Genomic DNA, 144,179 nt, shown 5'->3' with positions numbered 1-144,179 from the left:
CTAATGTACCAGGGCGAGTCAAATGAAAGTGAGCCTACCCACCCTGCGCAATTATGGTTCTGTTCAATATCTGCAAGCCCTACGCGTAGCACACAGGCATCTCTCATTTACAAAAGTGACACGCAGGTGTGAGTATAAATGTTCTTTAATGCGCTCATACACTGGGTTGAACATGGTTGCATGACGTAATCGACGCTCCAGAAGTTGAGCAGCATGGTGCCGTGAGGTTTTTGACAGCTGAAGGAGTTTCTCAAAAAGAAATTAGTCACCGTATGGCTGCCCTGTACATTGAACATTCCATTTCATTGGCCACCGTGAAGCGTTAGAACAAACGGTTCAAAGAAGGACGTGAAAGTTGCAAAGACGATCCCAGACCGGACCAAAGCCGTCGAGTAATCACCCCTAACAAAAGTGCAAAGGTTGATGAGCTGATGACACAAGAACGGAGGATAAGAATCGATGAACTGGCAGAGCGTGTGAACATCAGTCACGGTTCGGTTCACCGTCACCATTCACGCCATAATTCATGAACGCCTCGGTTATTGGCTCTTGTGTGCGCAATAGATGCCGAAGATTTTGAACCACCGCCAGAATACGGAGAAGTTCGGCGCTGCCTTTACTCATCTGATCCGGTATCGCATTAAGGGTGACGATTTCTTGTCTGCAATTGTGATCGGAGACGAACCATCATACCACTACTACGAGCCTGAAACACGACAGCAAAGCTTACTAATCGAATTCACCACCCCCAACGAAAGCAAAGGCGGTCATTTCCACCGGAAAGGTGTTGTTGACTTTTACTTTTTGATCGTCAGGGGCCATTACTGATAGAATTTGCTAACTCTTGAGAGACTATCAATTGTTTCCGATATTGTGAAACGCCGGATCGGCTGCGTGTCGCACTCAAGAACAAACTACGTGAAAAATTGACGAATGGGGTCCTCTTGTTCCACGACAATGCCCGTCCCAACGTCACTGATGTGGTTAATACAAAACTGACAAAGTTCAAGCGGGAAACGCTGCAACATCCGCCATACTGTTCGGACCTGTCGCCTTGCGACTTCCATATTTTGGGGCCACCGAGAAAACACCTCAAGGGAACCAGATTTGTCTCGGACGATGACGTGAAAGTCAGTTGCAGACGTTTTGAAGTAACAACCCCAGGAGCTTTATGAGACGGGAATTACGCGACTCGTTAGTCAATGGGACAAACGCCTAAATGCTCATGGAGGCTACTTTTAAGTAAAGTACCCCGTTTGTCATATATTCGCATTGGCTCACTTTCATTTGGCTCGCCCTCGTATATTCTGCTGAACTCCTGCTTCTTATACGTGCTCTCTGTTGCGACTATAATTTCGGTGCAATTACTCACGATACACGACCGGTGACAGCTGCTCCTGCCTAATACATGGGAACAAATGAGAGCGTTACTGAGATTTTTCACTGGCCGTTGCATATGTACAAGAATGTAAACAAGGATCTTGAATGACAAAGTTTCATTAACATATTTGTCCTCAACTTCTTCATTTCATGGCCTTTGCATTTTTCATATCAGTAGCATGCACTGCTTTGCTGGTTTCGAACTGATGTAGTTCTAAAGTTCGTGTGATATTTTGTTTACTTACTAAATAGACCAAAAACATGGAAGCATTGACATCAATTATGTTGGGCACAATTTTTGGCACATATTAGTATAATATTTTATAAAAAGAATACATATTTTACTTGTATTGACAGTGCCTAGTGTTCAAGAATTCGTTTGCAGAAATGGCAATGCAGTTATTATTCATGAATTTGATCCCTAGGCAAATTGTTTAAGTGGAAGCTTTAGCTCGGGCCCAACTCCGACGCGGCCTATTCACATACATGTAGAACGCAGAAACGCTTTTCTGAGATAACTCCTGAATCGCTTTTAATGAAATTTCTTGCATTTGAGAGAGTAACTTAAATTCTAGTGTCTGTTGGAAGCGGAATTTCGATTTAGGGCCCGAACGTTGTTTAAAATATTTTGAAATATTGGAAACTTCGAAAAATATAGAAGCACGAAATTTACAAATTAATAGGTCTGCATCAAGAACAGATATCGCGGTTCTGTAAACGGCATCCATTATACCACTCAAAGCCGACGAATTCGATATGTCTATTTGTATCTTATGTGAATTGGTTATGTTATGTGCAATGGTTCTGCAAAAGCCGTATTTCCATAATACTTAATTTTTTGAGACTCACGTGTAACACCAATTTTGTCCGCTATACATGTACTACTATGTCCAATTCACAGAATTGTGACATCAATTTTCATTGCTGATTTACAGCGTTGTAAACTTCATTGTTTCGTTTTCTGAAAATTTTCGATTTTGGCAGCTTTTCAATAAAATATTGACGACCTAAATCGGAAATTTGAAGCAAGAAATCACTAGAATTTAAGTTTTTCTTTTAAATGCAACGAACATCATGAAATTTGGTGAAGTGGTTGCCGAGGAAAATGACTTCTCCTTCTACATGTATTTAGATAAGAGCATCCGACCTAATGTTTCCTCTTAGGAGGAGGCCGAGCTGCATTGTGAGCCCCTCCCCCCCCCCCCCCCCCGAACGAAATTTCTGGCTAAGTCACTACATAGGGTACAACTTCTAGGCGACGAGCGAACGCGACAGCCATCTCCATCGCGTCGCTTGTCGCTGTCGCGTGCAAAATCGCTTGCATGGTGTTTATACTTCAAGCGCCAGGGGAGATCACTTTAGAAAGCTCGGAGCGGCATGTCGCATGCATACATTTGTTGGCTGCGGTAAATGTATTGTGAGATCGCAACCGTTAAGTTATTTTTTGTCGTTTTCCTTTAGATCTATCAACTGTATATGAATCTATCAGCAAAGACATGCCCTTCGCTAAAGGCCATATCTCTTGAGGCCGGGAGATATTATAAACGAGGTGCTGGCCTACTAAATGTAGTCTGTACGGCGGGATATGTCTAAGGGATATGATAACGTACACCTTCTGTCGAAGCGTTACTGCTCATAGCAAAAAAAAAAAAAAAAAAACTCGCAAACCGGCGTTTTGCCGTTCATATGTCACGTTGCGCCCATTATACGCCTTCCGGCGGAAAGATATGCTACATAAGACTTGCGGTATTGTTAACCGCTCTTTCCTCGCACAATGGTTCGTTAAATAGGTTTAAATCATCTTAGTTGATTTTATATAGCTAAGCGTTTCTATTCGGCCTGTACGTAACCTCTGTGATGCAGGCGAACTTACTGTGTATTCTGCGGTAACTGCCGAAGACGTAGACGAAAACGCAGATCGTGTTGACTACCTGGAGAGAGAAAGTCACGTGTTAGGTTTTCATTTCAGTAAGCATGCATCTGTCTCATGCTTCGGGATGAATCTGTTAGTGGTACGATGTCCAGCCAGCAGATGGCACCACGCATCTTCGCGTTGGTTTCATTCGTTTTCTCCTTTTCGCTTGTATGCACAAAAGATTGTAATAATGGCGACTGACGGCTGTGTCGTTTTTCGCATAGCTGCGCGACAACCAGGTTGTGGCCTGTAACTGTGACCGGCTTTTGCTATCTGCACACACGCACACCAACAGAACCGATGAGTCTTTATACAAAAGCATCACAGCCATAGGCGTAATGCGGACAGCCGACCTCCATGAATGTGCTGGTCGGAGAAGAGCAATGACTTTGGCTGCTTAGTCAGCATCATCATCACTCTCAACCCATTATCACCACTGCAGAAGAGCTGGTTTGTTTCGACATTGTGCAATACTGGGGCTGATTTGAGCCAACTGATCACCTCTACCGGGAGCCGGTGTAGCGCTACGATGGAAATAGCAGAGTGAGCTTTACACAGAGTTTCGCGGACGGTTATTGATACTTAAATCTCCGTATCGTTCGTTTATTGTCCGCCTACCGAATGATAAAAGGAGGTGCAAACGAAGTGCATGCTGCAGTCGCTTAAGTGTAACGAGCATCTGAGGAGCTTTTTGAAAGACGTTTTCCTTGGCGAGTTACGAGCACTTTTGCCATACGGGCCATATCTGTTCCTAGCCGTGTTAGTAGTCCGGTCCCGGAGATATTGCAGTCTACAAATGTGGGTCTATGCCGAATATAGTGCAGTTTAAGGTCCGACGCTGTTCCTCCTCCTGTGACGTGAGGGTTGACGCAACAGACAGCCGTGCGCAGTGACTGGCCCCTTCAGCACGGGGAAGAACCCTACATCACTCTCGTCTTGAGGGAAACGTCAGTACATCGACAGAGTTGCAGAGAGAGAGATCGGCACCTACTCGCCACACGGCTTCGCTCTGCCATGCCGTGCCCTAACAAATTGCCGAGGGAAGCCGACATTGAAGAGCGGAAGGAGAAACCTAAAACGAGAAGGAGGGTTTCAGACGTCGCTGTGCATGGATCAAAAAAAGTTGGAAGGCTGTCGAGACACTAGCCTACGGCTATCAAAGGCTGTCGTTCTAGCGCGGCTCTAGCTTTAATAAAATACGCGGTTCACACAGCCTATTGTCACCGTCAATTTGGCCAGGAAGGCGTTGTCTTTCACCAAAATCGTACAGAGATCTAATCGCCTCGCAACTGTATTTTTCTTTCTCTTTCGTTAGCAACGCACGAAATATTCATGCACGCGTACAGACTTACGCAGCACAAGAACAAGATAGTGACGACCCCTTCCTTGGACCACGCCATCTGCAGTCGTGCTGGACGGGACGCAGAGGGCTCACTTGCGAGTTGGCCGGCAGCGGCAGCTTCTTCTTTCTTCCTAATGCATCGCGTGGATAAAGACGACGGCGGTGATGATCATAGTCGCGAAAGTAAGTAAGGCTACACACGACTCTTCAGGCCCTATGCTGACTTGATTGTGCTCAAAATTCGCAATAAGTGGCGTTTCGGGGTGTGCTTGCGACATGAGACGTATGAGTCCATGGCTTCTCTGTTTCGGACAGAATAATCCGGAAGTATACGTGCCGTGCGTTGCGACGTCAGCAATGCTAAAGAGCACAGTGAAAAAAAGAAATATTCATTTCCTACTCAAAGACGAACGCATTTCTTTTTACCGTGACAGCTGTTAAGTGATTGAAAATGGTTTTGTTTTTTTTCCCGTCCCTCCATCCGTCATCACCATTGATGTTATTGTGTCGTTGTCCTCCCGTCTCTCCTGATGAGCTGACGACGACGACGACGACGACGACGACGACGACGACGATGATGATGATGATGATGATGATGATGATGATGATGATGATGATGATGATGATGGGGCATACCCACTGGAGAGAACTAAATGGCCAAGAGTAGGGCGGATTTCCGAGATACGGTAATGGAATGAATATAAAAGTAAATCATTTTGAAGAATAAACTCAAGCGAGTAAAATATCAGACGATTCATTAAACAGTCATTATAACGAATAGAAAAAAGAACAAGACAGTATTGTGACGTAATAGTGACGTTGGAAAAACACAGCAGCAAAGCAGTCAAGCTACAGGACAGCTTTCGGCTTTAACTCAGGAAGAGGACCTTAGTGTTGAAGCAGTGAACGACAATCTAGTGGGCATCACTAAGGAGTGTGCAATAGAAGTCGGTGATAACTCCGTTAGACAGGATACCAGTAAGCTATCGCAGGAGACGAAAGATCTAATCAAGAAACGCCTATGTATGAAATCCTCAAACCCTACAGCTAGAATAGAACTGGCAGAACTTTCGAAGTTAATCAACAAGCGTAAGACAGCAGACATAAGGAAGTATAATATGGATAGAATTGAACATGCTCTCAGGAACGGAGGAAGCCTAAAAGCCGTGAAGAAGAAACTAGCAATTGGCAAGAATCAGATGTATGCGTTAAGAGACAAAGCCGGCAATATCATTACTAATATGGACGAGATAGTTCAAGTGGCTGAGGAGTTCTATAGAGATTTATACAGTACCAGTGGAACCCGCGACGATAATAGAAGAGAGAATAGTCTAGAGGTATTTGAAATCCCACAAGTAACGCCGGAAGAAGTAAAGAAAGCCTTGGGAGCTATGCAAAGAGGGAAGGCAGCTGGGGAGGATCAGGTAACACCAGATTTGTTGAAGGATGGTGGGCAGATTGTTCTAGAGAAACTGGCCACCCTGTATACGCAATACCTCATGACTTCGAGCGTACCGGAATCTTGGAAAAACGCTAACATAATCCTAATCCATAAGAAAGGTGACGCCAAAGACTTGAACAATTATAGACCGATCAGCTTACTGTCCGTTGCCTACAAAGTATTTACTAAGGTAATTGCAAATAGAATCAGGAACACCTTACACTTCCGTCAACCAAAGGACCAGGCAAGATTCCGTAAAGGCTACTCAACAATAGACCATATTCACACTATCAATCAGGTGATAGAAAAATGTGCGGAATATAATCAACCTTTATATATAGCTTTCATTGATTACGAGAAAGCGTTTGATTCAGTCGAAACCTCAGCAGTCATGGAGGCATTGCGGAATCAGGGTGTAGACGAGCCGTATGTAAAAATACTGAAAGATATCTATAGCGGCTCCACAGCCACCGTAGTCCTCGATAAAGAAAGCAACGAAATCCCAATAAAGAAATGCGTCAGACAGGGAGATACGATTTCACCAATGCTATTCACCGCGTGTTTACAGGAGGTATCCCGAGATATGGATTGGGAAGAATTGGGGATAAGAGTTAATGGAGAATACCTTAGCAACTTGCGATTCGCTGATGATATTGCCTTGCTTAGTAACTCAGGGGACCAACTGCAATGCATGCTCACTGACCTGGAGAGGCAAAGCCGGAGGGTGGGTCTAAAAATTAATCTGCAGAAAACTAAAGTAATGTTTAACAGTCTCGGAAGAGAACAGCAGTTTACGATAGGTAGTGAGGCACTGGAAGTGGTAAGGGAATACATCTACTTAGGACAGGTAGTGACTGCGGATCCGGATCATGAGAATGAAATAATCAGAAGAATAAGAATTGGCTGGGGTGCGTTTGGCAGGCATTCTCAGATCATGAACAGCAAGTTGCCATTATCCCTCAAGAGAAAAGTTTATAACAGCTGTATCTTACCAGTACTCACGTACGGGGCAGAAACTTGGAGGCTTACGAAAAGGTTCTACTTAAATTGAGGACGACGCAACGAGCTATGGAAAGAAGAGTGATAGGTGTAACGTTAAGGGATAAGAAAAGAGCAGATTGGGTGAGGGAACAAACGCGAGTTAATGATATCTTTGTTGCAATCAAGCAAAAGAAATGGGCCTGGGCAGGACACGTAATGAGGAGGGAAGATAACCGATGGTCATTAAGAGTTACAGAATGGATTCCAAGGGAAGGGAAGCGTAGCAGAGGGCGGCAGAAAGTTAGGTGGGCGGATGAGACTAAGAAGTTTGCAGGAACAACTTGGCCACAATCAGTACATGACCGGGGTAGCTGGAGATGTATGGGAGAGGCCTTTGCCCTGCAGGGGGCGTAACCAGGCTGATGATGATGATGATGATGATGATGATGATGATGATGAAAGCAGTCAAGAGCCTAACTAACTTTTTATTCGGCGAATCTGTGCCGAGTGGACATAGAGTGGGCACGGGTAGAGTGCCTGTTGCATCATGGTTAATTTTTGCTTCGTGCGCCTTTTCTACTTCGTGCAGGCTGTGCCCTGTCTCGCTACATACCAATGCTCTGACGTATCAACCATCTATATGCCACACACGCAAAAACTTTCGAATTGCCCCTTGCCGGAAGATAGCGACTGTGGGAACGAGTCACGCCAACCTGTGAATTTCAAAGGTTGCCTTCGAGACACATCGCTCCACTGGACCAGGACAGTCCCATCGACAAAGCAAGCAGTCCCTGCGCAAGCTTTAACCAGCATCGGAACCTCGCTTCAGCGGGCCCGAGAAGAGCGCCTGTGGCATCATGGCTCATTTTCGCTTCGTGCGGCTTTTCTACTTCGTGCAGGTTAGTAACACATGTTCCCTATTCGCTAAGCGTTCTAGCAACAGATATACTTTGTTATTCCCGTGCCTCCATGCACTGTGTAGCGCATGTGATGAATATGTTCATTTATTTTGCAAACCGTTGTGTTGTGGGGATGTCGAAAGCAACCCGGGTCCTGTTGAGTGGCAAAATGAAGTGCCAACGATGTTAAAGGAACTAAAGGCTGAGACGAGTAGGTTGACCCATGGTCAAGCTGAAATTGCGGCCAATGTCGCAACAGCACAGAAATCGTTTCAATAAAAATTTGTTTCAATTAACCTGCGAATATTAAAAGTTCAGGCCCAATGTGAAGGAATTGGTGATATGAACAAAAGGCTTAATCTTGCACAAGAGGCAGTGAAAGGCATAGAACACAAAGGCGATGCTATCAGCTCACGCCTTGACCACATCGAAGACAGAGCTCGTCGTGATGACCTCCTTTTTCATGGTGTTGTCGTAACCTCATTTTTCATGGTGTTCCGGACAGCAAGGAATCATGGGCACAAACTGAGAAAAGGAATTGTAAGCCTAAAGATGCATTATATCGACCCGAATCTAACCGACGATATTATTGAACATGCGCACCGATTCGCCACCTACCAAGAAAATAGGTGCCGACCCGTTATACTCAAGTTTAGTCGTTTTAAGTCCCTGCAGCAAGTCCTTTCACAGCGGTCAAAGTTTAAATGTAGGAATGTTACCGTTACCGAATATTTTTCACTATCCACAAGACATGCCCGGAAAAAACTATTCGAGTTTGCAAATTCATTGCCCGAGTCGCCACCCTTCGCGGTTCGGCATGATAAGTTGTATGTAGGTAACACCTGTTACATGTATGGCAGCTCAATTCATGGCACGCAGATGAAGCAAACGCATAAGAATAAACCTCCCGCTTCAAATGATAGTATCGATCAAGATAAGCAGTCTGATAGTAGCAATCGGCCCGCTACTAGCACTCGCAGCCGCAAAAATAGTCCGCCTTCTGCTCATTCCAAACATTCTCACAAGTAACAATCAGCAGGGGGTAGGGGTAATCAAGTTTCTGTAGTTTTCAAATTTCCTGTTCTTTTTTCCAACGTAAGAAGCGTTATTAAACGCCGGAATCAGCTAAACTCTGTTGTTTTCTCGATGAATGCAAATGTATTCATGCTGACCGAGACATGGCTCAACTGAAGTGTGGAAAGTACAGAAATCTTTCAGACTGATAGCACTCATGGCGCGTATCGCTGCGATAGATAAGGTAGGCATGGTGGGGGCGTGTTGATAGCGGTATCTCTAACAATTCCTTCCTCTCAAGTAAAAGCTGCATACGCTCTGCAAACGGTATGGGTAGGAATAGCAAGTAAGCACACAATGATTATTCTAGGCGTATGCTATCGCCCTCCAAACTATGCGTCGTCATTCGTCGATGAATTGCATGACCTTCTCGGTTTTGTCGTAACTCGGTACCCTTCATCACCTATAATATTTTTGGCGATTTGAACTTTCCTAGCATTAGCTGGTAGACTGGCGTTCCTTTGCTCCACCCCTTTTCAACGCAATCTCAACATTTCTTGGATTTCTGTGATTGGTTTAAGTTCACGCAGGTTGTAACCAAACCTACCCGAATAACTAATGAATACCTTAAACTTGGTTTCGACAACCCACCATGACCTCATATCGCCAATTACCTATCTTCCGTGTCTGAGTGACCATTTGTTGCTACATTTCGATATTACTATGTCATTTTCGCGTGGAACTAAGGAAGACAAATATATCCGGCACTATAGCAAAGCACATTTTGTCGCTATTAACCAATAAATATCTCAGTACTTAGATACTTTTTGTTCGAATGTTGATAAGCATAGCGTAAAAGAAAACTGGCATTTTTTCAGAAACCTAGTCTCTGATCTCACTAAAGCGCATGTGCCCCTTCAGCGTGGACGAAGCAAAAAAAAAAAAAACAAAAAAACTCCATGGTATAATGCGAATCTGAAAAGTTTGTGTAATAAGAAAAAAAGGGCTTTTCCGCATGGCCAAGTTGCAAAACACTTCAGATTGCTGGGAAGCGTATTACAATACAGAAGCAGAGTACACGGAAGCTGTATATCCTGCTAAGAATAATTTTCATAACCATGCATTGCCTGAGCTATCATCAAGGAACCCAAAGCAATTTTGGAACGTAATCAATCCTAATGAAAGTATCCAACTTTCAATCAACGATGAGTCTGGTGAACTCCTAACAGCATCTGAATGTGCACTTTCATTTAGCAATATTTTTCCCGCCAATTTTCCGGAGAAACTACGGTGCTTGTTGACACAGTCGGGTGTCGTGAATGTTATCCGATGTTCTCTGCAATTTTTGAATCTGCTGGAATTGTGAATTTAATAAATTCCTTAAAAACGTCCTCGCCATGTGGTAACGCGAAGTTTCTCAAACCGACAGGCCCATATTCTTCTCTCTTTCTGCACAATATCTTTCAGCAGTCTCTTGATCGAAGAATCTTGTCGTTCGATTGGAAAATCGGTAAGGTGGTTCCAATACGTGAGTCTGACAATAAACACTGCGCTCTCAGCTACTGGCCCATTTCATTAACAAGCATTCCGTGTAAAATTATGGAACAAATATTGTACTCGCATGAAGCTAAATTTTTAGGATCTAATTCATTCTTTGCATCGGGCCAACATGGTTTTAGGCGTACATTTTCCTGTGAAACCCAGTTAGTTCTGTTCACTCAACATTTGCTTGCTATACTAGGCAAACTTCAAGACAGACGGCATTTTTTTTACTTTGCGAAGGCCTTTGAAAAAGTTAATCACGCCTTACTGATGTTTAAAGTCTCCTCACTCAATCTCTACTCTAACATACTGTTTTAGCTCGAATGCTTCATAACAAACCGCCTCCAGTACGTCACACTTAATGGTCATTACTCACCTGAAATGAATGTAACATCGGGAGTACCACAGGTTTCAGTTTTATACCCACTTTTGTTTATAATATATATTACCGATTTGCCTAACGGCGTTTCTTCTTCTGTGCATTTGTATGCCGGTGACTGTGCACTTTACAAGGAAATGGCTAACAATGACGATAAAAATAGGTTGCATACAGACTTAAATAACATGGCAAGTTTTTGCGATAACTGGCTCGTGAATTCAAATCCTAGCAAATGCTAACTAATGACTGTCTCTCGGCAGTACGATAGCTTCTCAACGTACAACCTAGGCGGCATCGAACTCGACCATGTATCATCATACTGGTACTTCGGGGTTACTGTTGCATACTATGTAACCTGAAATACTCATACTAATTTAAGCAGTAACAGTACTAACGGCACATTAGGATACTTACGACATAACTTCAATAAAGCCCCACCTCCCCTCAAAATGATTCTCTACAAAACTCTTGTGCGCTCAAAGTTAGAATACGCCGCTGTGATCTGAAACCCTCATCACGGAAATGTAATTAAGTCTCTAGAAATAATTCAGAATAACGCCGCATTATTCATTCTTTCTAATTACCATCGTACAACAAGTATAACAGCAATGAAACAAACTCTATCACTGCCATTTCTGACACTGCGTCATAAGTATTCCCGCCTTTGCCTCTTTCATGAGGTCTTCCATCATTCATCACTACGTACCGATCTTATCCTGCCACCCACTTATTGCTCATCACAGATTGACCATAAACACAAAGTTAAATGTATTTTTTGCAACACAAACACATTTTATTTTTCCTCCATACCACACACATTAAACTTTTGGGACCACCTACCTGACAACAATGTTTCCATTTCTGATTATTCTCTTTTTTCATTCTTAATTTGCGCACCTACATTGTGATAGCCCGGCTTAATCATATCGTGTATCGCTCCTCCCCACTCCTGTATTTTTCTTCATATATGCGTCGCGATGCCTGCAATTTCTTTCGCTTTTTCACGGTTTCTTTTTTCTTTCTCCTGTTCTTTTCTCCCTTTCCCAAATTTATCTTACGCTATTTTGGCACTAGTATTGTATAACATGCTCAGTTTATTTCTCTTCAATTCAGTTATATTTGTTTTAGTGTCATTCTGTTATATTTAATTTCACTTTTACAATTTGTCGCTAATACTGTATAACGCTGCACGTTTCATTCTGTTCTTTTCTTTGGTTATATGTTGTCACCCACTGCCCTCTGCAATGCCTCGGGTATTGAGGGTATCGAAAATAAATAAATAAATGAAAGCAAGCTACACTCCAAGCACAATGATCAGCGGCGGACCCAGCCGCCGATTGTCGCAATCTGATCAGCAGGTCAAGCGCGACGGCTTTTATACGTCACTCGTCAAAGGTTCCAAGATAGAGAAAGGATTCAACAAGAGCGGACACTCCGATAGAGCCCAGCGGTCGAACTGACTGCGGCGCACCAAGCGACTGACGTTAATACCTGAAGAACACCTCCAAGTTTCGGATTTGGGCGCGCGCATTTTGAACGGTAACTGGAACGTGTTACGCCAGCAACGCTGGTCGCCGCGGCATTTTTTTTTTTTTCCTTCTAATGCTCACCCGCGCCCCGTCTTGGTGCGAAATTGTTTTATTATAGATGAGTGCGAACGGTCTTCACAAACCCCCATAGGTTATGTGCAACGTGCGATTTCATAAAGAAGACGCAAGACACCTTGTGAAATGAGGAAATGTTTATATTTTACTCTAGATACAAATGCTCGTTCCGGACTTTTTATGCATTGATCCAACATTGCATCCATCGTTGAAGCACCAGGTGAGCAGCTGTAGTTCCCGTACGAAGCTCCACCGGACGACGTCAGCTGAAAAAGGTAAATTACAAGCATGTGTCATTTTGGTATTAGCACCTTATAGGAATAATGTGTATAGAGGCGAAACGTGCGAAAGTGATGAATCGGCGGCATTACGAACAAGAACAATTCGCTTTTACATATATGGCGTAGAGCATAAGCGACTCATCCCGAACAATGGCGTACTTATCGCGAAAACATCCGATTTCCAAGCATTCCCCCATTCCAGGGCCTTATTTGATTCTGCACTTTAAGAGCACAAATAAACGGGCTACTGAGCGTTTCCAGAAGAACTTGGCTTCAACCGACGCGATAGTACGCTACGTATACACAGAGGCGGCCACAACACAGGCTCTCAAACAGACCATGCTGGATGCCCGCAGAATTCCCTCTACTCGCACTCACGACAAGTGGCTGGGTGCAAAGCCCGACTTCAGTCGCTCAGAAAGCAGAATTATCGAACTAGGTTCCCGGTGTTTCAGCTCATTGGCGTTATCTTTTGCGCGTTCTGCCGGCGCAATCAACATACACCCGTGTTATCACTCTTAATTCGCAATCGCTCTCGCGTTTTCGACAAGCTCGTGTACCGAAAGAATGTATGTTGTCACGGGGCCATAAGAAGCGTCATAAACTTGTCCCACTACGATTCAGTACACGTCAAACCACGGCCGAGCTGCCTTTCTCTGCGTCACGACAGGCTCGGCGAGTGTGCCTCAAAGTTATACCAAAATGAAACAAAATTAATTACAATCATGCTGGGGGGTCAGAGAAAGCGTCACGAACTCGTCCCAGTACACGCGAAAAAAAAAAAAAATTCGTCACACGGCCGAGCTGCTTTTCCCTAACTGCGTCGCCACACCAGGCGCGGCGTGTGCGCCCAAAAACTACGGAAATTAGGTATAATCATGTGGGACCCATAGAAAGCGTGGCAGACATCTCCCAGTACGAGTCACTAACTCAAATTAGCTGCGGCAGGACCGCTGAGCTGTTTTTCGCTAACTGCGTCACAAGTCTGGGTTCCGTGCCATAAGCGTAATTGCTCGAAATGCATTGCAGACTGTCAGTTTCTCACCTTGCCATAGTTGAGTAGTACAGTGGTGCCGTGTCGGAGTGCAGATGGAACGCAAAAATATGCCGGGAGCCTCCCCCCCCCCCCCCCCCCAAAAAAAAAGCCAGACTAAATCCAAAAAATAAAAACAGGCCAACGCTTAAATGCCCAGCCGGCCTCGCTCGCTTAGGCCGCGTGTCTGACGGATGAAGCATGCACTGGCGCGTCATTGGCCTGTCCCTAGGTAACGCAAGAAAAGTAAGTCGCAAAGTATAACCTAATTTATACGCACATATCTTTAGTTTTTCCCGGAAAGATTAAAAAAATTAAACAGTGTCTGTAAACTTCATTTCAAAGTATTTTTTTTTTTTTTGATGCTCGCGGCAGCAAACGGTCAACATTAATACTAGCGTAACGTAGTTCCCAAGGTCGATCCAAATAGGTCGCGAGGCTTCGTGCGAAAAGGGGTTCATTACAGATTGTCACCGACATCAGCAAGGGGGGTTATGGGAGCAGCGATTGAAGTGCGACTATGTTTGTAGGGAACAAACATTGGGAAAGAAAAAAGCGTTTCTTTAATTCAAGCTAGACACAGTTAGATTCACTCAACGAAAATAAAATTCCTGGTCAAGTTTATATAATCGTGGCGAGTTAAGAAAATAGAAGTTTATTTAATTTTATTGATATTAATAAATGCATTTCTTTTCAGCGCCCAACGTTACAGGGGGCGTTGACGCCACTATCACTCGCAATGCAATGCACTTCTTGAAATGAGCAGAAAGGCGCGCTCGTAAAGTTCACCGGTTGAAATACGCCCCCCTTACACGTTGTGCTTTCTTGCTTGTCGAAGTTTGTCTGAACACTTTGCTGTGTTCAGTAAGCTAGTCCGCTGCCGAAACTTCCACAGAAAATTAGGCTGTTCGTTTTTGTGCCACTGCTGTCCTTCACCGTTCACGGCCGGCTGGTCCCGTTGATAACGCAGACGGCGTGACGCTGCCGGGCGAAATGCGTGAAAAGAGAATTTTAGCGGAAAAAGGCTCCGCTACAAGACTGCGGCCCAGTTACGCCACATGCCTGTACTCCTGTGGGCGATCGCCGTTTTGCCGATTTCAGTGTGTTACTCCGTCTTCAGCTATAGAAAACCCGCCTGGTATTCACAAGGGGGAGGATCTCTCGCGGACCTTTCCATGGGCATACAAGCCTAGTCAGCCGATCTAGGTTATGTACAGCGGTGCCACGCAACAGCTTAAATACATAGCCGGATGCCTTCCATAGCGTACTACCGCCTCCCAAAAAGCCGACGCACCGTACGAGGAACACCATATGTTGATCCTTAACGAACACGGCTAGCCATGTTCTATATACATCGACCGCGGCAAGCGCAGCAGGGTACATTTATTCACCCCCGCCTACAGCAAGACTGTGCCTCTTTTACAAATTTTATCACTCACTACTTCATCAGACCGACATCACGCCTGCGCATCGCACTTCATCCCGTCATAGCCATTCAAAGGCTGTTTATCCTCCTCCAGCTCGCACCTCCGCTCATCTTAACTCTTTCTTCGTTCAAACAGCGAAAGACTGGAATCATCTACCTGCTAAAGCGGTGCACCACTCCAGTCATTCATCGTTCAAGGCATTCATTGAAAATATTGTTACGTCCAAGCGCGTAAAAGGGACGCGGGGATCAAGAAGAGAGGGGAAGAGAAAAACGAAGACTGTGCAGCGGTCATTCCTGTTGTTCGTAGCCTACCGTTCCTGCTTTCGCACGCCTAAACAAACCCCTTTTCCCCGTGCTTGTAACAAATTGGTGGAGGTGCGGGGTACACCTCGTAACCACGGAGCCTACGCTGCTACAACTTCGCCGAAGCCGTCGACTTGCCGGACTTCCGCCACGCTCACCTGACGCCTGCCAGATTGCCGAAGGATCTGACGCGGCTTCAAGGCCAGCACCTGGCGTTCCGTGGCAATACTACCGGGTGCCACTCTCTTTCGGAGGAAAAGCCGGAGAAGATGTCGACGAGTGGCTGACGAACTACCGAAGGGTGAGCCGCTCTAACGGTTGGAACTGGACCGCACAGTTGTCCAATGTTGTGTTTTCCCTTACCGACACAGCGCTCGTCTGGTATGAGAATCACGAAGACACGCTCACTTCATGGGAGCTTTTCTTCCAGGAGCTCAGAGCGTGTTTTGGAGACTCTAGCGCAAAAAAAAGAAACGCGTTGAACAGACGCTTTCGCAAAGAGCTCATATTTCCGGCGAGACCTGTACGACTTATATCGAAGAAGTGCTGAAACTGTGTAAAATAGTCAACTCTCCAATGTCCGAAGATGACAAAGTTGGACATTTGTTGAAAGGAATAGCCGAAGACGTCTACAATTTTTTGATCGGCAAGGAAAGCTTGGATTCCGTGTCTGACATCATTCGCCACTGCAGGACCTTTGAGACGCTGAAGATGCGACGGATAATACCGAAGTTTGGTCGCCTGGCTAATGTCACAACGGTGGCAAGTGTACACCCGAGCTCGTGTGTTGACCTTCCATCAACAATACGGCAGATTGTTCGCGAAGAGTTGCTCCATCGGGAAGAGATGTACCGTTGCACACCCGGCATCACTGGTGCGTACTTACCACACGAGATGAGAGACACGGCCGTTTCGACCGTATGGGAACCCACGGTTCATTCAGCGACCGTGGAGTATAGGTCTACCCCACAAACGAGAGGGACCATCAGCTATCAAGATCATGACTACGACCAACGTCCTCGCCGCACGCACGCTTCCCGGCGGCCGATGCCTAGCCACGATGAATGTGACCCACCTGCTGCCTATGCAGTCGACAGCAACATGCGTGACTACATGGAAGAACATCGAAATTTGCGGCATCTGCCGGTGTGTTTCCAATGCGGTGTCGCGGGCCACATAGCAAGATTTTGCAATCGTCACCCAACAACGTGGAATGGTCGATCGGGGTCTTCAACAAGGACCACACCTCCTACGAGGACAATTCAACAGCCGTACACCACCTCTTGGTCAGCTGGCGTCCCTCCCGGCAACGATTACTGGCAGAGAAGCTTTCGGAGCCGCTCGCCGGCATCTGACACGAGTTTGACGCCACCGCCAACATCTCGTGCACCGCGTTTACGTCAATCTCCATCGTCAGTGCGCCGCTCCGCCTCGCCTTCACAACCGGAAAACTAGCTAGCGCGGCCGATGGGGGTGAGGTCGCTCGACACGTGCTATCGACAGAAATGCCCCCTGCAGTTGCTATGATTAAGAACAAAGTGCATGTACTTGTTGATGGTGTTTCTACAATGGCTTTAGTGGATACCGGAGCAACTGTGTCCGTAATGAGTCTCGGTTTTAAATGTCGGTTGGGGCGCAAAGTTGTATTTCCGTGGGACCAGGCTGCAACGTTTTGTGGAGTGAGCGGAGAGTCGTGTGGTATCCATCGGCAACGGGCGTGCTGGCTTGTGGACGGCCAACTGCTCGGCAGAACCCGTCCTGCTTCCAGACGGCTTGAAACTCGCCTCCTTTACAGAATACACGTCTTCATCCGTAGCCGTACTAACAGACCCGCCGTGTGAACCTGCTGACGTTCGCCACGTCTCAGATAAAAAGCTTCTGTCTATGATAAGCAAGTCCCTCAGCACAAGGGAGAATCTAAGAATCTGTCAGTGTTTGACTTTGCGCAGCCGGACAAAGCGTTCTCGATTCCCGAGTCTCGAACACGCCATATTATCGATACAGGATCTGCGCGCCCGATCAGGCAAAAGCCTTATCGCGTGTCGCCTAACGAGCACAAGATAATCGGGGAACAAGTGAGTGACATGAAAAATCGAATAATAAGAGTCCTCGAGCCCTTGGGCAGCTCCGGTCATACTCGTCAGAAAGAAAGACGGTAACTGGAGATTTTGCGTCGACTATCGAAGATTAAACTCCGTGACTAAGAACGCTGTCTACCCGCAGCCCTGGATTGATGATGCAATTGATTGCCTTCATTCGGCCTCTTATTTTTCTTCAGTGGACCTGCGCTCAGGATATTGGCCAATCCCGATACACCCGGCAGACAAGGAGAAACAGCCTTCATAACCCCGGATGGATTATTCGAATTCAATGTGATGCCATTTGGGTTGTGCAACGCTCCAGCAACCTTTGAAAGGTTCATGGACACTATTCTGCGTGGGTTAAAATGGAACATCTGCATGTGCTATCTTGACGACGTTGTTATATTCGGGCGCACATTTAATGAGCACAATACGCGCGTGGATATTGTCCTCGACTGCATCAAAAACGCCGGCCTGGTTCTGAACTCCAGGAAATGTAACTTTGGTGACCGTCAAACCCTTGTGCTGGGTCATCTTGTTGACAAAGACGGTATCCGGCCTGATCCCCTCTAGACGGCAGCCGTTGAGGCATTCAGTGCACCGCAGTCAGTGAAGCAACTTCGCAGTTTTCTGGGTCTTTTCTCTTACTTTCGTCGATTTATTCCTGGTTTTGCTGACATCGCTTATCCTCTGACAAGTCTGCTACATAAAGACGCACGGTTTGAGTGGACACCCGAGTGCGAGTCTGCATTTCGTCAGTTGAAGTTCCTGCTGACCTCCCGACCTATCCTTCGCCACTTCAATCCTACTGCGCCGACAGAAATCCACACAGATGCTAGTAGCGTCGGTCTGGGTGCCGTCTTGGTCCAACGGTAGGACGACCGTCAGCACGTGATTGCTTATGCAAGCCGCTCATTAAGCAAACCTGAACGAAACTACACGGTGACAGAGCAAGAATGCCTCGCTGTAATCTTTGCAGTTCAGCGATTTCGCTCGTACTTGTACGGACGCCCATTCCTAGTCGTCACAGACCACCATTTCCTGTGCTGGCTCGTGAACCTTCGCAACCCTCGTGGTCGCCTTGCGCGCTGGGCTTTGAGGTTGCAGGAATATAACTTCACTGTTGCCTACAAGAGTGGTCGAAAACATGCTGACGCAGACTGCCTTTCCCGTATGCCACTTACCACGACGGACTGCGACGCAGACGATTTTGATCATCTCGTCGCTTCTGTGACATCTGCTTTTCCAGATATCGATGTGTTCAAAGCAGAACAACGGACAGACACCAAATTGGAGCCACTCTTCACTTCTGCCCATTCAAGTGCAACAAGCAGCTGCTGTGTACGTGACGGGCTCCTGTACAAAAGGAACTACTCAAGCACGGGTGCACGCTTCCTTCTAGCGTTGCCGGAGTGTCTCCGGCCAGCAATCGTTCAGGTTATGCACGATGACCCTACCTCCGGTCACTTAGGCACTGTGCGCACCCTTTATCGTGTTCAAGAACGCTTTTATTGGCCCCGGATGCGACATTCGGTTGAGTTGTATGTCGCCAACTGCATACAGTGCCAACGTCGGAAACGCCCAACCACTGCCCCATCTGGTCTCCTTCAACCTGTGCCGCCACCCAGCTCACCATTTCGGCAAGTTGTAATGGATCTGTTGGGCCCTTTTCCAAAGTCATAGTCATCTAAGGGGAACCACTGGATAATTGTCTTCGCCGACTATTTCACGCGCTATTGCGAGACGGCGGCTGTACCATGCCACCGCCACCGAAGTGTCGCTCTTCTTACTTCACGCTATTGTTCTGCGAGATGGACCGCCTGGTGTTATCATAAGCGACCGGGGACGTCAATTCACGGCGAATATCGTGGAAGAGCTTGTGCGTTTATGTAACTCGCACCTCAGGCACTCGACGCCGTATCATCCGCAAACGAACGGCCTCACTAAGCGCACTAATCGAACAATCACCAATATGCTTTCCATGTATGTTGCTTCCGATCACAAGAATTGGGATGAAGTTCCACCGTTTATTACTTACGCATACAACACCGCCAAGCACGAGACAACCGGCTATAGCCCCTTCTTCCTCCTATATGCTCGGCCGCCCCGGTATACGCTCGACACTGTCCTCCCTTTTTACCACCACGACAATCCTACGGTCGCCGATACGCTATGGCTTGCTGAAGAGGCTCGGAGACTTGCGCGTCTGCGGACTTTGGCATCACAAGAAAACTCCAAAGTCCGCTACGACGCACGACATCGGCCGGTTGCATATCACCCTGGTGATGTCGTTTGGCTTTGGACTCCCACAAGGAAGCGCGGTTTGTGCCAAAAGCTGCTGGCAAACTACGATGGACCGTATATTGTCATCGACAAAGTCAGCGAAGTGAACTATACTCTCGCGCGCCTCACGAACACTGGTAGACGTTCTGCTAGGACACAAGTCGCGCATGTCGCACGGTTGAAATCATGCACGCCACGACACGCTAGTTGACTCGCCCAGTGGGCTTTGTCTGCGAGGAGCGGTAATGTTACGTCCATGCGCGTAAAAGGGACGCGGTGATCAAGCAGTGAGGGGAAGAGAAGAACGAAGACTGTGCAGCGGCCATTCCTGTTGTTCGTAGCCTGCCGTTCCTGCTCTCGCACGCCTAAATAAAGCCCTTTTCTCCGTGCTTGTAACAATATGATCTAAATATGCCCACCCCTCATCTAAAACCCCAAGTGGGGTATTTGAGGTACCAATAAATAAATAAAATAAAATACCACATGAGTGCAGGCAACACGTAAACAGCAGCAGTTACTTCAGACGCTGTACCTCTTTGGGCCTAGTTGACGTTTGCCTATTTTGAAGAACCTTCAGCTAAGAAAGAAATAATGTTCAGGGCAGGATATCATGTTTCTCCAGTGGCTGAGTAGTCTGCTAGTTCCTATGCCCATGCCACTTAACTCTATCATATCTCTCCAAATCTTTGCCAGGTTTGATGAGCGAACGCGTCCTGCGACTCAGCCTCGTAGATTTCTGGATGCACATCCAGCATCATAGCTTCGCGCGCCCATGCTTATATCTTCATTGTGATCCAAAGACCTGTACGGGTCCCGAAACGTCATGTTTATTTTTCTTTTGTTCTCGGCGAGTGCTTGTTTATTTTTATTTTTTGTCACCATAGTGCACCAAGAGTCACCCAAGTGAATGAACAGAAACCTGTAAACGCCTCTTTGCTACTTTGTTCCGTTATGTCGAAGCTACATGCGAAGACGCCACTCACGGTGTTGTCAGCTCGCTGAGGCGGTCCTCCTTGGTGGCCGACATCTCGCGATGTCAACAGCTACGTGTACCATGTATCCTGTGTGCGGATTCAGGACAAGTCGAAGAAAGCGTGGCGCCCAGAACACAATGCGATAGCCATTTATTTTGTCCTCCTAGGCGACCAACTAAATTTTACGCAACTGATTGCCAGCCTCATTAGTAATGAGAGTGACCACGAAACACAGCTCAGTGTTCAGTGCTCGCCTTATGATACGTATACATCCGGGTGCATGCAGAATAGTTCCGCAAGTGCCTGTACGTCTCCAGACAGCGGTGACTCCCACACCGTCCTGCCTGAGGCGTCGAGATTGCCTCGAAGTATTTTAAACCGAATGGCATTTTAAATCCCATTTAAAGTCCAGCTGCACTAAAATTTCACTTAGGCCAAGTCCTTTATATATGAGTGGCGCTTATGCCTTTGTCTGATTTTGTTTTTTTTAATCACACCGTAGTTAGCAGATATGACGCAAGCCCCAGAGGTATTAATGTTTTGAGCTAGCTGATTTTTAGTTTCTTTAATTCAGCGTCATTTCAGCGAGCTAGTGGCCTTCTTGCCAGTTTCAGCGTCCATAACGTGTTTTTTCTAACTTATCCTAAAGCACCCCCTGTGTTTTAAGCACAATATTTTGCAAGTAGATTGTTCTCGTCTCCGCAGTCTGTAACTAGGCCACTTTTGCAGCCCGTAATTTTGATGCCGCTGCTCTTTAAAGAAATGGAAGATATTTTAGGCGGTAAGGCACAATGACGCTTCTTTTTATAGTCTATAAGACAGCGATCTCTCTTTTAACTCCATTGAGTCCTGTAGAGAAAGGAATGCGTAGCGCTAATTTGTCATTTCTGCACGTTGCTTGCCTTCGCCCTATTATCCCTCTCCTACTAAAGGACCTCGGTTTGTTATTTCATTTCTCAGCCACAATTACAGATGCCTCTATCAGCGGGATTAGATCGCTTTACATTGCTTGCTTTCAGAGACCTGCTAGAACTGTGGGCTTTAGGTGTATTCCATGCTAGAAGGCACGAAACATTTCTTTTACGTAACACAGACTTGCGCATGCTTGTAGATATTTCATCGAAAGAATAAAGTGTTGTTATAAAAGCGAAGACTTAACAAATGAGCAAGCACATCACTCCTTTTAGGAAGCAAAAATAGAAAATCTGGTATGTAGGCACACCACTGAAAAACTAACTGAAACCAAATTTTGAGTTTTTTGTTTCTGCCTTCTGGTGGGAGACTGTGGTACTAAGTATTATGAGGCTTAAAAAACTATCACGTAGCACGGTATTAAACCGATGCTAGCATGACGCGGGACTATATGTGCGCGAGATTAAACAACCCGCCCACGGCTTCGACAATTCATAAATGATACGCCTGGGTTTATCAAGATGCCACATGAGTCTGCGCGACGGTGTTTTAAAAACCTTTTTTTTTTTTTTTTCGGAACAGCACTACTCCATGCGTGGAATGTCGAGGTAGGCATCAATCGAAAGCCGAGTCTCCGGACTTCGCACAGTGTAGCGGCTATTTTGTCAGCAATTCTAGTTTCGTCACAGTGACCAGTTCTGTCTCGAAAATTGAGTACAAGTTATCGTTGTTTCTGTAGGCTTCCATTGATGAATCTGTAACCGCTCAGGAAACACAATTCTAGCCTTCCACAGCATATGCACTGTATTTGACTCGTATGGCTTGTCTTGTAGAACACATGTCACCTGCCTTCTTGAATTTGTGACCTGTACTTTTAATCATTCGCGAAAAAAACCAGCTGGTTTCATTGAAAACGCGCTACCTTTGTGCCACTGCCGCTTGGGGCGCTAGTTGGTACGTGTGCAAGAAAACAAGATGTGAGAAAAAAAAAATAATAATCGCTCGACTCAACATTATACATTGAATCACATTGGCGTGGCGATTGTGCAGTCATTTCGAGCTCCTGTAATGCGCGGTCACAGCGCGACCGCAGACGACCCTAGCGAGCGCCGCCACGCCATAACTTGCTGGGACCCGGAACTAGCCCTCCTTGCGGGCGGATTGCGGGGAACACCACTTCCGGAAGTTCCAACGAGGGCTGCGACTGACGATGGGAGGCTCCGAATGCGCTTCCTTCGGACGACCAATTCCGCGGTTTTTCTTCGGCTGGCTCGCGCTTCCCTTCGGCCGGATGGTCTGGCGCCTCCGTCTTCGACGCCGTCGAAGTCCCGGGGAAAGTCATGGGCGCGTTCGCGACCGGGGAAGCGACCGCGGTCAACGACCTCCCGGCGGTAACGGGGTCCGCCGACGCTGCCGACAACTGCCTGATTACGACAATGACGGGCTCCTGGCCTTCAGATGTTCCTCCACCGTCTCTGTTCAGGAACGTGGCCCGATCTACGACTGTGGGCATGGCGCGGGCTTGCTTGCACTCCACGTAGAAGGTGTAGATGCCGTACAGCACGCACGCCTGTGTAGACAGCACAAGAGGCAAGGGCAACAAGATGCCGTCAGCGTGTTGTATGGGCGCGCGCTGTCATGTATGAAGTGAGAATGAGTTTTGAAGCATCAAAAAAGAAATAAGAGGAAAGGATATAGTAAGTTATAACAGTAAGTTATATAACATATAGCACATGAGCCCGTCGCTGTTTAACACGTATAAGCACGCGACTAAAACGCTGTACTAGTACAATACCTACAGAAAACAACCACACGACTTTGATAACTTCAACAGCGGCAGCTGTGGCCCTTTATCCGACTCTAATTTACGCGTCGCTATTATGTTCTGTGCTTAACTTAAGAAAATAAGTAAATGGCAATGTCAATGGCAACGAGTGTCGCAACTGAGGACAATTATTATCTACTCGAGATAACAGGATGACCACAATTCACATCTGTGACAAGTGCTACATGCATTGCGTAAACCTAAATTGAAGATAAACATAAACAAACGAGAATTCTTCAAGAACGTGGTTGTGTTCCTTGGGAGAGGGTTCGAAGAGCAGACAGAGTGCATAAAGGCAGAGTCGGTCAAATACATTTACCACTTAACATATGGTGCACACCGTTCTTGTTTTCCTAAGGCTTCCTGGACATTTTAGAGTATTTTTGAAAGACTACGCATTGAAGAGCAAATGCCTAACGTGACTATCTCAATAGAATGTGCATTTCACGTGGACCGCGGAGTGTGAGCAAGGCTGCCAAGTCTTAGTCAAAATAATACCGCTCGATCAAGTTTTGACTATCCTAACTATCATGAAACCCTTTGAAAACAATACTGATGCTTAGTACTACGGAGGGGCCACGGTTTTGTACCACAGGGAGGATGATGAGCATCTGAAACAATTGACTCGTTGGGTATTGTTCATATACATTGATGAAAGCACAAACAAATTAGTGGTTGTCATGGCCCTCGGTAACTTCCATACATAGTTGACAGGTAGGCATTTCAAGTTATTCACACACGACCAAGCGTTGACCCACATCATCAACCTTATTCAATCAGAAGGGCGACTAGCTGGATGGCCGAGTGAAATACATCAGCTCACCTTCGAAGTCCCACACAAGCCTGGTGCAGAACTACCAGATGCTAATTCAATGTCTAGTTTACACCTACACGGTGGAGGCTGATCAACATATCACGCAGCTATTATCGATGGGATGGAAAACATACCACCTAAAGATTGAAGATTGCAAGTACCGAAGACAAGTGTTTTTCGTATTCTCGACGCGATAATTTTCCTGGCTGTAGAGGACACGACAGTTTCTGGAGAACGTATATTTGAAAATTAAACAGACGTTCTACTGGGACAACATGAAGAGCGACATCTCGGCGTACCTTTGCATGCACCACATTTCTCAACTCTGCAAGCAAAGTTTTAACCACGTGGTAACCCGTTAAATTTATAATGATGCAATACCCGAAAGAACTTCTTCTGCAGTTCATCTCGATATTGCAGATCACCCCCCAAGAAAAGGGGGGAGGGAATGCGGTTGAATGAAGCCTTCCTCAAAGCTATTTACTGATGCTTAGGGCGGGTTAGGGAAGACGCGGAGAGCGTTATTATAGTCTTGAGCCGAAGTCATAGTTGCATATAACGGTACCGCATTCTCTTAGCGAGCATTTGAGACGGTAGGCCGTCTAAGTGAAGACTGAACAACAATTGGCCGCACCGTACCATCCAGGAACAAACGGAGTCACTGAGAGGGTTATACGTGAGATGACGAAGTTCATCGCCCTCTACCGAAAGTTTCCGTGTGGCTGGAAGTTTGCGTTGGAGGGTGCCTGATTTGACTGGTTTATTTTTGCGCTAAATCAAGGTGGTCCTACAACAGTACACCTTATCAAGAATACTGGCAACCGTCAGAGTACCCTAAATAGTTTAATATTATATCTTCTATACAACCAGTTTTTTGGTTTCGTTTTCCAGGGGGGACAGTGTCGTGATTTCACGACACAGAAGTTGGTCATGCGGGCGCATGACATCGCGACGTTAAGACACTCGCTGCTGCTCGCTAGGCTGTCTCCTGTGCTTGCTACATCGAGCGTCTCCCCGAGTAGCAGCAAAGCAGACGACCTAGTCAGCTGGAGCTAGTGCGAAAACGATCCTGCTCCCACGTGACCACATTCTGCCTTATGAAGTCGCAACAGCGACTTCTTCGTTAGCAAAAATGAAAGTGGTGGTAGAGACATATAACAAATTATTTAGGGTGCTCTGAGGCTTGTGAGCATTTTTTTTTCGAAAGTTTTGGCCACTCCGACCTTCATCCTACACAAGAAATGTAGTCAAAAATGTCATGTCTGAAAAAAAAAAAGTTTTGTTTCGTTTTCATTTCTTTACCGTTTAGCTGTTCACTCAGTATTTACGCTAGAAGCCTGAATTCCTTTGTAGCGCTGCAAAGAGTTAATTACGTTACCGTGGAAGGACAAGAGTTGTCAACGCGCGCCAAGAGCCGGCACGGCTTTGGAGGTCAAAAGGGAGGCTATTGTCACGCTGCATTAGCGACGGTGAACAAGCACAGCGGTACAACGCAAGTCGCGAATCTACTTTATTAGGCGAACCCGTGCCAAACAAAACAAGTTACATAAATCCCAATGATATAAATGAGCGCACCCGTCCGATCGCGGAAAATATTATGTACAGATCAGATGCGTGGGCTATTTATACATCGTTCATTGAACCTTCCAGCGTAATCGCAGGTGCTCGCTTAAGTTCTAGAATGTACATACAACGCTATTCTAGTCGTGCACGCATTCCAATTGCACAAGGCTCAACGACAACAACAGGTAGACCCTGCGATAACATTCGAGAGGCTTCCGACACAGAAAGGTGCGTCTTGCGCTGGGCGACAAGTTTGAAGGTTTCTTAGCCGGTGAAAGACGGTCACCAGAAGAGGTAAATAAGTACACGTAACTATGCCCCTTCTTATAAAGCATCGTACCGATGCTTCACACAGACCACGAACGCAAAAAAACAAAAGCACACGTAATAAAGAAGAAAAACTAGCAATGTAACATAGAAATAGCGGGTCCCACAGTTCGTTAGCGTGCGTATACAGTCGCTTCAGGCGCACTACGTGGACGATGTCAGGTCATGCGTGGGCGTGGAGGGATAACTCGACGGCGGCCTTTCGCCTAACACTGCGGCGGTGCAGACACTCGCATTCACAGCTTGATCTCTTCGCGGATAATGTCAGAAATCGAGGTCAGCTACGGGTGGGTCAATGGGAACAACTTTTGCAGCTATCTCCAGCCGACCGCTCCGATGCACAGGTCGTCGGTGCCTAGAGCTTGAGCGTGGGCGTAGCTCATCATCCGCGTATGGCGATTGTATTTCACATTCTGCATTTCCTGTGTCTTTTCCATGTTGGTGGCCTCAGAAAGAAACTCTTCAATGGTCCTTGGCGGGTTTCTCATCATTCCGGTGAAAATGTCTTGCTTCACACCAAGCATCAGGAAGCGAATTTTCTTCTCGTCAGACACGTCGGGGTGAACGTGACGGAACGAGCGAGTCATCTCTTCTGTGAAGAGCGCTATGTTCTTGTTCGGTAGCTGTATCCGGATTTCCAGTAGAACGTCCCCCCGTACTCTTCGAACGACGCTAGTGAACTTCCTCAAGAAGATGCTGCGAAAGCGGTCCCACATTGTTAGAGAGGACTCCCCATTCTCGAATCATGTATTTGCGGAGTCTTCGAATGAAAAATACATATGTCGAAGCTCGTCTTCAGAGTGCCTGTTGTTGTTGGACGACACTATGCTGAACATCTCCAGCAAGGTTTAGCGGTCAGCCAACGGCGCTCCACGGAAGGTAGGTGGCTCCCTGGCTTTTAGAAGTACGATCGCTGCTGACGATGCTGGGTCCATTATCGTGGATCGCGACTTGATCATGAACTTCCTCGTCGTCTCTGATAGAAGTTACTGCTGCGGGGGCAGGTTTTGTAGCCTGCGGCTAACTCAATGATTCGGGGTGACGTTGGCGCTGTCTTTAGGGTTTCGGCTTGACCGGGGCGTTCCTTACATGAACGCAAAACCATTTCCGCCAGGTGACCCGTTGTAGCGATAGTGAACAACCTCATGGGCACAACTTAAGTCAAAAAACTGCTTATTGGCCGAACCTATGCCGAGCAAAACAGGTAACCGTCAGCGCAATGGTAGCCGAAAACACACTCGTCGATTGTGGAAAATCTGATGTATTACGTATCAAACGCGTCGGCTATGTATACGTGACTCACTGAACCTTCCAGCGCAAGCGCTGGCGCTCGCGCAAGTTCTAGAATGCACACCACTATTCGCGACGTGCCCATAATCGGATTACACAAGTCCCGGCGACTACATAGGCAACAGATATAAACAAGGCGATAACACTCGAGAAACTTCCGATACAGAAAGACACGTTTTGCGCTGGACGCTAACTTTGAACATTTGTTAGCCTGAGAACGTCGGTTGCCGGGAAAGACAGGTGAGTACACGTGGCACTAATCACACCGCAGTAACCGGATGTGGCTGTCTCCTGGTGCCCCATCCGATTGCTGTGCCATGGGGCACTATGGCAATACTAGCACACTGTTGCCGTGAGCCCATTCAGCAATCAACAGGGCAACAGCGGAAAGCGCGAGCCCCTACGCTTCCAACAGGAGCGAACAATCGGAAGGGCCACTTTGGAGCATTCCTGCAATATGCGGGGGTATTCTGTCCATTGTGAAGTTCCGACACAGTATGGTGTACTGGTATGAAGCAGTGTTTCGTCCGGAGTCGAAAATGTGTCTTTTTGCGATGCCGCCCTGGGGTACTGGAGCACTCCGATCTACTGCAACGTCATCTTCCTCTGCAGCCTGAAGTCAATGCTCTCCAGCGGAGCTCTAATGGTGCAACACAGGGCCTCCTGGATTGGAGGTCGTGCATGTCCGTGTGGTGCTCGCCGAAAGTTTGCTGCGGTTTTTCCTGGTGCATTTACACTTTTTTTTCTTGTGTAGGCAAGCGCTGGGATTGTAAAAGTTTTTTTTTTTTTTTTTTTTTTTTTTGCAGTTAGAAAAATTCCAGGCTTTTTCAGATCGGGCATAATGAGAAAACCGACTGTATTATTGCCCTTTTGTACCTTTTTGCGGAACGACATGTCCAAACGACCGTGGCTGCATTCGCCACAGAGCATTATTTCTTTTCTTCAATAAAACCTGGCAACCACTTTAGTGGCTGATGCAACATGAAAGTAATCCCATGTGACCCGCCAGGCACAGAGCTTTAGGTGCTCCTTCCGGGCTTCTCATCCTCGTGTGTCTCGAAATTATTTCACAGCAAAAACATATGCGTGCTTACCGAACAGAACGAGCAGACGAGCGTTTGGAGACACTACATGATCTATAATTGGAAACATGCCAGCTTAAATGTAGTTACTGATGTATCTTAACACTCTGTATTATATTTTGTAACTTATAATAGTTCCAATGGTGTTTAAGAGCGTTTTAGTTTACAAATTCGATCGTAGCGCGTGCACAATGGCGTCATCGCAAAGCGTCCCCGGTTCTCCCATTATTTCGCTAAACGGACTCCACACAGCCCTATTCTAGTAAACCATAGCCATAGTGTCGAATATGCCATCTGGTCAGCTGTGATTGCCTCAAAATGTCACCAACACAAAATTTGTGTTGGACTGAATGGACTGAACGGTGTGTTCCTACGTTCCATGTGATGCCACATGACCACCACCTCCTCTTTTGCTGAGGAGAACATCTCTTTTTTCTTGTTCGAAGCCACGCTGTACTTGGCGCATATATTGAACGGGTTGCATAAAAGCTGATGTATTTATTTATGTGGCGAATGGAGGAATGGAGGCTTCGTACCGTATGTTGGCAGCCGCTTAATATAAAAAAAACACCTAAAATTTGTATCTCAGAACTACTTAAACAGTGACTCGTTATAAAACACGCTGGTTCCACCAAATAAAAAAAAAATGCAGAGTGCTACTTCCTTATCTGGCTATGTATCCTAATGCTAGATCTCTGAACAAGAGGTGCATCAGTAATTACCCGAATTTTATCGCAGCAAGAGACTAAGCACAACTGAAGTCCTCGTACTCGTTTTCTCCTGCGCCACAGATCGGGTAATTATTCGTGCACCAAGTAGCGTAACAACGTGTTTTATCGCTATACGATGGAAAAGAAGAAACGGGTATAGTGAAAGAACATACGACTGTGTTGAATCTTTTATTTTATTTTCTCTTTAATGCTTTAGACAATAATATATGCCATGTAAATATCATTATATTTTCCACGTCTGTTCTTTCGTTTTTAGAAAACTCCGGAGAAGAAAAATTAATTTGCGAGGTTCCTTTCGATTTTGTCCTGTTCCAGGGATGACCGCTACCTATCACGTCTCACGATTTAATTATCACGCAGACGTATGGTTCCGTCAATAAAAACTGAAATTCATGCACATGATTTGGGGAATCGAGATATCAACAGATAAAATGGACGTCATGTCTGCTAAGTGCAACGGTGAGCCTAGCCAACGCCTGGATGGCCTTCACCATGGCAATTATTGCGTTCAAGTAAGCTCGCGCAGGCTTAATATGCTTAAGGATATGACGATTCCTACGTGCAGCTAGACGGCCATAACACGGAGCACGATTTTGTACGTGGTTTTGCCGCTGCTTCAATCTAACATCGTGCTCGGCGCATGAGAAAGCGCATGAAAATTTCTATGCAACTCTACAGGTGCGGCCGCACTTAATGTTGAGGTTACTGGGACTTCTGGAGTAATATTAAAGAGCTTCTGAAAGTCTCACCTTTACCAATGCAATCACTGTGTACATAATGATGTCATGAATAAACGACGCTATCTGAAAGAAATAACAAAACATTTTTAGGTAGAAGTTGAAAGCAACCATAAAGAAGACCAATCCACTGCACTCGAAGCAATGGACTGGCATTATCAACGCTGGATCGAAGCATAGCGTTAGGACTCCTATGTAGAACATCATTCGTACTGCAGGCATCGTATAGTACGCCAACTTCGGAGAATGCAACCGGCAAATAAACCCTCGTTTGCCACTTGAAGGCATCAAAGCTGTCGAAGTGGAGAACCTCGCTATGTGGTGGATGACAAGAAGGAATTTTTGATAGTCATAATTGCATCAGCCAAAAGAGAATGAAACCAATGAAGGAGTAGGATCAATCACTTGCTTACATTTTTTTAAATGCGACATTACAACGTAACATTAACATCAGCGCCTTGTGTGAAATAAGTCGCTCAAGCTGTTGCTCAGTTGGCGGCCTCACAGCACAGACTTCGCGCGCCACATCCACACACACAAGACGTTAAGTTCACAGCATGGCGCAGGCTTGAAGTGAATAATAGTGCTCGAGCATGGAGTGTCGCTGCAGCCAACTTTTCGAGACGAGAGAACTTGTCTTCAGCAGGGCAGCAACTGTCTTTCTTAGCCGCGTTTATACCTTATTCTACACGAACTCGATGCCAGCCGGTCGAGTCAGAAGTTGAGCTGATCCAGATCAGTTCGACCATGCTTACATGCATCTTGACAGTTGCCCTAGTCAACTCCCTTGGCAGGCGGCTTGACGGGACTCCGCTAACTAACCTAACTAACTGACAAACCTTTGTCGGGTTCCTGTAAACATAACTTATGTGCGCATAGCTCACTATCCCGACCTTCTGTGGGAGGACAATAGGTTGGCGAACAGAGTAGGGTGAGGTAAGTCAAGTGTGAAATAAACAGGGGGCGGGAAAAAAAGGGGGTAGCATCACTTTGGTTGGGCTCTGCGACGTCGACATATATATATATATATATATATATATATTGTTACGGGGATGTTGGGAGTATAGAAGCTTACATTTAACATATATATACAAAATGAGTCTGAGTAGTTAAGACGGCTGACCACCAACAACCCGCAGCACCCAAGCACCTGTATCGAACTGAACATCGCGATGGCACCGGTCGTAACGCTCTTTCTGCCGATGCTGCGAGGCTAATTAGCGAGATCGGGCTATTCAATGACGCGCCTTGTGAGCGCGATCGATGACTTCGCGAGCGTACCAGTGGCAACGCGGGGCACAGAAGGTAGGATGGTGTCAAACGGCTATGTAAGGTTGCGACCATACAAAAGATTAAAGGGTGAATATCCTGCGGTGTCATGTCGGGACGAGTTATACGCGAATGTCACCTAGGCCAGCGTGGCGTCCCAGTCACGGTGATCGTTGGAAACGTACATTGACAGCATTTTTGTGAGTGTTCGGTTGAGACGTTCCGTAAGACCATTCGTTTGTGGGTGGTAGGCGGTGGACAGCTTGTGCTCAGTAGCACAAGAGCGGAGGAAGTCGTCCACAACTCGAGACAAGAGCCAGCGGCAACGGCCTGTAAGTCATTGTCAAGGTGCACCGTGCTGGATAACGACGTCGTGAAGGAGAAAATCGGCGACGTCTGTTGCGCAACTAGTCGGAAACGCCTTTGTTATCGCGTAGCGTGTCGTGTAATCAGTAGTGACGGCGATCCACTTATTCCCCCTAGTCGTCGTCGGAAAAGGGCCAAGCAGATCAAGGCCTACACAAAAGAACGGTTCAGAGGGAACTCAATTGAACAGAGTCGTGCGATGGGTGGCAGGGGAGGTTTCTTCCAGCGCTGACACAACTGGCAAGTTGCGACTTAAAGACGCGCAGAGCGGTAGAGACCCAGCCAGCAGAACCGGCGTCGTACTCGGTCGTATGTACGCAAAACTCCAAGGTGTCCCGCCGTCGGTGCATTGTGAAGTTGTCCGAGAACGAGGGATCGCAGATGGCGAGGAAGGAGAAGCAGCAACTCGGGACCATCAGGGTTGATATTGCGGCGGTAGAGGATGCCGTCGTGCAGCACGAACATACCGCACGTGCCGTCGGTGTTGCCAGATTGCACTCCGGCGATGATGGACTGTAAAGATGCGTCACGTTGCTGCTCGGCGCGCATCTCGGTGATGTCAGTCAAAGCCATCACGCAGGTCACCGGATCATGCACAACAGGATCAGGGGGATCCACGCGGTGACGCGAGAGACGGTCATCGTCCTTGTGCAGACGTCCAGACTTATAGTTGACAACAAATGAAAATTTTTGGAGCCGCAAAGCGCAGCGACCAAGCCGTCCTGTGGGGTCCCGAAGGGAAGACAGCCAGCAGAGAGGGTGTGGTGGTCTGTAACGACCGAAAACGTGCGGCCGTACAAATATGGACGGAACTTGGCGATCGCCCAAGCTAAAGCCAAGCACTCCCGCTCAGTGATGGTGTAATTCCTCTCGGCAGGTGACAGCAGGCGGCTGGCGTAAGCTATCACGCACTCGGTACCATTCTGCAGTTGGGCGAGAACAGCACCGATGCCGTGGCCGCTTGCGTAAGTATCGACTTCGGTAGGTGCAGATGGATCAAATTGGGCAAGTATAGGAGGCGTGGTCAGCAACCCGATGAGAGCGGCGAAAGCGGGAGCCTGCTCCGGGCTGCATGAGAATGGCGTGTTCTTCTTCAGAAGACCTGTCAAAGGCCGAGCAACGTCGGCGAAAGGCACAGGTGTGCCTTTACTTCTTATCCTCGCTCGCTTCACTGTTCGTGCCTGTGGTGTGGCACCACAGCACCTTGGCTGCTGCTTAAACAATGGGACTATTTGTGCTCGTGCTAACAGTAAAGCTAGCATTGCCTCCCCGCACCTTCATTTGTGGAGGCATGGCTAGCAGCTGCAGCACGCTTTTGTGGGAGCCGCTGCTCTACATTTTTGGCATGTCTCTGGTTGTCAGTGACATGTCAAGAATGTAGCAGCAAGCCAGCCTGAAAGGAAACACGCACTCACGCACCTATAAATCACTGCGTCCGGCTTCCAGTCTCCGCTGTGAAGGAAGTCTCTACACTAAAGAGAGTGCATTGTGCGACAACGCACATACTACGTACGCGGAGCGTGTGGTTGTTTTGCGGACAATCCCCACATTCTGTGCTAGTACCGGGGGAGCCGTTTCATGCTCCGGGGCTGTCCTGAACAACTGGCAGTAGGAGTCTCCGCCAAATGCCCAACGTGCAGTGCTTTGCCTGGGCATGGAGCGACTCCCTTCTCTGTGTCGGTATATTTTTTCTTATTCCTGGACGGAGGTCCAGAACCTCCGTCCAGGAAGGCGAAATCCTGAACTGGTTCATGGGTCTAAGAATCCGTTGTCCGGCGTTTTCGAAAAATTGACCTTCCGGCGTTAAGGATCCAAAATTCAATGGCGCCAAAATCGATGGCTCCACCATTGATGGTCAAGCCCATGACGTTTGTTGGCATGTTATGGATCACTTGACATAAATAACATGACAAAATGTATGTCACGTCATTGATGTTGTCGTTCATGCAAATCAGGTCATTACATGCATGCCCTGTCATAATGTACATGTCATACATGCACGTCATGCATGCACGCCATAGCATGTCATCTATGTCATGGATGCACGTCACACAGTTAATGTAACCGCGATTACGCAAGAGACTAGATCATGACACTCACGCCAATTATGTCATGGATATTATGGCTTGCCATGCAGTCATGTCATGCATAACAAGATTAAATCCATTCGGTGGATTAAGTGAACAAAACAACCACTAGGCTTCCCGACGCCTTAGGAGAGAGCGAGAGAGACAGACGTACAGAACAGACGGACAGACAGGGACCCAAGGTGCATAAATAGGCAAAAAAAAAAAAGATTTCGCATGGATACAGCATGGCGACAGAAGCGAATAGAGGCTGTTCCAAGTTCGCCTCCAGCGCGCACGATGTGGCATTACCGCAACTCTACTTCGTTTTGGGCGCATATGCACGGACATTATCGATGGGCGGATGGATGCAATTAGCGTACCCTTTGAAACAGGGTACTGTATTTCCCCACCAAGCTCTTTTTCTTATTTCGCCTAATTCCCTCCCTCCTTCCCCTTAAACAGACAATATATTCAGAGCATAAAACGTTCGGAGCCATTGTTAGAAGCACTGCTTTTGTACGCCTCTCTTATTTGTGGTCTTCCTACTTTTCTTACATCAATCCTCTTGTCGTCTTTTACTGATCTCTGTAGAGGAGATGTTTACTTTCCCCGTGCTATCCAAGAACCCAGAGGCTTCAAGGAGGCTCGCGGAGCCTAAACCGACAACCAGGTAGATACCTTAACACTGTAATAAAACATATTCCATCGTTTCCCTAGCTTTACTGCAGCAAGCACATGCTTCGTCTTCCTTGCTGTACCTCGCTTTATATCTACGCCTTCTAAGGCGTCCTGATCTTGCTTCGAAAAGTAAAGAGCTTCCCTTTGAGTTATCATAAATTGTTTCTTCACTGATTTTCGGTTTACCTCTTAGGTAGCTATTCATAGATGGCTGATTTTCCATAGCCGCCACCAAGGAGACTGTCTCAGCCTCTCTGACTTCGCGTTTAACTTTCTTTGTTACCATGTTGCTTACTATACCGGTCGCATACTTGCTGGTAAGGTACCTAGTTTCTTGCCTCCACTGTGATTCCCTATTTTACCTGTGCAAATACTTGAACACTCTCACAACTCATTTACTTTCCTTCATATTCCTGAGTCGTTCCTCAAAATTAATTTTGCTTTTAGCTTCCATCACTTCAAAACTTGTCCAGCCCACATCACCTTGCACAGCTTTATTTGTAGTCTTCCCTTGTGTGCTCACTACGAGGTGCCCCACTGACCTTTGGTTGCCATCTAGCCCTGATGGTACCCTGATTTCAAGCAAACAACCTCATTACCAAATGTAAATCCTTGAATCATTACACCTTTTTACATACCCTACAGCACCTTATACCTATAGTATCCTCATAGAATACTGTGCTTCGTTATCGCTGCATTTCTCTTCTCCTTTGCTATTATTGTTTTTTCCTATGTTTCCCTATGTCTATCGCACTCGCTTATGCATACAACAAGGTATCCGTGTTCTTTTACTCGAGGTATTCACTGGCTGTGTATTAGTACGGTCTGTCCACTGTTCCCTGTTTGTTCACTGTTCGTTCAACTATGGCACTCTATGCCCTCTGGTGGAGAGCGCGGAAGTAAAGTTAGATCACACTTGGCGGCCGCGTGGCAGAGGGCGACAGTGACATGGAACTGGCGCCCCACCCCGTTTACTACTGCTTACACACGTCTTTCATTATATCCGTAGTTGTCTGCTATTGCTACGTATTCTCAGCATGACGACCGATCAGTTCACACTATCGGCATGTTCATAGGATATCTACAAGTCACCTAACCAACCATTTGTTTCTTGACGCGGTTACAGGATGCCCAGATTCCAGATACGCCAAATCCGTGTGAAGTCGGCTAAGGAGACCTTGTCGTCAAAATGTTACACCTTCTACAATTTATATTGTTCCCAAACAACAGCGTTCATGTATCTTACATGAATGTTTTAAACACTCTGCACTCACTAGTTTTCTGTCAGGAACGCTATGTCGCGCTTATACGCACACGCCATTCGTTATCTGCCTAATGGCAGGTAACGAATGGCATGCAAGGTAGGTGATTGTTGTTAGGGGACAAGATGAGCCCCAAAGGGTGCACATTTTATTTGCAGTATCCGAAGCAAGATATAGTTTGCTGCAGAAAAACTTACCGCATTGCTTCATAAAAAGAACTCAACTAAATCAAGGCAGAAGGGCGCCATCTATAATCGGGGTTTGCAGGTTTAGAGGTGCACGCGTGTGTATGTGTGTATTTGTGCGTCTATCAGTGCGTGCGTGCTTGAAATATGCTCAAACATGTACTCACGCGATAAGAATCTTCATCGATATCCGCGTCCAACTTTTCAATGCGTTTCTGCAAAGATCACAAATAGCGAGCATATAGAAACGCTAAAGCATATGTATTTTTATCGTGCCGTAGACATACACGTATATGGGCACTTCCAGGCTTAAATGCCGGCAGCGTCACCACATTGCACATGGCGATCTTAATGCCACTCCTTAGTCCGCGCAATATAACATTCCTTAGATGACACAAAAACTAACGTCCACGACTGTTTTACGTTGATCGATAAACAGGTATTGACAGGGAAAAAAGAAATAACCGATTAAGGGAGGAATCGGACGATTCCTCTCCTTAGCTGAATTAGCGGAAGCAGACAGCCCCGGCTTCTCATTGTTTTTAATTACGTGCGCTGGCTCATTACAATGTATAGTTTCATGAACACATATCACTGCCGCATTACTTGACGCAAAAGTACGCAGAGTTTATATTCTCTTCAGTAAGATTCACTATATCACTCTATTTGAAACATACATACATACCGCAAGTGCAATCTTTTTTCAACAAAGTACTTCTTCCATGAGTGAGCACCACTGTCGGTGTACTAGTACAGTACGCGAAACAGTATGCAGTACCAACCCGAAGGAGGCATCGGAAAGCTTCCTCGCTTTTGGAACTACGGAAACCATGTGCGCCGAGGAGCGCACTCCGGTCCGAGCTCTCAAAGATGCCCTTATTGCGAAGTATGAAGACATGTTCAATACCTTTCCTCTGCTTAAGTGACATATGCCATTGGTACCCCTACTTACAGAATATTTACTGCCAGAGCGATTCATAAGTGTCAAAATTATTTTTCTACAACAGTTGACCTCACGCGCGGCTACTTCTTCTCGCGGAGATGTTTATGCTTAGATCTGCAATTTTACGGATATGATGTGAACATGCGTCCAAGACTGCCATCCAAGAATTGCGATAGCTTAATCTAGAAACTCCAAATGCGAAAAAAAGTGCACTTTAATTAAAGCTCTAAAACGTTGATTTCGAGGAACTTGAGAACTGATGTTTCAACTTTAGAAAGTTAGTTTAAGACAGAACACGGATTCACAAAAAGCTCTTACGCTAGGATTGTTCGTAAGAAAATCCTAACCTATCCTGATGCTGGGCGTATTAGCGTAGGTGGCCGTACAAGCATATGCCACATAGGAAGCCAGGATTTCAAGATATAAGTTCCCGTCGAACGAGTGATCAAATTAATCCGGAGACTATCCGTGCGGCGTTCCTGAAAGCCACATTGTTGCCTTGGAATGTAAACTCTTAAGAGTCTACAGATGAAATGAATAATTCCAAGGCAACGTTCGGAATTGCCATGATTGAAAAAGGTGTCGTCAAATTCAACCTGAAATCTCGTAGAAATTGAGAGCCAACGCACAGTTACGTATAAAAAAACACCAACAAATATAGTGTGGTCCACGTCATTTTGCTGCTCTTACTTTGCTGACACTGCAGCGGCAAGTGCTCACTGCAGTTGTGTGAATGCATTGCGCGGGGATGCAGAAAGTTGCCTCCAAACACAAGTCATCTGAGCCAGGTGATCTCACCCTTCCTGCAGGGAACAATTCGCACGTACTCGGTGTTCACATGTTTCTATTACCAGCGGACCATACTGTACTTTACACTTTTATTTAATGAAGCTGCGTGTTCTAGATGCCTAAACAAAGCGCCGTACAAGCTAGGTCGACTGGAGTGACTTACGTATTTCGACGAGAACTTGGAAGCAGCTATGTGTCCCACGTAACAAAACAGAGTCGACCCTGTGTTCCAAATAAGGAAGACGCTGAGCATTCTCAGCACATCCGCCTGCGCAGAAGAAGAGGTGAGATGACGTCACTGACACCATTCATTCGCAGTGAACAGTCTAACAAGTTGAGTTCAGCACTTGAACACTAAATCTGGATTGCAGAAAAAGCTAAACAGTGGCTTTCTTTTCAAAACGTGGTTAGTGGCATACGCCTTGGTCGCGGCCTTGAATGCCGAGAATATAGAGGAGTTCTTGCAAAGGTTTTGGGATATGCCCACTTCGGACAACGTAAAGCTGTATCGCTCTATACGGACACAAACTTTTTCGCGTCAGGAGGTCAGCCATCAACAATCTTCATTCTAAATCTACCGTGCTCTAATTCTACATGGGAGTTTCAGAGTGGTAGCCTGTATCTTCTTACCTTGTCGTGCCCCCAATCTCTCAATAAACGTTCAGCGGTGGTTAGCTTAAGTAAAGCTCGAAAGTAGTGCCAGCTTGTTTCCTTGAAAGGCACGTCCCGATAGAATGCCAGAAAGAAATTACTGCAGAAACTCCCTAAATGTGCTTGTCAGATAATGCGTAGGCATCATTTGCTCATCTCACCCTCATGCAACGAATGATCGAATAAGTGACCGTGTTACGCACACCGCCGCTCACTAAAATCGAGGATGACGCAATGTGCTGCAAGTATTGCAATGACCTGTTGCAATTATCCAATTGGTGAGCCTAATTAGTCAGAACTAATGTTATTGGGTGCAATTTATGTATTCGTAATCTGAATTAGGTTTAAGTAATGTAATATGAAGTAATCATCATTATCCTTATTTATCTTGGTTGGGCTTAAGTAATGTAATCGTACTCAATCTTAATCGGGCTGATCATCTTTAACTACTCATAATTATTCCTGATCAGTTTTACGCAATTTAGTGTTATTCAATCGAATCTAGGCTCAATTATTCTTGTGTACCCTTAATTATTCATGACTAGGCTTGATAAATTTCACCTGGATTACTCTTGATTCAACTAATTAATTTAACTTGACTTCATTATACTTAGTCGCACTATTATTATTTACCCTGAATTATCCGTTTCACGCTTAATTCCATCGTAATTAATCCATTTAGGCTTCATTACTCTTATTAGTCTTAAAAACGTTTATTTAGGCTTAAATAATTTAATCGTAATTCATCTTCATTAGGTTCAAATAGTCATAGGTACTCATATATATTCTTGATTACGTTTAATTTTTACACCGAAGCTGTCTATGGGTATTCCCTCCGAAAAAATCGTGGCGGCGAACAGAAAATGCCTTGCGGCAAAGCCAAATTTCTCCCGAATGCTCTGCAGCTCTCAATCTAATGTAGGTATCTTGGAAAAATATCATACTGAAATTGGCCACTAAGATGACTCTGCCATTACGCCGAGTTTCATTTACTTGCAGCAATTAGTTAGTTCACAGTGAAGTTCTAAACGTTACTGAATTCCCGTCTGCTGTCAATACATGAGCATCTACGGAGGGAGTATGGTTACAGAAAACGGCTGTAACTCTTGTTTTATCTTAACTGTCGCGAAACAAATTGTATAACAATTAGCCGCTAAGACGACTCTAACATTACGCCGAGTTTAATTTACTTTTCACAATTGCGTAGTTCACAGTGAAGTTTCATTCAGCTAGTTAACTAGGAAGCGTGCTCAAACGCAAATTACAAACAAACGTGTTTTGTTTCGTGCACTCCTTTGGACTGGGCCCAGGTCAACGCATATCGTCGCTCGCGACAAGGCTTGGTTTAACGGCCACCTGCGTCTAAACGGCGCTCCGTCGCAGCTGCGTCGACAGCATCTGAGTCTGTAGAGCGGCGTCCTACAAGCCTTTCGACGGTACCTCTGTGCATGTATGACGTAGTGCGCAACGTAGTGTGCTCCTGATATTTCTTTGTATTTCGCATAAATGACATATACATAATTATATGCATAGTTACATACCAACAAAACTCCATAGCAGCATAACTTATATTACCTAAGCAGCTTCGCCGGTCAACCACCTTCACAGGGTGGAATGGCTCCACAACTTCTTTAACTCTAATTACTGTTGATTACGCTGGCTATTTCAAACTACATTTATTTCAATAGGTCTGGTAGGTAATTATTCGGTAAACAATAGTATTCAGTAATTCACTATATTCCATAGGCTGCAAGGAGTCTTGTCTAGGCTAACTTAATTTCCTCGTTATTCATCTTTGTCTTTTGCTAACCTCAATTGCCCTTAATACCTCTTCAGTACACATGGTACATAGACACGATTTTATATCTCGGCAGTCATACGTCGTCATAAGGCTTTCTCTTCATACCCCACTAGTGCCCCATGTGGCCTTCGGAGTGCATCGCGTCACGCCTTACAAACAGACGGACGGACGGACGGACGAACAATTTCCGGAGAAACTAGCCCTACAATGCTTACGTATTGAAGAAAACATTTCTAACGAAGCAACCATAAAACGTACGCTTAGCTACTGCCGCCTTATCGCGCCATTGCATGCACTTACGTGCATACAATTGAAGAATTATAGGCCCATTATCTTGCTTTCGGTATTGTGCAAACTATTCACCAATTTCCAGTAGAACAAGCGCAATACTTCACTTCAATCAACCAAGAGAACAGGCTGGCTCCAGGAAGAGATATCCTAAAATGGATCACCTCCATGCGGTCAATCAGGCAATCGAGAAATCTACGGAGTGCAATCAAGCTCTCTAAATGGCTTTCATAGATTATGAGGATGCATTTGATTGAGTTGATATACCAGTTCTCACAGAGGCATTGCGTAATGAAGCAGTACAGGAGGCATACGTGAATATCTTGGAAAATATCTATAAAGATTCCACAGATACCTTCTGGGTTCTCCACAAGAAAAGTAGGAAGTTAACTATCAAGGCCGTGATCAGGCAAGGAGACACAATCTCTCTAATGCTATTCACTGCGTGCTTGGAAGAAGTATTTAAGCTATTAAACTGTGAATGATAAGGAGTGAGGATCAATAGCGAATATATCAAAAACTTTCGGTTTTCAGGTTTACATTGTCCTGTTCAGCAACACTGGGGACAAATTACAACAAATTATTCAGGACCTTAACGGAGAAAGCGTAAGCGTGGGGTTGAATATTAATATGCAGCAGGCAAGGATAATGTCCAATATCCTGCCAAGAGAAAACAAATTCAGGATCGCCAATCAACCTCTAGAGACTGTGCAGGAGTGCGTTTATCTGGGTCAGTTACTCACAGGGGACCCTGATCACGAGAAGGAAATTTACGGAACAAGAAAAATGTGTTGGAGTGCATAAGACAGACATTAATAAATCCTTACTGGGAGCTTACCACTGTCGTTGAAAAGAACATTGCACAATAATTGCATTTCACTGGTGTCAACTAAGGGCCAGATATTACATGTTAACAAAGGAGCTCGTAAACAAGTTAATGACCGCGCAGAGAGCGATCGAACAAAAAAAATGCTAGGCGTGACGTTAAAAGACGAGAATAAAGCGGTGTAGATCAGAGAGCAAACGGGGATAGCCGATATTCCAGTTTACATTAAGACCAAAAAAATTGAGCTGAGTGGGCCATACTCTTTAAAAAGTTTACGCCGTTTAGGGCTTACCTTGTCCGACAGCAACAATCGTCATCTGCCTTTCTTGCATTTCTGTGCTCCCTACTTTACTCTCGAGAATGCAATGCCGCGTTGATAGAGCGAGAGCCGTTCGTGACCGTCCACGCAATTCGCGGTAAAGAAAAGATATGCGAGCAAAGCAGATGACTATTATTGTTGTGGACAACCCCAAAGGTTGAAAACATTAGGAGTGCATGTAATGCGCAAGGCAGATGACTGGTAAACCGTAAGAGTTACAGAATAGGTGCCAAGAGAAGAGAAGCTCAGTCAAGGACGGCAGAAAACTAGGTGGGGGGGGGGGGGGCGGGGGGGGGATTAGGCAATTTACACGCGCAAGGTGAAATCAGCTAGCTCAAGGTTCGGGTAATTGGAGATCGTAGTGCAGTAGACATTAACATAGCCTGATGATGACGAAATAACTGCATTAACATTACGTCGCACCTTCTTGGCGTCCCGCATCAGTGATATAAATTGCGTTGATCACATTGCAAGGTGTTTTTTAGGAGCTCATCCGATACATGTCCTGCTTCTTCGAGAAGCGAAGCGCAACTGACGGTGGTCTGGTGCAGATCACTGTTAGTTGCACGTTAACAGGGTGCCCAAGTATCCTCCACAAAGATTTAAAAATATGCAAATTCCACGTAGCTGAAACAGATGAATAACAGAACCAAGGTAATGTTTGCCGTCGCTTGAAGATATTCGTGTTAATTTTTGCGCACAGCCTAAATACATAATTATCCTAAATGAATTAATCAGCTTTTCAAATATTGTAATTAGATGAAAATTTTGAATGGGAAAATTGTGGAGCAACATGAACTCTCGACACAGCTTTCTGTTGCTACATAAAAATGTTTTTCCGAGCATGAAATAAACGCGCGAATACACGCAACGTGACTCGAGTGGCCAGTCGCGTGCGAAGGCGCTCGTTCGGCGAGCGGCGAGCCTCCGTGACGTAACCGAGCGAACGAGCACAGCGAAAGGTGAAAGAGCGAACGCGGAGCGGAGCGGGGGATGAAATTCGGCGAGAGAGAATACAAGGCGAGGAGGAAAGCGGAGAAGGAGGGTGCAGCGGAAGCAATTAAAACCCCTTAAACTTCGTAAAGTAGCGACACTCTCCTCCTCCGCCTTCACTCCTTCTCGTTTCTCCTCTCTTTCACGCTCCCTCCTCGACCGTGGCGCCACCTACACTGCTCGAGCGTAGCAACGGCGACAGCGTGCGCTCCTCGCCACTCTGTAGACGCTTCTCGAGCAAAAATGGCGGTGATGCATGGCGCGAAAGCCCACGTGATGCTATTAGGCCAATATCGACGCGGCGTCTGCCTCGGCCAGAGCGCGCGAGGAGGAGGAGGCGGCATTCTTCAAAGCGTGGCACTACTTTACGAAGTTCGAGGGGCTTTAGAAGCAATAGGTGGCAAGCGGAGGAAGCCACCTTGAAGCAGCACCAGATGGCGCTCACGTCCGTGCATCCGCGGCGACGCCGGCACCGGCCGTGCGGGGGACAGAAAGCAAAAGAACCACAATGCTCGCCTTCGCGCGTTGTGTTCGCCGCAATCGTTTCCCGGCATAGATTACGGTTGCATAAGCTGGAGTTGACGGGGACCGGCAACTGTGTGGCCGGTCTGTAAACAGCGCCGCGCGTCGTCGCTGTGCCACTCGTTGTACTGATAGGTGCGATGCCCTAGTATATCGCGAAATCAAAACAAGTATACAGCTGCGCCCAAATTTCGCATTAGGGAACGTCGCAATCCTCCGTGATTTTTTTTATAAGCTATACTATGAACCCTATTTGCTTAAGCAGCTAATCCTTTCCCTGAATAACACTTCACGTAGTCTAGATCAGAGTTATAAAATCGGTGTTCCACAGTGTCAGACTACTTTATTTTCTAACTCTGTAATCACCTCCCAGTATCAGTTGCAACTATTCTAGACCACCACGCATTCTTGAATGGATAATCTAACGTTGTATAACACGTAAATGATCGTTGTTTTATATTTTCTGCTGTATTTGTGTATTCTGTGCAATAACAAATGTTAAGTAGATTTTCTCCCTCATTGCTAATATTCTGTAAGCAGGACAAATCTGTTCTATGCATCTCGTATTAACACTCCCCTGTGTAATGTCGTTAAACCTCGAAAGTACTTGAAATAAATAAATCTATAAATAAATACATTATAAATGTTTATTTATTTATTTATTTATTTATTTATTTATTTGTTTATTTATTTATTTATTTATTTATTTATTTATTTATTTATTTATTATGCGAAACATAAGGTATTGTAAGATCATGCTGCTGTGTTGAAGGCAGTTACAAAATCAAACGCTTATTTCCACACAGCGTGATTACCAGCATCAAAGAATGCACGAACATTATTTTTATCACCGGCACATTTGACAAAATGCGCGTTATTTTAGCGACGGTCGCAACGTACGTTGTTTTGGAGAGTGCCGATCATCGTAAAGTCGGAGAGCAGGTTCAGCGAGGTCTCGATGCCAAAGGCTACATCGTAGTAAACGCCTTTGCCTGCACACGAGACAGTTTAGTTGTCGCAGTTTTACTTCTCCTTACAAGAGTTTTGAGAACACAAAATCCCCCAAAAAAGAAAAGTGAGGAAGGACATTTCAAATGCACAAATATGAAAGGGGGCAAGCGCTGGAAGAAATCTCAATAGGAAACTCACTATTGCGCGTCGCAAGCAGACTTGTATGTAAAGAATTGCATTTCTGAGAAACCCGTATAGGTTTCCTCTCTATCTTGGTGCTGAATTCGGGTGGATGAGACTTGTTCATTTCATGAACCTTCCTTCACCTTGCGGAATTCCACAGAACTGATTTGCGATAGTTAATTACTTGTAATTATTGTTTTCATAATTTTGTAATTTAACGGTTTGCTTTATTACTGGGTAGCACTCATTGTAAGTCAATTACTTTTTTCGATAACCAGCTACATGTATTCTTAGTTAATTCGCAAGACAAGCTGTAGCAGGTGACGCAGTTTCGGGAACCTGAATTCGGCGGGGACTACAGCAGTACGCCGAAGATTGTGCATACAGCAGCCAATTCATGCAAGTAAGCCCTGGGGCTCAATATTTCTGTCCCCATGTTAACGCTCCGCCAGATGTTGGCCCAAGAATTAAACCGGTGCTGGTATCTCTTGACAGCGACGGTCACCTAGGGCGTTAATGGCAGGATGTCACTTGTAGATTATTTTTACAGGTTTTCATCGGCCCAGCCGATAGCGCAATCATGTACCTTCAATAACGAAGCACTGCGATTCGCAGAGCACCTAGATAATTAATAACCAGAATCTTGTGTGAAAGATGTCCGCCCATTACATCACTACCCCACTCCCGAAAGCGCACATCGAGCCAGTTTTCAGTGTCGCTGCTCATGCATTCACGACAAAAATGGGGGAAGTTTTCTGGTGAAATTCTTGAAGAGCAATAGGGCACATGCTCACTCCTGCAAGTGCGCTTCTCGACACACCTTCTACGAGCTAACCAAGATGGCGGAACTCGGACTAAAATACTAAACAAGGTGTCGACGTGCCCGCCTGTGAGGTCATTCCCACCGCCCAGTGTGCTCGTACCATCAAAGCTTTCAAAAAGCGCGTCCCGCCTTTATTATGCTACTGCCGGGAAAGCAACCTTCTTGTTAAGGACGAGTTAGACTTGCAGGAAAGCCTGATTGCACAATATCGCAACGTTCTATTGTCAGTAAACATAAAGAATGTATGAAGGGCTACAGAAGACGCACTGAATATGACAGGCAAGTTCGTTCTGTTTACGTTATCTGCGCAATATTGTTAAAATTCGGAGGAAAGTACGTATATATAGAAGTAATGTAGTACTTTTGAGTAACTCCTTAATTACTTTCTCTGGGCAGTAATTGGTAACAGTAATCAATAAAATTCCTGAGTGAGGTAAGTGCAATTAGCAACTTCTTTTTTTTTTTTGTAATGTATACAAGTCTGGTTGCTAGGATACTTATCGGAGATGCCAAACACATTACGAAATGGGCTGTAGTACTTCCTCCTGTAGTGACCGCTATGATGTCGACCCGAGCCGGGTCCGCTTATCCTCTGATATCATATATCAGTTTGAGGGGCCAGGGCATCCTCTTCCACCAACCTAAATACCATGTTTTGCAAAATAGCTGAAAGGCTAAAATATTGTTACGGTGAAGGGAACGAAGAAGTTGGATAGGACTAGACGAAGACAAAGTCTGGCAGTTGCCTGAACGCCATATACGCCAGTTGTAAATATACGTTATTTTACAACTGGCGTATATGGCGTTCAGGCAACTGGCAGACTTCGTCTTCGTCTAGTCCAATCCAACTTCTTCGTTCCCTTCACCCTAACATCACCCTCTCGGTGGAGTAGCTCCGTACCGGTGGAAGTTATAGAGCCTCAGTTAATGGGGGGACATAGGGCTTATTAAGCCTGGCGACGTGAACAACATCGCTGGTGACGTTGCGATGCACTGAAGGCTGACCGACTGGGGCGATCTCGTATGTCACGTCGGGCAGTTGGCGTAAGATCTGGTACGGGCCAGAATACCGGGAAAGTAGTTTTTCCTTCACCGTAACAATATTTTTGTCGTTTTGCTTTAAATCCAGCAAGAGCTTTCAGCCTGCGCTTCAGGCCATGGCATCTCCTGTAAAGTCCTGACTTTATAAATGAGGTGCTGGCCTACTAAATGAAATCGCTGTATGACGTGATAAGCGCGGCGCACATATCACCACACATCTGCTGGCAGAGTGCAAGTGGACCTAGCACCAAAAAAAAAAAAAATTAAGGGGGGGAGGGGGCGAGGCTCGCGGATGCTCCTCCTGTCTTAGATATATCACGTTGCGAGCATCATTCAACTTCCAGCGAAAACGCCTGCTATATAAGACTTGCGGAATCTTTAGTGCCTCATTTCTAGCACTATGTTTCGTTAAAGAGCCTTGCTGTGTTGATTTCATTTCAGTCATGTTGGTTTCATGCATATTGCCACGTTTCTGTATTTCGCCGCGACAGGTCCGCTTCGACGTATATATATAGGCGAACTTACTGTGTATTCTTCGGTAGCTGCCGAAGACGTAGACGAGAACACTGATCGTGTTCACCACCTAAGGAGAAATATTCACGTGAAATGTTTTCGCTTCTGCAAGCTAGCATCTGTATCATGCTATGAAATGAGCCGACGAGTCTCAAGACAAAAGCCTCACCGCGATAGTCATAATGTGGAGAGACGCCCACGATCGCCGCACTGGTCGAATAGGAGTGCCGACTTTGACTGGTTATCATCATTGTCATCGCCATCAGAATCACCCCATTATATCTCCACTGCTGGTTGCGCCAGCTGATCACGTTAGCATGGAGCGAGGTAGCGCGACAGAAAATTCGTAGATGGTACCAAGAGGACTTTCATGCAGAGGTCGAATGATATAGAGAGCTGCCAACGAACGTATTGCAGTCGCTCAAGTGTAACACGAGCATTCGAGAGGTTTTTATTGCGTATAAGAATCCGTAAATACTCATGCAGTGTACGTCCGGGCAAACTTACGCAGCAGCAGCCTATGACAGCAAGAACTCCTTCCTTGGACCACGCCATCTGCGGTCGGACCCCGACGCAGAGCGCTGACTGCGAGGTGGGAGGCAGCGGCAACTTCTGCTTCTTTCTTCTTAATGCAGCTCGTTGACAAACACAACGGCGATGATGAGGATCGCACTAGGGTGAGTAAGTTCGTCATGTGCAAACGGCTGTCGTGCCTTAATCTCTCAACCAATCGCGCTCGAATTTCGCAGAGGTGTCATATCGTGGTGCTTGTAATTAACCTTTTAAGGACGAGACATAAAAATACCCAGAAAAAAGAATATTTCCCATGTAAATTTGCAAAACACATCAAGAATAAGTGTAATCAGCAATGCAAAAAAAAAATATTTTGCTGAATTTTTTTCAGCAATAGGGGGAAAGCTCGAGCCAGGAAACTGGCTTATGTGGTATCAATCGTCACTTACAGAGCATACGTAGACGAGGGACAAAAAGGACGACGAAGACAAGTGCTTGTCTTCCTCGTCCTTTTTGTCCCTCGTCTATAGATGTATGCGCTGTAAGTGACGATTTATACCAGGGAATACCAACTAACCCGAAGCCAAGCCTTGTCTTATGTGGCTTGGGGCGAAGGCTTAATTTGTAATTTGCACGGCAGCTCCATATGTGAACCATAAAAAAATATTATGGGGTTTTCCGTGCAAAAACCACTTTCTGATTAGGAGGCACGCTGTAGAGGAGGACTCCGGAAATTTCGACCACCTGGGGTTGTTTAACGTGCACCTAGATCTAAGTACATGGGTGTTTTCGCATTTCGCCCCCATCTAAATGCGAAAACATCCGTGTACTTACATTTAATTGCACGTTAAACAACCCCAGGTGCTTGAAATTTCCGGAGTCCTCCACTACGGCGTGCCTCGTAATCAGAAAGTCAAAATGCGGCCGCCGTGGCCGGGATTCGGTCCCGCGACCTCGTGCTCAGCCCAACACCATAGCCACTGAGCAACCACGGCGGGTTATGTGAACCATAGTTGTACATTTAAGTTGCTTTACATCACGTGTATGACTCCACTCCAGCCGGAGATCTTACATTGGCCTGTCTCCTCTGTCAGTGCTTTCAAAAGAAAGCGAGCCGTATGCAAAACTTCTTCATACCGTGTTTCTGCTTCAAAACAACCAATGACGCTTGCTGCATGTCATTCAGTATTGACCGAAGACATTTAGCTAGGAACTTAGTACGCAGTACTGAAACTCAGCAAGAAAAAAAACATCTGCTATGTTGCCTGAAGGCAACACTTGTCAATGAAGGGTTAATAACAGGCCCGAGTACAAAGCTCGGCGACTGAAACGCCATACTCGAACATTGCGGCCGGCACTTTCTTCCGCCACCGGTGGGCGCTGAAGACCCTGAGATTATGCATTTTTGTGTCACATGAAAGCGAGAATGTTTTTGGTACATCGTAACTGCATTCGGCCTAATCAGCGATCGCTGGTGGCGCAAGAAGCGCCGGCCGCCACGCTCATTGTGAACACCGACGTCAGCACGGCTGAAGTACGCTGTCAAAAATATATTAGCAACTCCATGGAGAACGCTTTTCTTTTTACTACGACAAGCGTTAAGTAACTGAAAGTGGGTTCGCCTTTCACGCCTGTGCCTCCGTTATCGTCATCGACGCTGTAGGTGATGTCCATACTCACTCCGTTCCTATGGTTCCCGCTGAGTAACGGAAACGGATCTCTAAGGCTAGAGATGCTTCTGCAGGCTGCATGCGCCAGAAATACGCCATGTTTTGTAGAACGCCGATTGTGTCGCTGCCGGGCCACCTCCTCGTGCTGAGCTTAATCATTACACCGCAAGACTAAGAAAAAGCAAACTGTGTCCACAAGCACTACCACATTTCTAGCCTATATTTTCCCGTTTTAGTATCCACATATTTCTTTGCTGTAATATTTTGTTATTATTCACTTCATATCGGTATCGGTTCACTTTCTTTCAGTTTGATAATTCTCAGTAAGTATATTCGTTTAAGTTTATTTTCCTGGAAATATGTATTTTCTTGGACCCTTTGTAATCATCCTTCATCGCCAGTCCTATATGTGGGTTTGCACCATTTCAAAAAGAAATAACCAGACAGCGAACACGGCTAGCGCTGCAGGCAAAGTAAGCACTACCGTATATAGAATGGCATTTTGACCTACACAGTACTTCCAGTGAACGCCTGCTTGTTGCAAGTAATCAGACAATAAATGACTGCATGGTACTGGAAAAATCCAGTCGCCTATAGAGTTGTAATGACCGTGAAGAAGCAGGACAAGTTGGGGGGGGGGGGGATTGTTCTTTTTTTGTTTATTTCAGCATACAGATAATGGGGAAAAAACATTAGATTTTCTACATACAGTTACACTCACCATTCTGTGATGCGCAACATACGATTCTAGAAGCGACGATGACGACGGCGTCAAAAAGATGGCGGCGCAGTTTTCTATGCGTTCAACTGGTCCTGAACCAACCCTCGGGCTTGGTGAAAAAACACAGCCCGCAGATAACACACGCTGCTGTGAACATCTCAGACAAACTTTTCCTTCTTATATATGCCGCGCGTGGAGCTCACAAGTGGATCGCGAAGTCACCCTTTTCTCAGACTGTCTCTATTCAGCGAAGCCTTCTCCTCACCCTTTGGCGGGACATCCATATTTAGTCATATAGTAGATTCCCATGCGCGGCTGACATTGCCCACTAGCTGACAATAATCAAGAAGGGTGTTTGGATCAGTGCGCTTCCGTCTACTTTTACTCGGCGTATTTATTGACGCAGTTTTACAATCGAGTTGAAATAACATAATTTATGCATTTCGAATTTCTAATAACAATTACGTGCTTCCGGAAGCACGACTATCGTACCACCGCCGACAGTCGTCTACCAACGCTCGGCTGCAGCCGCCCGCCGTTGGATTGAAACTGGCCGCACTGCTTATCAGTGTCGTAGCCATCAAGTCTCGCTAATTTCGATTAGTCTTGAACCTTCAACTATAGTCTCTAACCACGCAAAACTTAAGGGCAGACCACACACATGCTTGCCAGCGCGCGTTCCCTCCTGGCCATTCCTGGCAAGAAGCCCTGGCAAACTTCGCTTCGTATTGAGCAAAATGCGAGCGAAATGTGGAATTGGGATGCGGCTACTGTCCGTCGCTCAAGCTCGTGCGCGACAAAGCCGCTCCGCACTACGTAGTTACGGCCCGATCGGAACACGTGAGCGCGTGCGCACTCTCAGCCCTGTCGTGCACGCAGTTCGCCACTACGGTTGCATGTAGCGGTGCGTCCGCGCGCTAACAGATTTCACTGTCGCCGTCCAATCGTAAAGAAAGCCTAACGCTGCCTGCGCGCCTGGCTGCCCCGATGTGACGCTGTTAGCCGGGGGCTCTGGCACCCGTGGAGGTGGCCGGGAAAAGCAGACGACGCGAAATCTCTCCGGGCGCATTGCCTGTACTTTCACGTATTGCTGGAGCTTCTCACAGGATATATCCCCACGCATTTTAATTTTAAGCTCTCGTTTCTCTCAGCTCTCACGCGTTGCCGCCTCGACAGTTGAGCCTTCTCGTGCCTTTATTTTTTTTTCCTGTACCTTTTGAAATGCTTAGCCGTTATATTGTAGTATCTAGGGTATGTATGTGTGTTACGTTAAACGATTTATCGTTCGAAACTAATTATTGTTGGTTTCCCACACAATTCATTGTGTGAACTGGTAGTTTGTCTTAGATGGCAGAGTTTAATTGTAGTCTGCCTAGTTTTTTTCTCTTTGCACTGCGATGATTCATCAATTGATTTGTCAATTTTCGAGTTTGTACGCGTAATCTGTCGTGCATTTGCGTTTATGTAATGCTTACTATTATTCTTGTCCTGGTACATTGCTCCTCTTAATTTCATGTTGCGTGCAATTTTATTGTGCGAATAAATGCTTTTGCTACGTGCTCCTTTTTTTACCTTGTCTGATAACGCTTGTTTGACGTTGGTGTAATCGTGCCTCCCCCCTCCCCTCATGATGTGCCTTCTTTAGGACCATGTAAGATATTCAGAAATAAGTCTATGAAAAAATAAACATGTCCTGAGTACTCACGCCGGAAAGCAATTAATATTTTTGTGTTCGATGTAATAAAAATTTTCACAATTTCGCTTTTTAGTTATAATGCCAGCTTGGCTAGCAACTAAATACACTAATAAAAGAGTAAAAAAATTATGCCCTATAATTTCACACTTGGCGCACAATTTTTTGCTCCATCCAATCTTAAGTGCGACTGCCGCATGCAGCAGGCAATGGCACACAAACCCACGCAGCAGAACATACGATTTTTTTCATGAAAAGAAAACCATTCCTAAAGGTTGCTGCGCTTAGCTGAAATATCATTTGTGCGTTTGTACATTTCAATGATATTTGAACTTGAATATTTGCCTCTGGAGTGACGCACTTAATAAGTGAATAAAGAAATACATACAAGATATCGAAAAATAAATTTAGAAAAAGTTTACAGTCCCTTTATCATACGCTAAAGAGGATGATGGCGAAAGCCGACGTGCTCACGAGACATTCATTAGAATACTTGTCATATTTATTCGAATGCGCCGTTGCTTCTTGTTACTTGTTTTCTCCCATCAAATGTCGTGGGTTCGAGTGCCTTAACTAACTTCATCCTAATTAACTGTACCTTAATAACATATATACTAATCAACGGTGCCTTAATTCACTTCGCCTTAATTAACACCAACGGTAGTGGGTTCGACTCTCTGCCTTCACGATGTCAATTGGAATACAATTTGTAGATATGGCCGGTACGCCGATATCTACAAGTGGGTTCGACTCCCACCAAAGGTCGAGGGTTCGAGTGCCTTAATTAACTGTACCTAATTAACTTTGCCTTAATTAACGCCACCAATGTTGAAGGCCATGCTGCAGAGTAGCGCAGATACGGGGCCCCCGCGGGATGCCGTGACGAGCTCGCTCGCTGAGCTCGCTGCGGTTCGCTGATGATAACCACGTGCTCCTATTGGCATTTATGGGTGTCGTAACTCAAGGCCTGAAAGCCCAGATCTGACGAACTCAGTCGCCTTTCCGAGTTGCACACCCTCGAGATGTTTCGCCATCATGGTGGAAGCTCGCCACTTTAGGAATCCTTTCAACGCGAGTCAGGAGTGCGACATCCATCGCATAGCCAATGTAGGCGCTGCAGACGTATACTCGCACGAGCGAACACGAAGGCAAAGTTTGCTCGGCCCTCGGAAAGTGTGTGATTGCCGTAGAGACAAGTGCGAAGGAAAATTGCTACTCATGTCACTTGGTGCGAGAGTCGCCGAGCGTAGCGATGTAGTACAGTGTAGCATAGCACATGGATGAGATACCATGAACTCAACCACAAGCTGAGGGATAGCCTCCGAGTTCGCCGCGACGTAGACGGAAAAATCGGAAGTAGTGGTGTCTATGTGAACCTTCAAAATCAAATTTTAACTGCCCGCCACGGTGAAGTTCAGTAAGTAGAGAAGGCACCACCCCGCTTCGCCGTAGCCTTCGCCGTGCAACGCATTCAAGAAGGACCGGAAGCACCACAATGGGGATCAAAGGCGTTCTTTGATTGCCAATATCTCCGCTTCTGCTGGGCACATTGCAGTACCTTTTTATTGCAAAGTATTTCTGAACTAGTATATTTTAACGTCCAATGCCTTTCTCGAGTGGTTCAGACCCCCTTCAGTTCTATTTTGAAAACGTCGCGTGCTTTGGAACGTAGCGGAATACATGTCGTCGGGCCCTCTATCTCTATTGCAGACACGTTCACTTTCTCCTTGCTATCCCCGAACCCAAGGGATTCAAGGAGGCCAGAGGACACTAAACCGACAGCTGGCTAGGTATATTTGCAATCTAATAAAACATGCCCCATCGTTTCACTAGCTTTAGCGCAGCAAGCACATGCTTCTGGTTCTCGCCTCCGCGGATGCGTGCACACGTGTGCCCTCTGGTTGTGGTGCGAGGAATTAAGCGGATCACGCAGCGCGCGTCCTCCGCTGGAATTGGTTGGCCTATTCGGCTAGAGAACAGCCACGCCGCATCTGTCACGAAAACCCGGCGAGGATCACAATGAAAAGCTTCGCTTTTAAAAACTTAGCGGTCGCCAGTGGCCGCTGAGAAACTGCTGAATCACACCACTGATTGAGCCTCCCGATGCATCTACCATTACGCTCGTGGGGACGTCGTGCTGCGGGCGCACCGGGAGAGGTGCTGATAAGAGGGCCTCTTTGATAGCAATGAATGCGTTGTTGTTGATGGCGGCGAACAAAGCAAGGGAAGGTGGAGTTGGCTGTGAGAGTGATGGCTGTGACTTTGGAGGGAAGGGTACGTATGCCGCTGGCGTCAACCAAGTGACCCAAAAACTCCAAGGATGGAAAGCCAAATTCATATTTCGGCGCCTTGGTGATTAGGCATTGCTTTGTGAGACGCTCGAAGAGGCGAGGCACTGGTGACCAGGAGGTCCACTTAGGCCGACACGAGCGGCAGGCCTGGAAGGATGACATCAATGAAGCGTTGAAACCTTTACGCGGTGTTTCTAAGGCCATAGCCCATGCGGGTGACTTGGAACAGCGGGCGTGGGCTGACAATGGCAGTCACGGGAACGTCTTCTGGAGCGACGGGAATTGGATGATATGGCTTCTCGAGGTCGAGCTTAGTGAATAGCGTGCATCCAAGCAAGCCCCTTGTGAAACCTTGGATGTTGCGTAAGGGCTAGTGGTCTGGAACAGTCACCATGTTTAAGTCGCGGTAATCCCCACAAGGCCGCCAGTACCCGCTTCTTTTCGGAACCATCTGCAAGGGCACCAACCATCTGCAAGGGCACCGACCATCTGCAAGGGCACCGACCGGCTGCTTGAAGACCGGCGTGAAATTCCGGTCTGAACCATGTACTCGAACTCCAGACGTGCAATGCGGTACTGTTCAGGAGCGACACGGCGTAGTGTGGTATGGGTCGCCTGGCCATTGGGAACGATACGATGGACAACGTCATCCTTTACAGGCTTAGTCTAGTCTGGTGCAGCGGTGATGGAGGGAAACTCTAGGAGCAAATCCTCATATGGAGCTTCAGCTAGCACACGAAAAGTAAAAACGAACGGGAAAAGGTGAGAAGAAATACACGTGACTGAGAGACCTGTGCTTGAGTCGAGCATTTTCTTTCGGGCTATGTCAACCAGAAGAGAGAAGTGGGAAATGAAATCTGTTGAGTATAGCATGACTTCCGTTGGCGACGAGGAAAATTCAGTGGAACGATTGGCGCAGGCCGAAGATTAGAAACAGCGATCTGCGTCGGTACACAGGAATACTCGTAGCATACACAGCTTGAAATTGAGAGATAGGGGAAACGGTGCAGTCGACAGAATTTGCCGGTAGGATACTGATCTCGGTGCTTGTATCGGCAAAAACTTGACTCCGCTGGTGGTGTCGGCGACATAGAACCGGCGAGTTGGTGCGTCGAGAGAACCACTCGTCGCTATTAGTGGTACCGGTTGTCGTTTTCCACCCTGGTACGCAAGCGTGTGTAACGCTGCTCGGCAACGCCGAACCGCTGATGTGCTAAAAAAATTCAGTACCGCGTTGCGGTCCGAGTGAGCGATTCGGGAACGCGGATCGAGTGCGCCAGTAGTTGTGGTGAAGGTAGGATTGGCCTCGAGAATGTCCAGCGCGAGCCGCAGTCGCCATTTGATTGGGTCTGCGGAAGCATGTGTAGGCTACTAAGCGCAATAAAAACTTCGCAACTTTATTTCAGTAGTTGCGAGAGAGCCAACGGCGCCTCCTCCCGCCATCAATTCCTCTTCTCCTTCCTTGTAGCCTATCTTCGCACCAGCTGACGTGGTTGACCAGGGCCTCACTCGAAGAAGAAGCAGAAAAACGCGCCACAGGTGTCCCCCCCCCCCCCCCTCCTGCAGACAAGTGGCCGTGGTCGCCTGAAAAGTTATTTCGGCGGGCACGCTGATAATGAGGGAAGGTTTCACCATCTCGAGAGCGACTGTGTCCTTACGTCCAATGCGCAGTATAGTAAATGGGTCTTCTGAACTTCTTAGCGGCTGGGAAGAGGTCGTCATAGTGAGGTTGAAGAAGACAACGAAGCTCGCCAATACGGACAAAAATTTGAGCGGACGTTTGCAGGCATAAGGGTAGTAGAACATTACGTGGACTCGTGTTCGCCGAAGTTGGCGAAGGGGGCAACGATTGCGTAAACGTCCGCAGAGGCTGAACGAAATAAGCTACATGAGGAACAGACGGCGTGGAAGAGGCGGCGACGGGATCACCCGGCAAGCGTAGGGTGCACGTGCAAATCATCTGGGCTACTGAGCAGGAGAGCTCTGTTCGGAGGGTAGGTCGAAGGCCAGGCAGCACGATTGGTAGGTGTGAAACACTACAGGCAGCGCAAGGCTTAGCAGCTTTCAACCGCCGGTGCAGTCTCTCGATGGTGCCATGGGATGCTAGGTGATAACCTGTTGTGCGCGCGTGCACGCAACCCAGGAGAGATGTTAGGGATGTAAAAATGGCGCACTCGGACTGCCTGCCGTCGTCAATAGTCACCTTCGATGGTGCACCAAAATGGCTGATGCAGGTAAGCAGGAAAGTATGGACAACTGTGTCTGCCGTGATGTCAGGCATGGGAGCCGCTTCAGGCCATTAAGTGTACCAATCAATCCATGCAGGCACGTGCGTATAACCACGGGATGATGGTAAAAGTTCCACGATGTCCAGAGACGAGAAGCGTGGCGCGCCGTTGTAAGTGCAAACGCTGAGAATTGTTCCGTGACCCAAGTTTGCGAAAGGCTTATTTAAGAGCGGCACAGATCTAGTGCATTCATCGCACAGCTCGCTAAAGCATTGGCCTGAAATACGCTCACCGAAAATCCACACATTTCTACCTCATTTGTGGCGCAGCCTGCTAAAGCGCCGAGTTGCGCTCCTTGAGGAACCCGTACGTGTGACATGGGTTCGATTTTGCTTGGCATCCCAGAAACTTAAGGGATCTTTTCGTTATTGTGAAGTGGCACATTCCTAGTCGCACATACCTAGTTGCCCAAGTTAGCGTCAAGGAGTTTCAATGAACAGCGGTACCTAACTAGTCCCGAATACACCCTTGTCGGGAGGAAATAGGTTCGTTGAAGAGTGGCACATATGAACACATTACAAAATGTTCAGTGACCCAACTAGGTCCGGCGGTTGTTTTTCAATCCTGTTCCCTCGGCAAAGCAGCCCAATGCACTACCCATTCGGCCATGTACTTCCCAGTTAACCAGATAAGGGGGAAAACGGCTACAGACGAACGTAGCCCCAGGAAAGCGCGTGATTTACCCTATGAATGCTAATGCATTCGAAAATTTTTGTATCTATGTGAAATGTTACAATTAGTATACACCAAAAACGCGTGAGCTGGAAGCAAACCCCATTGCGTTTAGTAATGATTTTGAACCGAACGCTTGGACTAACAGCATTTCTTTCTCGAGGTAGCACGAGAGGAAGAAATGTAGCTTGAGAGGCCATGTAATGAGTAGAGCAGATAACTAGTTATCTATTAAATTGCAGAAAGGGTGCCGAGGAGCGCAATTGAAGAACGTAAAAACTATAGCTGATATTATCAAATTAGGAAATTCGCAGGCACAATGTCCAATTAGCTGGTGCAGGGCAGGAGTAATTGGAGATCACCGAAAGAAACATGCGCCCTGCAGTGGACACAGCTATTATCGTTATCATTATCATGATGATGATCATGATGATGATGATGATGATGACGATGTGGCTGATGACTCGGCTAAACTCTTCACAGGGATGACTCAAGCCTACAGACATTTAAACAAAGACCGTTTCATGTTTCACAAAGACTCTCTGCCACGAATGTCACACCCGCCTCCCTTACGAAGATTCATTGCGAGCAGTACACCGACGAACCCTAGAATACATGCGTCTTTCAGCATGTGGCTTATATTTAGGTTCACCTTAAAGAACTCCAGGAGGCAAAAGTAATTCCGAGTCTCTTTCTGAATGGCATTCCTTTAAAGCAGGTTGTGGCTTTGGCACCTGAAACCCCAAAACGTAATTATTTATTTGCGGACGCAATGCATTACAAGGACTCTCTCCATGCGTTCAATGAGATTACAAAGCACCATCAGCTCGGCAGGAGGGTCTATCCCCCGCCCCACGCCAAGCTCTCCAGGGCTCAGTCTTCCGCCCTTCGCATGCTGCAGACCGGGTCCTATCCCAGCTTAGCCGGAGTCAGCAGGTACGCGGACTCGTTCGAGCCCAATTGTCCAGATTGCGGAGATCTGCACTTTAGAACACATGCTCTGGCGATGTCCCTCGTTACGAAACCACGAACATCTGACCACGGAAGGAGAGTGGGAGGAGGCACTCAAGAACTCCAACCTCGCCGCTCAGCTACGGGCCGTCCAGAGGGCCAGCGGCGCGGTGGTCAAGCACCGCCTGCCCGTCCCGACGTGGGAGCGGCCCGCAGCTGCTCCTCCCTCGTAAGGGGGTTTTGGAGTCGCTCCTCAGGACCTAAATAAAGTTGATTGCCTAACTGTCTGCCCTAGATAACGACGCGGCAATTAGGAGTGGCCTGCCACATCCCTTTTTGTTGTTTCTCAGTCCTCCGTTTTACCATATGCTGCGCATGGCTAACAGACTGGGTTTGTACGGTATGACCTTTGTAGTATGAAAGACACTATGGGTGAGCTTGTGCGAAGGTTTAAATGAAGCACGTTAGCTAGCCTATGGTAAACAACAAAGACAAAGCACGGTCGATCATGACTGGTCGAGTATCGCGAGCGGCTGCACTAGGTCCATATCAAGCTCCTTATACCTTCCCACATGCAAGAACTTCGGCACAAGGAAAGGAACAGAGAAAGGAAATAGCTAACCTGGCGACAGGCTTCCTTTAAGGTCAGCAAAACTGTAAGCGAAATTCTATCGCTTTACTATTAAGGCGAAAGCTTAGACGGCTAATGGGGTGAAAAATCCTTTGTCCTGCGTTGCGCCGTCCGGCTTATGGCGCCAAATTCATAGGGAGTCGAACCCACTTGGAGATATGCGCGAACTGGCGATATCTCCAAATTGAATTACAATTCACATATGAAGTACGAGAGTCGAACCCACTACCTTCGGTGTGAGTCGAACCCTCGAACTTTTGGTGTTAATTAAGACGAAGCTGACTATGGCACTCGAACTCGTGATCCAACCAGAGATATGGGCGAACTGGGCATATCTCCAAGTTGGATTCCAATTAACTGTCAAGGTCGAGAGTCGAAAGCCCTACCTTCGGTGTTAATTAACGCAGCTAAGTTCATTGAGACACGCTTATTAAGATAGAGGTCATTAAGGCACTTGAGCCCGCAACCTTTGGTGGGAGTCGAAGCCACGATCTTTGCTGTTAATTAGGGTGAAGTTAATTAGGCGCCGTTAATTAAGGTAGAGTTAAGTAAGGCACTCGACCCCACGACGTTTGTTGGCGCAAAACAATAGGAAGTAACGAGGCAATAAAATGAAAATGTCATGTAATGAATGTCTCGTGAGCGGGAAGGTTTTCGCCTTCAACCTCTCTAGCGTATGCTGAAGTGGCTGTCAGCTCTTATTCTTTTATTCACACGTGACGAACGTGACCGTTCGATCGGGCTCCGGTCGCGGCGGCTGCAGGGTCCCTCCAACCTCCGAACGCCTTCTCGATCTCGAGCGCCAGCTCGAGTGTCAGCCGGTCGTTGTCACTGGCCGCCACCAGCTGCACGCCGACGGGCAGACGGGATCGGGCGCCCAGGCCCACGGGACACGCCGTGGCTGGAAGACCCAAGACGTTAAACACACCCGCGTACGCGAAGTTGAAAGGCCTCAGGGTGGGCACGCCGTGATACGGCGCGGGTTCCGGGTGCGTCGGAAGCAGCAGGACGCCGTCGCTGCCCAGCAGAGACTCCAGGTCGAGTCGCAGTTGCTGAACCCGAGCGCAGAGTGAGCGCGACGTGGCCGATTCTTTCTTGGAGCCCGGACCGATGCCTTCGGCGAGCGCGAGCGTGATGGCGTTGATGGTGTGCTCCGACTGGCCGACCATCCAGCGCAGTAACTCCAGGCCCGGAGACATGGGGCTGCCGCTCTCGCGCAGCACCTGCCGAAAGGCGGGCCCGTCGCCCGAAGCCATCATGGCGGCCCACATCTCGAAGGCGAGCCGCAGAGAGGGAAGCCGCACGGGAGACACCCGGAGGCCCGCGTTGTCCCGCAGGTGAGACGCCACCTACGATCGCGCGAGAAATGGGAACTGTGCTCGGTACTGGTGCCACGAGAACGCTTTGAGTGCCGGAGATCTGTCAGACCTTTAGATTAGCTCCTTTTTTTTTAGGGCACTGTACTTGATGTTCTAACATTTGGTCACTGTAATAAATCGATACCTTTCGCTTCACTCTATTTTGTGATCGTTGAACGAATAGATCATGGTGAAAACGCAGGAGGAGCGCCCTAGCTCGCACCCAAGCAGCACGAGACGAAAATTAATTGGAATACAATCATTACACAGTGCGACATTTCCTTTCGCGTATTCATCGCGCAGTGAGATTTGTAGAAACCTGCGCTACATATGCGCCACGGACTTCTTCGCTATTGACCAGGCGTGATGTGCTCGTACTCGTGCAATATCACGAGCACTAGGTGACAAGTCCAGTGGATGTCCTTCTTGGCCCTAATACGATCTGCCTAAGATCTTTTGAAAGGTGGCTGATCATGTAAGGAAGACATACAGCACCACGCTGTAAAAAATTGGGGAGTGTTTTCAGTACCGTTGAAATGTCTTCCGTTCCACTGTTCAGAGAAACTTACTTCACGAATGGTCAGCAAGTAAACTTATCAGACCACTGTTAGGCTGCGGAACTAAACTTGAGAGTACGCGTGTTCGCAAAAACACCTTACGCAACAATTGTTCGCAAGTTAAAATGTCATCCAATATTGATGCTGTTGACATATTATTAGGGAAGGAGGGCAGCCAAAGAGCACCTACGAACGAAACACTTTGCGAATTGGGCCCCAGATGCTTTTTTGGGCTAGAATTTTTGACTCACAGTTTGCACTCCAAATATTTGAAATGTGCCTTCGTTCCTCGATAGCCAGAGCCTTGGATCACCGAGACTGCACCGCTGCATATCTCGAAGGCATCTGCGATGCCACAATTCGTGGCATGTGCACGACTCCTTAACTCGTGAAATGTTATTGCACAAACTGTGCATACACGGTCGTCGTGGTACACCACTAACCTTGGTGATATCTTATTTATGCAAGCGATTACAACACGTTAATTTAGGCAATTACAAGTCGTATGTTTTCCCTGTTTTAAGTGGCGTCACACAAGGGAGCGTATTAGGCCCATTATTGTTTAACATCTATATTAACGACATTATTATTATAGATTTTACCATAAAATTTGTGGTATACGCGGAATACACCAGTACGTTTCTATCTATCCCAGATGCAGGCGAAAGAATAACGAGATGGAATAAGTTACTATAGCAATTATTTCTTTGGTCCAATGAAAATGTAATAACGATTAACACCAAGAAATCTGAAGCTATGATTTTTCGAGCAATAAATAAAACAAATTCTTTTTAACCAGCCACTTGCGTATGGTGGTCAAGAAATCTATATTGTCAGTGAACATAAAATTCTTGGTGTCAACTTTTTACTCCCTGAGTTGGGATGAGCATGTCACCAATGCGTGTAAAAAAAGCTGCTTCTGTAGCTGGCGTACTTGCTGGCTGTCGATGTCTCCTCCCGACGCAGGTTAGGGCACAGGTGTATCCCGCCCTTTTCCCACCCAAACTAAGTTATTGCAGTAAAGTGTGGGCGACTATGACTAAAGCGAACTTTGCAAAACTTCAGGTTTTACAAAACACGATCAATCGCCATATAATTAACCTTGATTATATGTCGTCAACAACACCAGCGATAAATAAGTACGGTATTTCCATTGCTGAACAGATGTATGCATTTCGCATTTTGCGTTCATTTTATTTTGTTTCTGATGTCTTTAAGCAGTTTTTAACAAATACTGCATGATTAACGCCTAGGGTCTCTATCGCATGTATACTAGAAACAGTGATATCTGGTATGTTCCAAAGTCTCGAAATAATTATAAACACCTAACACTGCACTACAGCTTTCCAAGAATACTTAACCAGTACAAGCACGCCATAAATTTCTCGTTGCAAGTACTACACATTTTTATTGCAAACATAGGGTATTAGCATTGCTATGTTCATATTCTATCATAAGTTTTCTTCGCCAGGTTCTTGCTGATCTTTCTTTTGTTACTTTACTTTATTTGTACATTAACCGAAAACTGAAAATTTCATGTCGTATAGAAGTGGGGTTTTTCTGTGTAAACACAACGCGGACCAATGTACGTGCCGGTTAGTGCATTTGTTGTTTGTGTTTTTGAGTTTGTGTACAATACTGTCTGTCGTTCTTGCCACCTGCCTTGTAGGGGTTTTCCGGCCTTGTCAAGCTGCTGACACCAGCTTTTGGCCGGCTAACCTCTCCAAAAAGCTTTTTTTCTTTTCTTTTTTCCCCCTCACTTTCTGGTGATTAAAGCGAATTGAATTGAATTCCAATCGGATCGTATTTTCTTGCTCTTATACCTTATGACACGCACATGTAGAAACGGTGAAATACTCACGTCTGTCACTGCTGCCTTTACGTCTGGGTGGACAGCAGACAACGTGAAGCACCTATCGATTTCTGTCAGGTAGTGCACGCGAATAGCGCGAATGTTGACCTGCATGGCCGGAAGAACGATACAGGTCAGCGGTGCACTTAAGGACTGCATTTCACTGTCGCAGCACTTCGAACGAAGATCTGCTTTTTAACGCTAAACTAAACATCGTGTATGTCATACTGAGAAAAGAAAAAAAAGCAAAGTGAACAGTTGCATAGACCAAGAATTTAGGATTAAAAGAAAAGAACTGCCAAAAATTTACATACACAGGGTAGCATAATAAAGCCAGCAGCTTGCGGAGAACGCAAAATGCAAGTCGTGGTGGCCGTTCCCTATGGAGGAATCAACAGTGGTCGAACAAGAGATGTCACTAGAGTCAACATTTTTGACAAAGGGGAGAATTGTCTAAGCCAGGGCAGCAACTGCTTAAGACAAGTCACATTGCCAATACGTTGGTGCCAGCAACAGCTCTTGTTCGACCCTCATTCACCACTTCAAACCTCTATCTTCCCGTGAATCAGTCTTGATCCGACCTAGGTATAGTTTCATATGGTACCTTAGGTCGAAGTATCATCTAAGTATCAAACAATGACATTAAAGTTATTGGACCTTATAATGTACTTCAATAACTCTTTCATTTAGAAGACTCAATGCACGTATATTTTTTTGCGTTATGTTTTTTTTACTGTCTGCATTGGTGCTTGGGCGGCAAGCGATGTCATGATACCAAGATGATACCTGCATGGCCCTAGTGCTCAGATGCTCCCGATTTCAATCACTAAAAGGGGACGAAAATCACATTGCCGCAACCTGTTGGCGCTTAAGGTGCTACAAATCTTCACTCTAGCGTTTGTCTTTCCTGTCGTGTTAGATTAAGCGTGGTACACGCTGCCGGCAGTTCATCAGAATCATAAACAATTATCAAGTAAAAGCAATGCATAGCCGTACGCTACACACATTTAACGGAAGACTCACGATGATGGTGAAATTGAGGAAATATAGCTCGTTAAATGAACGCGCATGCAACGCTGTACGCAATGTACCGCGCCACGGCAATGGCAACGGACGAAGGAATATCCGCGGGAAATTTCGCCCTCTTTGGCGGAATCATGCTAACGTGCTAACAATTGTTTAGTATTGCTGTGGAGCGCCCGAGTCCGAGCAGCACGGTTGCGAGCAGCGCGGCGTGGTTTCGCGAGAAATGTAAACAAGAGAGGAGAGCTGGCCCGATAGGCAGAGCAACGCCATGAGCAACGTCAACTACCGGCTTCACTTTCGCTTCACAAAGAGTGACGTCAGGGCCTCTCCTGAGTTTCCTTCCTCCGTGGTCCAGCATCATTTCTCTTAATGGTGACATTAGATGCGCCATACCTTGAAACAGCTATGGCATAAACAAGAACCCGTGTCCATAGTGGAAGGTTGGAATTATTGAGTTTTTATTGCATGTAGTTGTTTAAATAAAGCGTATACCGGCCACTCAACATGTGTATATAGATTTGTAAATAAAGTGTTTTCAGTGCATTATGATTCATTCCTTTAAATGCAGGCACACATTCCCCAAGGTACTTCGCATCTCTAAAGGAATTAAGTTTAGAAAGCATGGAAGGTATGTGCCAGCCCGAGCCAAATGCAGAGAATAATTACTAGATGACCTTCCGGAATGCATTTATACTCTTTGCTGAGCAAATATACGTTAACCAGTTAATGCACGTCTGCACAATAAAGAGCTCCACATATGCAAAATTATTGCATAGCTGGGCCGTCACAACAGGGCCTCATGGGTCAGGTGTGCTGCATAAGATGTCAAGCCTATAATTGATAAATATTTTTTGTGTAGCACACAAAGCCCAATAGTAGCGTAAGGCAGTGCACATAAGAGATACAAGGATCGAGCATCGTACTGCAGAGCAGATGAGGACACATATCCAGTAATATCGTATGTACGAGTCACATATAAAACCTACATATACGAGATTTTTCAGTAGGGAAGGGTATATGTAAACGCAGTCAAGGATGGTACAAAGTTCAGTAATCTGATGAGAATATCAAGTAAGCAGCGATGGACTAGAGTGGGCCGGCACAAGACAGTAGTAATGGGAGATCGCTAGGAGATGCATTATTCCTGCATTAAAAATGAAATAGCATGATGGTGATAATAATTCAGGTGACAATGACGACTTGCAAGAAAACAATGTAATGGCAAATAACGCTTTAGCATGTGAGCAATAGGCAGGCGTTGGAATATTCTCTCCCTTTCTTTGAGTGAACTTATTCATCTGCTCTCAATAGAGTTAAATCATTATCAACATCATCCATTTCTTTTCAAGCACAACTTCTGCTTTTGCCCACAGTGGTCTCGCTCATTTACTCTGGCCTGTTGCCAATACAAGTAGCTCAATTAAGCTAAATCATTGCTATCTGCATCTTAAAAGTCTCAACAGCTTCGCTTCTGTTCTGCCACAGTGATGTCAGTGACCAATCTATCCAAACCACTCTTCTTTTTCTTAGTGCATCCCTCCAACGACGAAGCTCACCGGTTCATGTAGCCTTAGCCTGTGACGCGCCTGCTGTGATCCAATGAGCGCAGTCAGCGTGGGCGCCAAGTCCTGGGCGTAGCGGCAGAGCGGCCCAGCGGACAGGAAGGCCAGATGGTGGCCACGAACCTGAGGGAACTGGCCCCCAAGCCCCATCAGGCCCGGAGACGCCTTGTGGCCGAACAGGCCATTGAAGAAGGCCGGCATGCGGATGGAGCCGCCGATGTCGGTGCCCAGACCAAGGGCCGAGCCTGCAGCAGACACCAGGCTGCCTTCGCCCCCTGTTGAACGCAAGGGTGCTCATCCCCGAATCTAGTACAGACATATTGGATAATGCTTAAATGGAGGACAAAAGATACCTAAGCGGGAAAACTTGTGAAAGAAACCAAGGGAAACAAGTGGAAGGGAAGTCTCAATCAGGGGCCAGCATTTCGGCAGCAATGCTTTCCAAAATACAAGCATCACGGACTAAACACTGGCACTAGCTGAAGGCTTAGCTAGTTAGAACGAATGCCCATTAAAATCAATACACATAACTGCGGCCACGCAGAAAGAGCGCTGAGTGACAGTGCCGTGTCTTTCGTGCCTTCTCTCTTGCGGCTGTTGTATTTTAGCTCGCATTTTGAGTATACAGAATAAGACTTCGTAAGCGTTGTACAACAAGGGCAAAAATTGAGAGATGGAGACATACTATATGTGTGTGTTTGTGTACAAGAGAGGGGGAAGCCAAGCGCTTGATTTTCGTTAATGACAACCATGAAAAACCAACAGCTAATGAAGCGAAGGGAAACATAGAGATGGTATTTGTAGTTTTCAATTGAAATGTGGAAATGATAAAGGGAAGTGAAAGTGGACGAAAAAAAACAGCTTGTATTTCTCTATATCGATTCGGCCAGGCATTTGCACCACATTCATATAGTCTGCGATAGCATGTTCCTGTCTGTCCCTTTTTTGTTCTTCTTTATCATGCGCAACGTTTATGAAGTCAAGATGTACAAACTCGTTGGAACAGCTGCACTTGCATGCTAAAAGGCACTCACTATGCTTGTCGTTCATATTTATTGAATATTTTATTCTGAACTCAATATATATAAGGACACAAAAACAACCATCTTTTTTCAAATAAATATAGGTATCTGTACAATCAGGTGTAGTACATCACAACGCTACAGCACTGCCAGCTCTAGGGAGACTTTTCTAGATGTGGAAATTTAAGCCTACTTAAGGGAAAGGGGGAGATTTGTCCCAATGTAGGGAAATTGCCTTCTCGGACATTTATACTCGGGAACAGCTGACATAGCGATCAATTTTGATTTCAGTCACCTCAAATTACCTTCGCAATCACACTTTTTATCGCATTGCAGTGCAGTGAACACATGTAGCCAAGTAAACGACAGCATGTGGGTGTCCTGGGATCTTTAAAGGAGTGCTGCTACTGCTATGTTGCCACTCATATCTCCAGCTGTGCTGTCAGTGACTGCGCACTCTGAACGAAATGTTTGTCAGGCAACCGGCGAAACAAGCCTATGCTGCAACACTAAACGAAGCAGGCGAATCTGGGCGTAGGTGGACACGCATGCCAAGCAACGAATGCAACAATGCGTTCGCAGCGCCAAACAGCCTACCAGCACATGTATTATACTAAAATTCATTGGAAACCACCCATAGGCAGAGCTACCTTAGACAGAGCCCCAGTGGTCATCTTCAGGCGAGTTTTGCTTTAGAGGAAAGATAAAATTAGCTCCGTATCTGCATGCTTTCCTGCAAATGACATGTAAGTGTGTAAATGTAGTGCAAATTCAGCACACGGCATCAAAAAAAAATATTCACATCTTTTACATTGATGTCGTTAAGTGTCACAATGTTTTGTGATTGTTACATTCTGTGAGGGAGCTTCGACGATCATGTTTATTACAGTTAGAATAACGTTCTGTGTAATCTTGGTACGTTGCTCTACATGCAATACAAGCTTGGACTACAAAGTATAAATGTGCTGACGTCTTCTGTGAATATGGGGGGCTTAAGCAGGGGGCATTCTTGTAGCATAAGAACTTGCATTGTGACATCATTTCAGCTCAAGTGCAGGGACACACAATTCGAATATTCTAATACAAGCTTAGATATAAATTTAAACTATAACATTTGCAGAAGATTCCTATAATGAAAAAAATGTGAAGAAATGATTAAAAAGTTGATTACCAATTTAATATTTTTTAAATTTTTAATAATTTTTAATAATCTACGAAATTCTAAAAAACATTTTATCTCAGTCAGGAGAAAACTCAATTAGGAGGCCTGGAGCCCTACATTGCAAAGAATAAGCGAAATTGCTGAATTGCCCTCTTTTGACAGCGATAGCTCTTTAGAATATTTTGGGCATTTTCTTTTAATTTTCTGTCCCGGGTATGATCCTTATGTTTATTGCAATGTTACCTTTTTTTTGCAAGTCACCAGAAATCTATACTCCATCTCACAAGTCGTTAGAAGCACTGTGGAAGCTGCAGGACTCCTCAGCCAACAGGAAGGCCGAATCCCCTTCAAGATGTATTCATCTGCGCCGCGTGGTCTGCTCACCGTCGAAGTAATTCAGTTACGATGTACTTAGGCAAAGGTCTTAATATTCATCTAGCGCTGTGACATATGATGTACCAAGGGAAAATAAAACCCTCCAATCCTGCCCATAATAAGACAGTTATGCCAGGAACTATATACGACTGCACAAGGGTATTACCTGTATATGCCTCTTAGCTTTGGCAGAGCTGCAAACAGCTTGGGAAATAGAGTGAAAATTTGGGACCAGCCAAAGATTCCAACCCCAGGCTTGCAACATTGCAGCTTCCCTTTCTTATATATATATATATAACACAGTCGTCGAATGTGCCAGAGTAATCGCTGGGACCCGCATGCCTTCCACAAAGTTCTATGCCATTCGCGTCGCGCATACATGCAATCAGATTGCACAAGGCTCGGCGACAACAGACAGCGGATGGAACCATCGATAACATTCCAGAAACTTCCGAGACATGCAAGCGCGTCCTGCGCTGTGCGATAACATTTGTTAAGTGGTTAAACGTGTCGTCCGATAAAGATAACTATACGTGTCAATATATATATATATATATATATATATATATATATATATATATATATAGTATAGCATATCACGCCACCTCTTCTCAGCAGGCGTTGCCAGCTTTCTATTGCAGAAGTACAATTTCCAAATAATGCTTATATTTCTTTTTCTTCGTGCAGCTTGCCCTGCAACAGATATCTTCAGTTAAATTAATGCTTAGAGGCCCACCTCATGTCAAAATTATTGTAGTATTATATAGCTTTATCCAAAATGTCGCTTTTTTTCTAAGTGTTCCTGCGCCCAAATGCAGTGCATGCATTTTAGAACGTATTATTGTGATTATCATGTTGAGTGCAATTGCACCAAAGTACTCTTATTATGAAGTGCGAAGCACTAGATCCTCACGGAAGCGCTCTGTGCAGCATATACAGTTGCCCCTTGCCCTTTTCTTCGTATCAACTTGGGGAAGCAAAAAGTGCTGTGAAGGTGGTGACAGCTCCCCATAAAACAAGCTGTATCATTAGATTAACACTTACAGATGAGAGAATTTCACTGTTTTATTGCAAAGATCGAGTACCCCTATGTTTCAATACAGGTTTTACGACCTTCCGCGCTATTGGTGTGGGCGTCCTGCATTACTATTCTAGAGCCTCTCCGCTTTAAAGAAATGACGCTTATAATGAAGTATATGTGCTTTTACCATGAATGGATTACAACGAGGGTTTCGGGCATTCATTTTACATACATCAACGAAACATGGCTGGTTTTCATTGTTACCTACTTTTTGTGAATTTTCGTGGATTTAATCTTGCTCGCACAGCTAAAAGTGAGAATGTAGATTGCTAGCTTTTTTTTATTATGACGTCATTTGTCTGAGACGAAGAATGTCACAAAGTTTTATATCTTTGCTATGAGTCTATATTGTTTTGATATATTGTCGACTGCTGCCTATATAATACGGGCGAATGGGCTTGTAAAGCTGCTTAAGAAGTTTTTTTTTTCCTTGGTCCTCGCCATGCAATCAATGGCAAAACAAGCTTCAAAATTCATAAGTAGCACAGGCATGCATCATCACATTTGCACTATACTGTTACATCGGGGTTTCGGTTTCGAGACCGAAATTTACTCGCCCTCAGGGGGTGCTGTGATAGAGACGCTGAGCCTACTTTAAGGTGCCGCACTTTCAATAAGGTCTCTCTCAGGCTCGGTCCTGGTCTTTGTCTGCGTCTCTCTTCAGGCCGCCTTCCCGGCGTGCCCAGCATGGAGATCATGGCGTCCGTGCCGGCATAACATGGGCGACGAGGATGAACTTTCCGTGCGGGCTGCACATCGTGAACTGCTGCCATAAGGCCCACAAGAATTGCCGATTCTGCTGCCTCGGATGCGGGATCCAACACTGCTAGCGTAACGTGTTCCGTCGCCATTCGTGACATCACATTGGCGACGAGGTTAATTCGTGTGCATTGCGCCTATATGCGAGTTACGACTCCCAGCTTGCTTCTTCACCGCACCTTCCACTTCTGCTGCCCTCCTTTCAAGCAGCATTTCGGCACTTTCTGCTTATTGACGCAACTGCGACGTCATGTGGTGGACCTTCGATGCTACAGCAGCATCTTCTTTACGGATGTGCACACCTCTCGGTACTGCCTGCTACTTTCTGCATGAACGCAGCAATGCCCCTCCCACCATTCCTGTCATGTCCCAGCGTGCCGGCTATTCTTTGGCTCAAATGACAACGTGTTTTGCAAGCATACGTCCACGACGACGCCAAGACCACTACGCCGAACCACAAGAAAGCACTCCTCAGCACGCTGGGGGTGGAAGGCATCAGTATTTACTACAACCTCATCGTGGGTGAGGCGCAGGCCGGAGCCGACGAAGGGACAGGGGACTACAAAGCAACTGACGTATACGAAGCGGCGCTTCAAGTGCTCGACCAGCACTTTCGTGAAGAAGAGGAGGAATTTTGCACTCGCGTCCATTTCAAACGCAGAGTACAAAGTCCTGCGGAGCCGACTACGGAATTCATTGCAGATGTTCAATGGCTCACCATATCGTGCAAGTTCGGCACCGCTACCGACCTCATGGTTGAAGACTAGATCTTTTGCGGGTTGCAGTAGCATCAAATTCACCACCGGTTCATACAACTCGGCGAGAGTTTTACCGTCGAGAAAGCATTAGAAATGGCTCAGGAAGAGGAAAGCACCGATAAAAATTGGAGGACGCTTAAGCTTCGCCTTCAAGAGTGGAACGCGACAGCTTTCCCGTCGACCTGCCAAGGGGTGTAAGACAATGCGCTACGGCGCAGCGATCACTTACGAGGCGCCCCGCATCGGACTTTGCGCCCATCTATCACGCGGTGAGCGTCGAGCAACGCAGCGTTCGGCGCGGCAACGAAACGTGCGCCTGAGCAAACGGAACGAACCAAAGAACTCGGTGTCTCGGAGGGGGAAACGATCTACGCCAGCCAAACGTCGTGCTCGGCACCGGCAGAGAGATAGATAGATAGTGATCTAAAGAAAGGAACGACGCTTGATTCTGCAACCCGTGTGGGAGCACGGCGAAGCGTCGTCAGGGGAGAGGGAGTCGGGGCCGCGACGCGCCTCGCACCATTCCCGCACAGCCCCAATGCGCGTGTGGCGCGCCACCTGTCGGGGCAGCGCCGTACATTGAGAGGAGGGGTCTTTTGTGTTTGCCGCAAGATGGCTGTGCGTGTGCGGAAAGCGCAGAAGAAATGTAGCGGAAACGTACTTCGCTAAGCGTTTAACTGCGACTTCTGTAATTTACATGCTTATAATTACCGATATACACAGCAGTATAGCTTTCTACGGCACATTTGTAAGGCAGCACCGCATTCACTAGAGGCGTTTTTGTCCAACAAGAGCTCCTTAACGCTGTCGCGTTAAAATAATGTAGCAGCTCGGTACACTACAAGTAGACGCCATTTCACAGCGCCGCCAGCCACAAGATGGCGGACGCAAACCCCCTACGCCCCCCTGCCGGGCCAACACAACGCCCTCTAGAGAACTTTCCAAGATGGCAGTAGGCGAGAGTGAGGAGGTGGGCCTCCCCGTCAGTGAATGAGGCAACCAGGCGCCTCCGCGCCGCCGGCTCGGCCCGGCGGCTGCTTCCACTGTGGCTCGCCGCATTGTAGGGCGTATTTTCCTGGTTGTCCTGGTTGTGCTGTTCGCCACAAATTCTGCCAGACGTGTGGCAAGAAGGGAAATTTCTTACAACTGTGCCGTTCATCGGTAAGTACATTGGGACCAGTCAACGAGCTGTAAACGCAAGACACTATTGCTATAAAGATGGCGACCATTCTACACATTGAAGACGCTGTCGGCACCCTATTGCTTATGCGCGTTCCCGTACAGGTGAACAACGTGACTCTACAGTTGATGGTTGACACCGGAGTTGTTGTGTCACTGATGAATTTTCAGGACTACAAGAGGCACTTCTCACATGTCCGCCTACTTTAATCACATCTAGTGATCCAGAACTGCTCGGAGCAAGTGGTGAATAATTTGGGCTTATTCTCCACCATGAAGTTCCAAGATAAGTCAGCTGCGGTGAACTTCTATGTCACTGAACACGGTTCATCACTTCTGGGACTCGTCCCTATTAAGGCATTGAAGGTGGTGATTGATGGAGCGACTTTGTCGTGTGTCCAAGCCTTGTCTTCACCACCGGACTTCGACATTGGTTCCCGCTGGACGGAATATCATCAGACTTCACTGAACTTATACGGTGCAGCGGACTTTGGCAGTATACCGCAGGTCAACGCCTGTTCAACTTCACCACCAGCGAGAGTGAACTAGCGTAGAGTGTTGGAACAGTCTACCTTAGGGGACTCGCACACATCATCGGACAATTTGGAACAGTTCCACGTCTGAACTTCCGTCCAACTTCAATGCCAGCGAGCATCGTGACAGCAAGCTCCACGGAAAACCCAGGTGGACCGTACATCACGGGTGAATTTGCGTGTTGAGCGCATTACTAGCAGGTTTTTCTATAGTCGCACGCATGCTGAGCCATACACCCATCTTGCAAATTCTTTTCTAAAACAGTCAGATGCAGTTACTTCAGATATGCCTTCAGTGAATTGCGCATTTCAGTGCAGTTCTCATTCCCGAGTGCATACTTACACAGCTCGTAAAGTAGCGCCAATGAGTATTTCATGTTTGGCCGTAAGGCAAAAGAGTCGGGCACGGTTACTTATGTTGACTGACGTGCCCAGTCAAAATTCTGCGCTAGCAGCGTCGACTGCTGAGCGTTCCACAGGATCTGAGGATTCTGCTCGGGCACCAGTTCAACGTCCGGCTGTAGTACCCAGCCAAAATGAACTCCTTGCTTTGCCTGATAGGCGTGTAACTGAACCCAGTGGTTCAGTGCAGACACCTTCACAACAAATGAATGATGTGCCCAGTCCCCATGCTTTCTCTGAAACACCTAACGCTCGTGCCTCCGAGCCTTCGTGCTCCCATGCAGTTCTCCATTAGTATTCGCTCCCAGCTGTGCCTGAGAAACGCGTCAGTGAATCTTCGGATTCTTTTGGATCTTGTTCTTCGCCTTCGAAGTCGTCTGACGGACACTTCAGTAGCTAGGAAGCTCAAATGTCGTCGTCATCTCCGCCCCCAGTTTCGCCTGGTGGGTGCTTAGCTGAGCAGAAAAGCTCAACAGCAACTTCGGAAACGCAACTTCATGCACCGCAATTGCCTCGGTGGTCAAAAAGGCGGCCCCAGAAACCGCGCCATCTGCAATATTTTATTTAATGGTCATTTCATGTGTTCATATTTTGTTATTACTTGCATTTCTGTGACATATGGCCAGGTGTTCAGATGTTTTGTTGGCTGCTGTGCAGTCCATTGTGTTCCTAAATGTTCATTTTTGTTGTGTGTTATACCCCTGTCAAGTGGGCAAGTTAAGTGCACTTACGGGGAGTGCACTTCGGGACCTTGAGTGGCACTTTCGGCTACGCCGTGCTAAACGGGAAAATAGAGTGTACTTGCACTAAAAAAAAATATCGACAAACTATAAAACCATGTTTTTTGTGATGTAGACTAAAATATTAAAAAAGTTCTAAAAAGCGATTGCTTTGGTTGTATTCTAAATAAAAAACAATCGTAATCTATATCTACTCAAGAAAAAAACGGAAGTATTTTTATCATAAGTTAACACCGGCCAAGACGAATGCCTAGTCAATCCAGAACAAGATGGAGGCGTGCGACGAGGTGGCATTTGATCCTGCTAGAACAGAATATCAGCGAGTTATGCTCTGATTATTTTGTTAAAAGCTCTTCAACAGCTAGAATTGACTTCTGTGTCCTTGTTCTGTGCATTGCGTTTTGTGCCGTTGAAACAGCTGGCGGCGAGGCTACGTACTCGACCAACAAAGTGCGTTCTGTGAACGCACTCCGACCGGGGTGCACTCTTCTCCGAGTACACTCAGCTTGCGACGTTTAGATTTGGGAAAGTGCACTTAAAACCGAGTGCACTCTCCGTAAGTGCACTTGCCCGCTTGACAGGGGTGTTGTTTGCATTGGAAAAAAGAATCGGAGTGCTCTATTTTGCTGCCTTTTGTTCTTCAGAGAGTTGGGAAAGGATGCCAAAGTAATGTATATCATTTACATATGCATAATCATGCTTCCCCTGCCTTCTGTTCAATACGCCTGCTGAGAGTTTTAGAATAGGCGTCCCAAAGAAATAGCGTCGAAGCCACTGCGCATGCGCGAGACGCGAACTGCGTTTGGGTTTTGCGTCGGGCACGCTATTTCACTGATTTAACGGGAGCCCCAAAAGTTGCCCCAAAAGATTTGCGTAAACAAACATGGCGGCACTCATCGAAGCGACGGCTTTAACCAATGCCTCCTTTACTATATGCCTGCCGCGTCGCTAGTTTTTTCCATTGGCGCGGAGGTTCCTGTAATTGAGAGTAGTCGTGGAGAGATGGCGCTCGCTGCCGACCCTACTTCCTCTTGCGGAGGTGGTCACGATTACTAGGCCGGCGAGGAGGAAGTAAACTTTATTGCTCTAGGAAGAGTAAGTCAGCGGTTAGGCCGAATGTCTTCATCTTTTATTGGTTAATGACGATCTCCGGCCTGTATGCTTGGCGCCCCTATTCCAGGGCACCACTGAGCGTGGCTACTCGTCGGGCATGATCCACCAGCCTCCGTTGGAGGCTAGGGTTGCCGCTGGAGCTCACGCTCTCCCACTGCTCCGCACTCGGATTTTCTATTTTGTGGAATGCCTTATTCGTATTGCACTCCAATGTGATGTGATTAAGTGTGGGTATTGCGAGCACTCAACCAATGGCTTAATTAGAGACCGTGAGTCCTACCTTCGGGATCTCAACCGACGCCGCCAAAATCTCGGAGGCAAAGGAACGTGATTCCAGTTTGGAGCAGCCGCCGCAACTAGCGCTCGCAGCCGACCCTGGTTAGGGTGCCTCGATGCGCGCGCCCTCTCGCACGGCGGCGGAGGGGAGCGCGCGAATCGAGGCATCCTAACCCTGGTCGAGATGAGGAAAGAGGAGAGCGGCCGGAACCAGCTTCTCAGCTCACGCGGAAAGCATCTTCTAAAGGAGCCATTGCTCTAACCCAGCACCAAACTAGGTAAAATTCGTGGTAACGCGTCAAGTTGGCAAGCTAGAAGTGACTGCGGTTATCGTTTTCTCTGAACAAGCGTGTGTTAGGAACTCTGGTTCATTAGACGCCGCTGATTCGGAATTGATAGTGGATTTTATGGATCGTAGGCCTAACACGGCTTAGCTCGTTTGGTGAAGGCACGTAAAGTTGGTTACGCAAAACTAAGGGTGACTAATTGTTTGCTGCTTACAGATTAACCTCTAAATTGTAAATGTGAATACACGAAATTCAAAATTACTATTATCATGAAATAGTATATTTTATTTAATTATTTCTAATACGTTTTCTTTCACGCCGTAGTGGCGCTGTCAGCGCAAGACGCTACCCTTTCTGAAGTAAAGCTAGGGAAACTATGGATCATGTTTTATTAGAATGTGAAGACGTCTACCCAGCGGTCGATTTAGGCACCACTGGCCTCCTTGAAGCCCTTGGGTTCAGCGGGAGCAGTGGAAAAGTAAACATGTCCGCAATAGGCATTAGTAAGAGGCGATTGGAGGATTGGCGGACGAAAAGTAGGGAAACGACAAAAAACAGAGACGTACAAAAGCACAGTTAGCAATAGGGGATCAGAAAATTTGGGTATGAGAGTTCATAGCGTTTTTTTTTTTATTGTTTAACTTAGGTAGGGCATTAAGCAGTATAATAGCAAGAGCTTGGTGGCCCGTTCCAAAGGGGACGCTCATAACATCCATCCATCCAGCTATGCGCAAACGCAAGGCCCTATTCTAAGTCTACTTCTGCGTGCCCCAACGCTAACACCCGCGAAGCTCTTTGGGCCCCTATTCTAAAACTCTATACTATTGCATAAGGTATACCCTTACCAAGTGTATGACGTTACTTCTTCCCAGAATTTTCAAAAAAGAGGGGGATGGTGTTAAATCGGGGTCTCGGTTTCGAGACCGAAACTTACTCGCCCTCAAGGGGCGCTGTGACAGTGACGCTGAGCCTATTTAAGGCGCCGCGCGTTCAATTAACACTCAGCCTCGGTCCCCGTCTGCGCATTTCTTCAGGCCGCCGTCCCGGCATGGCGATCGTGGAGGTCACGCCGACATAACATATACGTTTTACGACGCTGTCATAAAATCGGCAGTTGATAGTAGCGCTTGACCTTCTTCGTCATTCGCTTTTTTTTTTCCTTGTGGTGTGTTCGTTCTCACATTTCGCAGTGTTAGGAATATGCCAACTAGGTCCCGGACCGTCCTCCAATATGTGCTTAACCTGGTGTGCTATTGGACACCTGCAAAATATGGCACACCAGGTTGAGCACATATAAAGGAACTTTCCGGGACCTAGTTGGCATATTCCTAACACTGCGAAATGTGAGGACGAACACACCGCAAGAAAAAAAGAAAGCGAATGACGAAGAAGGCGCAACACGAAAGATTGACAAAATCACGAGCTGGCAGGAACATATTAGAGGCAATAGGTGCAGAACTGAATACATCAAGGAGCCCAAAAGAGGCTGAAGTAGAATTAAGGACTGACGTTAGGAACCAGATAAGAACCAACCCTCTCCCCAGAAACATGCATCCAGAATATAATGTCGAAAGGAGAAAGGCAAGATCTAAAGTACTCTTGCAGGAAATAGAACAGCACAACCAATTGGCAGCTATAGTTGATGCAGCCTGGGTGAAAGGTAAAGAAGCATATACGGCCATTGTCTCAAATTATCAAGGGAAGGTACAAGATGCTATCACTATTTTTACCAAGGACCCTATGGTGACGGAACAAGTGGCAATTGCTCTAGCCATCAGAAGTAATGAGTGGGCCTGCATTTACAGTGATTAGAAATCCGCTATAAGGTGTTTTGATAAAGGCTACATAACTGGTGTAGCAGCTAAACTTTTTGAAAATATTGGGATTATGAGAACTGAAATCCGATGGTTTCCTGCGCATATGGGGAAAGTGGACGAGACTCAGATAAACCTCAATGAGGTTGCTCATGACTTGGCACGAGGATTCGCTAACCGTGACAGTCACAACCGAGCCGTTCACCATCAAGCCAGGGAATCTAGAGATCATTTAATAACATACAATGACATTACCAAACACTACTATTTAGGACGCAGGCAATTCACATTGCCACATTCAATACTGAACAGGGCTCAGGCAGTCTCACTGCACTTATTGCAAACAGGTACATATCCCACACCGTACACCATTAATAAAATATATCCAGAGAGGGAGATTAAGACGGACTGCAACGATTGTAATGGCATCATTGGAAGCAGACATATGCTGGCGGGGTGTCCCGCGACTCTCCCCAACCTCGTTGAAGAATGGACGCAGTGGGAGAAAAGGATTCAAAGCCTATTGTTTCAGGACCAACTAAGGGCCGTCCAGAGGGCCCATGATATCGCTGAAAGCCTTGGCCTGACAGTGCCAACGTGGGAGCCGCCCGTCTTGGCTTAAGAATTCGAGCCTCCGGACCTCATTACAATAAATGTTTTCACACACACACACACACACCTGCAAAATATTACTATAGGGTGCGCGCATTTCGTACCGCTGGATCCTCCCGGTGTCCTTCGCAGGTCGTAGGGGTTGCGCGTCCTGCCATACAGCCTGTTGTTGGACTCCCACCACATGGCCAACTCGGAGACGTTCGTCACCGCCAGCGGGATGGCGCCCGCCGAGCGCAGCGCCGCCACGGCGTCCGCGTCACACTCGGCCAGCGCCCCTCGGCGGCTGCACAATCCTGCGTCCAACGCAAGCCCTGTCGCGGTGACGAGACAGAAAAAGAAAGCGAGCACTCGGTTGGACTGCAGCAACAACTGTCGATCGCGTGCTCAGTCAGCAGACATTCCGCAAGCGTTTGCTATGATTCGTGCTGAAGCTAGACGATGATAGCAAACCGCGCACCATCTCGCTTCCACCGCCGCTGTTATAGGCGCTTAATCTCATGGGCTAGGTTGCTTCACTGACTGGAATGGTACCGGTGCTTTAGGGCCAAAGAATTAACTGTAGAGCTCTAAGGTTAGGCAGGCAGAGAAAGAAGCGCAATGAAGATGGACGGTGGATAACCAATATCAACATGGTTGGCTACTCTCCTAGGAGGGCAAAATAGTGGAGGAGAGAAAGAAAAGTGAAAAACTACACGGGGCCCATAATTCAAATGGAGAGCAACTCTCTGTCTCTAAAGTAGCAGCACTTTTAAACCCTTCAGCATTAATACCAGTTGCCGAATCCATATAAACGCCTGAAATTCTCTCACTCTACAGCTTGTCGAGTCTGATGGTGACTGCATGTCTCTACGTTGGAGTGTGTGCAAACGATGCGAAGACATGCGCGACTCTTTGTCTCGTATTGGCGCATTGCAAAAGCTGCGAATGCAGCGCCCACTTTGGCAGCACTAATGTTCACTCGAAAAATATCACGCATGTGTACGACATCAAAAGAAAAATGGTCAGAAAAGCCAGACTGCATAAGCGTCCTATCGCTTGCTTTATGTAAAAAAAAAGTCCCACTTTCGCTCGAAAGGCCAAGTATCGATAGCTACAGCAAAGCATGAAACTACACGGAGTAATGTTCGTAGCTTTATCGGCCGTATAAATTAATCTCTATATTCGCTATAATAAATAATCAGCCATGGTGTCACGCGCGTACAGCAGACGGAAACAGACCTCAATCGATGACCACGAATCCTCGCTGTGACAACGCTGGCGTGATGAGCGCAAACGGAGGGAAGCCAATGTTTTTGCTGCCTCAGACTTCGATGCGTCTCTGAGACTGGAGATTACGCGACCTCCGGGACCAGTTGCGGGGGAAGACTGAGCACATGCAGCCGCCAGTCATGCACCCGCCGGAGCTTACTTCCAAGATAGGGTGCGGGAGGTGTACGCACTCTGCAGCGCGAACATTCATACGCAGCCACGGCCGCGTTAGCTAAAGAGTCGCGCTCACTTGCCCCCCACCTGCCCGCGAGCACGCACTCACCCCACCACGCTGCGCGTACTTTATCATGTGACCAACACAGGGCGCGTATCAAGCCACCATACTTTTCGGCTCACCCAATCACGCTTCCCCTCACACTTATAGCGTACGGCGCGCTGGGCGAGATAGAATGTTATCGCGCTTGGAGTTTGTACGGAACCTCACGGCGACGAAGCCGGCCGGAATTTGCCTGGAGTGTGTCGTACCCCAGATCAAAAATAGTCAAACCCAAAGAAGGCGTTTATGTCACTTAAACATGCGCACGCACAACAGCACCCGGGGCGCTATAAAGTAAAGCTATTCCAAGCTTTTCTATTCCAGTTCTGCAATCAGCTATCCGCGATTGGTCAGAAACTTTTTTTGGACCACCCCCGCATCGCCAGTCTGTCACTCGACCTCACGAAAATCGCGATAGCTTCCCATATGATATGACGTTACACACTGATTATGCATGATTGGACTGAACAAAACAAATAGTTATTTCTGATGCGATGCCTTTTCGCCATTAGACCTCGGCTATTGGTCAAGAGATTTAGGGCTGCACCCACTTCATCTGCCTGTCACGCGGCGTCACGAAACCGCGAAAACTCGCCGCGTCAGCGTGACGTGTACGCTCTAAAGATGCATTGATATGCCGGACAAAACTGATTTTTTTTAATAGTCGTAGGCTGCCCGTTCTGATATGAATAAAAGATGGCTGCCGCCGATCGCTCAGGCACTGGTTATTCGCACCTGCCGGAGAGCATGGGTTTATTTGACTACGATAAGCTTTTTCAGTGGCCGTGTAACGTTTTTGAGCACTTTCGGCACGTTTGCAACCTCGCTCTGCCAAATTTTCATTGCTGAGGATCCGTTTTAGCGGCTTTCTTAACCTTCCGTTGCGTGCCGCCGCCATTTTCAACCAGCCACCGCAAGCTAAGCAAAGGAAAGCGGACCAATCGCAAACGCCGGTACAACCCTCTTCACCCGGTTATCGATTTTCGGTGCACTGGCTCGGCCTCATCAAATCCCTCTCCACTTGAGCGTGCTCCTCGCCTCTTGTCAGTCATTTCGATAAGACAAGCCGCTCGAGGGTAGGCAATGTTATTCGTTTTTAAAGCAAACAAAAGCGACCTCCTCTAAACGAAGAGAGAGTTGCTTCGTGTGTTCAGACAACCCTCCGGGTCAACGCTCGATGCTAGCGTCTGTGGTTACACAAACTTCACGTCAGGAGATTTGAATGAAAACATTGGAATAGTTTTACGTTATGGGGCGCCAGAATGCGTAACTTGCAGACTTTTAATCGTTACAATAGTGTAAATGTAGACAGCAGAAGCTTGATGTGGGCGAGTCCGTTTTGCATACTTGAAGAAAAGAGCGCTACGAAGACGCGGACTAAAAGAGGAACATGTACGACGGACAAGGCGCTACTTCCAACTAAATGTTTTTTGAAGAAACAGGCTTTTAAATAGATACAACCTACTATGGCCCATCGTGACATCCCGACGTCCCTATCTCATTGGAAATCTCTTTTTCGGTAAGCGTCACTGAAAGGCAGCTAATGCAGACCGAACAGGCAAGAGAGGGCACTAACACAAAAAAGCCATTTGATAGGAAGAGAGTACATGTGATTCCTTATTGGCACAGGGTGTCCCACAACCTCAAGAAGGTGGCGCAAAGGCACAGTGCTAATCTTCTCTTCAGTGCACCGTGTAAGTTGGCCAAGATATGCCCTATACTGACAAAGGCAAAACCCGAACCATGCGTTAAGAAGCACGCAGCGCAGTACACGGCTTGCAAAAGTAATGTCGTATATGAGATACCCCTAAGTTGCCAACAGGTTTATATTGGTCAAACCGGACGGTGTTTTAATGAAAGGGCGCGTGAGCACAATTGGGCCGTAAATAACAATGCGGAGGGTCATCTGGCAGAACACTGTAAACGTCACAATCGCCGCCCGTATCTTCGTGACACCAGGTTTCTGGCACGGTCTAGAGATAGACTAGAACGGAAGATATTAGAAGCTTTGTACATTGCAAAGGCCGAGGGAACGTACATTAGTTGCCCTTCAGTGACACTTACCGAAAAAGAGATAGCATTTCTAATGAGATAGGGAGGTCGGGATGTCAAGATGAGCCATTCTAGGTTGTATTTATTTAAAAGCCTGTTTCATCAAAAAAACATTTAGTTGGAAGTAACGCCTTGTCCGTCGTACATGTTCCTCTTTTAGTCCGCGTCTTCGTAGCGCTCTTTTCTTGAAGTAAATGTAGACGATTGGTAGCTTAATAAGCGATAAGGAACAATTTAAACAAAAAGAAAAGGGTGTATCCCCATGGAGATACATAGGGCTCCATAAAATATGCGTGGGAAAAGCGTATAGTATGGTTGGACCAACTGAAATTCGGGGGTTGGTCAAACTGAAATTTGGAGGCGGTGAGAACATCTGACAATTGTCTATTAAAGCCTAAGCACTATTTGCCACCAGAACGGCCATGGGTAGATGCACATAAGCTAGAAAAAGCAAGCAGGAGAGAAACAATGCTTCCGCATTAGTAGACAATTCTCAAAGTTTCTGTAGTTTTTTAAGAGGGGGCACTGACATGTGTACTTGTTTTTCTCCGTTGAACGCTTTTCACCGATAACAAATGTTAAGCTTAATCACTCGACGCAGCATACACCTATATGTACCGGTAGTTTCTCGAATGTTATTAATAGCTCATCCCGCTGTCTGTTGTCATCGAAACTTGTGCATTCTGATTGTATGCGCCACATGCGAATTGTGTAGTACTGTCTTAATGGCACGTGGGTACGTGTAAAGGCACGTGTAAAAGCCGACGCGCTTGACCCGCAGATAAGATTTCAACGATCGCCGATTGTGCTCGCCGCTATCGTTGTGCTTTTAGTGGAACTTGCTTTTCTCGGCACAGGTTCGCCCAATAAAGTTAGTTTCGTGATTCAGTTCTTGCTACGGCGTTCTTCAACGCCACTGCAACGTAACAACAAACACAGACAAGCTTAGGAGAAAGAAAGGGCTTGTATTTACAGCAGATCAAAAAAGTTGGCGTGAGGAAAGAACCGCACAGAAGGAAGTTGATACACAACTGTACATTAATCGTCGTCCATACTTGACAATACGCACATTGTATCCGACGCGCGTGCTTTAGAAGTTGCGTCATCTGTGTGAATTGCCAAAATAGGACAAGCGATCAGATACTTGTTCTTAGCCGTCGAACATGCGTGTGAACAACCAGGCATTATTGTCCATACGTCCTTAAAGCACAAAGCTATCTCAGCGAGGTCAGCGTGCATTTGGACCTGGCCTGGCGGCACCGTGAAGCGGTTTTATGGTCTACTCAGGTCGTGAACATAAGTTCCAGTTCTAGGCAAAAAATAAGCTCATTAGCGTACGTTTTAATGCAAGAGCAATTATATGGATACTCCAGGTGCGTTTCTGCCGTCGCCGTCGCCGTGATGTTCCACGTAATGTCCAAGGGTGATAACATGGTCATCGCGCGCCGAATGCTGCATGTACGAGTGAAAGCGTGTGAGAGAGTGAGCCGACAATGGCGGCTCGATCGCGCGCCGTGCTTTCTCACTACAGTGTTGACAGAGTTTCCGCGCTCATCAAGTGAGATGTGTTCACGTTTGCTTGTACGCGGTTCATACCATGCTTGTTAATTTAGTAAGCGAATGTTTAGGAGTTCACACGGCCGATAAAACTACTATGCTTACTTCGTATGGCTGCCTACTAATTTGATATCTCAATCGATACTTGGCCTTTCGGGTGATATGCCTTTGGAGCTTGCAGAGAAGCTGTCTTTGCGAACGCTCCCGCACTTTCCTCACCGTGGCTGCTGGGTGCTGCTGCCGTCTTGCCGAATAGCTCATATAAAAAAATGAAACAGATCCCACGCACTGTGGGAATCGCTGTCATGCGAAGTATTTTGCTGGTAGCTGGCTACTCAGCATTGTTTTGGGTTGCACAATGTCTTACTAGGCGGACCAACATGTTTTTCTAAGACGGTACAGCTCTGTTTCTGATGGGAGCGCGTGCGTGACGACAGCAGCAAAAGAATGGTGACGAGGGGGACGATGATTGTGCGACGCCGACTTTTGGCGTTCGATGCGAGCTTACGACATGCTGAGTGTTGGGTTCTAGACGTTTACTGCACGAGCGTAGGCGTGAAAAGTGCGGATTGTGTCGTCATCTGACACTACATGTTATACAATCGTATGTATTTATGGATATGTGATGTGCTGCATATTAAAGCGACGATGAAATTTGCACTCCGGCGATGGAACATCAAAACCTGTTCGACCTCTTCGATGAAGGCAGTACAGCGCCGCACAGATTCTACGTAGCGTTTGTTGCTACGAGTAATGTGATGGGCAATGTAGGCCGATCCCATAGATAAACACGAGCTGCCACGCGGAAAGAACATGAGAAACTACCACGGGACGCATGGGTCGTACATCTCAAGGAGCCAGTCGGCTTTCGCGCGAGGGTATGCGTGCATCAGTGGTGTAGACCGGTCGATCACTAAGAAAGCATGCCATTTGACATGATACGGCTTCTGGGCCTTCTTAATATTTGGTTGGCTAGGATGGCCGATCGTCAAGCAGTTAGGACGCGAGGCCAATAAGGAGTTATTTTCGTGAATCTGCGAGTAGAATGGTTCAATAGTTAACTCCAAGAACCAGAACCGGATTGGCTTCCTAAGTGTGAAGGATTGATGCACATGCTGGAGTTTTGATTGCTTCCATTCTCAACCCGTGCTGGCCTGCTATGTCTATATACTGTATATCTGTGTAATCCGAATAAAAAAGAAAGAAACAATATTGGCCTAGTGTTCAAAGCATTTGGCGGCTTTGCCCGAAGGCAGAAATTCGATCCTGCTACCAGTCACACATTTCTTTTTATTACAAATGTCCGAAGTGAAGCGGCCCAGGAAATAAATACCGACCTACCGCGATGCGCCTGAAATGGGGCAAATAATGCTTCACAATAAAATTTTATTGCGTTCCCAATGGTAACATCCCCATGCTCTGATCACAAGACCAGAATCGCACGTGTACTTCTAGCGTGCCAACATGGACCAGCTCTTTAAGATGATCGCCGTGTGTGTTACTTTAGGCCGCACGAGCGTGCGAGGCACATGCGCTAGCTCTCCTTTACTCAAAAGATGTAGGAATGATATAGGCAAATTCATAGCATTTCATTAACCGGTTCACGAAAGCCTCGCTTTACATCGCTTCGAAAATGTGCGTTGGATCTGCATGATTTTTTCTTTCCGCCAGTTCTCTCTTGCCGTGTTCACACTCAACATGACGTCAAAACGTGCCTCGCGCAATGGGAATTGCGCAAGCGCTCTTCACGTTAAGACGGCAACACTTGGATGAAAACACGCACAAACGCTCGCCAGGCCTTCTCCGGGGACCTCATGATGTCCTCCGCATACACTCTAAAAAAACTTTTACATCATTAAGTGTGCTGTTCTGTACCATGGCTAAAAATGTAAAAAAAAAAGTAATATAGATGAAAGTGAGCTCGAAGTGCTCCTGCGATAAAGGAAGCCGTAGTCGAAAAGCGGGTATTAATTATGACCAAAGTGCGCACAAAAAAAAAACCTGACCCAACAATTTGACAGCGTTGGTAGCCCAGTGGCAATGGCCTTGCATCTTGAGGTCCCGGGCTCGATCCCCATTGCGGCAGCCGAATCTTGATGGGGTGATATGCAAAAGCGCTTGTGGTTTAGATGTGTGCAAAGAACCCCAGTATACAACAGTAAACCTGAGTCCCCCATTGCGGCTTTTCTCATAATGAGATCGTGGTTTCGCCATGTAACCACTGAGAATTTAATTTTCTTTAGCTACTTCGGACCAGTTTTCGTGGATGTTGGCGCAGCTAGCACAATGACCACCGGGACGGTAGTAGGAGCGGAGAGAGAAAGTGCAGTGGAGAGGAAGAGAGACGCGCCTGATTGTTTGGCGCACGCATAGATAGGCCGGAAGGAGAATGCCAGGAGGGTGTACGAGCTGCGAGCGCCCCATCCGCAGCAGTCGCGTGCGAGACCGCTTGACTGATAGCCTTTGCAGCGAAGTTGCAGCCAGACTACTAGCGATAGTGGGGGTTACTGCGAAGTTTCAAACCGGCTGCTGTGATCACAAAAAAGGACGCTATACTGTGTCGCCGTATCATTGGGCTTTGTGTTTGGCAGCAAGCTAGCCACTTCGTGTGTCTACTGACACGCCCAGAAGCTTTTTGTGATATGGTGCGGGGACATGCAGGGGGGCGGGTGACTCAAGAAAGCTATCGTTTACTTTGGCAGTCATCGTTGTACGTTTCGGAAGCACTTTATTAAACGTTCTTTTGTGTTAGCTGCGACACTCTGTATAAATGAAGGAGAGCCGGTTGCCTTTGACGCCCAGCAGGTCCTTGGCGGTGAAAGGGATGCCCAGAAGTGGCTTGCTTGCCAGCAGGACCTCGGATCCGTTGCTGCCGCGCTGGGCGATGGTGTCGCGCACCAACTTGTCCACACGGCGTGCCTCGTCCAGGGCCTCGCTCATGCGCTCGTCTACCACGGCACCCAACTGCGGCTCGATGGCACCGATGCGCGCGCAGAAGGCGCCGACGACTGCCTCGCTGCTCACCTGCACCAGAGCCCGAGGGACAAGGAACGGTGAACACGTGGTGGGAAGGGGGGGGGGGTAGCAGAGAAACACTTCAAATATGTTCTACAGAACAGAACAGGACGGACGGACGGACGGACGGACGGACGGACGGACAGACGGACAGACAGACAGACAGACAGACAGACAGACAGACAGACAGACAGACAGACAGACGGACGGACGGACGGACGGACGGACGGACGGACGGACGGACGGACGGACGGACGGACGGACGGACGGACCGACAGACAGACAGACAGACAGACAGACAGACAGACAGACAGACAGACAGACAGACAGACAGACAGACAGACAGACAGACAGACAGACAGACAGACAGACAGACAGACAGACAGACAGACAGACAGACAGACAGACAGACAGACAGACAGACAGACAGACAGACAGACAGACAGACAGACAGACAGACAGACAGACAGACAGACAGACAGACAGACAGACAGACAGACAGACAGACAGACAGACAGACAGACAGACAGACAGACAGACAGACAGACAGACAGACAGACAGACAGACAGACAGACAGACAGACAGACAGACAGACAGACAGACAGACAGACAGACAGACAGACAGACAGACAGACAGACAGACAGACAGACAGACAGACAGACAGACAGACAGACAGACAGACAGACAGACAGACAGACAGACAGACAGACAGACAGACAGACAGACAGACAGACAGACAGACAGACAGACAGACAGACAGACAGACAGACAGACAGACAGACAGACAGACAGACAGACAGACAGACAGACAGACAGACAGACAGACAGACAGACAGACAGACAGACAGACAGACAGACAGACAGACAGACAGACAGACAGACAGACAGACAGATGAGTGTGAGGGAGTGACTGGTTTATTGGTTTTGCACTTAACATATTGTGCTATCGCGGACGCTTCTCTTAATCTTCCGCTCACCTTTTTTCTTCTCCCAGTGCAGGGTAGCCAACCGGGCGCTGTCCTGGTTCCTGCCTCTCATTTATTTATTTTTTCTCTCTCTGGAAGTAGTTGTTAAATGGCTTCTAAGGACAAGCAGCGGGCAATTATGGAATGGTAAAATTGCAGCATTTGCATTGCCGAGGGAAAAAAATTACGCAGTGACTTGACTGGAGTTGTCTAAGTATACGTAAGCGTTGTGCCACTTGCTCATTTCTACGCAGCCTGCCGTCATTACCCATCTTATCACACTTGATCTGACCAGTGCGAACCTTTATAAATCATTTTCGGTCCTTATCAACCTTATCTGACTCGATGCGACACTTATCAACCTTATAGCAATCGATCCAATCCTTATCAACCATTTTATGTCCTTGTCAACCTTATCGGACACGATCCGACCCTTATCAACCTTTCACAATTGTTCTGACCATTAGAGGCACTTATCGCTCTGTAGCACCTTATCCATCCGCGTCGAACCATTATCAACCCTTATGATACCCATATAACCCCTTACCACTCCTTATCAACCATATCAATTCATTGACTGCTTATCTGTCTCTGTTGTCGCGCTACGCGAAGCGCATAGCTCTCACAAATCGGTGGTATTTCGGACGGTGAAGGAACGCCCAAACGGAACGCACATCCCGTGACCACCGAAACGTATCGGTGGTGCGGCGTGTCTGGGTTTAAATTTTTGGCAAAACAGGAACTTTTCTGACGTCCACAAGTCTATAAGTCGGCTCTACATGTGGTCTTAGAGATGGATTTTATTCCACCATCACCAAATCCGTCAGCAGAGTCTTCATAGAAACTGTTGTCCTTTGACACCTGTTTTGTAGTGCGGATACAACGCATTCATATGGTGGATCAGATATGTTTAGCTACGGCGAGCGTAGCTGTTTAGCCCAGTGGGTAACACACTAGGCTTAGCTTGCGGCCGTAGGTTCGAAAGTTACCATCGTCGGCGTTTTCTTCCTTTCGCATTTATTCTCTTTTTCTTCATGGAGCACATCGTGTTACGCGTTACTGACCGACGGGCAGATTTCCTGATGAGCCGCGTAAGATTGCCTGCACACTAATATAATTAGCCGAAAAGAATTCCACTGCCGAAGGCCGAAATTTTCATAGCCAATTCTCTATCTCATCACATCACTCTAATCTATGGTGCCACGCTGATTGGAAAGCTTGTGAAGAGCTTACTTACTGCTCGGTTAATTATTGAAAGGAGGCTGCAAAAAGTTAGCAGGTTCATTTTTCTATTCCAATGCAATGAAAAAAGTGTGATCTCCAAGAAAGGTGCATAGATTTGAAGGCGTGGCACATCTGCGTACTTTGTTTCCGTCTTTAAGATGCGCAGGTGAACTCAAATAATTCAGCTGTTATTTTGGCATTTCGCTTCGACACACGGGGCAGGCGTATGCGATTTGCGCAGGTTCAACGGCTGTGTCGTAACAGTAAGAAGCGAAGCTATGGAGGTGTTTGCAGCGACATCGTTGCCTGATGTTGTTTGCTGAGTAGCGCAGACGTGTTTTTTCGATTTTCCGCTTCTCCGCTTCTTCGCAGGTCTCGCCTCGCCGCCACTCGTATATGTACCACAAGATTGACGGGAAACATTGCCGGTAATCGTGTGTTGCTTGGCTTGATTGATCATTGAGCTATTGTGTCTGACATAGCGCTTTGCGCAATATGCTTCCTGATTTGACGCTTCTGCGCCACCTGATAATTTGACACTTTTGTGTACACTGCGCTCGAGAGACGCCAGATGACACACTACCATGTGAGCATGTTCTGCTGTGTAAGCTATGCTCGAGAGGCACCACACAACCACTGCCAAGGAACCCCGGTGCATTGTGTCTAACGAAAGCCTCCCTTTGAAAAAAAAAACCTTGCCTATTTCGCTTGGAGGGCGAACCACTAAAAGCGATTGCAAGGTGTAGCGATGCGAACTGACTTCTCGTATGGTCTTATTGCTATTCGCAGGTGCCACATTTTGACGCGGAGTGGCACGCAAAACATCTGCAGTGCTGCTTGAACAGAAGGAACATCACCCTGACAACCACCAGGCTGAAAACGACGTACAGCGCGAAGGACAAGGACTGCAAGAGACGACATACACTGCGCTGACTTCCAACTATATTGTATTGCGTTGCCACATCATGTGTATGTATACAACAGGGGGCATGCGCAGAAAATGAAAGGCAGTCACAAGGGGTGTTCTAACAGCGAACCCATGCACTAAGAACATGGTCACTTGAAAAAAAAAACGAACTATACTATTTCTATCTGTTGAGATACATGACTTCACTAGGGGTCAGCGCGATAGAGGGGGCACTAACGCATACACTATCCAGTTTTCTGATGAAATCAGGTTCTATAATTTCCCGCGAGAGCGTTGAGCTGTTTCGCTAAAACTTCCGTATTTCCAAAGAGGGCACGCAGCCGCAGTCCCAGCGATGGAAGCCCAAGTGGCCTTGAACACTGTTATGAAGGTTGTTATAGTGCTCTCTTAAACGATCGTTTAAGCACCTGCCTGTCTGTCCAACATATTTACTGTCGCAAAACAGGGGAATCTGGTAAACCGCATTCGTTGCGCATGTCACAAAACGTTTTCTGTGCAGACAGAGCAAGAACTATGACGTGATGTAGGTGCATTTAGACGTTTACAGAGCCTTGCCAGCTTTTCCGGGGCTGAGAAAACGGCTGTGATTCCTGCACGTTGCCCAATCTTTTTTAGCCTATATGGGAGGAATCGTGCACCATACGGTGGCACTGCAAACCTGCTTCTCTCAACCGGCTCGCTCCTTGACTGAGCGGGCTCATCACTCACAGCAGGTTTCTTTTCCATTGCCGCCACCCATAGGATTATCTCAGCTCCTCTGACTTTCCGCTTGACGTTCTTTGTTGCCATGTTGCTCACCATGCATACAGGTCGCATATTTGCTGGTAAGCTTCCCAGTTCTTTTCCTTCACTGTGAATCAATGCTTTACCGGTACGAATACCTAAAGATTCTCCCAGCCCATTTCATTTGTTCCATATTCCTGTCCTTTCTCATAATCAATTTTACTCTGTGCTTCCCTCACTTCAAAATTGTCCAGCCCATATCAACCCGGCACAGCTTTATTTTTAGTCTTCCCGTAAGCACCCAATGCGAGGCATCCCACTGACCTTTAGTTGCCATCGAGTCCTGATTGTACCCCTGATTTGAAGCAAACAACCGCATTTCCAAACGTAATTCCTGGAACCATTACACCTTTCCACATACCCCGAAGCAGTTCGTACCTGTTGTGACCCCACAGCGCGCTGTGTTTCATTATGGCGGCATTTCTCTTCCCCTTTTCTGTTATAGTTTTTTCCTGTGTTTCCACATATCTATTGCACTCGTTTTATCCATACACCAAGGTATTTATATTCTTTTACCCGAGGTATTTCCTGGCCCTGAATTGACACTGTCTGTTCATTGTTTTCATTGAATACCATACCTCCTGATTTCTAACGCTAAATTTCAGACCTCAATTCTCGCCTTCTTGTCCACAGATAATAGCCAGACGTATTATATCACTTTGCTTGTTAGCTAGCAACACTATGTCGTCCGCATAAAACAAACCTGGAAGTTTACTGCTCTACTACTGCACCTGCCTGTTTGATGAGAAATTAAACCCGATATTACTCCCCTCTAGCGCCCTTTCCATTCTCACCATGTACATCATAAACAGCAGTGGGGATAAAGGGCGCCCCTGCCTCAGTCCCTTGTTGATATCAACTTTCTCTTCGCTCCTCATCCCTTCCCATTCAACGCAAACGGTATTTTCTAGGTAAATCTCTCTCAAAAGCTGTAGACAATCGTTACCTACGCATTCCCCTTCGAGAATATCCCACAAAATGTTGCGGTCTACGTTGTCATACGCTCATGTAATATCTAAAAAGTCCACATATAACGGTATGCTTTCTACTCTTGGTATTTCAATACACTGAGTAAGAACAAATAAGTTATCATCCAAACGCCTACCTATTCTGAAGCCATTCTGAAGTTCTCCCAAAATGACATTATTCTCTGCCTATGCTTGAAGCTTTAATTTGATTGCCTGTATTGCTAGCCGGTGTATTACCGATGTAATGGCCAGCGGTCTATACGAGTGAACTCTCTCTTTCTCCCCCTTACCTTTATAAATTAAATTCCTTCTACTTTGTCGCCAACTGTCTGGCACTCGTCTATCTTTTGAAGTTTTTTTCCACTGTTTTCACCAGAGCTTCCTTACTTTTTGGTCCTAGTTCATTAATCAGCCTAACGGGAACCTCGTCTAACCTTGTGGCTGTGCGCTTATGAATTTTCTCTTCGGCTTTCTTTGATCCAGTTCAAATTTGTCAGCACCATCTGGTTCTTTTTCATGCTCTTTTTTTCTTCAAGTACAACCTCGTCATTGCCTTGGAAAAGTTCGGATGTCATTTTTCGGACGTAATTTAAAGCCGCTTCCCCTTCCAGTTTGTTTCCATCTTCGTCTAGGATATGTTGTTTTATAGTTGTTGACTTCCTGCCTAGTAATTTCATGTGGTTCCGAAATATTCTAGGTGCGGCCTTCTTTTTCGCATGTATTTCTGACAACCAACGTTCGCTTTGACCTTTTATTTTTGCTTGAACCAGTACTTGAACCATAGATTTGTTTTGTCCCAGTTTATTTCCCATTTTCTGGCTTCGTCATCCTGCGGCAAATGCGCTTTTTTGTTTTGCGTGCCTGTGTTCTCGGGATGCTTTCTGTCGTTCGGCGATCGCTTCTCGTATCTCCTTGTTCCACCAGCTTTTCGGTTTCATTTTTTTTCCTTTCGAACGAGAATGTTGCTTCGCTTTTCGTATTTCTGTCGTTATTACATTTAGAAGCTCACTATATTCCCCACTCTTTACTTTTCCATTTGCCAAGTTTTTCCTCGACTCTTGTGACTATATCTGTTACTTGCTCAGCATTCAAATTTGGACTGGCCATTTTTCACTCCTTCCTGCCTTTCCCAACCACATATCCCATTTTCAAAATGATGCGTTTATGGTCACTCCCTATGTTGCTACATCCTTCCTCGTCAATGACCTTTTCTCTCAACTTATCATGAATTCCTTCTGTCATCAGACAGTAATCAATGCTCGATTGCCGGTTTCCCACTTCCCACGTGGTCTGCCCGTCGCACTTAGGCCCTGTATTCACTAAAACGAGGTTATGTTGCTCACAAAGAGCTAGCATTGACTTTCCTTTGTTGTCGGTATAGTCATCTAGATCCTGTATGTGGGCATTCATGGGTGTAATAGGGGAATTTCGACATCATTCCCAGAAACCTTAATATCGGCACTTAGGGATTCCACTAACAGATTCAGATTCAGGTTTATTGGTTCCAAAAACAGAAGTAATTACATGACAAATATACAGACGAGGGTCCCAAAGTGAAAGAACTGTAGTGGGACCATCGGTTAATAATAACAACATTGATGGCGATATCAATAGTCAGCAAATTAGCGTATTATAAACAACAACTACAGGTCAAGTACATCATTAGACATGTCATTTACAATCAAACACGACAAACCACGTTATAAAAGAAAGTCCGAAAAAAGCATGGGTGAAATACAAGAAATGACATGTGAGATAAAAGTCAAAGGTACACCGCCAGATCGTAGTTAAGTTATCGCAGGAAATGATGCTTAAGGTGATTTTTAAAAATTGCAAGAGAAGTACAGGATTTTGTGGTTGATGGTAATTCATTCCAAAGAGAAATTGCAGCGAATGAAGATGTTTTTTTGCCGTAATTGGTATGAACCATGGGTAATAAGAAACTGTTGTTAGCCGCAAATCTGGTCATATTTTTATTCTGCAAAAGGTCAGTTGCAATGAACGGAAACGTAAGGTTATTATGAAGCAACTTGTGGAGTAAGACGAGTATGGGATTTGATTCTTCTCTCTACAATTATTTCCGGTCCACAAATACGTCACGCCCAGCCCTGTTTCCATTCAAGTTATTGTACAGATAACCAAAGATGCGCTTGACATATTGAATTTACTCTTTTCCATTTGGTTCCCTGATGGATGAGCATTCCGACTCCCCCTCCCTTTGTTTCCGATTTAGTTCTGTGACAGCCTTCGCAAACAAAATTCTCAATCACTGGCGCCTATTCCGAGTCTCTAAGGTTCGTTTCTGTAACTGCATACACACGCCTATCCTGTATTGAACTGATTCTCAATCTCTGCCCACTTTTCCTTTCTTCTGGCGCCCTGCATGTTTATGTAGCCTATTGCATGGCGAAGCGTCGAGGCGAAGCGTCGCGGAGGAAGAGCGTAGGTGGAGCCGACGAGCGTCTCATTTCAGGAATCGCCAGCCATTTGTGCGCAGGCGCGAGTACAAGCGGGTGCCAGTGAGAAAATCTTGTGGCTGTTGCCATAGAGAAAGCTGTTGCTCCGTATGTCTGACTTTGCCTAGGTGCTCGGAGAAGTTTCTTTGTTCGTTTTGTATGCGTTTGTCCCTAGGCATGCCGGAATGGCGCTGTGGGGCCATTGCCCATGCGCGAGTGTGTCCACGCTCCGACGCTGGCTACCGGCACGGTGAACCAGGTGAAGCAGTGGGCATTGGCGCCCCAATTTGTGATACGAACACGCAACACTTGCATTGCGGCGTATACGAGGCAGGTGAAGCAACTTGAAATACTTCAGTAAAGGCTGTGCTAAGCTGTGGAAGGGTTGTGAGCACGACTTTGAAAACGCTACCCTCGCTCTCGAAAGCTGCGTCGCTCCCTTCGCAACGAGGCTGAAAGCATTCATGCGGATAGTGGACACGACGCCACAGCGAAAAGCAAGATGGAGGAAAGATGATGAAGCCATGTGTTGAGGCCACAACAATAACGACGACACGGTAAGTGTTTGTTGCAATTCAAACTGCATATTTCCGACCAGGTAAGACTTACGCTGCAAACGTACGTTATGCTGTGCGCGCACTTCCCTAAAATAATTCGGTGCATACAGAGTGACTGAGCACATGCGATACGGAATGAGAAGCACGTATATATTTGCAAATGTGCGTCCATAAGCCTTCACACCATACTTAAAACCACAAACATTTGCTGCTGCCATTCACAAGGCATTGCATTCGCGTGAAGAGCAAGAGGGTACGCTATCACTAAAGGAAAAGCGCGTGGCCAACAGGTACTTGTCTCGTCACTTATTGGAATAAACGCAGACCAAGGGCTCTACTAAAACACAGGGCTTGCTGTGATTGAAGACTTAACGGTTCTTGTTCTTGCTGCGATTCCTAAATTGCATCTGTGTAATGCGGTGAAACATACGTGTATAGCAGTGAGGCGAAGTGAGCATTTGCGCGCGTACGAAATGTAAGTAACATATTATTATCTGGGATGGCCACCTGAGGCTCCGCGGTGAAACATGCATTGTATTGCAGTTTAGAGAAGTGAGAATTGGCGCTCGTACTAAGTGAAAGCAACATGATTATCTCAGGGGCCAACCGACGCCTCCGCGGAGAAGCAAACGGTGTATTGCAGTGAAGCGAAGTGAGAATTTGCGCGGAGGCCTCAGGTGAGTACCTGAGATAATAAAGGCGAGAACAGTGGCCCAGTGCGGTTTTCATTTTTTATAATAGCTTCCTTCCATTTTGTACGCGCGAAAGTCTCACTTAACTTCACTGCAATGCACCATGCTTCACCGTGGAGACCTCGGGTGAGCATCTGAGATATAATATCAGTAATAAGTTGGTTACGCTTAGTACGCACGCAAATTCTCTCTTCGCTTCACTGCAATGCACTGTATGCTTCACTGCGGATGCATTACGTGGGCAACTGAGATTAAAAAATCACTGCCGAAGCACTCCGTACTAATGGTTAACCAGCGAAGCTGAAACGTGTGGCCTTGGTGTTTATCACTGGTCTTATCCCGACGGTTCATTAAACAACGGCTTGATAGGCTGCCGGATCCTCGGTACGCAGTTGCTGCTTGCGCTGTGCTGCACGAACCTGGTCATGTGCCCGGGTTGCAGCATCGGAATGGCGTAGACGAGCTCGTTCCCGGTTCTGCTTGCGGCGTTGCTGATCGAAAGCTACCTGCTCCTCAGGAGTACATATGACGCGTGGTCTACCCCTTTGGGAACCGGAGAGAAACTGCTGTGCGCGCGCTCAGCTGCCATGGAGAGCAAGGACGTCACTACTGGCGCAGCCAATCGCGCGCCTCTTTTTTTTTCACACATGCGCAATGGGCTGCGCCGCAGCAGTTTTCGGCGTACAGGCGATGGACGCACGAATCGGCTAACCGTATACAGCTTCGATGTAATAATAATGTGTTGCTTACACTTACTGCGCACGCGCATTCTCACTTGCAACACTGCAATACTGCAGTGAAGTCTGCAGTCTGAAGTTCACTGCAGTGCGGAGTCTTCAAGTGGGCATTTCAGTTAATAGTAATATGTTGCTTACACAGTGCGCACGCAAATTCTCACTTCGCCTCACTGCAATACACTATGCTTCACCGCATGACATAAATGCATTGCGTTGAAGCCATGAGAAATCACCGTTTTACTTTTTCCACAACTATTAGGGATCACCGCAAGCCCTGTGTTTTAGTAGAGCTTCCCCCTTGGACTGAGTTTATTCCAGTAAGTGACGAGACAATTACCTGTTGGCCACGCGCTTTTCCTTTAATGATAGCGTACCGTCTTGTCCTTCACCCGAATGCAAAGCCTTGCGAATGGCAGCAGTAAGTATTTATGGCTGGAAGCATTGTTTGAAGGCTTGTGGACGCACATTCGCAAATATATGCGTGCTTCTCATTCCATATCGCATGTGCTCAATCACTCTGTATGCACCTAATTATTTTACAAAAGTGCGCGCAACGCATAACGTTTGCAGCGTAAGTCTTACATGGTAGAAAATATGCACTTTCAACTGCAACAAACACTTACCGTGTCATCGTTATTGTTGTGGCCTCAACCATAGCTCCATCATTCTTCCGTCTTCTTCCTTTTCGCTGTGGCGTTGTGTCGTCTATCTGCATGAATGCTTTCAGCCTCGTTGCAAAAGGGAGCGACGCAGCTTTCGGGAGCGAGGGTAAGGTTTTTAATGTCGTGCTCACAACCCCTGCTCAGCGTTGCACAGCGTTCCTTGAAGTATTTCAAGTTGCTTCACCTGCCTCGGATACGCCGCAATGCAAGTGCTGCGTGTTCCTACCAGCAAATGGGGCTTCATCTGGTTCACCGCACCGGCAGCCAGCGCGGGAGCATAAACAAACTCGCGCATGGGCAAGGCCAGCGCGCGCAATCTCGTCAACGATCATCCACACCATCGCAGTGCTCCAGCATCATCCAAGGAGACGAACGAGGTAAACTTGTGGATGACGCACGGCATCAACAGACCGACACGCGACCTCACACCGCAATGCCGGCACGCCTAGGGTCAAACACATGAAAAACGAGCAAAGAAACTTCTCCGTAGTACCTAGGCAAAGTCAGACATTCAAAGAGCAAATGCATACAGATTTTATCTCTCGCACCCACTCTTACTCTCGCCTGCCTACAAACGGCAAGCGATCCCTGAAATGAGACACTCATGGAGGCGCCTTGCGCTGACCTCCTCTGCCAATTGCTACCGGTTCTGTGTGCGGAATGGACGTACCGGGTTCGTCTCGCGATAACATCAGCCCTGCGCGTCGTATGCTGTATGTGGGGGTGAAAGCGTGCGACGGTGAAGCGGTGATGGCGGCTCAATCTCGCGCGCTCAAGGCAGAAAAACGGGGGGGGGGGGGGGGGGAAGCGCGCCGTCTTCCGTCGCACTCAAAGCACCGGGATGATGGGAGGGAGGGCGTTCTACTTCGGCGGATGCTGCGTGTATGGCGTGGCGGCGCGAGCCCTATCTTGAAAGCGATCTGCGGTGCGGACAGAGTGTGGGCGCCTAGGTGCACCGATGGCCGATAACTTCGTGTGCGCTATAGCACACCGCCTGTGGGATCATTCCCCACCTGCGGCAAGTTACTTCCTCATCCACTTTCATTTCCATTAATTTATCGTTTCTTATTTATATCATTTATTAAAGCACAAGTAATTTCCTCTGTGTTGTCCTGTCTGAGTGTTTGTTAGCTTCTTATAATAATGACTGAAATGACTTGTAATGACTACTGATGACTATGATATGACCAACATGTCTAACGACGGCTTATAATGACCACAATTGATTACAAATGACTAAAATGCTTAGTAGTGAGCAGTAATCACTAATAATGACTGAAATGACTTGTGATAACTAGTAATGACTATGGAATGGCCAATATGTCTAGTGACAACGTGTAACGACTACAATTCATTAGAAATGACTAGAAATGCGTAGTAATGACCAGTAATGACGAATAATGACTGAAATGACTTGTAATGATTACTAATGACTATGATATCACCAACATGTCTAACGACAGCTTGTAGTAGCCACAACTGATTACAAATGGCTAAAAGTGCTTAATAGTGAGCAGTAATGACTAAAAGAAAGAAGAGCAAGAGGCGAATGATAAGAGGAGGAAGAGTAGGCATTTGCCGTTCACGTCTTAAGAGAGATCTTAACAGACCTTGTAATTTTTCGCTCAAAAGGAGACCACTCAAAAATGCTTCTGAATATACACGGACAGCAGCATACGAAGAGCGTGACACGAGTGAAGATATGAGTAGAGGCCCAGTCTCTACTACGGCCCGTACTGCGCCCCGGGAGAATCAGTGATGACATTTTGAAGGTAGAGCGCCGTAAGGCGCGAGAGAGGTATGATCTCACATGAGTGACTCATTACGAGCGCCACAGGCACGAGGAAGTCTCTTCGACGTACCTCTCTTCGACGTAGACACAGCGATCACCATAAGAGGCGTCAGTACCTGCTGCTCCACATGATTCAGCGCGCCGGTAGCCAGTGTCGGAGCGTAAACAAACTCAACCCCACTTCGCTATGCCAGTACGCCTAGGGACAAATGCATCCAAAACGAGCAAAGAAACTTCTCCTCCGTAGTACCTATGCAAAGTCACATATTCAAGGAGCAAAAGCCCCCAGATTTTCTCGTTCACATCCGCTCTTACTCGCGCGTTTTCTCTCTCACACCCGCTCTTACCCGCGCCTGCGCATAGAACGTCGGACGACTCCTGAAATGCCACGCCCAGCTGTGCTGCCTAGCAATCGTGAAGTCCCCACCAGTATCGGCCTGCGGAAACGGCGCCAAAAAGTGGCTGGAGTCGGAGAAATGGGAACACGACATATGGGTTGCAACGGCACCGTAAATGTATTGCACCAATTACCCGTGATGTCACGAATTTAGACAGTGTCGGCTTGGTTATAGTTAAATGGTTATCTCATAAACACGGACGGCATTGAATTCTTAAAGAACCGAAGACTTAACCTAGCGAATTTGTACAACTTTCCTTGCATCAAGACACCTCAAATTCGAGGACATACTTTTCTATCGTTCACGTCACATTAATGTAAAGGCGCGGAGATCTCGGCGCGAAATTCTAATACAGGGTGTCCCAGCTAAACGTATCCAAGGTTTCAAAAATGACGAAGTTTGCTAATGAGCTGAAACGATCTCGGTGTTGAGGATCGCGCGACCTGATCAGCGGTATTTTTGCTTTCTTTTCGCAAAGTCAAATAATTAGTATAAACGGATTGCCTTACCTTTTAAATATTGGTTTCAGCAAGAAACAGCTTTTATGAAAGTTGTAGGTCATATTTAAACGTGGCCGACTGAAGTGTTTGAAACTAAGTACCGTTGATGGAGCTTTCTTATACTTGCCCTTAAAAAAAGCCCGCGAAATAGAAAAACAACCGCGTGATAGCGCCACTATTTCAGCGCTCCCAGGCGACCGATCAGGAAAGGACAAGTTCTTGTCTCTGCCGCGCTGTCTGTGACAGGCTTGGCGTTTGCAGTGGCCGCAAGGAAAGCGCAGCTGCTTGCGTGACATGAAAAGCAAGCGGGCGCCGCTTCTATAGGAAGCAAAGCCTGGCCCACATCGAACCTTTTTGCACGCGAGAACGCACGTCGCATGACAGGCGCGAAGCTGTGCCACCAAATTGCGCCGTCGTGGGCGCAAGGAGAGGGCGCGGAAAGTGTCTATGACAGCACCACTTGGACGGCATGGCCGCGCGCGTTGCTCGTGCAAAAAAAAAGCTACATCCGGGCTAGGTTTAAATTTTGAGGGCGAAGAATGGAACAACATGGCTTTATTTCCCGATTCCAAAGATAGCCGCCAGGACAAGAGGCTACAAACCGAACATGAAATAAAACATTATGGTATTTAGAGGAAAACAAAATACGATAGAGCAACGGCATCCGGTTCTTTAGGTACGCGCTGTCTTGGGGCAGCAACTTCACGACAGAAGCGGGAGCACGCGTCATGAAGCACATGCGCTGAGTATATACGCATACTCTCCTTGAAATAAGTCCTGACGAGCGCCTCACTTCAGTCTTTTCACATTAGAAAATGTGCTCAAACAAATCTCCATCTGAAGTGATGCAGCACTGACACTGCTTCGAAACGTTTGCGGCTGCGCTCCTGACAGCATCTTCTGGAACTTCGCTGCAAACTTGGGCAATTCTACTTTTTAGTGCGTCTGGTGTGGTGGTCTCGGTTGGATATGCGCAGTCTTTGACGTATCCCCACAAAAAGAAGTCGACCGGGGTAATGACCGGTGACCTTGCAGGGCCATGACATTGGTCCGTGCCGCCCAATCCACTGTCTTTGGAAGGCCATGTCAAGTCAGCCTCGAGCTTGACTACAGCTGTTTGGAGGGGGAGGGGGCGCACCATCATGCTGGAACCACGCCTTATGAAGACCCGTCAGGGAAAGGTTATTGCGGAAACTCTCCACTGGACCATTCAAAATTCGGTCGAGCTGGTGCTATCCATTGAGTGGGTGGTCGTGCAAGACGGGACCAATAATCCTGCCGTCGAATATTCCGCGCCAGATTTTAAATGGCCACTGGTACTGGTAGCGGGATTTTGCCAACCAGTGCGGGTTCTTCTCGCTCCAATAATGGGCGTTACTCAGAGGGACCTGTGTGTTTCTGGAAAAGTTTGCTTCGTTCGTCCACAGGGCGTTGTAGAGCAAGCCTGGCTCATCGTCGCACTTGATCAAAATCCAGTTGCTGAAGTCCCGTCGGCTTTCGAAATCATTCTCCTCTAACTTCTGGTGAAGTTGAAGATGATACGGATGAAGCTTCGCCTTCTTCATGATGCTCCAGAAGTTGATTTTGGCATCTGTACGTCAGCATTTACGTTACGAACGCTAACGTAAGGGTCCTCAGCAATGAACGCCAATATGACTGTCTTCACGTCTTCGCTTATAGTCGAAGTCGTGTGCCTTGTCGTCTTGAACGTCCCCGTCTTCCTTAGCGTCTCGTAAGTCTTCATTAAAGTGGATGCAGTTGGTATTCCTCCACAGCGCCAAGACCGGTATAAATTTGAGGCCTTTATGGTATTGCCGCCCGCTGCTCCCAGGAAAAGCATCATATTTGCTTTTTCCTCATTTGTAAAGGGCATTCTTATCGTCTCGAAAAGACAAAAGGAACCGATGCCGTTGTTTCAATAGGTCACTTTGTTTTCTGCATGCCCTTTTTCGAGATTCACTCGCGTGCCACGTCGTGATCGGACGCACAGAGCAAGCGGCGGCAATGGAGGTGTGTCGCGCTTCGACGTGACGTGGAATAAACATATCATTCGCTCAACTTGTCGAATGAAGTCCGAACACACAAGGCAACAAAAAAAGGATCTCGTGATTGAGCAAATGTTGATCGCAGAATTGCTTAGTGGGAAATAAAATGCAATTGTCATGTTCTTCTATTCGTTGGCGATCACATCTTACTAGCGAAGGTTGCTGGGGCCAAGGCCGTCCCCGACAGCACTACAGAGACAAGCGGATTTTGTTTCTTGATAGGTCGTCCGGGGCCGGTGAAATAGTGGCGCTATCACGCGCTTGTTTTTGTATTTTGCGGGCTTTCTTTAAAGGCAAGTACAAGAAGCTCCATCAATGCTATTTAGTTGAAAACACTTCAATCGCTCATTTTTAGACGTGATATTTCGTATCGGCACTTTCTCGGCGGAGGCAATATTTAAAAAGTGAGGTAATTAGTTATCCTAATTAAGTGAACTTCCAAAACAAAAGAAAAACATCGCAGACGCGTTAAACCATCAGTTGCCGGCATTATCATAAAGTTATTCCTATCCTATCCTATCCTATCCTATCCTATCCTATCCTATCGCAGACTAGGCCGCGCACTTCTCAACACCACTGAGTTGGTTTCAGCCCCCTAGCCCACTCGGTCGTTTTTAACACTTTGGTTAGGGTTAGCTGTGACACCCCGCTTTTATATATATACATATATATATAGTCGCGCTTCATATGTGTCGGAACAGCTATACGCAGTGGACATACATGATCATAAGCCCTCGCCAGCAGTGCACACCAGGTTGGACCCGATGTAGAACCTGTTCAAAAGAGGTCAGGCCTAAGCGTAGCCAACGAATCCGTACACCTGCTACTGCCGCACATCATTTGAAGGCTAAGCATTAAGAGCGAAGGAAACTGCTTTTAAATTTCAGGTTTGGTCGTGTAAACTAGAGTTCGCCGAGTTTTCACTTCGTGATGTGAGAAAATTAGACGCAGAAAGCAACGACACTGTGCTGTGCCAACATTGGTGCGTCACCGTTCCCGAAAGCTACCAGTCGCTCTTGCCGTCGCTTCCCTGAGCAGAATATATGATTGCGCAGATTGGTGGATCTCTACATGTCGTTATGCTCACACCTATTAATACTTGATTTTCTCTGTTTGCATCTTATTTCAAATAGAGAAAAAGTGATGGCCCATTCGATACACCAGGGTAAGCAACAGCCTGCCTCATGTGCCAACGGTGCTCATATTGGCGTCGGCATTTTCGCGAGAAAACACCACGGCACACGCTAACCCATGAGGAAAAAAAGCAAAAGCAAGAATTCGGCATCAATGTTATGCTGACGAGCTAAACAGCCTCCGTCAGGTGGTGTTCCCACATGTTCTCAGAGTACACGACGAACGGTCCAGTGGCGGAACAAGAGGTCGCGGTGTCAGTGTGGTTCTGCCCCATACCTCCTTTCTCGACGCCTATGCTCCTGTTCGCCCAATCAAATGCGCCATTAGTGTCGCTCTTTAATGTACCTGTAAGTTCTTTCGTAAGCACACACTGGAGATTGGTAGGGCCCACGTGAACGACCATGACTGGCGAGGAAGGAGCTGCTCGCGATAAGCGGACTTTGATATATGTACTCGAGTGTTCGGCGGAAGCCCGTCTGGTCGGGACGGAACATGACAAAGAAAGACACACACCGACTAAATAAAGCCTTTTTTTTTTTTTTAGAAAGACGTTTCGGCTTCCATGCGGAAGCCTCGTGCACAATGGGGAAGCTCGTCGTATTAGCTCATCGTCGCGCAAAACTAAGCATATGCAAATAGCTGTTTGTCGTATATCCTTGGTATATGCATGCGTATCTGGCGCTTCGTGATTCTTGTGGAGTCACAGTGCGTTGGAAATGCATCTTCCAGGAAGGCCATGTACTTAGCATAGACAGCGTTGAAATGTTGCTGCATCCTAATAGTCTGTGACATAACAACTCTTCTTTTTCTAATCTCAGGCAGAATTGACAGCGCGGTGAAAAAAAACAACAGAAGAATGAAAAAAGGAAGGAGAGCAATGTAGCAACATTACTTTAAAGAGCCACGGGGAAGCTATAAGCTGGGCGTTCACTGAATAAAGTTATGCAACTGCTGGCAGGGAACGTAGCTATAGATGTGCGAACCTATGTTTGTTAACAAGGTGAGAATAGTCCAGCGAAAACCTTTACTTTCCATCCAGCTGTCTATCGATGCCCACCCTCCGGGCACCTGCCGAAAAAGTAGAAGAACACGCATTTGCCTCATTTTTCCCTGCTAGTGGTAAGCGACGACTTTCGTTCTTCGGCACGATTCAGTGAACGACGGAGGCCCGAGTATGAGGATGCCGAAGAAACAACAGCCTCCCGAAGGCAAAAAGTGGCGCATCGCGTGAGTGCATGCTTGAGCGGCAGCCTTCCGATCAGCTCGTCGTCGCGACATTGGTCGCCATCACGCCGACGATGTCACGAAGTCGCGACGATGTCGCGCCGCGCGCGTGTCGGTGTGCACGTGCGTGCGTGCGAGTGTGAGCGCGCGAGTGCGAAGCACGACGGTTACTTACTGTCGTCTGCTTTATTTTTTCCACACCGATGCCGGTACCGCAGTTTCAGAATTGCCCACATGAACAAACCCATTATCAAAGCGAAGTCTGCTTTACACCCTTACTAAAAAAATTCGGCAGGCACTTTAGGCGACGTTAACTCAATTGCTGAGTAAAGTACGTAACCATCTTAACAACATCCCACTTGAATCAGTATCTTATTATAAATACCTCGGAGTGCACATTACAAATAATCTCTCATGGAAACGACATATCGAACACATTACATCAATAGCTAACCGCATGCTGGGCTATGTTAAACGAAATTTTTCACTCGCACCTTCTTCCCTGAAAAAACAGTTATATGTCACCTACATTCGGCTTAATCTAGAGTATGCATCCTCAATATGGGGCCCTAATCAATTAACATTAATTAACAGCTTAGAAGCTGTGCAGAATCGGTCCGTTCGTTTTATTCTTAACAATTACCAGGGCACAGCAAGCGTAACTAGCATCAGACTTGCCCTCAACATATCTCTCCTTTCCAAACGCAGAAAAATCGCTCGCCTTTGTCTGTTCCATAAAATATACCACTTAATTCCTACACTCAAGTCACGCTTTACCGAACCAGCCTCTTTTACTTCCGCACGCTTGGACCATAGTCGTAAGGTAAACATCCCATTCCACAAAACGTCTACCTATGGTAATTCATTTCTTCCAAAATCATGCCAGGAATGGAATCACCTACCGGATCCACTAGTCTATATAACTAACACAGATAACTTCCGTAAGGCACTTACTAATATTATCTAGCATGCCATGATGTGAATGTATAACGAAGCAATTCCGTTTTCTCCTGATCAGTATTGTTCATAAGTTTTCTTTTTTATTATCTACCTAATCTACAAACGGTGTATTTTGTATTATGCTTTATTTTCTATCATTCTGTGCTTACTGTCTCACCCTAACTTGTCCTATATACCATGTATGTATATTTAATCTGTTTTTCTTAGTATAATTATTTCTTTACCGTAATATGCTTTTTTTGTGTCGCTCTCGCGTTATTTTTACATTGCACCATGCATTGTCATCTGATTAGTATTCGTGTTTTTCTTTCTCCTTTTTTGCATATTTATCTGTATTTGTTAGCCCCTCCCCTCTGTAATGCTTCATTGTAAGCCCTGAGGGTACTATAGATAAATAAATAAATAAATAAATAAATAAACGCTTTGCTGATTTTATTCGAGTGTCGGTGAGACGCACGGAATCCCTGCCGATCGGAGCCACCGTGCTTCACTTGGTCGACCGTAGAGGGCGCAGACAGTGGGGCTATAGCTAGGGAAACTATGGAGCATGTTTGATTAGAATGTGAAGACGTCTACCCAGCGGTCGATTTAGGCACCACTGGCCTCCTTGAAGCCCTTGGGTTCAGCGGGAGCAGTGGTAAAGTAAACATGTCCGCAATAGGTATTAGTAAGAGGCGATTGCAGGATTGGTGGATTGGTGGAAGAAAAGTAGGGAAACTACAAAAAACGAAGACGTATAAAAGCGCAATTCGCACTAGGGGATCAGAAAAGTTGGGTGTGGTAGTTCATATTTTTTTCTTCTTTTTTATTGTTTAACCTAGACAGGCCATTAGGCAGAATAATAGCAAGAGCTTAGTGGCGCAACCCACCGCCCCGTTCCAAAGGGGACGCTCATAACATCCATCCATCCATCCATCCAGCTTGGAGATACACTGTTTGATGCGCGATCAAAGACACGCCAAGACCGAAGCAGGATAAGGGCTCACTGAAACTTTTTTTTTTTTGCGAATCAGATAACATTATAATAATCGACGAGCGAAGTACGCAGGAAGAAAGCAAGCAAGGAAAACATAACAATGCTTGAAATAACAGCCATCAATACAATTGGCAGTCTTATAATGCTGTTAGAGGAGACCTTGCGCCCATGACGTGGTTCCTAATAAAAAAGAAAAAAAGAAAAGGAACACTTCAGCGATTTTCCTAGTTCTCGTATTGTTACTAGTGTAATGAACTCCGTTCAAATGCTGGAGCGCAACCATACTTTGAGCAATGCGCTGACGATTGTAATGCGGGAATTCCAAATATAGCGCTCACCTGATCTTAAGAGAAGATAAATACGTAGCATGTCTCCAATTCTGGCAATCGGTAATAAGATGGTAACGTCACGGAATTAAAGTTTATGCGCTTAAAGGGACCCTGAAATCACTTTGATGGTTGCGCACAAATCTACAATGCATTGTGATGCTCGCACAAATTCAGGCAGTACCCAGTATACCCAACGTCTTCGTTGTTGCAGGGCGGACGAATACAGTAAGCCACATTGTAAATACAACTGACGCAGCAGTTTCTGCGTTTTACAGTGCAACCCCAACACAAACCAGCAGTCTCTTTTTTTTTTCTTTTTTTTAATAGTTACCGAACATAGCTAGATGAACTTCTTACGTAATGAAAGTTCACCGACACTAAATTTTCTGCAAGTATTTTTTTATCGTACATTAAAACGCACCTAAATATGAATTAACCGCCAGATTATGCCGATATTACTTCACATTAAAGCAACACTGGTAGATCTAATCCTCGTGAGCACTTTTCAAGTGCAAAAAGAAATACCTCACTAGGAAATACAATCTCTTCCATCCTGGAGACACATTACGAAAAAATTCGGTAGTGATATAGTAGTAAATGCGAGAAAAATGCGCTAGTATTGCTTCGCACCTCTTCTAAGTCCAAAATGCATGGTTTAAACCGCATTCACCACATTGCAAAGTCTTGTTCAGGAGTTCACTCGACACATGTCCTGCCTTTGGGAGGAATGAAGTGCAACTGGCAGTGGTCCGGAGCTAACCACCGCTACTTGCACTATATATATATATATATATATATATATATGCAAACATACACGGTCATCGAATCTCTCCCATCCCCATCTATCTCGACCACGTGACCAGCTTCGCACTCTTCACACATACATACTGTTTTGCCTCTTTTACACTGCTAATGCTAACGCAATAAAACATTCATGACGACTTCATAACTGCTCACTGCAGAATATTTACGAATATGCCACATTTTACTACTTTGAGTGTCTGGACGAAACTCTAAAATTAGCTTTGTCGAGATGGGAAACGATGGTCAGCAAAAATGACGCATAAAGGGACAATGCTAGGTCAAGAAACCGCATGACACTATATCGCAAATATTTGTGTGTAAAATTGAACCCTAGTTCTTTCGGCCAAACAAATGAACAGCTGATTTTACGCACATAGTGTATGTGGAAGTGCATCGGTTTTCTTTTTTTTTTTTCTCAGTTCTACGTAAACGAATTTTTGTTGAGGTTTTGCGCTTCTACATACCTCGCTATGCGTATGTGCCTCTGTTTTATGCAGCATGAGCAACCACTGCATGTTTCTATTAATCTGTGTTTCACTTTGTGCCGCCAGCTTCGAATAAAGGGACGTAAAGAAAAGTTGGAAGTTCCGCGCGAAGGGCGAAGCATTCACAGCGGTATCAAGGCTAAGCGTTGCATTTTAATTCTTTCGACAGTGTGCTCACTCAAGACAGTTTCACTCGCGCGATAACAGCAGCAAGAGCGCGGCCCCATGAAACTTCCGGTAACAGGCCTTATCAGTCCACTTTGCCGGAACACAAAGCGCATTTTTAAGTTGTGTTAAGTCTATCTTTAAGTTTTGAGATAAAAGATACCTGCATTACGCCTCAATACTAATGCATAAAAGTTTTCGTATAACTTACGGCAACATCCACTTGTAAAATTGTCGTTATGTACAATGCAAAAGTGTTGAAAATCTGCCGGCTTAGATTTTAACGCACTCCTGCAACTGGATATCGCAGCGGATGCCTCGCTCACTAAATTTAGCGGGCTTCGTCAATTAACGAAACCGGAAGCCGTCCAGGGCCTATGTTTGTAAACAGTGAAAGAGTCTACACGCGGGTGCGACATGCTGGCGCGACGCAGCACGCAAACTCCTGCTGGGCATGCAGAAGGAACAATGCCCCGCCAGCAACCAGGCATCTCACGACGCTGGCTTGGTTAGGAACGTCTCCGTTGGCGTTGCCGGTGCCTTTCCTTGGCGGCGCACTAGATGAGACGGACGGAACGCCGTGGGCGTCATTCAGGGCCCAGTGAAATCATCGGATAGCGTTAGCCTGAGGTGTACTGCCTGTTTCTTTCACACCAGTGACACAGCAGCTCAGCAGTAGCACTAGTGCGCCTATAGTGTGAGTGCGCAAAGCGTTCGAGCCAGCAGCGGAAGGCAGGACCAAAGTCCTTCGAGGTCTCTGCAGATAGAACCGTGGCACGGCGGTGGTGCTCGCGTAGGTTCAAGCGCGGCGATAGTAGAATGCTGCCCAGGCCCCGCCACCGAGGTGGTCCAGCGTGTATCCCGTTAACGGTTCGTCACACGGCGATTCGTCGTTTCTTGCAGCCAAGCGCACTGCGCATTTTTGGAGACTAACCTACCGCGTTCATGCGTCGTCGAGCCCGAACACAAGACAAGGGCGGCGGCGAGAATGCGCCTCCAGTGTCCGTATAATTTCTACGGCAATAAAAATTCATATCGAAGCGTATAGGCTGCCCGCCGCGCTGGCTCAGTGGCAATGCGTTGTGCTGTTTAAACAGGTGGCCGCGGGCTCGACTCCCGGCCGCATTACGATGGGAGTGGAAAGGCGACAACGTTCACGTACCGCGTTTTTTAGGTGCTCGTCAAGAAACGCAAGGTGAATAGGATTATTGATCTACGTACCGTCACTACAACATCCCTCAGACTCCGCTCAGCAGGTTTGACGCGTTAATGCCCATACGTTACCATTTTTGATGAATTGGTAAATTACGCCTTAAGGAAAGCGAAGATATCAGTCTTTACGTGCGCGGATACTTATGGCATGTACGGTTGGTTGTTTGAGAGCCCTACGGCCACGCTGCGGAGCGGATGGAAAGCGTCTTTAAAGCTATATTAGAGAATAACCGCGTACGGAAGTAATGATCTCGCTTCCTTATCATCATTTAGCCCGGCCGTACATGCTAGCAGTAATGCTTAGTAGCTCTTTTAAAAGATCCTTGGGGCGCTGCTGTAGCGCGCTCTCAAACGACCAACCGAATGTGCCATTACTAAAAAAGAAAAAATGCAGATACGAAAGACTGCTGGCGCCGCCATCTTCAATATCCCGCGCTAGATTCACTGGACGTCATCAATTTCGACAGCACCTTATCGATAAGTTAGAATTACGCTGCCTTCTAAAGCAACGAAAGACTCAACACCACATGCTTCGAAACATGTGGTCCGGCGCGTGGTCACTGCTTTCGAAAATGGTATGCAGCCGACCAATGTCTTCCGACCATCACTGCATGGCTAGCACCCACTTTTCGTCCGCGATGTCACGGAAACATACATGCCAACTTGTTAAAAGATTTTTCGACCGCGTTTTTGATTGTATTGAAAGCAGTAATTTGACATTTTTAATTTGTGCCTACTTTGAAAAAAAAAACTATTTCGGAAGAATACAAATACAGTCGCTGGCCCAACTTTCAGAGCCCGATGTTTCGGGCCCGTACATTATTGCGACCTACCCGGCGCAGTAAAGCAAACTTGTGCAATCAATGTATAACGGCAACATAAATTTCAGCCACCGTTGCATGAATATTTCCTGAATAAACTGCATAAACATTTCTGTTTGTCCGTGGAGCAGATCATTCTTGCTGCGACTATAGAGCAGGGACAGAACAAAGTCATGGAATGTTTGTTAAACTATTGACATTTTAAATAAGCAATCAATTTTTAGCATATTTACTGAAAGTTTCGCATTTTCTGGCTTCGACTGAAGCATTTTCCATATTCTATCGTCGACAGGTATCCAAATATTAGGAGCGCCACCTAGTACAGTAGTATACCCTCACTCCTAAGGCCAGCTTGCACGAAACCTTTCGGCCGGCACACTGGAGAACCAGAGTAGCACAGTAAACAGCTGGGTCTGATAATTTTGCCATTGCTTACTACATACCTGGCACGTACACATGGAAGCCGACACTACAAATCCAATATGGCAGCCGCAACGTTTCCCGCAAGTTTTCTACACGACGGGCCTTCGAATACTCCCAAATTCATAGCTGCAATTTTTATTCCTGTTTCTGTCGCTTAAATGTCACACTTCCTTAAAATGACACTTCGTGTTCGTTTTCGCAGGAGCGAAGCTGCTGTATACCTGTATATTTCGTGAACGTTGAACAATGTCACCTCCCCCTCCCCCCATGTGATACTGAATGACACTATAGGTAAATTAAATGTGTGGTGAGAATGACGGGTGTCAATGAAAAAAAAAATAATAAAAAAAGAGAAACAAATTTTTTTTTTTTTTAACCCTCGCGCTCGATCTGCTTGACCATTGACGAATAAGTCGCTTTCGCGACATAAATCACGCCTAGCGCTACACTTGTGCTAATACTTCGTGGAGCTGCTGGGTGCTATCAACAAATAAATAAATAGTAACTGTCAATATGGCGTTACGACGCTGTTCTGTTTTCGAGCCCCCGCGTTCTCAGAATGCGCCAAACTAACAGGGCAACCAGGAAAGCAAAGCGCGAAATACCGTCTAGCGATTTTTTGTCCTTGACTTGGCACACCAGTTGCCTCGCTGGTCGTCAATGTCTGACCGTATGCGGCAAGGCAACAACAAGCTTAACGCGACGCATCAGCATGCACAGACAAGGAAACGCGGACACCGCGGCGTTGTTCTTTGCGAGCCGCTTTCCGCTTCGCTTTCAGCTACACGCGTCCACTGCCGCCGTAGCGCTGATGGACAGACGCGCGTGGAGGAAAGGCTGGCAATGACCCCCGGCTACACCTCGCCACGCGTGGTCTATTCCTGGCGCCGACCTTTCCACTTTCCGCTTTAGAAGCGCTACACCGCACGGCTCGTTCAAAGGTGACAACGGCTGAGGCGCAGGTGTCGCCTTAAGCGCCGCATTTGGTCCCTCACACTCTCAATTGTCGCCACGTCAAGCCCTGGATTTCTTGTTTGGCTGTCTTGAATCACTTTGCGGTCTTTCGAGTCTCTAGCTATCATTTGGGCTCCAATGAGCGTCACGTTAAAAGCCAGCAGTGGTGTGAGAAGTCGGGCTCTAATATTCGAACGAGCGCGACTTACAAGTGAAATCAACACATCGAGTTGTGCAACTGCCTTTTGTTATCAAGGCGAAAGCCTTAAGTGGCTCGTGGGTCGAAAAATTCGTTGTCTGGCGTTATGGAAAAATTGACCGTCCGGCGTCAAAATTCAATGTCACTCAAATTGATGTGCATTGTACCGTTGGTGGTCGAACCCACGACCTTTGGTGTGACCTAAGGCAAGGTAATTAAGGCACAGCTAATTAGGATATAGTTAATCAAAACACCTGAGCCCACGACATTTGGCGTTAATTAATACAAGGTAATTAAGGTAACGTTCATTAAGATGAAATTAAGGCACTCGACCATTCGTGGCAGCGGCACCAACAACCATTGGTATTAATTAGGGAAAAGTTAATGAGAGCACATTTAATAATGTAGAGTTCATTAAGGAAGTCGTACCCGCAACCTTTGGTGGGAGAAAAGAACCAATAGAAAGTAACGACGCATTCGAATGAGAATGCCAAGTAATTTATTTAATAACTCGCGAGCCCGCAAGCTTTCGCCTACATAGTGACTGTAAACTTTCGTTTGTTGGTTTGCTCGTTTGTTTGTTCGTTGTATTTTTTTTTTCTTTTCTTTATTGCTTTCTTGTGCTGTCCTCCTTCTAAGCCCTTTCTCTCCTCTTGCCTTGCACAGTAACAAGTAGGCGAATACTTCTACGCAGGCCAACCTCTCCGCTTTGAAATAAAGACCAGTCTCTCTACAGCGCCTAACGTCGGGCGCAGAAGATCCGCATAATCATTCATAATAGCACACTTGATGAGAACGGGAAACGAGTCTTCCAATCTACTTGTTATCCTGATTTTAAAACCTTGAGTTTAGCTTTGTAATCTCTTTATATGCTGGTAATGGCATTTTGCTAGAACTTCATAGTATAAGACATGAAAATCGTTCAGTTACAACAATATCAGTGTTCAAATCTTTATTTGCATAGCGTTCACCACGTGCAACATACCAAGAACATTTCGTGTATGAATTTATTATGCTACAAATGTGACATTAACCGCGCTTTAATATTGACACGTCTGTGCTTTAAAGCTTTTACCAACCGAAAGATAAACGTTTTCGACTTTTAATCCTCTCGTTATTCTTCTGCAATGTCTGAAACTTTCGGCAGCAGTAAACATCTTCATATGAAAAAGGATAGAAAGAAAAGTGTATGGATCTTAGTCATCTTAATGAGTAGTTTTATTCAATCGGTATGGTGTTGTTAATAATCCCATTCTAATGACAGGATAAATTCCCGCATTACTTTCATTTTCTCAATTTAATACCGGCTCAACGATTCGTGCATGATTGCAGCTTGCTCATGCTTGTCAGTAATCACGCAATGATTTGACATTTTGCCTAGTATGTGCAGATTTGAAATTTTCTTGGTGTCTAGCTTGTTACGTGCTAGGTGTGCGTTTTCGTTCTGGCTACATTTTGTTTCGCCAGTCTGAATTGTGCTGATATTATTCCCCCTTTTTTTGTATAAAAATGGGAAAGCAAGAGATTACGTGAAAAGCATAGCAGGCTCTTTAGTAACCTAAGCCAACGTCAATTCAATAAACAACTGCCATTATGTAGTTTATAATGTTGATTTCGCATTTATAAAAATATAATTCTTTTATTCCACAATTAATGTCTTTATTTGTGTAGACAACAGTAATATTTGTTTAAAAATAAATTTCTCGTGAGGCCACGAAAATACATGCTAGGGTTGTGGCTTAGGCTATAGTTGGTTCGGGGTGCGAAAGTATGGGGACAGAGCAAAATTGACGGAACACAAGGCGAAGAAAGGACGAACACTACGCTGACTTACAACTGATCTCATTTTTGACACGTAGGCATATATGATACCTTGACAGTCAAAAAAGTATATGAAGTAAAATAAGACTAACGAAAGATGATACACTTATCTCTATCTTGCATCATCGACTTGCGTCCCAAGCACATGCTGTATTATCTTCTTCTTTGGAGAGGGTCAGGGAAAGCACACTAACACAATATTCAACTAGGCCTACTATTTCCGTGGCTTCAATTATTTCTCTAGTTTTTTTTTTCATTGCTGTACTTTTTTTTCTTATAACGTTTGTTTCTGAAAAGATTGGAATGCAACTACAATCCCTGCAGTAGAGACCTAGGTGGCCACTAATCCCTTTGTGTACGTGGTAGTTGTGCTATTTTAATCTTTCATTTATACGCGTACCTGTCTGTCCTACATATTTCTTGCCACAAGAGAGGGGGACCGAACAGACAGCACCCTCAATACAGTTTTTTTTTACAAAGCTCTTTTCATGCCCTATAGACCAGCAGTGTGGCTTCCTTGCTGTTTTGTTTACTTTCGAGCACAGTGCGGAAAGTTCTTATGCACCCGCGGTGGTTGCTTAATGGCTTTGGTGTTGCGCTGCTAAGCACGAGGTCACGGGATCAAATCCCGGCCGCATGCTAATGGGGACGAGATGCGAAAACACATGTGTACTTAGATTTAGGTGCACGTTAAAGAACTTCAGGTGGTCCAGATTGTTGCGGATTCCCCCACTATACGGCGTGCCTCATAACCAGATCGCGGTTTTGTGACGTAAAACCCCCTAATTTAATTTTTAATGTTCTTTAGGAGCCGAAAATGCAACGTTTGCATCTCGCGTTTTCCTATTACTATATTTTTTAACTATGCGCTAACCGATGCATGTGGGGCATCACAGTTTTTCTTTCTTTTCTGTTGCGTTTTAATGCTGCTTGGCTGCTGCCCTGTGGCTTCCGTCTAACTTATTTTTAGAACCGATTCCGCTACGTATATTAGAAGCTGCTTGGGATACCTCGTTATCTGAAGACCGTTTATCTGCTTGCTAAAGCTATCTGTCTGAGTGAAAAAATGATTTGTTTAGAGCATTCGTGAAACACGTTTTTGCATATACCTCTTTACGAGTGTTGAATGAGGCGACTGAAATGGAAGAAGCACAAAAAATAAGATCACTTGCAAGTCACTTGTATATAACTTGCATTCGTCCTTTCTTCGCGTTTTGCTGCGTCAATTTTGCGCTGACCCCCTACTTTCGCACCACCAAAATAGTAGTGCCAACAATGCCTAACCGGCTCGTGTAATGGTCTTTCATCGTCCGTGAAAGTTAATAAATGTGATTCCTTGTCAAAAGGGGGGACAAGGAAGCAGGTCTGAATCTTGCTAGAATATTGATCCCGCTCCTTTGAGAAAAGTGACCAAACATAGCACAAGTATTTCTCACAACATCAGAATTAAGGCAGACTCACAGCTGTATTCAGTGCCCACAAAGCTTTTTTCCATCAAAAGCATCCTTCAACGCACTTCGGAAATTAAACTTCAACGCCATCAAGTGATTGTGACGACTGCAAAAAGAAAGAAATGCGCCAACATCTTTTTTTTTTTTTCTGGGGGAGGCGGGCGAGGTACTGCTTAAGTATGAAAATGCCAGATATTGAGGTCTATTATTACAGGCAGATTTTGCCACCATATGAACTAGAGGTAAGTCGGTGTCCCTATGCTAAAGAAACTGAAACTCAGCCGGCACAACCTGCTACTTTATACCATGGTAAAAATCTACGCATGAGAGCTTATTATTCACAAGACCGAAGACGCCTTGAGCATCTTAAGATTCTCAAACTAAATCAGCAAGATATTTGTCCAACACGGGTTGTTTCAACGATTCGTTTCTTGCGCCCAACAATACAAGACTATCGTAACAGACTCATAGTGAAGGGCTATAATAAAGTTTATTGCCCAATTCGGAAGTGATCAGCTTTATTTTTGCACGAGTGGAAGCGTTGAACAATAAAGTGTATATAGTGTTGCACGTATTTTTCTTCTCGACGAGCTTCCACAGTTTGCAAGAATCTACTTCTGCAATTTATATGATGCAGCCTGTTGCGTAATTAGGAGAACTTATAAAACGATAACGCTAATAGGCAAGGGTTCAAGCTTGAATAAACGAATTGCATCTCTGAGCCCCCACTGGCACAACACCATGATTTGATGGTTCTAAGCGGGGATAATGCAACGACTTCATTGCAATGCTATTCCTTTTCGCGCTTTTTTTACAGGTCTGAGCAGCACACCGCCTCCATTTCAACCAGGGGCTGGTCGCGAGTGGCGGATGACAGGAAAGGTAGAGTCTACATAACGAAAGAAACCCTTGCGTTACATCGTACATATAGTTTCCCGCATATCTCCTGCTTCATTCGAGAGGAAATATTTTATGGCCCGTGTACATGGCGTCTCGGCAACACAGCCTTATGGTAGATTCGACTGATAGCTTTCGAGCGCTCCAGAAGGCTCTCACGGTGCGCTTTCCATTCGGGTCGTCGAAATAGTGCTCTTGGAACACATTCGCCTGGTTCGTTCAGAGCAACGTGCTTCGACACAGGCCTATATGTGCCGCTCTCGCGGTCGAAATGCGAGCGTGACCGAGATCCGACCGAAATTCTATCACGTGGATACTCCAGTTGCTCTGGGAGAACCTAGCACGTTTGGCTGGGCCATGCTTTCTGTGATTCCGGTCTCTAGAGGACTGCGCATCGCTGCAAACGTCAGCTGTAGCGCGGTTGGCAGCAGTGGAATGTACCATTAGAAGCTGTAGACATGAGCTACAACAGCAAGTGCGTTTTACGTGTAATTATTAGCCTAATTAACTAACAGCCTTTTTACACAGGAACTAAAAGAAAAAAAATTCAGCGTTCTTTATGAGTATGTATCTGCCCGAAAGTTGTACTTCGCATATTTTGGGGCACTTCCAGAGACAGAAAAGCACGCGTTCAGAATGGTTACGTCTTGGCATGGTTTATTTTCTACATCGATGTATAGTGTCCTCTGTGTAAGTGCATGAGGAATTTTCGCTAGTACGCGGCGCGGGGTTTACATTGTAAAAAAGAGTCCAGGCAAGCTGTCATCAAACTACCTTATCAGATTAAAAATCCTGTTCAAATACTTTGCGACCATTGCTTCAAACAACGAGCTTAGCGCATATCTTCAGGTTTTATTCTACTCGTGCAATTTGATACTACTTCATATAACAGTGTGGTCCTAATGCTACATTTAGATAATGCCCCATTCTTGCGATTTGTATTCATCTGAGGCTAACTTTCGTCGGCCTGCATTTGCTGTCAGACCTGCGTGTGTTGTCCCTCGATCCCCCCCCCCCCTCCTGCTCCTGGGGATGTTAATCACAATCTGGTCTTCAGGTATAAAAATTTGGAAGGAAAAAAAAAATACACGTGTAACGTGCCGCACATTGTTCCTTCCGAGGTGAAAAGGCCACGCAATGACCAAGGACACGCAGCTGACCGAGCCGGAAGACAATATCCTCTCGATACCCGAACGGCCGAACCATCCCAGGGGCGAAGCCGAATCGTCTTCGGCGCACATTTAGGACGCGTTATATTGTTTTCCGCGCGTGACCCACTGGCGAAGGCACGAGCCAGTCGAGTGCCCGTACACGCGGAGGAGGGGGCCCTGCGGTAAGCGATACACGGCTTCGTGAAACAAGCACGCCTCGCTGGCCCGGGCTGCAGACTTGCAACCTCCTCGCTCGCAATTATACAGCGTCCGCCGCAACGCAGGAGGGCGCGCGGAGAGCGATGACCGCGCAGGCTGGACGGCGCGTTCTGTAGCGTTGGTCGCATACCGCCGCTCGTTGTGGCGCAACAGTTGGAGGAAGGAGGAAGCAGGAAAGGCGGCTTCCGCGGAAGAGGGACGCCGAAAAAGCAACGACCGCCGAGGTCCTGCCTTCGCGACTGAAAGAAAAAAAGAACCCCCACGCACAAGAGGAGGAAGGGTCCTCGTATCGCGAAACAGACTCGGACCATTGTGTGCGCGTGCGACCGCGTAACACCCGCCTTTTACTCCGTTCACCGCACACGGAGTACGCGGCCGCTGAGAGGCGGCGGTGGCGCTGCGTACGCTTTGTGAGCACGGCCGAGAGGGCCGAGCGACTACGCGAAGTAAACAGCGTAGCACTGTCAGCAGTTCATTCTCCTGCGGTTCCGAAGTTAAAATTTCATTCATTTGGCGGGAAAGGCTCGTTGATCACTGGACAGAATGGAGACAAAACTTTCCTTTCTTGAAAGAACGCAAGTTTGGGCTTGCTGGTACTCGAAATTAATCTGCCAACGCACATAAAAAAAAAAAAAAAACACCAGGACACTGCGGTAGGCGCCGACCAAGCGCGCACTTCAAACACTCGTTCATTTTCGCAAGCGTCACATATACAGGCTATCCTAGCGGCCATGCACGGAGAAGGCCGATTATCATGCAACGCGAGTCAGACCACTTGCACGTTGTTCGGAGTCCCGTTCAGAAGCCACCAGTAATTTTCTTTTATTCCATGACATCCGATTAGATAACTAAAATTAATTATAATTATTTAACCGTTTCAATCGGTAATAGGTCAATTGAGGAGTTGTAGGTAATCGTCCTAGATTTTCTTTTTTTTATATATTTCCCGGGCGTTCTCCCTTCGCCTCCAAAAAACTAAACACCCGATGTGCACCTCCTCAGAAACATCTCATGATTATCTACAACTCAGTAATGAATGTCTTGATGATCAGAGCAGCAATTAAAAAGTTAAATAATTACTTTATATTAACTAATTGAGTGTTATGAAAAAGATTACTGGCGATGTCTCAACAGGACTATACGAACAACATGCACTTGGTCTTCTTCGCGTTGGGTGATCCATCATATTTTTGTTAAAGCTCAGTGCATGATAGCTGGGACTCCCTGTACATATAGCACACAGAGTATCCGCTTGCTCAGGTACGTCTACCTTACGGTCCTCGTGTTTCTTTTTGTTTTTTTTTTCTGCGCTTGTATAGGCTAGCTAGTTCCGTGTAAATGCTGTCAAAAGACGCCTCGTCAGACGAGCTGGTGCGAAAGCTCCACGTCAGCGTCGGCACCGGTATTTAGTTCTGGCAAATTTTCTGGCTTCTCGAGGCTACTCTCAACAGTTACCGATTCTCGTTTTGCTATTGCCGAAGTTTAGTTCCTCTGAAGGTGCCAGAGTAATCGGTAGATGACTTTCACGACTGTTGACTGACTTTCTTCGAGACAATTAAGATCAACATCTGGCCACATAACCTTGCTAACAGCGCTTGAGACGCACAGCGGTGCTACCTGCGGGTCAAGCATGCCGAGCTAACCCCGCCTGTACTAATGTACTACATCAAAAGCTTAACGTAATAAAGCTTGACTTATTGCGCTTATTCAGTGAACTTTTCACAAAAAAGTATGTCGTACTGTTGGTGATATGCGCTCGATGCTATAGAGCCCTTCGAGCGCGGAAACCGTGATGACAGCTTAACAATCCCCGGAAGGCAATGCTTCTGCTTAAAGGATACAGATTGGTTCATTAGAATGCTTATTTATTGGCTCATGGCCTGTGCGACGCCTATTAACATTCCTTATCAGGGAATAAAAGGAAAAGAAGAAACCGCTTGGTGAAGAGAACAACAACAACAACAAGAAAAGTTCCCCCTCTATAAATTTACGCGTACGTAACGGCCTCGAACAGCTTCCTAACCCGGAAAAGTTTTATACTCGTGTAACACGAGCACTATCAATGGACACCGCAGCCTATGGCTACGGAATTTATTTATTTATTTATATAATTAATTAATTAATTAATTAATTAATTAATTATTTGCTTATTTATTTATTCATTGATTCAATATACCTTACAGGGCCCAGAAGTGCCTAGAGTAAGGGGGACGATAAACAGCATAAATAGTACAGGAAGAAGTAACAAATAACGATAAAACTTGCAAAGCAAGAAGTAAAAGGGCAAAATTGTACAGAGCAAATGATAACAAAAAAATATACATAGGCGCAAGGAACATCGTATTATACCATGAGTAACAAGAATGCGTCATATGTGGCCAATACATAAGAAAACGACAGCGGTCATACAAGAAATGTCATTGATGTAAGACGCACAAGACAACAATGCATACCGTAATAGTAACGGGAATGGAAATGCAAACCAACTAAAGAGACCCAAGTCACGACGTCACTCCTTAGAAAAATGTTTCCGCAGCTGATCATGGAATGATTGGTGGTCACAGATGGATGCGATAGAGTCGGGAAGATAATTCCAAAGAGCTATGGCACGTGGAAGCGCCGAATAATTAAAGGGACACTAAAGGTTACTATGAAGTAGAAGTTAAAGGAATAAAACAATGCCCTAGAACGTCTAAGGCGTCAATGTAATCGCGAACAGAGCTTTAGTAACCGAGAAGTTGAGGTAAATGCATGACACAATTTGAGACCCCCCAGTGACATTCCGGTACTAGCCCGATGACGAAGGCACTCCTCATGATAAGTTATGTCACTAGTACTCAACTACTCGTATTAAAAAGATCATTTCATTAGATTATAAAACGGAAGAAAATGGTACTTGACTACTTCTATTCGGTTCTAAGAAACAATAATATTTTGACATTACCCTTGAGTAGTATGGGTGGTCGAAAGGTTTCGTTTTCGCTCGACTCTGCGCGCTCAACTCTGCGCCGCGCGCGCTTTGGAGTTTCAGTTGTTTCGTTATCGCGTCGTGCTGCGCTGGTTCTGCTGGCTCGCGAAACTTGCATTTGGAACAAGCAGCGAGAATGCCACGTCCATGTGATGTCATGGGATGCGCAAACGGTCCGCAGAACTTGGCCAAGGGCAGTTGCAGTGGCTAATCCAACGTTACTTATCACTGTGTGTTAACGAGTGAACCTCTCCGTTCGAAGTGGTTAAGTGCCATACCTCTGCCACAGCGCGTTGGCAAAGAGCCGAAAAATCGCATAGTGTGCTCGCTGCACTTTCGTGCAGAGGATTACGAGCTCAACGTCGACTTACTGAAGTCGTGTGGAGTGCCTTTCAACGCAATGCTTTCCCGTAACGCTATTCCGTCGATTTTGCCTGCATTCTCCGAAGCGCAAGAACAACTGCAGGTCGAAGACGGGGCAGTGAGTGCGGCATTTGGTTTTCACGAAGGAAAGGCTACAAATGGTGTGAATATGTACAGCCATGCCATACAGTTGCCGTCGCAGTAGTACGCAACGACGCCGGCAGCGCGAGCCCTCAGCAGCAAGTCACGTTTATTAGTGCTTAAATTTTCTCTTAAAATAAGTCTCTTCTTCGCATAAAACAAGCGTTTCGAGGTTCCTGGGATGGTATTTCAACAGTCCACGTTGATTTAATATTAACCTTTAGTGTCCCTTTAAAGGCCTGGGCCCTTCCATGCATGCGCTTTATGCTTAATAGATTATGTGGTCGACGCGAAATGCGTGAAGGTCCTTCCAGAGGTAATGGAGACGGTCTGGTGCTGTAATGATATTTATGAAATAGGCATAAAAGAGCAATGCAACGACGAAAATGTAATGGTTCGAGAGAGATATGAAGTTTGATCTGCGCTATGCTCGAATGGGGACTGTAGTTCTGTGTAATGAAAAGAGCGGCTCTATTTTGTGCAGATTCTAGCATTCTGCTTAGGTAGTTTTGACATGGGGACCAGATAGCTGATGGAAATTCTAGTTGAGCTCGCACAATTGTTAGGTAAGCCAATTTTTGTACATTGTTGGGGGAGTTTCGCAAGTTCCGGCGAAGATACCCAAATGATCTGGAAGCCTTAGCAGAAATGTTCTGAATGTGCGTGGCCCATGAAAGATTGTGCGTGAGGTGAACACCTAAATACTTATATGTTGACGTCCGAGATACTATTGTGCTGTCAATGAGATACGAGAAATTAGAATTTGTACGATTGCGAATGAAAGAGATTACTTAGTCGAATTAAGCGTCATTTGCCATTTAGTACACCAGCTTGAAATGTGGTTAGGTCACTTTGGAGAGCGAGGTGATCATCCATAGAATTAATTGAGCGGTAAATGATGCAGTCATCAGCGAAAAGGCGTAAGGAAGAAGATATGTGAGAGAGCAAGTCGTTAACGTATATTATAAACAATAGAGGGCCAAGAACACTTCATTGAGGAACGCTAGATGATATTTCGCAGGGTGAAGAGGTGAGATCGTTAACCGTAGTGAACTGCTGGCGGAAAGAAAGAAAATTGCGAAGCTATGACAGGGTTAGAGAACCAAGGCAAAGAGCAGACAATTTTGAGAATAAACGGGAATGTGCAACGCGGTCGAAAGCTTTAGCGAAATCTAAAAAAGATACAGTAAGTTTATAGGTTAGCGTCCATGTTGAAATGCAAGTCAGTCGTAAATTCTAGCAGTTCCGCGTCGCAAGAAAAACCTTTCCGGAAGCTGTACTGCTTAGGAAAAAAGAAAGAATTGCGCTCCAGGTGCTATGTGCTCGAGTAATTTGCAGCGCATGTATGTTAGCGAAATGGGGCGGTAATTTTTCCGGTGAACTTCTGTTTCAGTTTTTAAACACGGGGATAATCTTTACGATTTTCCAGTCTCTAGGGAGCAAGCCATATGATAATGATTGCTGGAAGATGAGGCATAAAATTTCGCTAGAGATCGCTGCAGTGCTGTTCAAAACTTTTGAGTTAATGTTAATGACACCAGCGCTTGTTCACACCTTCAGGTTTGCTATAAGATGAGCGATTCCTTTAGCGGAGATGGTAATAGGAGCCATGCACTGATTGTCATGATCAGGAAGAATGGGTATGTTGCAACCACCGGTATGCCTAGATTTTTAGTGATGGTAAGAGGCTATTCCAGCCAATGCACGTGGTTACCTGTGCGGCGACACTCCAGCTTTTACTGTTACCTAACCGTATATTAGTCTCTGACGATTCTAGACAACATCAAACGGCGACAGCGCTCAGCACATATCGAGGCTGACACTGTGCCACGGCCCCCTGGCGTTCCGCAAACCATTACGACCGCCTGTCCCGACCCGAATAAGAAAGCTTTAAAAACGCAGAAGTCGCAAGAACAACAACGAAAGTTCTCGTAGCGCTTACGCGAGTGCGTGAATTGAGGGCAGTTGTACGCGTTTACGTATGCCGCCTACGTGGTGCGCACCCCTGCGTTCCAGCCTCCGTGCACGGTCTAATTCGTGGCGACGGGTGGCGCAACTCGCAGAACGCACGTCGAATGCGCAGAGCACGGTCTTCGCCACTCGGGGGGCCTTCGGTGCTCGCTTGCGCAGAACGAGCAGTGCGAAGGCGTTTCGGACATATTTCCCTTCAGGCGACGCACATGCCAATCGATGCGCGTGGTTATAATCGCGAATGAGAATAGCATAATGCGTCAGACGATGAAGATGACTGCAATCGATAAGCAGCGACTGAACGAGGGAAGCCTCGACCTGCAGCCTTCATCGCGGAACGACGTTCCTACAGGGAGTGGGGACATGTTTTCGTAAGGGGGCGAAGAAGAACACAAATCCCTTTGTCGATACGTTGGTTCCCGCCATTGGTTACCGTTTTTAAATCGGTACTGATTTATGAGAATAATTACATTTAGGACGTACATCGCATATCTTAATGCACACCTATAATTTGAATTTTGCTAGGGAAATTACTTTATATCCGTCGAGTGCGCTAAGAAGTGTTGGAATATTGATGGACAGTAGGCTTGCTTAAGATCGTATAAGGGAACATGGCACTAGCGCGTAAAAAAGGACATGGACAGGAACATGAAAAAAGACACACCGAACGCTATACACACCTATACGAATAACCACCAACTAGCCCAGCTTTCTGCCTTAGTTGCTTAAGATCTCTGGTCGGGTTGCCTGCACCTAGGTGTTTCTCGTATATAGTATAGCGCTGGATGTTGTGATTGGGGGGGGGGGGGGGGGGGGGAGCAAATCGCATAACCTCCGTCTCTTATGCGGGTCACACCTGTGTAGTGTCAAGGAAAGTTTCGTAATGGCTATTCTCGCACACGTTTTTTTTTTACCTGTGGAGAAAGGACTGTTTCGGAAATGGCCTTGCCGTAAATAAAACACAACGGAAACACACCCTACTGCCGCAGCGACCATATGTGTTGCCAAAACGGTTAACCATACGCATCATTTGGAAATATCTTTGGGCAAGAAAAAGTGCACTGAATGCATCGTAAAGTCAAGCTTTGCCTCGAAGGCAGCCCCGGCGACGTTTCTCCTCGCCCACTTCTCGCCCCACGGTTTCAGTGACTTCTTTGTGCGAACACAAAAGACTCGTTACGCGTCCTTGAGGACGTCAAAGCCTGCGTAACACGCTGAGCGGCAGAAAGTTAAAACATGCCCTGAAAAACGTGTATCGAAGATGTCAGCGAAGGGCCGCACCTTTATTACAGTTTCAGTAATTTGCCAAATGCGCAATCGCAAATATAAACTTTCCGTAGAAGCGAATGAAATGTTCCCGAATGAAATATACTGCGCACAAAGGAAACGAAAGAAATGTTCGCGAGGAACGTTTCATTCGTTTCGGGGAAGCGAGCCGGCCTCTAGCTGTCGCGAATGTAGCGTCTTCCCAGGGCTGCCTTACACGTTAGACCCGAGAGCTCTCGGCACGTTTATGTCACGAAACGCGTTGATTAAAAAAACGGTTGATTAAAACTGTCTTCTCGTTACGTTTTTATTTCCTTTGGCTGGTCAGAGTTACAAGAATATGATGAAAATTTGCACCAGTGGTAGTCTCACGTCCGGAATAAATACCACATCCGGTTCGAGAACTTAATGTCATTTTTTTTTCTTGTTCTTAATTTAGGCGTACAACAAATGCACGTCTGACGAACGGTGAGTAAATAGAAACGTCTCAACACTCGTATACCACACACAGACCGAGCAAATTATCTTCCCGCATATGGCTCGGATAGCAGTGACAGAGTATGACAGCGGGGCCTCCAAGTCGAACATATATAGCCACGAAATAAAGGGAACGCTACCGAACCTCTCTGAACCAAGGCTGAAGCAACGATCAGTAACGAGCATACCATCGCAGTTCCTTGAGACGTCGCTGTTCCGGAAACGTCGCAGCTGGCGCTGTGGACGCTCGCTACGCGTCACGCGTGACGGCTGCGGCCAAGTGGATGATCCCGATGGTTGGTCCTCCTAACCGCGGTAACGTTTAGGGGACCACCCCATGCGTGTCGACGTACACGGGGCCTTGCCCATTGTCATCTGTGGCGTCGACCTCGCTTCCAACTTGCGAATCTCCCGGCACTCGGGCTGAACCTGGCGGCGTAGCTTTGACTCGGGGACCAACTACGATGCCGGATGCTCAAATAAATACCAAACGCAGAAATGATTTTGTGAGATAGCCTCGGAACTCCTTTTAATCAAATTTGTTGCGTTATAAAGACAAAGTTTAATTGCATTGACAGAAACAAGTTGAATTTTTTTATTGATGGCCTCAATTTTCTTTCAGACTTCCAAGTATTACGAAGAGAGAGAGAGAGAGTAAACTTTAATGAACACCAGCAGTTCTGTCGGCTGGGCCTAGGCCTCCCACGATGGGACGTCGAGGTCTTGCCTCTTCGCCGCTTCGTAGACCTGCTGGGTCGCCCAGAGTTGGTCGTCGAGATGGGAGCTGCGCAGGGCGGCGTGCCATCTCGACGAGAGGGTCACGGGATTAAGCTCTTGGTATTGATCTTTGCACTCCCATAGCATGTGGGGGAGTGTTGCCGATTCAGTTTTACAGACCTTGCACGTCTGGCTCGGGTAGATGTCGGGGTATATAGTGTGATAGCGTGTGAGGGAGGGGTATGTATTCGTCTGTAGCAGGCGAAGGGTGGTTGCCTGTGCCCTGTTTAACTTGCGGTGAGGGGTGGGGAAGGTTCTTCTTGCGAGGTAAAATGACTTTACAAGGTCGTTGTATCTTGTAAGGCGGTCGCGCCCTGCGGGTGCACCTCCACCGTCTCCGGCACGGTTGACTAGTCCTCGTGCTACGGAGTGTGTAACCTCGTTGAGGTTGGTGAGGTGCGGGTGGACAACGCCGGCGTGTGCTGGGATCCAGACGAGGGTGATTTGATTTTCAGACGAATGCGGGGCTTGTCGTAAGATACGGAGTGATTGATGAGAAATACGACCTTTGATGTAGTTGTTGACTGCTGCGCGAGAATCGCTCAGTATGGTGTGACAGCATGGGTCAAGAGTGGCCAGGGCAATGGCCACTTCCTCGGCCGTCTCGGCATTTTTTGTAATGATGCTGGCAGCATGTCGGAGCAAGCCGCCTGCTGTGGTAACCGCCGCAAAGCGCCGTCCATCTTGGTACTCAGCTGCGTCGACGAAGGTGACGCCGGTGACGAAGGTAAAAAAAAATAGAGGCACAACTCCATCCGTCAGAGCGTCTAAACCGGACCCGTTTGGTACAATAATTTGGGGCTCAGGTGAATTGGTTACAATGGTTACAAGGGTTCAGCAGCAGTCCTACACACTCATGATTGGTAAATTTTAGTCTGGTGTATAATCGATCAGTATTGTCAGCTTTAGTTGTATTATAAGATGTGGTTAACATAACTGGGATATCACCTTAATTGCCGAGTTAAAGCGCAACAAACATAGTATCACTTCTTTTATTTGTGTTTTCAACTATTTTCATTAAAAGACGGACGCCCTTAACCAAAACTGTGCTTCATACAGTCACCAGATTCTAGCTTTTCGTTATAAATGGAAGAACCTTCACCAAAGTGAGTGCGGCGGTTTCTCGCCCCCCCCCCCCCCCCCCCCCAGGGGAAGAAACGATTCCTCTATCACCGATTATATAGATCAGAACGTGCCTAGCACTGAATTCCAATAATAACGAGCCCACTTTTTACTCTGGGGTCAAAATCACGTAGGTATCCACGGCTTTTACACTATACAGACGATGGGGAAACTGCTATGTCACCACAGCACCACAGACGCTTCTAACGTTTATCGCTACAAAGGCAGTTCGTTAGAAAGATCTAGTCATGGCAAACGAACGGATTCTTGTGTCGTTTTAGCGCGGCGTCTCGGGCACGTTTAGCAAGCTTCACCTCCGAAGCTGCGTGCCATGCAGTTACGTTCTCAGAGCATAAGCGAACGGCCGGCAGCTTTCGACAGTCGACAGACGAGCAGTACGTGCCTGTGGCGTGGACAAGAATGAAACGCTACCATGCTACTGTAATTACTCGCACGGCTTACTGAATGAGTCTGAAGGGAAACAGAGAGCGCCACGAAAACAGCTCAGTCGCGTATATATATATATATATATATATATATATATATATATATATATAATCGCGCCAGCTTGAGTCACTGGGTACGTGTCGTTCTTCAATAAACATATTTAACAATAAAGTTTAAGCTATACGAAAATATTTATTTATTTATTTATTTATTTATTTATTTATTTATTTATTTATTTATTTATTTATTTATTCTGTGAGTGAACGGTTGCTTCACAACGTATCACTGGGCAACATGTGAGGCGACATCACAGCGCGCCGCGAACATGCCGATGCGTATAGCTGGAAGAGAAGCAAGTTCAAGGTCCTTCCTGTCATTCAGAAACTGAGGGTCGTCGAAAAAGTCGGCTGCATTATCCTGATTGGCTCATTATTGAAACAAGGACGAACGCTACAAAAGGGGGGACGAACATCAATAAAGACATACACTGCGTGATATACACACATCGTTCAAGTTATCGTACCATACGCGTTTACGCTGTTACATGTTAAGTCAGATTGATTGAGGTGTATTGAAGGCAGCCTTGTAAATCTTGATAATTGAAGGGCGAGGGTTCGAGTTAGTTGGTTTTCCATTTTAGGCTGTCTGGTACAGCGCGAAGCGCGACAGGGGACACGTGAAAAAAACGAGGACAAGCGCTTACTGCCAACTGAAATTTTATTGCCTGATACAAGGTCTTATATAGAAAAAGAAAACAGAAGGGAAATGACATAAATAAGCAAATGAATGAATAAATAAATAAGTGTGTGTGTGTGTGTGTCTGTGCGTGCGTGTAAAAACAAACAATAAAGATGAAAAAATCAAGAAGAAAAACATTATAAAGACGCCACCACCGCTCACTGTTCGCGCTGCCATTGTCTAAAAATGCCATCTTCCTTCGTGATAAGACCAGGGATGGCTTACTTATGCACACGCATTCTTCACGGGCCGGCAGTAGGCGCTTGTCCTCGTTTTTTCCTGCGCCACCTGTCCCGCTTCGCGCTGTACCACACAATCTAAAATTGATACTTGAGCGTGGATCACGTTCTGTGCGTCACATTCTAGTGACGGCGAAAAAGCAAGAACTACCAGAAGTGCGAGTTAAAAATCTAACTCTTGTTTGGCCGAACTTAAGTCCACAGAGGCAGGCTACCCTATAATCACAACGATAGCGGCCAGGACGCTCGCCGATCTTCGAATCTAATTCACGCGGGTTACATGCGTACGCCATTTATACACGCACCACCGTACCTTCTATAGCAATCACTGGTGCTAAAGTACATTCTGGAATGTTGAGCAAAACGAGGACAAGGTAAAAGCGGCAGCCAACGTTTCGACAAGTGGACTTGTCTTTCTCAAGGCAAATGGACTTGTCCTTTTCCTTGAAAAAGAAAAGTCCACTTGTCCAAACGTTGGCTCCCGCTTTTACCTTGCTCTCGTTTCGATCATCGTCTTGAATTTCTTTACCCCGCCTTCCGTGTGCTTTCCCTGGAATTCTAGAATGTTGAATTATTGGCGAAGCCTGAGCAGTCCAATCAGACCGGCATACTTTACTATACAGGCTTTCATATACAATTTTTCTTAAAAAATTGCTCGTCCCATAAGTGGCACAATCTAACTTATCGATCTTGATTACTCAAGAACGCGGACATTATCATTACTAGACATCATAATACATAATCGGTAATTACCATAAGTTTGCTTATGGACCTTTTAACTAAACACTTTATGGCACATATTGCAACTTACGAATTGTGGCCAGCGGATTCACAAATCATATCCACTTTGAACTGATTCAGAGGATGACACCAGTTTCGATATATACATTCTAGCGCGTGAAACCATATACATTGGTGTTCAAGTTATTTTGAGCTTCTACGCATAAAAAGATGTGTTAAAAAAAAAACAAGTGAAACAACTGTGCATTTTTACCGCAAGTATCGCAGCACTTTTCCCTAAACTGATGCTAGCATTAAAATTCGTTCCAAGTGGATCGATGTGCCTTGTGAAATCCCTAGCTTCATTTACTAAATTGCATTATGTGCCCTAAAGTAATTAGCTGAAAAGCTGACTCCTAATTTTTATAAGCCCATGATGCACCTTCACTTCTTTTTCTTGTAACGTCCGCCCGTTTAAGTGATGAATCTCAGTGCGTACATTTTCGCTACATGCTACGGGCAATGGTAATTTTTTTTCCTTTTCAACTTTAAACACACACACACACACGCACACACACACACACGCACGCACGCACGCACACACACACACACACACACACACACACACACACACACACACACACACACACACACACACACACACACACACACACACACACACACACACACACACACACACACGCACACACACACTGTAGGCGTCTTGCGCTTGGCGACAATTCAATAACGGTGACGTAATGCACCGAGCACTGGCAAAAAGTGAAATACGCGAGATTCACTTTTCGGCGAGCCCACCCACCTTCCCGGTGCCGATGAGGTGCGCCAGTTCCGAGGCGGGCTTCAGGAGGAGCGGCTCGGTGACGGGAGGCAGCGCCCCGCGGCCCGGCTCTCGGCGGCAGGCGTGCACGGCGCCGCACGTCGCGTCCACCACCGCGTCCACCAGGCGCCGCATCAGCCCGCCCAGCCAGGCGCGCCAGGCGCAGCCCAGGGCGGGACCCACCACGTCGACTGTCGTCCTCGGCGGCCCCGGCGGCGAAGCCGTCGCGGAGGCCTCGTCGGCCATCTCACCGGTTCTGCCGACTCAGCTCGGGACAGGCGCTGCGGGGCAACGAGCCGCCGCCGGTCGCAACGTCAGACGCATTGTACAGAGAGAGAGAATCCCGTACAGTTAAAACTCGATCTAGCGAAACCCGATTTTACGAACTTCCCGATTTAACGAAATAATTCGAGCGTGGTCATAACTTCATTAAATCGAGTTTCAACTGTATATTTATATGATGTTTCCGAGGCTTATTTAGTGAAGCGTGTAAACGCAAAGGAGATAGATCTAAGTGTGGCTCACTATGGAAGCTTTACAGGCGAAACTCGCAGCGAGGCAAGTGTGTCTATGGCGTTGTTAGCACGTGGCCGGACACAGTCATCGAACGACGTCACTTTGAGCCGGTACTTGTCCCGGAGTGTCTTCAGCCCTTAACACGGTCGGCGTTGCCTGAACGGATGTGAACAAGCGTATCAGAAGAACATCTAAGAAAGAGCGGAAGCGCAAAGGACAATTCTGTCTCGGGGGAGAGACACTGCGACCCCGCTGTCACATCGGCCAAGTGGCTAAAATTTTCCTTCCGTTTTCGCCTGCGCAGCATGTGCACTAATTCTCTCCCATCTCATGCAAGCTCTTTGCGTTACTAGCACTCACCGTACTCTCGCGTTCGTGTAACTAAATCGAACCGAACAGCCATTGGAAGCGTTTTCCTTTCTGTCTGTGTCTATTGTTCCCGGTTGAGGGATCTCTGATATGCCGCTTCAAAAACGAACGCGTAGACACCAAAAAATGAAGAACAGCTAGTGTGTACTTTCGCCACAGGAATACTCTGCACTATTATTTTCCCACTCGGAAGCCTAGAGTTCGTATTAATGGCAGGCACTTATGTCTGATGGTCATTCAAACTTAAACTGGCACAGAACTGCCGAAAACAGCAATATAGAAAGTGAAATGAGTTTATTAAGGCTCGCGGCGACTCACCACAGTTGCTGGAGCATCGGCGACGTATCGCAGAATCTGTGTTGACAAGTAGGGCAAGCAGGTCGCGTCACCACACCGAGGTCACGCACAAAAAACCGTCCACTCGAGCCCGATTCCAGCGCACCGCACAAATAAATATCCGCGACACGCTACAGCTCTTCGGTCCCCTTGAGCACTACAAAGGCGAGAGGCAACGCAAGCGAGTTGCGAGGCGTTCAAGTAGGCCGTGTCACGTCGCCACGGATGCGAAGTACAATGGACCCCAGCCACAGCGCGCTAATTGTCCGGTAGAGGTTGCCGGAAGCGACGGCGGACGCTCTGCTTCCAAGGGCGCAGGTCGTCACGCTTTGTCCGGTGCCTTCGCGCCCGAAGATCCTGCCAAGGAGACCGTGTGCGTGCCGTCAAAACCACGCGAGCGCTTTTGAGACAAAGTTGATTGCACACAAGTACCGCGGCCCTCGGCAACAACTACGTCACAAAACGCAAGTCCGAAGCCCAGACGTCGTCCTCCCGCAGCGTGGTTTACGTTACGTGCCGAGTAGTACTCCGTCGCCTCCGTCTGGATAGCGCGTACCCGGCGTGCACTCCACGAACGAAGCGAACTTCGCGGGAGTCCCTCAGAGGCTTGGCCCCGCAAAGTCCGCGTCCTCGGAACCAGGCGAGCAAAGCGGGCGCCGATCTTATCCGCGGTGGTCTCGGTGTGCCGTGCCGAGTCGCGCCGCGGCCGACGCCTTGTGGCGGCGAGGGTCACGCGCGCCCTGTGGGCCGCGCCAGCAGGAAAGAGGAGAAAGCGTGAACGGGAGCAGCGCGGGCTTCCTTCAAGTTGCGCGCGGTGCGGGCCGGTCAGCACGAGGAAGCATCGCCTCCTCGGCTGGCGCCACCAAGTGAGACTCGCGCAAAGCTCGTGTGCCTGTTTACTGAGGCTCCACAGTGGAGGGGGAGAAGGGGGGGGGGGGGGGGAGGCGTGGTGTGTGGTGGTCATTACGCCACCTGTGCGTCGGACTATTCGACTTGTCCTACGCGCGTAACGAAATTCGGGGCCAACGCTGCATTACGAAATATGCGAACCCACGGAGCTTACCGAGTGCCTCAGTTGCACCTGTAAGTCGAGAAAAACTGTAAATAAAGCAAGGGGGAGGAGGAGGCGGATTTCTGCGTGTTGCCTGAAGTTCTGGATCTGTTTCACAAAGTTTTTTACGTCTTAAGTTCTCTTTGCCACTGGCCGACCGGTATTCCGGTCGGCCAGTGATATGTCCTACATAAATGTTGGATGTAACTTCCTCTTACGATCAAATACAGCGTACGAACTTTTTTTTGCAAATACAGGCCCCGTTGTCTGAAGTCGAAACGAAACAATTCACCGACGATTACGACACTCCCTAACGCGAAATGTGAGCGCAGCTCCATTGACCCTTTTCGCAAAGCAGTTTGCTCTGGAGAAACGAAATGGCACTTTCGGCTGCACGCCGCCGAAAGCGCCATCTCGGTTACACGGGTGTATGTCGTGCATATTTGGTTTTGCAGGATGGTCAGAGCGACCTTTCGTGCCACGTGTTTCAACACGTGCAAACCTGTGGGACGTTAAGTCTTCATAGCCTTTAAATAATAGTTTGAAAGCGGCATGACTATTAACTAACAGTGGTTTTAGTGTGCGTGCATTGGTATCACGAATATTGCTTTGGTAGTGCAGTGAGAGCATGGTCGCGTGTTTGAACACGTGCGAAAACTTGTCATACCTTCAGTCTGTGCGGCATTTATTGTTTTTAAAGCATCGATAGTAATTACTTTGCGGAATTTTAAGGATTTACGTTCTAACAGTACCGGCCTTTGCTGAAGGCACCTGCTCTGAAAGCTTCGGTATTTGCATTAAAAAAAGCCAAGTTCCACACATGGCAAGAAAGACGGTAAAGCGTGCAGTGTGCCGGGGGTCCCTCAAGGAAGGCGAGGGGAAGGATACGAATGGAGGGGAAATTCAGTCCATTGGCAGACCCTGTCATGTCGATGCTAGAGTAAAGAAAATGGAGGATTTCCAGGATGAGCTGGTGAAGCAAGTGTAAAAGGTCAGAAATGACGTAAATGTCGATCCATGACCTTTAACAGCGCGAACTTGGACAAAGGACGGCGAAAGAGAGACGTAGACAAGCGCTTGTCTACGTGTGTCTCTTTCGCCCGATCGAATACCTTACTAAATGTGGAGCGTGATGCACGGGAGGCAGTGGAAAAAAGACTTTCAGCAGCCGAGGGAAAGTTGAACAGGCCGCCATCCCGAACGACAATGGTCGTGACGATGGAACGCCGTCTCCCGATGTGACAGGGCAGGGAGCGTCAACAAATCGCGGGTAATGCGTGCAACGTGAAGTTGGGGTAGCTGCAAAGAGCTTCACCTACCTCGAAGCGGCCACAAAGCAAAGCTGTAACGGAGGGGTCGATGCCCCTTGACAAGTCCGAATGACGCGGAAAAGGATGACAAATGGAAGCAGGGAGAGGCCTCGCCAGTAGGACAGAGTGAAAGTGTGATATTCGCTGGGGACTCAAACCTGGTTAGGTGCTCAGAGGCAATTGTGGAGAGGGTGAAAGGCGACAGGAGTGTGGAGGTAGGGACTTCTCCAGGGCGGGCATTGAGCGCTGTCATGAGGCATGCAAAGCAAAGCTCGCGGAAAAATGTCCACGGACACAACCTAGTCGTAGTCGAAGGCGGGCTAAACGACGTGCTCAGCAGAAAAGGGGCAGGACTATAGTCCAGCGCTTGGCGAAGGGGGTAGACTACTTTCACGAGATGTATCAGGTGGAGATCTTGGTGTGCACGATGCCGGAGATCCCTGTACGTGACAGTCACGTACAAAAGCGTTGTTGTGGCTTCTAATGAGGCTACATGGACAATGAACCGAGAGAAAGGTTTCGAAGTTGTAGAAGTAAACAGGGAAATGAGAAGTTATGGTGGTTTTCAACGAGACGGGATGCACTTCAATCACCGGCTTCAACGAGAAGTGGGCTGGCAACTTGCTGGTCTCGCCGTTGCTTTTTTGGGGTGCCCACGGGCGCTCAGCAGCCCAGGGTAGGTAGTAATGAAGAAAAATGTCCCCTAGGGAAACCTCAGAATAGCGTCGGCGTCAATAAGAGAAAAAGTAGGAAAACAAGACAGAGAGCTCACCTTGCAATAGGCTACATAAACATGCAGCGCGGCAGAAGTGAGGAAAAGTGGGTAGAGATGGAGGAGCACTTAAATAGAGCACCAATAGGGGTGTATACAGTTACAGAAACGAACCTTAGAGACTCGGAAGAGCCGCCAGTTTTTGAGAATTACATTCGGGAAAGGGGCAACAGAAATAAACCGGAAAGAAAGGAAGAGGGAGTCGGAGTGCTCATCCATCAGGGATCCAAATGAAAATGTGTAAGTTCAATATGTCAAGAGCATCTTTGGTTATCATGCACAATGAGTGGAAAGAAAGCTTGGCTGGGCGTAACATATTTGTGGACCGGAAATAATTGCAGAGAGAAGAATCAAGAGATAGTGGAATGCCAAAGTGCTGGTAGTAAGGGTTTCTGGAATGATGCCGGAATTATCCTATTAGCTGACAGAGTGCTCACATACAGGATCTAGATGGTTATGCTGAGAACAACGAGAAGTCAATGCTAAATATTTGTGAGCAACATAACCTCGTTATCGTGACTACAGGGCCTAAGTGTGATGGGCAGATCCCGTGGGAAGTGAGAAACCGGCAATCAACCATTGATTATTGTTCGATGACAGAAGGAACTTATAATAAGTTGAGAGAAATGGTCATTGACGAGCAAAGGTATAACAGCATAGGGAGCGACTATAAACGCATCATTTTGAAAATGGGATATGTAGTTGGGAAAGAGAGCAAGGAGCGCAAAATGGCCAGTCCAAATTTGAACGCTGAACAAATAACAAATATAGTCACAAGAGTCGAGGAAGAACTTGGCAAATGGCCAAGCGAAGAGTGGGAATATAGTGAGCTTCTAAGTGTAATAAGTACAGAAATACGGAAAGAGAACCAACGTGCTCGTCGGAAAGAAAAAAAAACCGAAAAGCGACAGAGAACATCACTAGAGCACAGGCAGGCAAAAAAGGCAGTTGCCGGAGGATGGAGTAGCCAGAAAATGGTAAATAAGTATCTAGAGAGATTCCACAGCTACCTTAATTCCCCACAAGAAAAGTAGGAAGATACCTATAAAGAAAGGGGTCAGACAAGGAGGCACAATCTCTCCAATGCTATTCACCGCATGCTTGCAAGAAGTATTCAAACTATTAATTGGGAAGGCTTAGGAGAAAGAATCAACGGCGAATATCTCAGCAACCTTAGATTTTCAGATGACATGGTCCTGTTCAGCAACACTGGGGACGAGTTACAACAAATGATAGAGGAGCTTAACAGAGAGAGTATAAGAGTGGGGTTGAAGATTAATATGCAGAAGACAAAGATAATGATCAATGGCCGGGCAACGGAACAAGAGCTCGGGATCGCTAGACAACCTTTAGAGACTGTGAAGGAGTATGTTTACCAAGGTCAATTACTAACAGGGGACCCTGATCATGAGAAGGAAATTCACAGAAAAAAAAGCGGCCGTGGCTTAGCTTGGTTAAGCCTGGTGATTGCGAAGCAATAGTAGCGCCCCTGGTGAGAGGAGCGGGAGTTAGGCCGCCGTTGGTGGCTACCGCCTCGCCTCGCGACGGCGTGAGATGGGGCCCCGTTTTTACACAGCTGGTGTGACGTCACACCGACCGTAGCGCCCCTGGTGAGAGGAGCGGGAGTTAAGCCGCCGTTGGTGGCTACCGCCTCGCCTCGCGACGGTGTGAGATGGGGCCCCGTTTTTACACAGCTGGTGTGACATCACTTTAGGTCACGTGGTGTGACGTCACGCAGCGAGGTCACGCTAAAGGTCAATAGTGCCTACCACCGCCTCGCCACGGAACGGGCTGAAGTGCGACCTAAAGTAGTATTGCTTCGCAGTAAAAAAATGGGTTGGAGCGCATTCGGCAGACATTGTCAGATCCTGACTGGAAGCTTACCAGTATCATTAAAAAGAAAGATGTACAATCAATGTATTCTACCGGCGCTGACATATGGGGCAGAAACTTGGAGACTGACAAGGAAGCTCGAAAACAAGGACCGCGCAAGGAGTGATGGAACGAAGAATGTTAGGCGTAACGTTAAGAGACAGGAACAGAGCGGTGTGGATCAGAGAGCAAACAGGGATAGCCGATATTCTAATTGACATTAAGAGAGAGAAATGAAGCTAGGCAGGTCATGTAATGCGTAGGTTAGATAACCGGTGGACCATTATGGCTACAGAATGGGCGCCAAGAGAAGGGAAGCGCAGTCGAGGACGGCAGAAGACTAGGTGGCATGATGAAATTAAGAAACTCGTAGGTGCTAGTTGGAATCGGTTGGCGCAGGACAGGGGTAATTGTGGGAGATCGCAGGGAAAGGCTTTCGTCCTGCAGTGGACATAAAATAGGCTGATCATGATGCCCCGAGAAAAAATCTATGGTTCAAATACTGGCTCAAGCAAAGATGTAATGTGAAACGAAAGTTGGTCAGAAATACACGAGAAAAATAAGGCCGCACCTAGAATATTTTGGAGCCACAAAAACTTATTAGGCAGGAAGCCTGGAGTAATACAACATATGCTAGACGAAGATGAACTAGAAGAGGACGCGGCATTAAACTACATCCGAAAAGTAATAGCCTAATCTTACCAAGGCAATGACGAGTTTGTATTTGAGGAAAAAAAGAGCATAAAAGGGAACCAGATCAAAAAGGAGCCGGTGCTGACAAATTTCAACTGGAAGAAAGCCGAAAAGAAAAGCCCGAAGCGTACAGCCACAGGGCTAGGCGAGGTTCCCGTAAGGCTGATTAATGAACTAGGACCAAAAAGCAAGGGGGCTCTGTTGAAAGCAGTAGAAAAAACTTAAGAGACAGACGAATACGAAACAGTTGACGACAAAGTAAAATTATTTCAATTTAAAGAGGTAAGGTGAAAAAAACTGAATTCACTCATATAGACCGTTGACCATTGCATCGGTTATATACAGGTTAGCAAGGCAGGAAAATAAATTAAAGACACAAGAATGGGCAGAGAATATTGTAACTTTGGGAGAATTTCAGAATGGCTTCAGAATCGGTAGGAGTCTGGACGATAACTTATTTCTCCTTACTCAGTGTATTGGAATGTCCAGAGTAAAAAGGAGACCGTTATATGTTGCTTTTTTAGAAAATTAGAGGAGCGTATGACAGCGAGGACCGCGACATTTTGTCGGACATTCTGGATGGGGAATGCTTAGGCGACTATTGTAGACAGCGTTTGAGCGAGATTTACCAGCAATATAGCCATGCGCTCGCGTGTTCCCCTTAACAGAGGAACGACCTGTACGGGGCAAGGATCGAAAGGGCGCTAGTGTGAAGTAACATCGAGTTTAATAATAACTCCTATACAAACACGCGGCGGGTACAGTAGTGGAGTAGTAAACTTGAAGGTTTGTTTTATGCGGATGACATTATGTTGCTTGTTAACAAGCAAAGTGATGTGTAACCTCTGGCTAATATCTGTGAACAGGTAGACAAGTATTTAGGTCTGAAATTTATCGGTATAGAATCAGTTGTTATAATATTCAATGCAAACAGTGAACATACATTGTCAATACAGGGCTAGGAAATACCTCAGAAAAAGAATATAAATTGCTATACCTTGCTATATGGACAAACGAAAGTAATAGATATATGGAAAACAGGAAGAACCATAACAGCAAAGGGGGAAGAGAAATGCGGCCATAATGAAACACAGAGCGCTATGGCGTTGCTATAGGTACGAGGTGCTCCGGGGTATGTATAAAGGTGCGATGCTTCTAGTACTTACATTTGAAAATACGATTGTCTGCTTGAAGTAAGGGTACAATCAAGACTCGGTCGCAACCAAAGGTCAGTGGGATGCTTCCCGTTGGGCGCTCACGTGAAGGCTACAGATGGAGCTGTGCAGGGTGACATCGGATGGACAAGTTTTGAAGTGAAGGAAACTCAGAGTAAAATTGATTATGAATAACGGCTGAGGAATATGGAAGAAAGTGAATGGCCTGGGAAAGTGTTCAGGTATTTGTACAGGAAATATATCGATTCACAGTGGAGGAAAATAACTAGGAAGCTTACCAGCAAGTATGCGACCGGTATAGTGAACAACATGGCAACAAAGAACGTCAAGCGGAAAGTCAGAAAGACTGGCGCAATCTGATGGGTGGCGGCAATGGAAGCAAGACCTGCTATGAGAAACAGCTTAAGAGGAAAAAAACAAAATCAGGAAAAAAACCATTTATGAAAACTCAACGGAAAGCTCATTACTTTTCGAAGCGACATCAGGACGATTTTGAACACGCACTTATAAAGTGAGATACAACAAGGAAGAAGAAGCATGTGCTTGCGGCGGTAAACCTAGGGATCTGCCCAGCGATCGATTTAGGCACTTCTGGCCTCCTTGAAATCCTTGGTTTCAGCGAGAGCAGGGGAAAAGTAAACACGTCCGCAGTAGAGATTAGTAAGAGGCGATTAGAAGATTGGTGGAAGAAAAGTAGGCTAACTACTAACGACAAACAACGGAGGCGTACAAAGTTCCCAATAGGGGTTCAGAAGTTTGGGGATGGGAATTCTTCGTCGGTTCTTTTTTCTTTTATTTTTATCTTCTTCAACATAGGTAGGACAATAGGCAATATAATGACAAGAGCTTGGTGGCGCAATTCACCACCCCTTTCTAAAGAGGACGCTCAGAGCATGCATGCATCTATCCATGCATCCGTCCGTCGGTCCGTCCATCCATCCATCCACCGCACGTTGCCTCAGCGAAAGTGTACGAATACAAAACCTCTTTTACCTTGCTTCTGTGCAATCAGCTGTCGAAAATGCAAGTGGGCTTTCGCTAACGCACGGTGCTCCAGTCATGCTGCAAAATATGGAGCGGTGGAGTGAAGACGTGTGGAGTAGTTGACTGCAAAATTGTTACTGGCATATTATGGAATGGAATGAAACTGTGTGTCCATTGCAAAAGTTTTAACTCATAGACACATTCTACCTTTACAACTGCTGATGCCGACGACCCAACGGAACTTGAACTCCGCGTAATAGTCTGGGCATTAGATAGAGTTTCAAGCACCACGCAAGCAAAACACGTCGATATATACACAGACATTCAGTATGCGCTGCATGCCTGCAAGTCGCGCCACACAACCTCATCGGGAGTACTCCTAGTCAAGCAGGCTTTCAGGCGTGCGGAGGCCCATAGGGTGACTGCAACTCTTCATTGGATCCCTGGTCACCAGGGCATTGAGGGAAATGAAAGAGCCCACGAGGCGATGCGCGCCATTCTTTCCAACCACGTCGCCTCCCGGGATCCTTCAGAAATCCTCACAATCAGCACAAGCAGCACGACAAATGGAGCCCCGTATGACCCAGACAGAGCTCTGATTGCAGCAGCCAACCGATTCAAGAGGGAACTCCGTGCGAGTGTGCCCTCAGAACCAGACCCAGTTCCCGCAGGTCTTCCCAGGTCGGGGCAGGTGCTGATGCACAGACTCCGTTCCGGCTTCGTCCTCACACCGGATGTGCTGGAGCGGTAGCGGCAGTACCGGCCACACCAGGAAAGACACCCTCCATTTACGTCTCCCCACTCCCTTTTATCGCAGGAATCCGGCCCTCCCACAGACACCGCGGACGAAGAAGCACCTCAGGCGCCACACAGATGCCCTGACTGTGACATGGCCACGCGGCCTTCCACAGCCGATCTATTTTGTGAGTGCCAGCGACACGCTCAGCAGCGGCACCACCACCTGAGGGTGTTGCGAGTGTCGTCCTACGAGGAGTGGATTAGACCGGCAATGGGCTCGATGGATTCCGACAGGGTCATTCGGGCCTCGCTCTTGGCTTTCGCCAAGGCTCCTAGGACGGCTCTGAATACGCCTCCCCCCTCCTCTTCCTATTCCCCATTATAGGCATTCGAGCCATCGCTCAATAAATACATCTTGTCATCATCATCACCTCATAGATTGCAATTTGCGATGTGGATTCTCATTGGTTCCCATCAGACGTGTGGAATTAGGGGCTGATCCATTCAAACCAACATACATATCTACCGTACACTTCGTCAATACTGTTACGATTCCAGTGAGCAGCTTGCAACGCTCCAGGTAGACCCTGCTAAAGCTTTTGATCGTGTCAGTCACTCCTATTTATTTTCTATTCTGGAGCATGCTAATGTTGGCTCCATTGTGCTTAAAAGCGTTAGGCTTTGCTATACTAGTTGTACTACTCGTTGAGTTATTAATGGCCAACTCTCTGAACCTGTTTCCATTTACTCTTCAGTAAAACAAGGATGCCCGATGTCTCCACTACTATTCGCCCTTTACCTGGAACCGCTATGCTCAAGCATAATTCAGTCGAGATACACCCATGGCTTCAATATATGGGTAATGAAGTGCAGGTATTAGCTTATGCAGATGCTCTAGCGTTCTTCTGCACAGATAAGTCCAGTGTTGAAAAGGAGTATCGACAATAGAGGAATTTGGCAGCGTATCAGGAGAACGAATGAACTCCTCGAGAAGTTTTGGCTTATGGTTTGGCTCATGGTGCTATACACCAGAACAGTTTGCAGGCGTTAAGTGGACTGATGTCCAGCCAAAGTATTTTGGCGTGCCGATAGACGCATATAAATTAAGCGCACGCTAATGGAAAGAACGGGTTTCGGCCCTGCAAAGTTATGCCCAGACATTCTTTCTACGCCGGCTTTCTATTTTTGGGAAAGAATAAGTTCTGCAATAAGTTCTTGGCAACAGAATTCTGCAATAATTCTGCAATAAGTTCTTGGTAACATAAATTTACTATGTATTGCAAGTTATTCATTGTGCCAGGCTCCACATCCAACGCTTCCACCGAATCTTTGTAACGTTCGTATGGTCTATAACTGCGAGTCGGCCTAGTTGGAACAGATTCATTTTTTTTTACTTTTTGTGCGCCAACAAACAGGGATGAAGAAGAAGAGCAACACAAGGACGAGGAGAGCGCTCGTCCTTGTGTTGCTCCTCTTCTTCGTCCCTGTTTGTTTGCGCACAAAAAGTTTTTAAAATCTGCTTCGTATAGTCTTCAACGTTTGAGCCCATGAGGCGATACAATTATTTTCGGCCTGTTAGTGAAGGTGGGCTGGGCTTAGTACATCTTTATGTGCAGCAAATAGTGTGTCGTTTCTTCTTTTTTCTCTATACTTCACATCCTATAATTCGTTCATTCATGCAAGTCGCACTTGTTAATGCGTTACCTGTTCCAATTTTTCTTCGCATTTATGCTTGTGGGATTCATGCAAGAAGTTTACTTGGCGGTTCGTTTCCTGACAGTTCGGTTTTCCACTGAATACTTCTACTGCTAAGCATGAGGTGTCGCGGGATCGAATCCCAGCCATGGTGGCCGCATTTCGATGGGGCGAAATGAGAAAACACCCGTCTACTCAGATTTATGTGTAGGTTAAAGAACCCCAGGTGGTCCAAATTTCCGGCGTCCCCCACTAAGGCGGGCCTCATAATAAGAAAGTGGTTTTGGCACGTAAAACACTATAATTTTTTTGAATGCTTGTACTCTGTGTCGCGTAAAACGTTATATAAGGATTTACTGTCCGTGCTATTTCCGCCTCCATGTTACCGATCACTATATATTAAATGGCCAGGCCACGATTTACTAAAGCGAGTTCGTGAAATGTATATATCCGCTTGCTACAAAACATTTTAGAAACTTCATAGTGAAACCATACCGGTAAAAACATGGCTACAGAAAAAGGGTATCTTCGTCTCTTCTGTTAACTGTCGCCTTTGTGATGTGCCAGAGCATTTGAACATTGTTTTATTAGGAGCACCGACGCCATCCTATTTTGGTATGTCCTCCAACGGACTTTAAAGAAAGACTTTGAGATTAACGCTCATACTATGCGATACCTGCTGCCGGCCTCTTATGATATTGCACCTTTCGATATGTTTTTTTTTCTCATGGCAATGCGGAAAACGCGAATTATGGACCGAAACACCGAAGCGGTTGTACGTACAAGTGTAAATTTCATCCAGATGACCGTACAGCTAAAACATGTCTATGATGTACTCGATATACAACCGGACTGGTACCTCATTTTGGTGAGGCTCGTATCCTTTCGACCCTTCTAAAGTAAAAGCAACGTTTCCACACACAGTATGAACGCTGCCTTTTCTGTGTGTGACTTTCATTGTGCCCTGCATTCTCTGACTATGCACAACTAGTGAATGTCGGGTTGAATGCTACTGTAATAAATACCAGGGAAAACAACGCGTTGGTGATTTTCTTGGACATCTTACACAGAATCTTGAAAAAAGAGTTGTCATTAAGTCCGCATGAAATCCGGTATCTCACGGTCGAAAACGACGATGGTGTGCCTTTTGATCTCGTTGTGCTTCTGGGCCTGCACAGTATATGGCGAACTCGGACTGCTGCACACAATGCGGATATCGACGCTAGACCAGTTCGCAAATATTTTTGCGAATCAGTGTCCCATTTTGTCGAAGTGCAGAAGGCGCAGACCTATGTACCAGAGTGGGTTCCAAGATTGCAAATGTTGTTGCACATGCAGAAATACTGATCACTTGGAGTCAGCAAACAGCTGACAGTTCTCGGTGCTATGATCTTGTTATTCTGTTCTTGTTTTTCTGAGCTCGTGAACTCTGTGTCAAGCGAGACAATAAAGAAAAAAGGAAGTTGCCGTGGGCTCAGTGGTAGAGTAGCTGATTCACATGCAGCGCGCCCGGGTTCAATCCCGACAGGAACACGGCCCTTTTTTTTTTCACCTTCCCTGCGATAGCTGATGCGGACACCGCACACCGGTGGCGGCAGCGTACCATCGCCACCCAAAACGGCTGTTGGAATGAGCCGATAGCCGCTTACGCTGTAAAATTCTCGGTGTTCGCGCATTCGTCGTCGTCCTCTTCCACAGCTGGCGACGTTGTGCAAAAAAAACTACCATCATCAGTAATGGCTCGAGTGTCGTCGTCCTACACAGCTGGCCCCGTTGCTGCTCAGCATTCTAGCATTTTCATTTTTCCCTTATTTAATTATTTATTTAATTCACACTGTCAACCCTCTGCCGAGGGTTCTTACAGGAAGGGTTTTAAACACAAACAAACCATATATGCAGGTGCATCAAGCGGCAGCGGAGCCACAGAAAGACGTGTTTAACGATGTTTCAAATTCACCAACATCACCGGCATTTGCCACAAAGCTTGTTGTTGCGTTTCAGAGTTCAATCACGGCAGGAAAAAGTGAATAGCAGAACACATCACTGTGAGCGAAGTATGGTCGTAAAACATATTAGGGATAACACGACTGCTTCGTTTCCCTTGAAGTTGCACGTACTCATCTTTGTTAATATTTAAATGTCCATGCAGTATCCTAAAAAACACTTGCCTCGTTGTAACTATATAAAGACACTTTTTTATTAAATGACTGTCTACTGAATTGTCATGGACTTTACTCACTTTAATTTATTCATCGAAATTATAGATTTCTAAATTTAAAACTTTAACACATGTGTAAAATCTGCCCGGTTCTTGGCCAACTGCTGTGAGTGGGTATGTGCCAAAGACATTAAGGTCATGATCATCATCATTCCAGTGTAGAATTTTACTTCTGTCGTCGTAATGGGCAGGCATCGAGCTTCTCATTATATTACCTAGAGGGAAACCTGGCGCTGCTGCGCTGTGGTATGCATGGGAATGCCGGTATATTGTGACTTCGGATTCACATCGTTCTCGGAAAGCCAGGACACCTTGAGGACGCGCCTAGCAAGCACCGTTCTGTCTGTCACAATGATTCATTTCCTACTAAAACAGCACGTAAAAAGATGTTCTTGCTTTATTTTTACAAAAAACATGTTTTGTTTAACTATGAGAACTTGCTATTGCATGTACAGTTATATGAAACATAAAAAAAGTATCAGCAGACCGCTAGATTGGGAGGACAGACAAAGTTTGCGCTCGCTTTGGAACAATTTATCGTCTGTTCTTGTTTTTCTTCGCTTGGTTATGCATTGTAGGCGAGTAAACTTCACTGGAAGATGTAATATGCGGGAATGGGGGAATGGAGATATCTTAGGAAGATTTTACTTTAGGAACCCGTTATTTGCGTAGCCATATCCACGTTTTAGACGAAGCTTCTTACAACACCAGCCAACACAAGCCTCGCAGACACATATGCCGTGCTTCCCACGACGGCACAGCGTCCCTTAGGAAACTCTCATTGACGGTGGCGCCAGATTTCCCTCTAGGTGTTATAGTGAGAAACTCTAAGCTTGAACCGTCGGTAGCGGTGCCAAACTTGCACAATTTGGCGAGCCGTTTAACATCTTGAATAAATTCCGTAGTCGGCTCCTCAGGACATTGTACTCTGCATTTGAAATGGACGCGACTACAAAATTCGTTCTCTCCTTCACGAAGGTGCTTGTCGAGCACTCGAAGCGCCGCTTCGTATACGTCGTCTTGGAGTCCCCTGTTCCTTCGCCGGCTCCGGGCTGCGTCTCACCGTCGATGAGGTTGTAGTAAATACTGACGCCTTCCACCCCCAGCGCATTGAGAAGGAGCGCTTTCTTGTGCTCCAGCGTAGCAATCTTGGCGACAGCGTCGACGTATGCCTGCAAAACACGTCGCCATTTGAGCCAAGGAATAGCCAGTACACCGGAGCATGACAAGAAGGGGGGGGGGGGGGGGGGGAATTGCCGCATTGATGCTGAAGCAGTAGCAGGCAGTATCGAGGGGTGTGGACAGCCGCAAAGAAGACGACGCAGTAGCGTCGAAGGTCAACAGATGACGTCGCAGTCGCGTCAAAAACAGAAAGTGCCGAAATGCTGCTTGACCGGAGGGCAGCAGAAGTGGAAGATGCGGCGAGCTGGGAGCGAGCTGGGCGTCGTAACTCACATGTAGGTGCGATGCACATGGATTAACCTCGTCGCCAATGGGGTGTCACGAACGCGTTTACGGGGGTACAAGCCATTGCTTAAGGGGGTATGAGCCATTCATTGTCTGACATGACGGACGCATTCAATAACAGAGGGGATGCGCGAATGTGTGCGCGTACCTATGCACCACGATTACCATACATTAGGACACTAAATACGTTCGCACCTTTGTTCAATATTCTGGGTCACCTCTGTGTCGTGCGCTAAGCAGCTTCGCTGGTCATCAGCCTTCACAAAGTGTAATGGCTCATGAATTTTTAAAAATAATATTACGTCGAATGCTATCTCCCATATAGGATTGCACAAAAATACAAAAGTGCCCATTTTCACCTTTTCAAATTGCTACAGGGTTGTGCGAGATCACAAGGCCCGTGTCAGGAAATAAAAGGGCAAACCAACTCGCTCGAGCAAAACGTCTCCGGGAACACTCGGGTGAGTCCCACAACGTTACCTTTCCTCGAGCCTTAAAGTGAGCCCTCCCCGCCTTTCACGTCTTGTACCCACACACCACTCTCTGCCAAAGCACTATCATCTGCAAAACACAAACAACCTCCCAGCTCACATGGAACTGCAAATGAGGTATATCGAGATTTTCCCCATTTCCGTACTGCTGGAGAAGCTTCTTAGTGTCGACGTGTAAAGAAACGAGTCCCACTGCCGTCACATGTATCAGTGTGTCACGATAAACACAAAATGTAGCCACAATATTAGAGAACCAGAGGGAATAAAGTTTAGCGATCAAACTGTCATAGTAGGTGATTTTAATGCCTCGCATGTCGAGTAGACATACAGGGCTTCCATCATCAAAGGAAGCCAACTCTACAACTTCATCGAGCAGCACAGACTATCCCTTGCGACGGATATCACGCAAGCTACCCGCACAGGAAATAACGTTACCAGGGCCACGCGCCCGCACTTAACACTCGTTAAAAGCTCGGCTACGCTCGCAGAACACTGGCACTACCATAGGCAGTGATCATTAAATAACTGACATCGCCCTTCATGGTATCAATCGTCACTTACAGAGTATACATAGACGGAGGACAAAAAAGGAACGACGTAGACAAGGCTTACTAACCGAGTCGCCGATAGCGACTCGGTTAGTAAGCCATCAATCGTACTAACAGACAAAGAACTGGTTTTCCTGAGGTCGCACATGCGCTCTCGTTCTTCTTAGGTAATAAATTCTGAATGCATTCTCATGTCGGGTTGCTGCTTGTAGAGGGCGCTTTTGTCTTGGTGTTTCAGGGTATATACGTTTGTTTCTGAAAATAAAAATCAGTTGGAAGTACAGCGCTTGTCTACGTCGTTCCTTTTTTGTCCTCCGTCTACGTATGCGCTGTAAGTGACGATTGATACCATGGAATACCAACTAGCCCGTACTCAAACCTTGCATCGCCCTTCAGGCAGTTAATCTCAGACTACGGTACCATCTCAAGCCTGTTGTAGACTAGGATAGATTTAGAAAAATTCGAAAGCAGAAGCAGGCCACCTACATTTCAGACTACGAGGAACGGGTCGCCCAGCTACACAAACAAGCGATGTCGGCGACTAAACAAGCCCCCGCTGGGCAGGAAAACGAGCCGGTCGACAGCCGTTTGCGGCACCCACGGTGAGCTTATTGACGTGTGGAAAGACGCCGGCTCAGACAAAAGCACGGCCGGGCAGTGCGGCGCGGCACGCGCGCCGTCCTCGACGTCATCGCAGAACATGCCAGTAATCTTTCAAGAATGGGTGCAGATCTGCAACAGGCTCGCTGGAAGCCTTCAGTTTAAAAAAGCATGGTCCTTCCTACGTCGCCTGTTAGAACCATCTAAAGCCAAGGCGGAATCAAGCAAATTAATCGCCCCAATGCTCCGCCTAACGAAGCAGCGAGCTCGGGACATAGTGCAAACCCTGATTCAAACCTACTTTCCGCAGCACGCGACCGAGTCCATGTCAAACTAACCTAACCGATAATTAGTCCTACAGCGGATGCAGAGGTGTATGCAGCGTTACATCAGCTACGCCCCTCCTCAACACCTGGCCCTCATCGTGGATACAACAAATTCCTGCACAACCCGGATGCAGGCTCGATTAAGGTGCTGACGGAATATCTTAACCAGCAGTGGGAACAAGCTACACTGCCTCCCCAATTGAAACATGCAAAGGTTACTTTCATCACGAAGCCAGGTAAACCGCTTGACCTAGTTAATGTGCGCGCAATCTCTCTCACTTCATGTGCAGGCAAACAATGGAACCTGTAATCCTCAATCGCCTAAACATATTC

At 46.6% G+C, this 144,179-nt stretch overlaps 2 protein-coding genes across 3 annotated transcripts; both read right to left on the bottom strand.

Annotated features, from left to right (window-relative positions):
• Nucleotides 1-12,263: 12,263 nt before the first annotated feature.
• On the bottom strand, nucleotides 12,264-44,203 carry LOC129382436 (uncharacterized). 2 transcript variants are annotated; one of them, XR_011894922.1, is made up of 4 exons: nucleotides 44,024-44,203; nucleotides 37,887-37,991; nucleotides 36,159-36,206; nucleotides 12,264-12,763 (listed from the first exon to the last, which is right to left on the bottom strand). XR_011894922.1 is itself a non-coding variant. In XM_055066367.2 (4 exons), exons 1-4 carry the CDS (start codon nucleotides 44,045-44,047, stop codon nucleotides 22,893-22,895), a joined length of 648 nt encoding a protein of 215 aa, XP_054922342.1. In that variant the 5' UTR covers nucleotides 44,048-44,203; the 3' UTR covers nucleotides 22,011-22,892. The 2 variants fall into 2 exon arrangements, 1 of the variants encoding a protein (XP_054922342.1); XM_055066367.2 differs by lacking the exon at nucleotides 12,264-12,763 and adding an exon at nucleotides 22,011-23,363.
• Nucleotides 44,204-58,753: 14,550 nt separating this feature from the next.
• LOC126522356 (fatty-acid amide hydrolase 2-A-like) lies at nucleotides 58,754-128,656 on the bottom strand. Its single transcript, XM_050171091.3, has 7 exons — nucleotides 127,889-128,656; nucleotides 126,668-126,966; nucleotides 84,459-84,693; nucleotides 76,637-76,846; nucleotides 64,414-64,694; nucleotides 61,841-61,939; nucleotides 58,754-59,413 (listed from the first exon to the last, which is right to left on the bottom strand). The coding sequence occupies exons 2-7, from the start codon at nucleotides 126,929-126,931 to the stop codon at nucleotides 58,775-58,777; spliced, it is 1,728 nt and encodes a 575-aa protein (XP_050027048.1). The 5' UTR covers nucleotides 126,932-126,966; nucleotides 127,889-128,656; the 3' UTR covers nucleotides 58,754-58,774.
• Nucleotides 128,657-144,179: the final 15,523 nt, after the last annotated feature.

The sequence above is a fragment of the Dermacentor andersoni genome, chromosome 6 (assembly GCF_023375885.2).
Source record: "Dermacentor andersoni chromosome 6, qqDerAnde1_hic_scaffold, whole genome shotgun sequence".
Classification (NCBI taxonomy): Eukaryota; Metazoa; Arthropoda; class Arachnida; order Ixodida; family Ixodidae; genus Dermacentor; species Dermacentor andersoni.
This window is presented reverse-complemented; position numbering and strand designations above follow the sequence as displayed.

Bases quoted from the DNA above. Each gene is read 5' to 3' on its own strand.
- LOC129382436 (XM_055066367.2), bottom strand. From the start codon at position 44,047: ATGATCGGCACTCTCCAAAACAAC. The intron at 37,992-44,023 runs GTACGTTGCGAC...TCTTCTGCGCAG, and splicing joins TCGGCACTCTCCAAAACAAC to GCGGATGTGCTGAGAATGCT. The intron at 36,207-37,886 runs GTAAGTCACTCC...TGATCTTTGCAG, and splicing joins CCAAGTTCTCGTCGAAATAC to AAACGCATTGAAAAGTTGGA.
- LOC126522356 (XM_050171091.3), bottom strand. From the start codon at position 126,931: ATGGCCGACGAGGCCTCCGCGACGGCTTCGCCGCCGGGGCCGCCGAGG. The intron at 76,847-84,458 runs GCAACCGGCTCT...TCACCGCGACAG, and splicing joins GGACCTGCTGGGCGTCAAAG to GGCTTGCGTTGGACGCAGGA. The intron at 64,695-76,636 runs GTACGAAATGCG...TGCGTTCAACAG, and splicing joins GACACCGGGAGGATCCAGCG to GGGGCGAAGGCAGCCTGGTG.